Source organism: Globicephala melas, chromosome 11, assembly GCF_963455315.2.
Source record: "Globicephala melas chromosome 11, mGloMel1.2, whole genome shotgun sequence".
NCBI classification, from domain to species: domain Eukaryota; kingdom Metazoa; phylum Chordata; class Mammalia; order Artiodactyla; family Delphinidae; genus Globicephala; species Globicephala melas.
In genome coordinates this window covers 12,243,620-12,387,798 of record NC_083324.2, presented here as the reverse complement: position 1 = coordinate 12,387,798, position 144,179 = coordinate 12,243,620, and the positions used below count along the sequence as shown (strand labels likewise).

Below are 144,179 nucleotides of genomic sequence, written 5' to 3'. Positions count from 1 at the left end.
TCTCCTGCTGTACTTTTCACTGGCTCCCCTTGATTTGGGGATCCCACACATGCCCAGCAGACACACTTGCTCACATCAAAGTAACTTTCACATTTGCCTCCATTTTGCTTTATTCATTCACAGAGCGCTTTGAGTGTTGCCAAGTTCAAAATGTGTTGCTAAGAGACAAACTTGCTCTGTGGATAAGAAGCAGGAATCAAAGGCAGCTGGCTAATGGATTCATTACTAACTCATTTACCAACTTTGGAAGACACAGGGCTGCTCTGCCTCTTGGTTTCCCCAAATGGTAATTAGAAAAAAATATAAAGATGGATGTTCCACGCAGGGATATATCCTTGTTCATTCCCATTATGACAACACAACACTGGGCTGTAGTTACCACACCCCACCACCTGTCTTACCTCTGTCCAATCCATGTTGCACACCAGTGCCAAGTTAACTTTCAGAGAGCACATCTCTTATCTTCTAAAGCCCTGCAATGACTCCCCAGTGCTTTAAGGACCCATTCAAATGGTTCCGTGAGAGCCCTTTAGGCTCTGGCTTTATCTTTCTGCTACAATTCTCTGTGTTTACCTTGCAAGTTCTTTGTACCTCAGCCACCTGGCTCTCTAGCTAACCCATGCCTTTCTGTCCCAATATTTTTCTGCTGCCATCCTGGTTGGTTTAGAATGAAGTCCTCTAATATTTCTGCCAGTTGGAATTTCCCCCACCATTCAAAGCCTTGAGATGCTTCTCTTCACAACATGCCCCTAACAGAAGGAATTCTCCCATCCGTTAATTCCTATGACTTTTCTTTTTTGGCATTCCTGCTGTCTTCACTGTGGTGGTTACAGTGTGTGTAACCATGTCTTTTCCCCACAACTAGTCTATTGAGCTACTTGGTTATATGTACTGGGTCATCCACACTTGTATCCCATATGATAGCTCATAAAAGCAGACACCCAATTTACTTATTGAATAATAATATTAGTTGAGTGTCTTATACCAAGTTCAGTGCTAAGTATTTTACATAGATGATCTTACTTACTCCTTATAATAACCCACAGAGGTACTGTTGTTGACCCAATTTTGTAAAGTAGGAAACTGAGGTTCTAAAAGGTTATATAGTCTAGCTCAGGGTCACAGTCACAAAGCTATTAAGTGCCCAAGTCAAGATATGAAAGATAGTTAGTACAGCACTATTTGAAACATCCAATATAAGAAATAATTCTAAAATCTTTAAGTATCTCGATAAATTTATTATGGTTTGCCAATACAATGTGATAATGCTCTGTGTACACAGTTACAGTACATGGTTAAGTGAAAAAGCAACTTCGAAAACAGAGAGTAGAGCATAATTAAACTTTTAAATAAATATATCGTATATAAATTAAAATGTTCATGTTTTACTTTATATGCTCCTGTATTGTTCTAAACATTTTCATCAATGACTATGTATTACCCTTATAATGACTTGTTTTTAAGTTAAAAATTTCATTATCAAAAAAAATAAAAGAGCATCTTTAACCTGAAGTTCTTTTACATCCCTTCATACAATTTTCTTTGTTATTTCTCTTGCTTCTGTCTGGTTTCTTAACATGGAGAAGCAGCCTTATAAAGCTTCCCACTCAAGTCTATTAGGAGATTGCTTTTTAGCCACTCTAGGAGAGTTACTCCCGAGGTTATCACTAACACCTCTTCCTTTAGACTGCTCCAGTCCTATCCCCTTAGGCTCTTTCAATGCAGACCCAGGAAACACTGAGATTCGCAGTTCTGTAATGAAGTTTCATTATCAGGAAGTTTGGGAAATGCTAAGTTAAAGTAAAATGGATTTCCTTTCTACAGGATTTTAGAACCTTTATTAGTGAAAGATTGTTGTAAATCTATAAGAAAGGAATAATGCAGTAATGTGTAGTTTTTAGAAAGCACTTTACCAAAAAGAAACCATTCTTTTTTAAAAATAGGTTTTCAGGTCAAACAATGTTCAACCTTTAGCAAACTCTGTTCCAGAGAAAAACTTAGGTAAAGTGCCCAAAACACGCAGGTTCTTTTTTTTTTTTAAATATATACATATATATATATATAAAACATCTTTATTGGAGTATAATTGCTTTACAATTGTGTGTTAGTTTCTGCTTTATAACAAAGTGAGCCAGTTATACATATACATATGTCCCCATATCTCCTCCCTCTTGCGTCTCCCTCCCATCCTCCTTTCCCACCCCTCTAGGTGGTCACAAAGTACTGAGCTGATCTCCCTGTCACACGCAGGCTCTTAATGGTCTGATGCCATCAACCTTTCTATCTCCCAGCACCAGCTCACCATTCCTTTTGGTCCACTTAACAAACTCCTGTAGGTTTTTCAGATTTATTCATCTTTTGTTTTGCCCTTCCCACCCTTTTTGCTAGACAAATTTCTACTCTTCCTTCAAACATCTACTCAAAAGTTAGCTCCTCCAGGAAGCCTTCCTTGCCCATCTTCTTACCTCTCCTACCTGCCACATGCCGCATAATTTTCTTTACTTTGACCATAGTAATGCCACTCTGTATGTAATGTCTAATTCACTTATCACTCTCTACCAGTAGAATGCAAAGCCCTCAATGATGAAGGCTTAAGCAAACTGACAGGAACAGAGAGCAGAGTGGTAGTTTCCAGAAGGCTGGGGCGTGGAAGAAATGAAGAGATGGTGGTCAAAGGTTACAAAGTTCCAGCTATAAGATGAATAAGTTTTGAGAATCGGATGTACAGCATGTTGATTATAGTTAATAATAATGTATTATACACTTGAAATTACCAAGAGGGTAGATGTTAAATGTTCTCAACAAAAAAAGAAATGGTAATTATGTGACATGATGGAGGTGTTGGTTAATACTCTGGTGGTAATCGTTTTGCAATATGTATCAAATCAATACTTTGTATACTTTCAACTTACAATCGATAAAGCTAGAAAAAAAACATGTGAACAGAAAATCTGACATTAATAAATGCATAGTGGCAATGGAGAAAAAATAAAATTTCTAATAAGAAAAAATAATATTTTTATGTTATAATACAAAAGCTTAAGTATCATTTGCTTCTGTATGTTCAGGGCCTAAAGCAGCACCTGGAATATAGGAGATAGTGTTAAACATACTTTTGGATGAATAAGTGGATAAAACTGATAATAAAATAATATCTTTCTTTAGAATAAGTTACAAAAAAGAGAAATTCATTACTATATTCCAGCTAGTAGAAAAATCATTATTTAAAAGAAAAATAAGAAAGTCAAGAGTTCTTTACAGGAAGGAGGTTTCATGACTGAAGGCACATATTAAGTAAGCTTTCAGAATTTCAAATAGCTGTCATGAAATAAAAAGTTTGAGCTACTGAGGATGGCAAGTGTTTGAAGTGACACTCTCAGGATGGAATCCTTTCTGAAGTTCTTTCAGTCTCAGGGCACACCTACCCCCCTCAGCATATTTAGCGAACTTGAGACTTGGGTGCCTTACTGTGTCCAGTGTCTATCCCAACAACTTTGGGAATCCATGGACTTCCTGTTATTGCTTCCTCACTTGGGACATTCATCAGGAGCTTCTGGGCTCCAGAGGCCCTTGAGACCAAAGAAGAGGGGCCAGGTCTCCTGGGAAACCAGCTGGAGGCACCGAAAGACTGATGGTGAGTTGCAGCTCTTCTGAAGGCCTGACTGGGAAGCCGCAAGCAATCCCGGCCAGCCACCACAGAGCCCTCAATAGCCTGACAGTAGGGCTCATTGGCAGGTCATGCATGTAACTGTCACCTCAAACAAAAAGAAACAGAGACCTAAGGGAAATAGTAAGATGGAGTTTGTAGGTCAACCCAGGAATTGGAAGAGGAAACCGGAGTCTGAATTAGTTTATTCTTTGCAGAGATCAAGTCCTCAGAGGGTTCCATGAAAGATAGGTTCCCTGGGAGACTTTGAAAACATGGATCCTGGGGAAATTAGGAATCATGCCTTTCCATGTTGAAAATATGTTTGGATGGTAATAAATATCTTCAGGGAACATGAAGAAAAAATTTGAGTTGAATGCTTATTTCTCATAATCATAAGTCCTGCTACGTTTTTCACATTAGGATGTAAAACATGCATTGTTTCCATTAATAAAACGGTCCTGTCAGCAAATGTGTAGGATGTTGTCGTGGACTGAATGGTTTCTCTTAAAAAGATGCATACAGCCCAAACCCCCAGTGCCTGTGGAGGTAACCTTATCTGGAAATAGGGTCTTTACACATGTAATCAAATTAAGATGGGGTCACACTCGATAGGGTGGGCTCTAATGCAATATGACTGGCATCCTTACAAAAAGAGAGGACACACAGAGACACAGAAAGAATGCCATGATAAGATTGAGGCAGCTTGGAGTGATTCATTTACAAGTCCAAGAACTTCAAGTGTTACTTACAACACCAGAAACTAAGATAAAGGCATGGAACAGTCTCCCCTGGAGCCTGTAGAGAGAGTACAGCCCTGCTGACACAATCTTCTGGCCTCCAGAACTGTATGAGAATAAATTTTTATTGTTTAACACCACCAAGTTTGAGGTACTTTGTTACAGCAGCCTAAGAAACTGATACAGATGTTTATTGCTCCATGTAATTCATGTAAACCAGTGGCTCTCAGAGTTTTGATCCCAGGTTATACTTCTACAGCATCTGATTGAGTAGATCTGGAGCAAAGTCCAGAAATGTGTGTGATTAATAAATTCCTCTGGTAATTCCAGTAACTGTGGATTACAGAGAAAATTTTACAAAACATTGATTTAAACATCTAAGATGTTTTGTTTTTTGCCTGACTTTTATCAAAAGCCAGGCTTTTTCTCCTGTGCTTTTTCACAAGTATTCTGGAGAACAAAAAACAAACACATGTATTTGGTTCTATACTAACTCAAAAAGGTCAACAACGATTTTAATAATAAAGCAATGTTAGCTGAACCGACATACCATGTCCCAAATTGTAGACCAGAGGGAAAAGAGTTAGCTAAATGACCCTCCCATTGAATAGGGGGAATAACGGAAATTCTGACAGACCCTTATCTTGCACCAAAGGGAGCAGGTGTTGCAACAATGCAAATAACTTGTGTTGCCAAAAGCCTTCCCTTCTCGTCCTGGTGGCTCACTTCAAATGTTGTAGTGTGTTCTCTCACTCACAGAACACGTGCAGCATAGCCAGCACGAGAATGGAGGGCTATTGGGGGCTCATCAGAAATCATGTTGCTTCAACAAAGCCCTGACTTAGAAGCTCAGAGCACGGTTGGCACCAAGTTCACTGCCTGAAACTACTCCAGCTGACCAGACTCTGAAGAATGTGAGAAGCATATTTAGGTGGAACTGGTTAAAGTTCAGGACCTGGATCTCAGTACTGAGTGGATCAGTTAATGCTGCCACTCAGATCAACAGGCAAACCAGTCTTAATGGGTTAATAATGGGTTTTAGACCCTGTGACTTGTCTTAGGCATGTCTACTTGGTGTGTGATTAGGCCCAAATCATCTAACTTCTCAGGGGCTTCTCAGCAGCCCCAACTAGAAAACAAGGATAATTCCTACCTCCCAAGGGCTATTTGGAGGTTGAATAAAGCAGCGTATGAAAAATTATCCATCAAGTACTAGTTCATATGGGTAAGCAGTCACACAAATTTTTTTGGCCATGGAATACAATGTCAGCCCTAGGTGCCTGCTTCATAGTGTGAGCTCAAAAACACCTGCTCAACCCACCACCATCACTGGCTGTTCCCGAAATAGCTTGCGCTGTGGATAGCAGATATATCAGGTATCACGGTGGGTACCTCGGACAGTAGAAACCCTCTATCGTCATCTACTGCGAACAGACAGGTAATGTGTCAATTCATAAAAAATATTGGTTAAACTGGGAAATCCTTACAAATGATGCATACGTACCTTAGATTTACATTGTAACTTAAAATGTATAAAATAGATTCACTCCTAAGCTTTGGATGTAGGACAAGTTTTGTTGTTGTGGTTGACTTTAAGACAGTACAGTACAGTGATCAGAGTTCACACCATCTCTCTTTCATAAACAACTCAAACATCACCTGCTAGGATTTCCAGCTTTGCTTTCTATAAAGCAGACTGAGAAAGCAAAGACCTTTGTGAAACCATCTGAGCGCAGACTCTTCTGGTTTTTATGATTCCCTCCACCCCCCAAGTTTTTAGAGTTGTCTCATCCACATCTAATTCAACAGCACTTTTAGCAACTCAACCTTACTGTTTCCAAAACATTCACTGAGTGGACAACTCTCTTTCTGCACTTACATTAAATCAGTTGTGAAACATTTAATTGAAATATGTAATTACATAACAAACGGAACTGGCATAAACAGATATGGGCAGCAACACAGCTGACTCTTGGCAAGTGTGCAACTGCACTGATGGGAACAGAAGAACCAGGATGAAACAGAGCAGCCCACTAGGTGGGAGCAACCCGCATTCTTCAGGCCTTAGGCAATATGTTTTATAAGGGATAGAAAGCTCTGGTTGATTGAATGGGTAGAAGGAGATTGGTTAAGAGTTTCTGATGCATCATTTTGTCTAACAGAGAAGCACTAGGCTCTCAGCAAAGAGACACCCTGGGGCCAGCAGAATCGGAATGGACCAAGAGGCGGCGTGTTGTAGAGCTGCAGCCCTGGGATCTGCTATCAGAGGTTAGGCAGAGAGCTCTGGAGCTCTTTGTAAGTTCTACTTTAAGAAACAGTTTATTTCAACAGCTCCTTGAATGTTGAGATATTCAGCCCCCCAATGAAGCTTCTGTCGATCCTGACCCAGGGAGAAAGAAAGCCCTGAATCATCCTGAGTATCAGACTGTGAGCACTGGCAGATGGCGAAGCCTCCCTCCCTCTTGATTGTAGCTCCAGCAAGAGTCCCCAAGAGGAAACCCCCTTGCATTAGGCCACACGGCTCGCTCTCAACTCAGAGCCAGACTAGCTCTCTCAGGACAGCTTCTTCAACAAACAAACATCACCAACATCAATGACGAGAGCAGCGGCAACTAACACAGCTATAAGGCTCTTTCCTATGATCAGTTACCACACTAAGCGCTGTACATACATTTTCATACAGTAACCCTAAACAGCATCCTCTTATATTTGCCCCCTCTCACAAGCAAAAGCACTGAGGATCAGGAGATTTAAAACTTATGAACATACAGCTGGTAAATAGAAGAACTCGAATTTAAACCCAAATCTGACTTAACAATGGGACAAAGGTCTTTAATCACATGACAGAACAAGGAAGAGAGAAGGGGAGTATTCATGGGTGTGGTGATTTACAGGAGAATGTTGTGACTTTAAGAACAACAGTTGTAATTATTTACATGGCATCCTTGAAGGCAGGGAGAAGCTTAAACTTCCAAATCAGCAATACGGATGATGCAAAAAGTCTTTAGAGTATCTTGGGAAAGACAGTGGTCAACATCACTTTCCTGCTGAGGAAATCTGGACTAATCTGTTTGGGATGATGATGATGACATAGAGGGGGATAAAGATATAAGAAGAGAAGGAAGTGTGTGTATGGGGGTGGGGGGTGTTCAATATCAGGCGGAAGATAGCCCTTCCAATTTATTAATATTTTTATTGTTCCCTCTGAGAAAATCTCATTACAAAATATTGCCCTAAAACATCCCTTTTGTGGCAGGCCAAACCTCGGTCACTAAGTACCTAATAGCATATGGTACATCTCTCTCACTATGGTCAACAGAAGGGACCCTTATCCCTGGAAGCACATCAACCATAAGTTAAATGCTTTGGAAAATACTTGGTCCTTTTTAAAGAAAATTCATACATATATCATGTCACTTTCTTTCTCTAACAACCCAGCGCGACCAGGAGAGAAGTTATTAAATTAGAATCTCAACTTTAGCAAAGACAATATTCACTCAAATTCACACAGCTACTTATAGATGTTAGAACCAATTGTTTTCCATAAGTACTCATTTGGTTAGAAATAAGACAGCACAGCAGAAGAAAAAAAAAAACTGACCCCAAATTAATATTTCCTACTGATAGTTCTCAAACCAAAAATAAACTTGAATAGTCAAGAGATGACCAAGTTAATATTTTGAGATACTTGGTTGAAAGGCACATTACAGAAATTCCAAGTCTAATTTTCCTCATTCATTAAATATGTATCTATTAAACACCTACTACATACCTTCCAAAGTGCTGTGCATTAGGCATACAGTGGTAGATATGAGTGCAAGATCCCTGCCCACGATCTCTTAGCTGTCCGCTCTGCCTTGTCAAGCTTGTACTAAGAAGCCAAATTCTCGAAGGCAGGTCCACAACTGGCCTACAAGGCATCCATTAACCTCCTGAAAATAAAGATACAGTTTTGGTTATTTGTGCATTTACTTTTCTAAGGAATGGGTTCACAGCTTTTATTCATTTCTCAAATTCTTAACTTTATAAGTTAACAACCAATAGTAAAAGAACCATGATTGAAACCAAGGAATAAACAAGCAGTTATTATAAGTGAAGGACCACACTTCTCCTCTCCCTGTCTTTTCATCCCACCCCAATCTCTGGTCACGTCTTATCTAACAAATCCCACAGGCACTAGGGTGTAACTGTATGATATTTGCCTTGTAAATCTCTAAAGTACTATATATAAATAATAGTTAATGTTATGGTCATTATTGCTAAATTTGTAAGTTTCTTCTTCCAACATTTCCAAAGAAAATCAAATATTTAATGACCAGCCACTGTGTTTCAAAAACATTGCCTCACAACACAGGTCACTTCTGAAGTAAGGGAAGAGAGACTTGGCATTCAAGCTACTGTACTGGCCAGTTAAGTTTGATCTGTTCTTCATTTTCTCTTTCTTCCTTTCCATCCTGCCTTCCTGGCTATGTTTCCTTTTGAAGGATACAAAGACAGTGAAAAACTTAGGTTTCTAAGGGATTTTTAAATGGTTATTAATTCTGGATATTTTTAAATGATATTAGGGTATCCTGAGGTTAAATGGGACCAAGTGGTTTTTAATAATACAATAAATAAATAAAAATGCATTCCCACAGGGCTAGGAATAAACACCTATGTTCCAAAACCCTTCTAGGAACTAAGGGAAATTAATGTTTTTCATCATAAGAAGCCTGGGCACAGTGTACAGACTGCATCTTTTTTTTTTTTTTGCAGTACGCGGGCCTCTCAGTGTTGTGGCCTCTCCCGTTGCGGAGCACAGGCTCCGGACGCACAGGCTCAGCGGCCGTGGCTCACAGGCCCAGCCGCTCCGCGGCATGTGGGATCTTCCCGGACCGGGGCACGAACCCGTGTCCCCTGCATCGCCAGGCGGACTCCCAACCACTGCGCCACCAGGGAAGCCCCAGACTGCATCTTGAACTGTGCAATGGCTGGCTAGATTTATCCTCCTCCTTCATTTGATATACACTACAGTCAAAAATCCTCTGAAGAATTTAAGCAAGCGCTGTCAGATGATTGCAGCCTTTGAAGACAGACACCTAAAAACAACAACCACACGCGCGCACACACACACACACACACACACACACTCTCTGCTTTCTACTGCTTACATTTCCAGACTGCTTCGCCTATAAAGATGACTTACTTTTTAGAATAATCACACATATTTTGACTAGTTTTGTTTTTTAAAGACAGTTCAGCTATATTCATTGCAAAAGCATTTGGAAATGGTCTATTTGTTTCCTCTATCCCAGCTCAGGCACTATCAGTTCATCTTGTGATTATGATAGAAATAAACACCCCACAGGAATCCTCTGCTTTCAGAGTCAGGTAGGTGTGTAATATCTCTAGGTTTTTCAGGATTTAAAGCAAAGTAAATCTAGAGAAAGTGCTGCTGTAAAATTCAAAGGAAACATGGTTATTCGGCTTTGCAGAACACGAGCAGTTCCCTTCCTCTGACAGCTCTTGCAATAGCAGCTGGAATAGAGGTAAGATCCCAAAAACATGAAAATCACACTCTATATAATCCGCTTACAGGGGAAGCAAATTAAAAGCTATTTTTGCGAGTTTCTGAGCCCAGCACATGGTCTCCTTCACAAATCGAATTTGACACTCAATCCATCCCCACCACCGACCTGAGGAATGTAAATGTGTCAAGAAGCTTAAAATTAGTTAATAAGTCCACATGAGCAATGGACTATCCAGTCCAAATTTAAGATGTATTTGCTTAAGCTTTCTAAACAGAATCTAATTCCTACTTTTTGTTGGTAGTTTTCCTGCAAATCACTTAAGCATTCTAGGTTACTGCATTATCTCAAGAACAGCATAAGTTTCAGCCTCTCTCTCTCAGTCATAAGATATTACGATGTCAAGTCTAAGCCATAAACATAAGCCTGTCTGAAAGCAGCTCTGCTGAGATGCTATTTTTGTTGTTGTCGCTGTTACATCCACTCTTGAAGGAGGTAGAGATGGTGCTCTAGCCTCCCTCATGATGACCGTCCGCTAGCTCACTGTGCTCGTCATATTGCTACAAACCACACTAACCACTTACAAATACAAAAGGGAGTTGGATTCTTTAAGCCAAGTGGAAATTTAACTGGAGATATTAAAGATTTATTTTATCTTATTGCATTAGGTACTTACTAAAGGGCAAATGTTTCTAAGGATATAGCCTAACAGTTAAAAGTGTAAGTTTTGCCATCAAATACAATGCATTCAAACTCACCTCTGTCAGTAGTTAGCTGTGTGGCCCTGGGGAGGTTACTAAACCTTACTGTGCACTGTCTTCTATTTTATATGAGGATAACAATGGTATCTCTCTCATACACTCACTGTGAAGAATAAAGTATATGATTCTATAACCCCTCCTTCCTGGGCCAACTTTGGAAATTGGACATTCTCCAGCTTCATCACAAACAGCTTTAAGATCTTTCCATATCCTGCTTTTGCCCATAAAAAAATGAGATGCAGGGAAGACTTCTTCACATACATCCAGAAAAGCTACAAATCCAAGCACTTCCCTAAACAGAAACAATCCTCTCCTTAAGAGGAATTCTACTTTCGGCTTTACAATGAAATAATATAGGTAAAAGCATCGAGCACAGTGTGTAGACTATGTTAAGTTCCTAGCAAACGTGAACTGAATCTGAAGCTGCCATAGCTTGTCCACTTTTGTTTCCTCAAATTCTTGGTGCAAAATCTTCTGGCTACTGTTCAGAATCAACTGTCTGGCTGTGTACCCCTCAATACCATTCCATGGGGAGATGCTCTTTATCCTGCCTCAGACCTTTCACTGGGCCTATCTTTGTCATATATTGGATTTTCTGTTTCCTGAAGCCTCTACTGGCAGGAATCATAAAAGGAGGAGCAGAGGTTAGGAGTCGGAATCAAGGAATCTGCTCTGCTGATGGGCAGTGTGACAGCAGAAAGGTGCTGGATTCCTCCAGTGTTCAAACCATATCCAAACCTCTGAGAGGATCCAGTGCATGGCCAATATTCTTGTCTCCTCTCCCCATCCATGAATCAGTATGATAAACCTCTGGATCCTTAAGGTACCTGAGTGTCTCTACTACCAAAGGAACCTACCTCACATGCTTCCCATCACACTGGGCATTTTGTCCTCTTTACTCACACAACTGACTTTCAGGAAGCAACAGTGGGCTGTACCTGCGCTTCTTCCTCACAAGGTAGCTGAGAACCATGCAGTCATCTTCAGTCATAAGCACACACCTGGCTCCAATCAGAGCTCCAGCAGAGGATGTCAGGTGGCATACAACCCTCCTTGAAACCCACCATTTCCCTATCATGTCTCCATATGAAAACAAGAACTAAGTGGGAAAGAGTCATACAATCCTTGGTGGAACCCGCGCTTCTGGAAATGTGTTTCCTCTAGTCCCAAGGAACAGCTCCCAGGGAGAATCATCACCTAAGCTGCCTCGGTCTACAGAGATCCCTGAACCTTGATGGCAGGGCTCGCCTGCCCTATCCTCGGCGAATTCTTGGGCAGCTGGAAGGGTGGGCTTGACTTCAACTCACCAGTTCTTTGACTTCTTCAGTCATTAACCACAGCTATCTGACCCTTGAACCAAGTGCTATGTGTTATTCTTAGCACATGCCTGCAAACCCCACAACCCAGCTGCTTGCTGTGATTCAGAGTTCTCCACTGTGTCTGAGCCTATGCTACCTCTCCAGGTTCCTCCACATCTCTCATCTCAACCGGAGAAGAGGATGATATTCTACTTAACTCCTGCTCTTGATACTCATCAGCTGCAGAGAATGGTTCATGTCCTCTTACGCAGCCCTGGCACCTATAATCAGTAGAATCTGAAATTTTCACATCACGGCACTAGGAATCAGAAAATCCAGGTTTTAGTCCTGGATCCATTCTTATAGGATCTCGAAGTCACTTCCTAAACTCCACTGATGTATTAGTTCACTAGGGCTCCTAACAAAGTGCCACAACTTGGGTGGCTTAAAAATGCAAATTCCTTGTGTTACAGTTCTAGAGGCTACAAGTCCAAGATTAAGGTATCAGCAGGATTGGTTTCTTCTGAGGGTCATAAGGGAAAGATCTGTTCCAGTTGTCTCTCTAGTTTCTGAGGGCCTCAGATGTTCCTTAGCTTGTAGATGACCATCTTCTCCCTGTGTCTCTTCCCTCTATGTGTGTTCGTGTTAAAATTTTCCCTTTTTATAAAGACACCAGTCATATTGGATTAGGGACCCATCCTACTCCAATATGACCTCATCTTAACTAATTACATCTGCAGTGACTATTTCTAAATAAGGTCACCTTCTGAGGTACTGCGGGTTAGGGCTTCAGTATGTGAATTGGGTCAGGCTGGGGAAGGGGCAGGGGAGACATAATTCAACCCATACCAACTGGTAATCCCTGTTTTACCTACTTGCAAAGTTGATGTGAGAGAGATTGAATATAAAAGCATTTTGCGAACTGTAAAGTACTACACAAACACAAGGAATTATTAGGACTTAAAATACTTGATGGAGTTTGTTTTTTGAGACTTACAGCACACGGCCATCCTACTGATTATTCTGTATAATAACAACAGTCAAGAAGTGGCCATGCTACACCCATAAAAGTGAATTTATTTTTCTACAAGTGGTGTTTCCTTCTCATTTATTGATTTGCATAAAATGCCACTTAATGGCTTAAATATTTATAATATGTGGACTCAGTAAGAGCTTAATTTCCACAAAATAAAAAGGTGCATTATCTCTTACTGCAGACAGAGTCCTTTTTTTCCATTTACATTTCCCTCTCCTCTAGACAGAACTTATGTAAATGGATTAGTAGCACAGAAACAAAATATAGTCTTTGCAGGGGAAAAGTTGACTGGGAAAAGGGCTTGTACTCTGAAACTGTTTGAATCTTTTCATCCACAAGAGTTTTTCCAACGCCTAAGTAAATAGAGGGACACTTGAAAATCGAACTAACTGACATGACAGAGATTTATTATTTCCCCTAAGGAGGAAAGAGACAGGAAGCTTTCTGATTCTATCCGGGTGCTTATCCAAGATGTTACTATTGGGCCCATCTACTGCCCATGGAAGGAACAACAATAATCAACAACTGTTTTCGTAGAGTAGCTATAGAAATCTTTTTACACCTTTGAAAACTGGTTTTTAATTGCACAGCGGATTAGTTCCCTGTGTCTGCTGTAACAAGTTGCCACTAGCTTAAATAACAGAAATTAATTCTCTAACAATTCTGAAGGCTACAAGTCCAAAATCTAACAGGACAACGGTCTCTCTGGGGGCTTTAGACAAGGGTCAGTTCCTTGCCTCGTCCACCTCTTGGTGTGTGCCCCAGCTTTCTGGGGTTTGTAATAACATCACTCCAATCTCTGCCTCTGTCTTCGCATTGCCTTATCCTGTGACTGTTTCTTCTCCTCTTCTGTCTAAAATCTCACTCTCCTCCCTCTTGTAAGGACACTTGTGACGGCATTCAGGGCCAACAGGAGGAATTTATTGTAATGTCCTCATCTCAAAATCCTTAACTTAATCACACCTGCAAAGACACTTTTTTCCAAATAAGATATTCACCAGTTCCAGGGACTTGATGTGGATATATTCTGGTTGGGGAGGGCCCACTTTTCATGTATCACACATGAGTAGAGAAAAGAAGCTTTCAACACAATTTTTTTTTTTTTTTTTGCGGTACATGGGCCTCTCCTCCCATAGCAGAGCACAGGCTCTGGACGCGCATGCTCAGTGGCCATGGCTCACGGGCCCAGCTGCTCCGCAGCATGTGGGATCTTCCCGGACCAGGGCACAAACCCGTGTCCCCTGCATCGGCAGGCGGACTCTCAACCACTGCACCACCAGGGAAGCCCTCAACACAACTTTTTAGATCATTAATTTTCAAGCTTTTTCTAGGAAGCCTTGTGGCCCTGAGATGGAAGAGCTGGCATGGCAGAGGGAGGTGAGCTGTGACCAAATCTTGAGGCCCTCTTTCCTCCATCAGATTGAACAGCTCTGCTCTTCTCTTGGAAAACGGTGCCTGGTGAGAAATGTTATTTCAAGGAAGGATTCAGTGGCTTAAAAACAAGATTGAAAACTATTGCTCGAGATTGGTGATTCTGAAAATGCTTTTCTGGCTACACAAAATTCACGTGGAAAAGAATTTTCATAAACAGGACATATATTCCATTGTGGGAGATTCTGAGTCATAGGTCTGAGGAGGAACCTTGGAATCTGTATGTTAAGAAGTACCACAGTGACTTGATATCATCACCAGCAGTAGGGGTCATACAGCTCCAGGTAAATCAAAGTCCTCATGGACCTAGTCTTGATCTATTATTTGAAATTACTGGCAAGAGTGAGAGGGGTCTCTAGTACCCTGTAAGAATAAGAGAGGGCTGGGGAGGCCATTTCTGTGACGTAAACATTTCAGGGCACTATTTCTTAAAGGATTATTGGCACTTGTTGAAAAACTTTACAGTTCCCCAAAAGGAAAGATACTGTATGATTCCACTTTTATTCGGTACCTAAAATAGTCCAAATTCATAGAGAAAGAAAGTAGAAAGGTGGTTGCCAAGAGCTAGGGAAAGGGAAGAATGGAGAGCTATTGTTGCGTAGGTACAGAGTTTCAGTTTTGCAAGATGAAAAGCGTTCTGTGGATGGGTGGTGGTGATGCACAACAATGTGACGGTACTTAAGGCCACTGAACTGCACATTTATAAATGGATAAGATGGTCAACTTTATGTTGTGTGTACTGTAGCACAATTTTTAAAACTTTCTTATGAAGCAAGGTCATAGGCAATGGTGGTGGTGCACCTAGATCCCATTTGATCCCTGTTTAACATATTTGTGCACCCTTTTCCTGTATAATTTTGATTCTAAAAAGCAGCCCCCATAGCTTATCCTTGGAGAACTTCCCTCAGGCTATTTGAGCCACTCTTTCCCCACAGCTGCCCAGGGAGTGAGTGGGTGGCCCTTATCCAAATCACAGGTACTCCCTGGTGAGGGCAACTCTAAGGCACAGTTCATGCCCCAGAATTCCCAACGTGGTCAGGCTGCACGTAGCCTCTGAAAGATGCTGCATGAGATCTCACTTTTGCCTGGCTTCCTCCCATACCCTGGGTCCTTGTCATAAAAAATCACTTATGCACATAGACACACACACACACACACACACACATGCACATACACACAAAATGTTACTTTTCATAATTTGACTGAGTCTAAGAGAACAAATTCATGCACCAGGACCAACCACATGATTCTTCCACCAAGAAGTATAAAGAATTATGCCGTCTTCTGGAATTTGTTGAGATTTTTTAAATGTTCATAAATGCCATCAGGAAGTATGTGAAGAAGGCCATAAGAGTGATACAAAATGTTAAGGCACTTCAGGGCAGGAAGAAAGTAATTCAGGCTGGAATAACCAAGAATGGATGCATGGAGGAAGAGGTTGGGCCTGAGAAGATAAGAAGGATTTGGTTAAGTGAAAATTGCGGGATGGCAGCTCAGAGAGTCATGCCAGAAGTGAAGACAGGAAAATTTCTTCTCAAAAGTGTGTTCTCGGAAGGACCATTAGAGAAAGCATGTCAGATGCTGTGCTTCCCTAAGCTACTTGGCCCATAGGCATGGCAGAAGAGGGAGTTCGAGACCAGAAAGTAGTAGGTTACTGCAAGATTTAGACTAAAGCTGCTGAGCTGGGAGAGAAAGAGAAGCCAGGGGCCAGAATCGGCAGCCCACAGGGGTAGATACACAGGTATACGAAGAGATCAAATTCATAACAGACTTGAAACAAAATGAGGTTCTGAGTATAAAAGGGTAATTTTTCGAAAAGAGAAAAATCATGCTTCTCCTACAAATATAAAATAAAAATGGGTCAAAAATTTATTTATGATAAATTTAAAATTTATCATAAATAATGAGGGAACAAGTAAGATGTAAAAAAATGAGTTCAAAGGAGAATTCAAAGAAGAGACACACATATAGGCAATCAGGAATGCAGAAATAAAATTGCTAGCAGATGCATCTATGCAACTCCGCCAGAAAAAAAAATGCATTTGCACTTCAAGAACAAGAATCATTTACATTACTATTAGTTGTCTACAATTTACAGATCTATAAAATAGTTTGGTCAAAGACAGTAAGAGACGAAGACCCTATAAAATCAAATAATCCAAAAGGCTAAGGTAGTTAATGCCTCACATTCAATTGAAAGGACACCCAGAAATCCTGTGGCCATTTCAAAGCCTTTCAACTTTTCCTGACAGTGATCAAATAAGCTTGAGTTGCCCTGAGTTAAAGTTATCAGGTATCTTTTCTCAGAGCCTTTAATGGGTAACATACATTTAGAATCAACAAGAAGAGAACATAGTAAGGACCATTTCCCAAATGTATTCGCTCATGAGGCCCTTTTTCATGTAATTCTTTTTAAGATATTATAAAACATCAGTATAGAGCTGCTTAGGGAACCTGCACATGAGCACTTTAAGCTCCTGGTGCTAAAGGAAGGAAAGGGTGGAGGACATCATTCCCCTAGCCTGAGGATCTGGCTGGTTTTCAGAGTTATTCCTCATTCCTGTGTGAGCAAATAGCTCCAACAGCTTTCTTGTAACTTGTCCTTAACTTTTCTTACATTCCCACCTTCCTAGCCCACCACATGGTACGCAGCACACAGTCAAAGTAGCACACGAAGGGCTGAAAGGATTAGACTGGAGATGCTGGGGAGGAACTATTCTTGTCCCTTCCTCCACTCCACCCCACTTTTACATTATCTGTTATTTGTGTCTAGTGTGCCTTGGGCTTGATTACAGACCAAGACATTTCTCAAAAGAAAGGAATTATGGCTAGGATACACCTGCCACACTTATGTCTGTCAACTTAGCTGTCTATTTAGAGCCCATAAGAGCACTCACTGAAGAATGAACAACTGTTCTCATCAGCAGTGAGCTGTTTGGAGACAAGGATATCTTCTTCCACCCTGGCTGAAAAAATAAAGCAAAGGCACCAAGCCACTGGAAGTACCTTTTTTCTGGGGCCAATAGAACTCCTGGTCATTCTGTGGACCAGTGGACAAAGCTTGGCATTTGAAACCAGAAGACATGAATTCAAGTCCTAACCTCTTCATTCATTAATTGTATAACCTGAGGTCAGTATTTCCCCCTCTCTGAGCTTCTACTTTTTTATCTGTAAAACAAGTATAAAAATAACACTGAGTTCAGAGCGTTACTGTGAGCATTAACCTATTCACTGAGATAAAATATATGAAGCACCTACTGTGTAACTGCATATAATAACGACTCAATAAACATCCCCCCGGTGCTTCCCTGGTGGCGCAGTGGTTGAGAGTCCGCCTGCCGATGCAGGGGACGCGGGTTTGTGCCCCAGTCCGCGAAGATCCCACACGCCGCTGTGCGGCTGAGCCCGTGAGCCATGGCCGCTGAGCCTGCGCGTCCGGAGCCTGTGCTCCGCAACGGGAGAGGCCACAACAGTGAGAGGCCCGGGTACCACAAAAACAAATAAACATCCCCCCAACTTATTTCATTTACTTAAATATGATAAAACATTGTTATTTAGAGAGCAGACATATGGTGTGCCACCCTTGATGGTACACAGATGGTTTTACCTGATATGTATATTTATTTTTATACATAACGTAAAAACAATACTTCACCTTTAAACCCATAGTTTCACAGATATTTTGTTTAGGACAAAATTAAAGCATTTAAGTTTAAAAAATCCGTTAAAAGGAAAACATCCAGTTGATAGTATTACAGATAGAGCACAGATATAGAACAATTGTAAAGGTGATGCACGAATGACAGAATTTGGGAAACATTGAGATTATATGTGCTGAGTGGCCCAAAGAGGTTCTAGAAGCAAAAGATGGAAGCTTCTGGGAGAACACTTCACTCTGGAAGAACTTTCTAAGATACCTGAACAAAAATGGACTGGACCAGATAAGTATCCCACCGTTGCAGACATTGCAGCAGAGATTAGCAGACCTGTTTGCAGAAATGGCGTAACGGAGATTCAGATGTCAGATGGGTGATTAGACCACATGCCCATTAAGCTCCTTTTGAACCACATGAAGCTATGCTTCTGTGATTAGAAGGACTTCTGCTGTGGAAGCCTACAGATCACAAGCAAAAATACTTAACAAGAGACTCCTGGGAAAAGGTCTCAGGAGTCCTGAGAAGTTTCCTGACGAAGTTTCTGTGGCCTGTCTCCATCTCTTTTTGCATGCCAATTTCCATCACATTTCACAGGCTCTGCACTTTCTATTCACTGAATGCTTCCTTTGAGAATAAAGTCCAGATCCTCTGCTGCAGTGATTTCCTTTGGGTGTGAACTATGAGAAGGCATAGGGTAATTAAAGCCCACGCTTGCAAGCCTGTCTGACTGACTGATGTGTACTCCCCTCTGATTGGGGTCTGATTTGAATAAGAATGCCAGCCGGCAGGGCCAAGAGAGAGCAGAGGCGGAAGGAAGCCTCTTTAAATTCTAACAATGATATGTCAGACCAGGGCTGGGTTGGCATCTTCAGCCACACTCTTCCACCTTCCTCCGGTAAGACCCGCATGCACTCAAACTGAAGACTTGCTCTACCATTCCGGGGAGAGCCTCTGAAGAAAAAAATCCGACCTCCTAGCTCACCTACCTGGTTGTTCCACATTAAACACGTTGTATAGACTGTCGGAGTATGCCGCTGCCCAAGTGGCATGCTTTCCAAGGAGCTTGGAAAGCCCCTCAAATACTCCCTTTTGACTGAAATCCCTTTAACAGCTAACCATGTCTTTATAAAGCAACTGTCTCCAGAGAAAGGAAACACCGTGATTGAAATAAAGGCTACGGTGGAAATGACCACCTTGATCCTAGACCAGAGAATTTTACATTAGGAATATGGCTGCTACTGCTGCTACTACGAACAGTATGTGCCAGGTACTATCCTAAGAAATGCCTCGTTTGCACTGACCCTTCTGCACCACTACCTGTGAGGTAGGGGCTTCCCTTCTTCCCATTTTAAAAATGAGGAACTTCAGAATTGGGGAAGGTGAGGGCTTGTCCAAGTTCACACACCTGAAGATCCTTAACCCGACCATCTGCCTCCAAACCTATCATTTTAAACTAAATTAGCAGGTTATTCAGACCAGCCCCTTCCTTTTTAAAAATGAGAAATTGAGACATGAAAATATAGAATTAACGTGTCCACCGTCATGCAGCCAGTAAGTGGCAGAGCTGGAACCCAAGTCTAAGGGTTTCAGAAAAATCCAAATTCCAGACTCTTTCTAAGAAGCAAGGGAAATGTGGGTATAGGCAGAGATGTCAAGAATTCTGGGTGCCTGAAATTTAGGAAGACAGAAAGGGTAAAACTGAGAACAATCAGCACGTACTGTGTCTCCTTCACAACTCTGCCTTGGTGTCAGTGCAGGGTCCGAGGCTGAACCTTTTGAGCCTTTACTATGTTATGTGCCAACACCTTTCTAAGAGGAAGCACTGTGTTTTGATACCAACAGAGGCACAGGATAGAATTCCAGCCATGCCACATGAGCCATGTGGCCTTAGATAAAGTACTTACCCTGCTTGACCGCAGGAGAAGCAGAGGCTGGGAGAGGGGAGGCCACTTGCCCAGAGACACATGGCCAGGGACTGGTAGAACAGAAGTTCAAATCTAGGTTTTCTATTACAACAACTGGTAACACAGAATAGAATAAGCAACTATAGTTATGGTTGTCGTTGTTTTGCTTTTTGTTATTGTTTGCTCGTTCTTAATCCGAGAAACAGGAGAAGAAAAATGAAACAGGCTGCTGGCCTTCTCGGTGCTGTATCCTGGCTGTGATATCCCTGCTAAATGGAAGAGCCCTGTGGCTCATTAGCACTGAGCCGGCCTCCCTGGCTCCCCCCAGGCACCCGGTGCCGCTCTCCCGAGCAGGCCAGCTCGAAGCAAGAAGCAGCCTCTCTGACTTCCCGTGGGAAAGGGTGCCCCGGTGACCTGGAACAGACAAAAGGGTCTCTTGGAGAATGGAGCAGTTAGCTGCCCAGGATGAAATGCTGTCATCAGTGACCTGGTAAGTGAAGGCCAAACAGCCCTGCCCCCATCCTGATACTACAGCACTCATGAGGGAGGCTGGGCCCAGAGGAGGTCTTTACCACCTGGAAGCTGACAAGCCTAGCAGCTGCTGCTACCCAAGATGACAGGTCCATCAGCTCTGCTATAAGAAGAAATCCATGTGTTCCAGGGCTTGCTGGCATTTACAGGGAGTGGATTTGCTGTAAGTAACCAGCTGGCTTGGAGGGATAACATGTCTCAGGGCCTGGGGCAGGTCTGGGCCCCTGTGACTCACTGCTCCATGCCAGGTTTCCACGTGATGGATTGTAGCCATTAATTAGACACCTGGGCGATGCTTATGGCCCATGACCTCAATCCCTGTTAGGTTTCATGTTTTGTTTTGTTTGTTTGTTTGTTTGTTTTTAATAAGTCAAACCCTTCTGAAACCATCTGCAAATGGAGAAGAAACAACTAAATGAGAGGCAGCTAACTAAATGGCAGAGTTCTGTGCCTGAAATCTTACAAATCTGGGTTTAAATCCCTAGTACCTCTCAGTTTCTGTTGCCCCTGGGCCACTTCTCAACCTCTCTAAGCCTTGGTTTCCTTATATGTAAAATGAGAATAATAATATTTCTTATTTGTATTAGAACTGCTTTTGAGACTACACAATAAATGTTAGCTGTTAGCATACTGTAATGGGATTCCCTATTCTCTTGTCTGCAGCCCTGTGAGTAAATCAGTTATGTAAGAATAGAAACCACAACCTCTCTGCTCACCACTTGACTTAGGCTGACTTGTCCTAAAAGTCATCCCGTAGACAGGTATTTGAGAGCAAGAAGTCCATTTAAAGCCGATCCCATGAAGCATGGGTAGGGAAGTAGGAAAATAGGGCAAGAATGGAGGATGGAGCCAATCATGAGGATGTGCATTATGTAGCCAGGACCTCCATGGGCAGATGAAGCTCCATCCTATTAGAAACCTCTGGGAAATCATGCTTCTGTGTCCCATGTGGGGGTGGGAATCAGGGGTGCTTAACCACCAACAACCTTTGGGCTGCTCCCAGAGGCATTAACTCCCGGGCACTGCCACATGCTCTGGGCTCCAGGTAGAAAACCCTGGGGCAGAGAGTTGTGGAGGTTGCACAAGACACCATCAGCACGTACTGCAACAGTGGATGCCAGCAGGGAAGTGGGCAGGGCACTGGCAGTGGCTGCTAAACCTCTGTTACTAGCCTTTGGTACAATGCCTGATACTTGGGTGGTGCCCAGTACATACTGAATGAATGAATAGGAAAAAGAGACACAGATATTGATAACTATAACACAAGATAGTAAGCGATCAGAATCATAAAAGAGGCAATTAAATTAGCAAGGGAGGTTAAAAGGAGATAAAATTTATTTTTATCCAGGAGTTATTATCAAGGTTTTAAAGAAGAGATAGCAATTGAGTGGGGGTATTTAAGGATATGTTATGGGCGGAATTGTGTCCCCCAAGAAATTCATATGGTGAAGTTCTAATGCCTAGTACCTCAGAGTGTGACTGTATTTACTGACAGGGTCTTTAAAGAGGTGATTAAGTTAAAATGAGGCTGTAAGAATGGGCTCTAATCTATTATGACTGAAGTCCTTAGAAAGAGAGGAAATTAAAACACAGACAGTTACAGAAGATAAGACCACGTGAAGACACAGGGAAAAGACAGCCATCTACAAGCCGAGGAGAGAGGCCCGGAACAGATTCATCCCTCATGGACTTCAGAAGGAACCAATCCTGCTGGCACTTTGAACTCAGACTTCTAGCTTCCAAAACTGTGAGAAAAAGTATTTCTGTTGTTTATGCCACCCAGTCTACGGTACTTTGTTACAGAAAACTATAGAAAACTATACAGGATAGGTAGCTCTGAGCTTCTTCAAGGTTGTTTCTCCAGCCTAGCAGACTGCTTACACAGTGTAGGGGCTTAAAAACTTTATTCTCTGATGAATTTGGCTGTGTGGCAAGTGGAGGAAAGGCATTCTAATAGAGACAAGTGCAAGAATAATGACATGGGGACCAGAAAGTGTGGCAGCTACTAGAAACAGCAATTTCAGTTTGGCTGGAGCCTAAGTGCTAATGGTGTACAGTGTGGCATAGTGTTGGGATGCTAGATTGCATTCAGAATGAATTAATACCTTGATAAGGGGTGTGGACCTTATTAAATGGTGTCGTAGCAGTGATCCCCTGCAACAATCACAGCTTCCTATATCCCTGTTTGGATTCTGGGCTTGACCAGTTGGACATTAGCAAGTGTGGTGCAAGCAAAGTCTTAAGAAGCACTGGGACATTGGGGTTTGCCCTTTCTTACTGCTCTTAGGAACCCTGAGATCACATGTGAAGAGGCCAAAGCTAACCTACTGAAGGATGAGAGACAGCTGCACTTCATACAAGCCGTGCCAGATAAGATTCCTAGACCCACCAGTCTACTCACCTCCAGATATATGAATGAGGCCATCCTGGACATTCCAGCCCAACAGAGCCAACCCAGACCAGAAAAACAACCGACCGAATTGCTACAAGTATAAATATTTATTGTTTGAGTCCAGTAAGTTTTGGAATGGCTTGCAGTGAAAGCTACCTGATATAATTGGGAAGTCATTGAAGGTTTTTGGAGGTGGGAAGGGGGTATAACTGAGGCTTTAAGATTAATCTGGATATAGTGTGCATGATTTAGAAGGAAATTGTTTTAGCTGTTCTCTAACAGGAACAAGTAAATCAATCCTTTGCTCTGCCTTCTCTGAATTTCTCTAGTGCTGAGACCAAGATGGGCCATAGACTGGAAACCTTGTTTATATTATAGATCTGCCGTCTAGAGCTACTGTTCACAGCTACTGTGAGATCTGCTTTTTTGGATCTAAATTTCTCAAGGAAGGAGCAAATGTTAGAGGTGGAATTCCAAGATAATAGAGCAATGGAACTATTATCAAATGCCAAAACAAGAGGGAGCAAAACAAAATAACAAAGAGGGAGCAAAACAAAATAATCTAAAATTCATAGTAACTGAACTATAGGGGAAAACAGCTGGAGTTTAGGTCAGACTAAAGGAATGGCTCTCACAACTCTAAAAGACACAGCCCATGTCTGAGCTGATTGTGGCTGGTTGCTTCTAAGTTCCTGGCCCTGTCTCTTTCACCCTTGGAGACAGCCAGTGTCACTTAGCATAACTGGAATGTGATGAAAATTTTGGGGATTATTTTGACTTCAAAGCTATGATAAAAGCCTAGGTGAGAAAGGAGGTAAAAATCATTGCCTGCTATTAGCCATGATACTCCTCTCCAACTTTTCTAAGAATTTAATTCACTGTGTCACGCAAACAAATTCTACGTAGAGGCAGGGTTCCATAACAGTGGCCTTCATTTTTGAAGACCACCATATTTCCAATCAATCAGAATAAGCCTCCCAGCAACTTTGCGCTGCAACTCTGGACTATGTTTTTCTGGAATTCACAAGTAACCCAAGCAAAGTCATGGGAACAATGTGACTTCCCAGAGGGTCAAAGCAAGCCAGAAGCAGAACCTAAATTACAAACCATATCTCCAAATGTCCAGCCTATGACTTTATCCACAAAACCAGCTCTGCCTCCACTTAGCTATTCATAATTCCCCCAAAGATGAGGGTGAGGATAATTTATGAAACTAGAGAAACTGCATGCTTTGTTTTCCACTAAATTCCAGTGTATTCTTTAGCATGGCAAACCACATGAGACTTCAGCTGAGATAGAGCACAGAGAGGATGAAAAATTTGGGTCTGGTTCTGCTAAATTTGTTTCACCCTAAAAAAAAAAATCATAATCCACCTTAATTATGATAAAGAACCCAGAAATGATTCTCTGCCTACCCCAAACGCCTTCCACACACACATTTTTGAACTTCAGAGGAAGCCGATCCTCTGATTACTGGTAAGCAGCATCTCTGACGCATATGTTGAGAGCGTGAGTCTTTGTGTCTCTATGGAACCAATTATCTGCAGGGCTGGAAAATTAAGAAGTTGAATTGTGTTTCCGTGGATGCACGTTCAGTTGCTAGACATTAGTGCAGAGTTGAGAGCTATAATAATCCTCTCCAGATAAATCCTCGTCAAAACACAGGACTTTAACAATCTGTTGTCTTCACTTGCTCAGGGTGTAGGGTTTCAGGTATGGGTGGGTATTACGTACAAGGCCTATAGTTAGTGATCTTTTCATGAATTTTCTCTCACAGAGTTTCACATGTGTCTCACATAGACTGTTAAGGGCACATTTCCTTTAAGTGGGGACTAACTGGTATCTGAACTTGGCCAGCTGCTCGCGTATAGATAACTGATTTCATATTCAGTTTTGAGTGAGATTGATGGGTTTCTGAATCTGTGACAAGCAAGCCCCAGTTGTAGCATAGTGGATGGATAACGGTATAGTCTTAGGAGAAGGGAAACAACAGCCCCAAGTTTTAGTATTAATAATAACATTAAATATTATTGCTAATGTTATAACTAGTAATAGCAGATAATATTTATTAAGCTCTTAGTAGGCCCTATGTCCAAATACCAGCTCCATCACTTGCTGTTGGTTTGACCCAGAAAAGTTACTATATGAGTTTCCAGAGCTGCTTTAACAAAGTACCAAAACTGTGTGGCTTAAATAGAAATTTAGTGTCTGCAGTCCTAGAGGCTAGAAGTCTGAAATCAAGGTGTCTTCAGGGCCATGATCCCCCTGCTGCTCTAGGTGAGAATCCTTTCTGCCCTCTCCTAGCTGCTAGTGTTTGCTGGTAATCCTTGGGATTCTGTGGTTTATAGATGCATCACTCCAGTCATGTGGGCATCTTCGTTCTGTGTTTGTTGATATCTGTGTCCAAATTTCACCTTTTTATAGGGACACTAGTCGTATTGGATTAGGGCCCTCCCTAATGACCTCATTTTAACTTGATTACCTCTGCAAAGACCCTATTTCCAAATAAGGTCACATTTTGAGCCACTAATCTTAACATATCTTTGGTGGAGGTGGAAGGGGACATATTTCAACCCATAACAGTTACCAAACCTCCCTCCTACCCTCACTTCCCCTTTACAGAATGAGGATACAAGGAGTACTGACCTCACAGGGCTGCTGAGAGGATGAAATAAGATAATGTACGTAAAGTGTTTAGCATAATGCCTGGCATATAGCAGGAAGGCAGGAAATGCTAGCTATTATTATCGTGAACGTGGGGATATAAATCCGTAAAGCTCAGTTTGCTTTACTTGGCTTTACAGAGGAGAAGCCCATGCTGATAATATTTTCCTCCAACTCTTAAGGGCATAATGATTTTTCATAACGGTATGAGTTGATTTTTACATCTTGTATTTTACGAAAGAACTGTGTGTTTGAAAAAATCTACTTTTTATTTGAATATTGCCATCTATTCATACTATGATAAAATCACTTTGAATAACTACCTTACTCCCAGCAAGTAAATAAACCTGAAAGGTTAAAACACTAATCAATTTTAAAAAGGTTAGTAAATCTTCTAGATTATCGCTAACATATGAGAAATAAAGGCTCTAAAATGTAAAATTAAGGACTTCCATCCCCCTAACAATGCTGATACAGGTAAAATATATTGCAGATATTGGGAGATGACCTCACAATCCTGAAAAGAGCATGACTTTTAGATTCAAGTATATCTGGGCTTAGCTTGTAATGCTACTGCTTATGGCTCTGGGACCAAGGGGAAGTTACTGAACATTTTTCATTCTCGGTTTCGTCATCCATGAAATGAGGATAATGATGCTCCTTCAAAAGTAAGATAGCCTAACCATTGACGGATAAAAGGTAAACAAAATGTGGTATATATGTATAGTGGAATATTATTCAGCCTTTAAAAAGAAGGACAGGTCTTCCCTGGTGGCGCAGTGGTTGAGAATCTGCCTGCCAATGCAGGGGACACGGGTTCAAGCCCTGGTCAGGGAGGATCCCACATGCTGCAGAGCAACTGGGCCCGTGAGCCACAACTACTGAGCCTACGTGTCTGGAGCCTGTGCTCCCAACAAGAGAGGCCGTGATAGTGAGAGGCCCGCACACCGCGATGAAGAGTGGCCTCTGCTTGCCGCAACTAGAGAAAGCCCTTGCACAGAAACGAAGACCCAACGCAGCCAAAAATAAATAATAAATAAATAATTTTAAAAAAAGAAGGACATTCTGACACGTGCTACAGCATGGATAAAACTTGAGGAGGTTGTGTTAAGTGAGATAAGCCAGTCACAAAAAGACAAATACTGTATAATTCCACTTATATTATATTACATGAATAATCAAATTCATAAAGATAGGAAGTAGAATGGTGGTTGCCAGGGGCTGGGGGAGAGGGGGTTGGGGAGTTATTGTTTAATAGGAACACAGTTCCAGTTGTTCAAGATGAAAAGAGTTCTGGAGATGGATGGTGATGATGACTACACAAAAATGTGAATATACTTAATGCCACTGAATGGTACACTAAAAAAATGGTTAAGATGGTAATTTTTATGCTATGTGTATTTTACTACAATCTTTAAAATAAGTTTTAAAAATAAATTTTCAAAAGTTATAAAAAAGTTAGAAGGCCTAAGTAAAGCCCCTAATTACTATCTGGCATATAGCTGGTAGCAATAGACACATCCCATCATTAATACTCTCCTTCCTCCCTACCAACAATCCTTGTAAAAAGAATTGGGGTGTTTACATAGCAAGGGATTCAGGGTAAAAGACTGCAGATAATCCACTAACATTTGATTTTGAAATGAAGCTAATTAAGTAGGTAGATGACATTGGTCAGGTGATAAGAAAACTGGTCCAAGTGCTGCTATTATCTAGTTCTGTGATTGTGAGCAAGTCACTAAGCTTCTTTGAAACTATTTTCTCATCTGTCAAATAAGAGAGGGTTGAACTAGATGATCAATATTACATCCCAGTCCTTAGAAGCTTTCATTACATAAATAAAGCCAAGACATGGTACTTAAGAACAAAGGGTCATAGCTTAGTAGTGTCCTCTTTATGCAAAAAATAGGAGAGGGGAAATAGCTATCTTTTATAATGCTAGCAGAGTAAATTGGCCAAAGGGAGGGAAATTGATTTAAAAACAGGATGAAATGAGCAATTAATAGCAAAATGTTATACTATTCCAATGTTACTGTATTTAAAAGAATATAGCTTTGCAAGATGAAAAAGTTCTAGAAATCTTTACACAACAACATACATATAATAAACACCACTGTATTGTGTACTTAAAAATGGTAAAGATGGTAAATTTTTTTGTTATGTGTTTTTTACCACAGTAATAAAAAATAAAAAGGATATAGGCACACGATTTTCTTTCTTTGACCTCACTTCTCACAAACAATACAATGGCGTGCAAATTTTTTTAGTTAGCAAATTCATTCTTCAAAGGAAGTTTTATGGGAAAATGATTGTAAAAAAAAATGAAACTGAAAATGGAGTACTAGATGGAGGGGGACTAAACCTCCCAGTCTGGGTCTTTCCTCCTTGTTCTCTGGGCCTACCCCTGAGCCCTCTGAAGATGCCTAGGTCTCCAGCAGGCAAGTTTGGAAATCAATGCTGTGTACTCTATAAAGAAATGTAGATGCCTTCTCAGTGCACTCAATTGGAAATTAATCAGTAATGGTAGAGCTTTACCAGTCTAAGCCCTACAATCCACCCAACCATTTATTGTAAGTAATGTTTAAGTGGACCTTAGAGGAGGTATTTCACCTGTTTCATGAAGAGAGTTTATGGATATAATAGAAGGGGAAAGAAAGCATCAGTGTCTGATGCCTCCACTAACCCCAGAGTTTAACACATACTCAATAAAGATATGTATAAATGATTACATTCCAGAAGGGACCCAAGCTCTTGGAAAGACATAGCAGGAAAAGAAGTATTTCATTCATTCAGAATGAATGATTTCCTTATCATCAACTATATTCCAGGCAATTCTAAGCACTAGGGATGAAAACATGAATCACACACAGTTTCTACACTGAAGGAGCTCAGTGTATGGAATGAGAGCCATGTTTCAACAGGTCATTCTAAAAAACTGTGGGAAATGCAAGGAGAATTCTGCACAGAATATTATGGCAGTGCCAAACCAGCTGAGAGGGAGCCAGGGACGGTTTATTGAAGGAAAGAAAGGAGAGCTAGCAAGCCAGTGATGGGGTCAAGATTTGGGGACAAGTCCAAAACACGAGCGCATGTGAGAAAAACTTGGGGTGTTGGGACCACAGAACATACATATAAAGAGAGAAATGGGAGAGATGAAGCTGAAGAGCTGGGTCGTGGAGAGTTTGTGCATGAATAGGGCCACCTGTGTTTGCCTTCCCTGGCTTTGCCTGGCCCCTTTCATCCATCCTAGGGAACCTCCAAATGACACTTCCATGGAACCTAAGAATTATTTAATCCATAGTTTACTTGTATTCCATGGAGTATGCAGGGAGAAACAGGAAAGAAGATGGCTAAAAAGAAAAAGCAAGGAACGTTTCACCTCCTCAATGGAAGCAACCATTAAAAATCACAACAGGGGCTTCCCTGGGCGCAGTGGTTGAGAGTCCGCCTGCTGATGCAGGGGACGCGGGTTCGTACCCCGGTCCGGGAGGATCCCACATGCCGCGGAGCGGCTAGGCCCGTAAGCCATGGCCACTGAGCCTGCGTGTCCGGAGCCTGTGCTCCGCAGCGGGAGAGGCCACAACAGTGAGAGGCCCGCGAACCATCCCCCCCCCAAAAAAGAAACATGAGTCCTTCATAGGCATCTGAGAGGCAGAAATATTTGACCAAAAGGTACTGTGCTGAATGGGCCCAGAAGGAATACCTACTCCGTCAGCTCCAAAGGACCAAGCTGCGTACAGATTCTGGGTGTCCGGGGTTGATTTACTTGGCATCCAGCAGGCCTGATCCCCAAGCCTCAGCTCAGTGCCTTCAGGCACTCTCAACTCAAGACTTTCCATTCTTGGGACATTTCACTTCCCAGTTCTATTTAATAAAAACGTTCACTTATGATCCCATTTGCTTACCAAATGTTACGAAATTCAGGCATCATTTCTCTGTAGGCCAGTGTGAACACCTGAGTAATTTTCCTTTGGCTGTGGGGTGTGGGGTGCTCTCTAGAGTTTGAGTCAAGATGCTGCCTCTAAGGAAGGGACTTCTTGATATCATTTTTCCTTTCCTATATGAGCAGCCACCTGCTCAACATTAAACAAGCATAGAAAATGAAAATGCTGACCTAGGGAAGACTTGAATTCAAATCTGATAGTAAAGACCTCAGAATTCTCACTACTGTTTCTAAGAAAAAAAAAATGTATATCTTAAGTTTTAAAATCCTTTAGTTGATAAAAATCAAAGCAGTGTTTTGTTCCATGTGCCAGACTACATGCACTGTTCTCGTGTCAAGGCACACCTCTGGAACCCAACAGTCCCATTTGCTACATGCAGACCACAGGTTACTTAGGATAACAGGGATTTCAGAATCAATGAAAATCAAAAGCAAATATCCTTTTGGAGTTTCCAAATCACTGTTCTCAAATTGGAATTATATTGGTAACCAGGGAGAAGCAAACATTTGTCTTCATTGCTCAAAGTCCTAACATTTTCCTTGTGGATTTGATTTTCAATTTCAGTTTATTAAAGAAGGGAGAAAAACATGTTGAAGGCTTAGACTCTCCTATTTATCCCCCCTTTTCATTGTCTGAATAGCAAAGTACTATATTATTCAGGACAATAGATTTTGCATATACTGTCAGATAAATCTAAAACATTTTTGTGACTAAGTTTAGATTTTTGTATAACTGACACTTCAGGATAAAGTTTTAAGTGATTTTGGTAAGAGTACTCAAGAAAAGTATTCCTACACTTTCAGTAAAACTACAACAAACTGTTTTGGTAAAAATGGAGACATGGGGGCTTCCCTGGTGGCGCAGTGGTTGGGAGTCCGCCTGCCGATGCAGGGGACGCGGGTTTGTGCCCCGGTCTGGGAAGATCCCACGTGCCACGGAGCGGCTGGGCCCGTGAACCATGGCCGCTGAGCCTGCGCATCCGGAGCCTGTGCTCCGCAACAGGAGAGGCCACAACAGTGAGAGGCCCGCGTACCGCAAAAAAAAAAAAAAAAAAAAAAAAATGGAGACATGGTTAAAGTTTGAAAATAAAAGTTTTAAGTCTTACATTGAAAAACAAAAGATGCCAGATCCACAATTCTATGAGTTGGTGTAACAACTTATTTTTTTTAAGACTTTATTTTTTAGAGCAGTTTTAGGTTCACATCAAAACTGAGCAGGAAGTACAGAGTTCACAGGTACTCCAAACCCTGCCACATGCATAGTCTTCCTCACTGATTCCCTACCAGAGTGCCACATGTGTTACAATCAATGAACCTACACTGACACATGATTATCACCCAAAGTTTACATTTGAATTCGCTCTTGGTGTCATACATCCTATGGGTTTTGACAAATGTATCCACCATTATAGTGTCATACAGAATATTTTCACTGCACTAAAAATCTTCTGTGCTCTGCCTATTCATCCCTCCCACCCTTCATCCCTCAGACAACTAATGATCTTTTTACTTCTTATAGTTTCGCCTTTTCCAGGATGTCATATGGTTGGAATCATACAATATGTAGCCTTTTCACACTGACTTCTTTCACTTAGCAATAGGCATCTAAGTTTACTCCACGTCTTTTCATGACTTGATAGCTCATTCCTTTTTAGTGCTGAATAGTATTCCATCATCTGGATGTACCACAGTTTATTTATTCATTCATCCATTGAAGGACATCTTGGTTGTCTCCAAATTCAACATTTCATTTTTAATCTCCAATTTTAAAGTGTAGCTATCTGAGATCAATTGCTGTCTTTATTTCCTCATTGAATTTCTGAGGCAACCCAGCCAAACTCTTAACATATGCATGAATTCCCCTCAAAGACAAACCCACAAGGCTGCCAGATTGACTTTGCTTGCTTCCTATAAAAAGTAACTCGCCATTTTCGTAAGGCAGACCATTTCATTACAGGATGTCTCTAATTATTATTAAACAGTTCTTCCTAATGCCTGACTTTTCTGCATCTCTCAAAATAGTCCTCGTTCCTTTCCATGTATATTTCCAAATGTATTTTTTAATCAAAAATCTCAGTATTTTTTCTATTGTTTAAAGGAAAAAACCAGAATTGTTTTATTATTTTTTCATCCACTTTTGCAATTTATTTTCTTAAAATATTCATGACAATCATAGACACAGACAACCAATATGACCCCTCACAGACTTTTCTCTCTCCTAGACAAGCACTGCTAACACTTGAAGTTTGTTCTTACAACATCACTTTGAGTCTCTCACATTATTCTGGCCATCCTCTGGACATGCTCCTTTTTTAAATATTTTTTCTTCAGACTTGGGCACAATCTTCCATGAATAATCAGATGAATATAGTGAAGAGGGAAACGATTTTCTCTCGTGTAGAGTGTGTATTTTCCAATTATTGCCGTTGGAGGCTGCATCAGCTTTTCCACCACACTACTCTGGCACCACATTAAATCTACAGTTAATTAAAACTTGCTCTTTTCCCATCTGCTGTACTGTGCCTCCTCACTTCTTCGTCATATTTTCCATCTTAAATTTCATCCTGTTACATTTAGGCCTGTAGTATTAATCTGTAAAGGTAACTTTCAAAACTGTATCTACTATCCAAAGTATCAGCTCTCCTACCCTGTTTTATGGTATTTGTGATTTTTATCAATTGCCTGTATTTCATTCATTCACTCATTCATTCATTCAACCAATATGTATTAAGTGTCAATTATGGTGTCTGGGCCAGGCTCTGGGGATACATGGCAGACATAAGTCTCTATTCTTAGGAAACATAAGGTGTAGTGGGAATAACAGATTATAGCTGATCATATTAATACACGTGTAATTACGAACCGATATAACTGTCCTGAAATTTTTTAAATGCAACTGTATTAGTGATTAAAACCAAGTAATCTAATGTGGATATAGGCAGGGAAGTGGTAAGGAAAGGCTTCCCTAGAGAAGTGATGGTCAAGCTGAGACCAAAAGGAAAAGTAGAGGTTAGTAAGATGAAGGTGTAGGGGTAGGGAAAAGCACTCCAAACAGAGAAAAAGTCCTGGAGGAGAAGGACTCATAGCATGGTTCAGGGATCTGAACCAATGCCAGGGTATCTGGAATACAGAGTGATGGTCGCAGGAGAATCATCATGTAGTGATGCTACTGACATAGGCAGGGCCAGACCCTGTAAAGTCTTTGTAGGCTGGACTGATGATTTGGCTGTATTTTAATAGCCCACAAAGAATCTTTCTGATGCAGACTCCCCTATTATGAATTTTACCCTTATATCCCCAAATTTTCATAGCCCTTTCTCCCATTAGTCAAATCCAAACCCTTCAGCTTGCCATACAAGGTCCTCAAAATTTGATTTTCCTTTTCAAATGTGTCTCCGATTAATTCTTGATGTGAGCCCTGTGCTCTTGCAGAAACAACCAATCAAGTGGTACAATTTCCCACCTTTCTACTTTCACCTAGACCATGCTACCTCTCCATTCCAGCCTCAGTTATGGTCTTTAAAATGGTTATGTGGTCAAATGCATGGCCACTCAACATCTTTTCAGACAATGACTCTGTCTTCTCAGTGAGACTGTCATTTCTCAGTGGCAGGAAACATTTTTGTTATTTCTTTTTTTGTTGTTTGTTTCTTGTTGTTACTTCTTTTGAGTGCTACTTAGCTTCTATACAATTTCTACACACAATAAGTAGCTAATTCATGTTTATAGATTGTATAAGTAGTCACCTCTAAGAGCTCCCTACTGAATAAGATTACTGCTTCTGCCTACACTGTGCTCTGTGTGGTAGGCACAAAAGTAATGCCCGGTGATTATGAGATTCAGTTTCCTTAGAAGAGATGCTATGGAATCTTCTGTGTTAGGAGTCTTTATACAATGGGAAAGCCAGATTAGGGCATGTGTATTTCCTCTTCCCTAATGTTTTAGGGCAGCATTTTCCAAAATGTGTTCTACACTACTTCTGAGTGATATCCAAAAAAGTTAGTTGAAAAGGTGTCTCTTGCCCTGATATGTTTCAGAATATCAGGTTATGTATGAATTGAATTTGCAGAACTTCTCAGAGCATTAACCTATTGGTGGGTATTTTGATTGTCCAAGAGACAATAAGTCATTTGTTTAACAAATATTAAAAATTTAACATATGCCAGGCAACATGCTAACAGAGGTGTGCTGGCAGATGTTTAAAAGCCAGCTCTCTAAGGAAAAAGAAACCAAACACCCCAACTTGAAGTGTTTTCCAATTTCTTTAATGTATAGATTCCCACATGGCTGATTTCAAGCTATCAATGTGACATCACTGAACTCAGAGTAGGAACCAAATGCACACAGTCAGCCCTTTCCAGCCAGTTCAAACTGGCTTCAGCAGACTGGGTGTTAACCAGTGATGAATAAAACAGCCATAGTATCTACATTTGCAGAACTTACAGTTTAATGGAGGCAACAGAAAATAAACAAGTTAGTAAACCAATACGTAAGGCTGAATTGTAAAGGGGATGGCCAAGGGAAAACACAGAGACCTGTGAGACAAAGAAGCACTGGAAACTGGGGAGGTGGTCACATGAGTCCACCCCAAATAAGGGATGTTCAGAACTAAGTTATTAGCAGAAGCTTGTCAGAGGACAAGGGAAGCAAAAAGCATTCCAGGGGAGAGGAACAGCATGTGCAAAAACATAAGTCTGCAAAGAATATGGTTATTTAGAGGGCTAAAAAAGCCACTGTGTACAGAAGAATGACAGGAGATGAAGTTGCAATGGTAAGTGGGCTCTACGTGCATGGCCTTGGACACCCTAGTAGGGAGTTTCGATATTAAAAGGCAAAAGAAAGCATTTGAAGATCATTTTTGTTTTGTTTAAGGAGGAACTGAAATATCCTTATCAATTTTACAAGCTCATTTTGACTGCTGTGTGGAAAATGGCCTGAAGCATTTCCCACACTTAGTTGACAGGGAGCCCTGCTTTGTCTCAGGATCTTCCTCTGGAGTACCCTTAACAGTGCATTTTGGAAAATGTTATACTGGGAGTTTAAAGACACATGTAATTAGTTAACCTAATTTTTCAACTTCTCAGGAAGCAAGGAACAAATTCTTAAGCATGATTAGTAGAAGCTTCTCCTTTGCTGCTCCCTACCAAACCATCTTAAACTTTCTCCAAAGGCTCAGTACAATCTCCACTGTTTAGACATATGTTAAAAATAAAAACAGCTTAAAAAAAAACATCTGAATTGAAAGACTTAGAGACACTGTGAGATCCAGGCTGTTGATGGTTATGTCCACAGCCTGGTTGTTTTCAAGAAAACAGATGAAGCTGGTTCTAAAGCAGCACTGTGCAATAGAATGCTCTGAGACAATGGAAAGTTCTGTATTTTCTCTGTGCAGCATTGTTGTCACTAGCCACGTGTGTCTCTTGAACTCTTGAAATGTGTAATGTGACTGAGGCACTGAATTTTAAATTTTATGTAATTTTAATTCATTTAAATTAAATTTAAATAGCCACACATGACTTTGGCTACCATAATAGATGTTACAGTTCTAGAAGATATTAGTGGTAAAATAAAAAGTGGTGACTTCCCCCTTTTTATGGCTAAATGAAACACCTGCCCCCAAATAAACTTAGTCCCATAGGAGAGTGGTAATACACTGAAGGCATTTCAAAGGTCATTGCAATTTAGTCCTCAATGCTATTTTCTGCCCTCCGCCCCGTTTTTTCCCTATTCAAAGCCATATATACACAGGAGAACTTATTAATGTCTCTAAATAATAGATTAGTGTTATTTATTACTTGTGCTTGTGTACTCATTTTCTTCTAAAAATATCACCACATTTTAGACATTTAAGGCCTCTTCTTTGATGGAAGAAAAAAGTTGGAAGGCAGTAGAGAACAGAATAGTCTTGTGACTTTGTTTTGTCGATATGTAGCTGCAAAGCAACCAACCAATGCAGCAACTATTACCTGACGCTCCTATTTTTCATGTCACCACTCAGAGTTCCTTTAAATCTGCTTTAAGCTCCCCAAGCCCTTTTAAATCGCATCATACCAAGTCGATGGCTCGGAAAAATGGCCGGGAATATACGGTCCATTAGAAATTCCCTATTGGCCTTCTATTACAAAGTGTTTCTCAAAACATTCTGTTATTTTGCGAGATAAATCTTTCTTATTGATTTCAGTCTTTAGCACCCCAATCACAAAGAACTGAGCTTATAAATGGTCGAATGCATGAGGTTTCAATTTGCTGTGTTCAAATGATGCTGCCTGTCATTTTCTAGGTAGGCTTGCTGTCCTTCATTTTCTTCATTTTTATCCTTCCCTCCTTCCTCGTCTGTTCCACAAATTTCTCCTGAGAGTTTCGTATGTGCCTAGTACTGGGGCAGGGGCTGGGGATGGAGCAGTTAACACAGAGAGGTCTCTACACTCATGGAGCAGTGGAATGCTACCAGACACAGGACAGCATGTAGGGCAGCATGCGGATGTCAACAAACAGGTTTGAGAAACAGATCAACATATTTGTCTAAAAAAAAGAAAGAGGAAATGAAGATATGAGCTTAGAGAAACAGCACATGGGCCTCGAATTTCAACCAGAAATTTTGCCTTTGTAACAAGGAAAAGAAAAATATTTCCCAGAATCATCTTTAGGGGCCACAGAAAGAATCATTTGAAAATTACTGAAAAAAGCATCAAGGTAAATCTTATTCCATCATCAAATAAAGCTGTTACCCATGTGTGAATGGTAGAACAGACAAAATCTCTTGCAGGAGGCTTATAGTTTAAGATCACTATGTGGACCATTAATGCTTCCCTAATGCTGACCAGATAGTCTGAAATCCTTACCCAGGCATTCAAGACTCTCCAAAACTTAGCTCCATCTTACTTTTCCGAATTTATACATCTCTGCCCCTTCTCAGGAACCTTCAGTTACAGCCAGATGGGTCTATTCACTGTGTCCTGAACTGTTTGGGGGCTCCTTTGTTTTCTTCCCATATTAGCTATTCTTCAAAGCCTAATTTAAGTCTTATCTCTTATATATAGCATTGCCTGATCACCCCAACATCTAAAGTATGCTCTCTTTCCCCTCAGAACTGGTAGGGCAACTTATGAATATGATATTTTTTTTAATGATATTTTTTTGACAGTGATAATTTATTACTTTGCAGATAGCAATTTTATTAGGTATGTCTGTCTAAGTCATAAGAGCAATGTGCCTTACAGTCTGCTTTTCATCAGTAACACATTTGACTGTACATTTACAGTATATAAAGCATTTTGACAAACCTACCTCATTACATGTAAGCCTCACTATAATCCAATTAGCTTAGTATTTTCTTCACCTGTATATAGAGGTGGACCCAGAGGCCCAGAAAAGGGAGCCAATTCATCTGAGGTTGCACAGTTAATAAGATACAGCTGAGTTTAAAATGAGGCCTTTTGACTCTAAGAGTAGTGCTGTTTCTAATAACAGCATAATAAACCTAGGACCCTTGATAAATATGCCTCTATGTGTTTCAGATAGCTCTGATCACATAGTAGGTATTTAGTAGGTATTTATGGAAAGACTGATGGATTTCTGATTAATGAATAAAATAAGGGAGGCCTCTTTCAAAATCAGCTTTATCGGTAATGCAAGAGAAATGGGGTGGCGATTCATCTTTTATAGCGCCATCCAGGATAATTTTCGAATTTAAAAAACAACTACAAAAAGAATTGCCTGTGGTTATGGCTGTAGTTGCTCTAAATACATCTGAGTCACCTAACCTTTAGATCTGCTTTTTCCTAATGGTCTCAGGCCAAGCCATCCAATCCTTTATGATGTAACAGCTCCTCCATAAATGGAAACGGATCAGAACAAACTGTTAATACCCAAGCAGATGCAGAAAGCACCCAGATGGATAATTCCAATGTTAATGCAAAAATATTTAAAAGAGCTACAGAATCTCACATAGAGGATTGGCAATACAAAAGAGATAGAAGGCATTTATTTTTGAAAAGTAATTTTTTTTCTGTGTATCGCTTGTACATTTTAAATAGAGCTTCTACAGCTTACACATGAATTCTACTTTCTAAGCAAGCGGTATCTTGCATCATGGGTAAGTGTGTCTCTGGGTTATGCATGCTTAATCATGACAGCTTCCACGTGCCAAATGTGAGCTCTGTGTTATGCACTGTGAGGGAACTTCTTTACTCCTCACAATAACCTTGAGAGCTCCATGTTATTAGACTCCTACTGAGGAGGTGTGTGGGCTTTCCGTACCAAGCAATTCTGACACTAACTGCCTGGACTTAAGGCAGATCCCACAGGTTATGGGCTCATTCCCACAAGACTGCCCCCACTTCAGGGGCCAATCTTAAGTAGTGGGGCCCCAGGTTACTCACATTCTGTCCCACTTGGCTACAAATGAGAGGCTCCCACAACCCCTACCCTCGAGTTCAGTCATCTGCCAGAGTGGTTCACAGAATCCAGGAGAAGTTATTGACTACTGCTGACTTATTACAAAGGATATTTTAAAGGATACAAATGAACAGTCAGATGAAGACGTACACAGAACAAGGTCTGGAAGGATCCCGAGTGCAGAGCTTCTGTCTCTGTGGAATTGGGGCGCACCACCACCATCCCTATACGTGAATGTGTTCACCAATCTCGAAGCTCTCCAGACCCCATACTTTGGGGATTTTTATGGAGACTTCATCACATAGGTATAATCAGTTATTAACTCCATTTATTTCTAGCCCCTCTCACCTCTCTGTAGAATGGGAAATGAAACTGAAAGTTCCACGCTTCTAATCATGGCTTAGTCCTTCTGGTGACCAGCCCTCAACAGGAGACCACCAAGAGTCACCTCACTACAGTAAATGATGCTCCTATCACCTAGGAAATTCCAAGGGATTTAGAAACTCTGTCGGGTACAGGGGGAAGAGATCAAAAAGTATATCTTATTATTTCAGGAGAGAAAGAACTCCTAAACTGACTATAGATCGGTGAAATGTAGGAGTATATAAGGAATGTTAACAGAGATTATACAATTACAGTATGGTTGAGGAGATAGATTTTTTTTTAATATGGAGAATTACTTAGAAAATAATATTTTAGGGAAGATTGATAGACATAACAGTTAAATTGGAAAAAATAATATGAACTCTGTTTGTTTTTTCTCTAAAAATGACACAACAGCATCAGCAGCCCTTAGATCCCATCATCTCTCTATGTGGATCTCTAGGGCCCAGATGTTAGTTTCTAATAAGTTTCTCCTAAAAAGGAACCTGGGATTCTCAGAGGGTAACTGATCCCCTGCCTTGGAACTCAGTAATAATATCAGGAGAGCCTGGAACATCCGAATTCGCTAAAGAATGTTGGTGCTCTTGAGGCCATCAGGACAAATGGCCAGCTTAAAGAGACTCTTACCAACCAAGTTAAGGCAATCCGAGCATCAAAAAGAGAAAAATAATTTCGGCTAAATGGAACAAATTTCAGTCTGTGAAAGGCTGATTCCATCCTGATAACAAATGGGGAAAGTTAACACAAAGTGAACTACAGGGTAGTTCTAATGCAAAAATAAGAATGGCTATAAATATATATATTTACTTTTTAATTGGTTATAATAATTAAAAGAGAAACTATATTTAGGTGTGTTGTTTCTTCTATTTATTCTTCTGTACATCTGCTCATAAGGTATAGATATGTACTTGCTATATATGTAGACAAGGGTAGACATAGGAATTATGAATCAGCCAAGGAATTTTGGAACTAAACCCCTAAATAGGAAAGATGGATTATGGCCGCAGGTACAGGTAGAATGAGGTAGAAAGATGGATTATGGCCGCAGGTACCAGGTAGAATGAGGTTCAATCAATGGTCACACTCAATGACCAAATAGAGGGTTCAAAAGAGAATTTTGAACAGAGAATTGGTTAGCCAAATGTCCTCAGAGAGTTAGATGGCCCTACTAATTATAATAAAATACTAATGAGGCTTAGATAAGTTGCTAATAACACATATGGGACAGGGCAATGTATTATTATTGGCAAGATAATCGATTATACGGTGTTGGCCATGCAAAACTTAAAGAACACCTCACTCTGGGGAAAAGACACAAGTTGCAAATATCTACACCTCTGGGGAAGACACAGGACTAAAACCATGCCATTAATATAACAAATAAAGTATAGTTTTATAAAGGACCATGCCAAACAATCAGTGGCTAATTTGAGACAAGAAATCAGCCTCACTCACAGATCAAAAATCAGCTTGTATTTGGGTTGTTTTGTCTTGGATTTTCTGGGGGGGAACCAGTAAAGACCTTGTAATCTTGGAAACAAGTCAATATAGACTCTACTATAATTTCTAAATTAACTTAAAACAAGTACTGTTGTAACCCTACAAAGGTATACAAGAAGATATAGAGAAATAACAAGGAAATACAACAGAAGATTGATGATTTTGAATAGTTTAAGTGTAATTACAGAAATAAGTTTAGTAACCATTATAATTATAATTATCTACCCTTTAAGGTATTTATAGTGTCCAAAAGTTTCAGTCACACTAAAATTTTAATTGTAATTTGCACTTCCTATGAGAGTTTAATTAATTGCATGTGTAATAAATTTTAAATGATCAAGTTGATGTGTCAAGTTTTGTCCATTAGGTATGCATATTTAATAAATTGAGCATTTTACAAAGTAAAGACAGAACTTTATGTTCCTCTCTGTTAAATCAGCCCCCAGGAAATAAAAAAAACTTAGCAATAGAAACAATCTCAGAGAGGTTAATTTGTCCAAGGTCACACTGCAAACCTAGATCTGTATGAATCTAAAGGCTGTGTTTGTATCTACTGCACCACCAACTCTTTGTAGACATTTTTTGGAGTGGCTTTTCTCATATTATCTAGGGAATTTTTTTTTTTACCTAACAGTAAATGATTTTGATTTGTACAGACACAACTGTCCAAACAGCCTCCTCATGGGCTGAATTAAATGTCATTAGAACTAAAAAAAAAAAACAAAAAAAACCTTTAGGGCTTCCCTGGTGGCGCAGTGGTTGAGAGTCCGCCTGCCGATGCTAGGGGACACGGGTTCGTGCCCCGGTCCGGGAAGATCCCACATGCCGCGGAGCGGCTGGGCCCGTGAGCCATGGCCGCTGGGCCTGCGCATCCGGAGCCTGTGCTCCGCAACGGGAGAGGCCGCAACAGTGAGAGGCCCGCATACCGCAAAAAAAAAAAAAAAAAAGTCATTAGAACTATTGATTTGGACCACATAATATATTATTAAAAATGAAATAATTAGTTGATAATATTTTAAAATAAAAGAAATGTAGATTTCTAGCTTCTCTTGAAAAAAATGGCAGATCTGGCAATGATGGGCTCTCATGTGACAAAAATCAATAGGAACATAGTGAGGGCTACACCTGGAAGGGGCACTCATGTCCAATTTGCCCCTGGGTGCATACAAGGTGCTATTTCCATAGCAGACTTGATGTACTGCAACCAACTGCACAAAGACCTTCAAGTCTCTGCAGGCATGTAGAATCCATCATCAAAGGGGAATTTTGTTATTACCAGGCACAATGTAGAGATGGAACTTATTTCAAGACCTCAAGGACCACGTTTCCCAGTTCTAAGCTGCAGATTCTAGAATGGTGATGTAACCAAGCAATAAGTTCCCCTAACATGGAATTGGATATGCAGATTACACACACACACACACACACACACACACACACACACAGTTAGACACTGAGAAAATGAGAAAAAGCCAGCAAAGGACCCCAAAAAAGAGCGGCCAAAGTAGTCAAATGAAACTAGAAGAGTTCTTCCATCCATTCATCTATCCATTCATTCATTCATTTACAAAGGAGCTCTGCCAGGTACGTGAGAACCTTATAACTCTTTCCTGAATTCATCATTCATTCACCAAGTGGTTTTGAGTGCCCACTTTGCTCTAGGCTATGGAATATACATAGGGTAGATAGCAGTAAACAAAATACGTAGGATCCCTTCCATCACCTATTGGACCCTAAATGGATAATCATGCAAATAAAACTGTGCTAAATGTTGTAAAGGATGTTATAAAAGTTTATACCAGGGATTGCCTACCCTAATTTAGGGAATCAAAGCAAATTTCCCTGAGGACAATACATTACTTAATTAAGGCCCATAGGCCACTGACCATCCCTTTCCAAACCCTGGTCTGCTTCACTGTATGTTCACTTGCCAAATGAATAAATGATAACAGTAGTTAACATAAACTAAGGATGTATCATGTGCTCAGCTTGTGGTGAGTGCTTTACACAGATCAACTATTTAACCCTTAATTCCATTTTAAGATTGATACTCTTACCTCCATTGAGTAGATGAGGAACCAAGCTGAGTCATAGAAGAATTAAATACTTGCCCAAAGCTGGAAAACTAAAGTCAAAACCCAAATCCGGATCCTCCCTTCTAGAGTTCCACACCCTTAACCCTTGACTTTTTTCAAAAGGAGACTTACCTTTTTGAAAAAGTTAATCTACGTGGTAAATAGCTGCATACTACACACACACACACACACACACACACACACACACTCACACTCACATACACACACGCCAGAGCAGCTTTTCCCAAAAGAATAAATGTCACTATATCTTAACCCACTTTTATAGTAAAGAGTTGATCCAGTAAGAACAAACATATTCCTCCCGTAATACCTTTTATTAAGGACAAATGTGAGTTAGGAGGTACGGTACAGCATTCAAACTCAGAAAGCAATTTTCAAGGATTGAGTATCTGCACTTTGTGTTGCAAAATAATGAACACATGGACACCCCAGAATGCTTATCCAACAGAGTTTGCCATGTTAGCATTTAAAATAGGAGAACATTTGCTGAGAGATATAAAGAAATGTAACTATACAGATGATTTCTTCCCTATTTAGCTCAACATTGATCATTCACTGTTAAGTAAACACTTTAAAGTAAAAAGAGTCAATGGAAATTTGGATCTTTCAGAAGAAATTATGTGGCAAAAGCTCACTGTGGGGAGGTGAGAAAAGAGAAAGCAAAGGAGCCTTTAGTAGTGCTGAAGAAAAAGCAAGAAAAGCTGATAACCTTGGCTGAGAAAACTCTTTGAGATTCAGTTATTTCCATATGCAAGGAAGATCACTGCTTATGCAGTTGCATATGAAATAAGGAGAAAGCTTTTCCCACTTATCCAAGTGCAAGAAAGATCATTCCTTAGATTAACATTAAAAGTGTAAAAATATTTTCTTCCCAGGTTTTCCTCCATCTCCCAGCTCCCATGGCCTTTCTTAACACTTTGACACTCACACCTTTGTAAATATTAATTCCTAGGAAAGTTTGTTATGTAGCCTGAATTCCAATCCTTGAACACTCTACAATGCATGGGGAACAACCAAAGCCAGAAATGTGTTGTGGAACCCTGGGACTTGTTTTCCTTTCTCTCCCCAAATGCAACATGTTAGCTTAAGTTTTCTCTACATCTTTCTGAGTTGGAAAATCTGGACCTATTAACATGAGATAGCATGTACACATTCTTCCTAAATTTAATGAACATTTGAAAGGCTTTACACAAAGCTGAAGCAGTGCAGTAGAACAGTTTTTGTTTGTTTGGGGTTTGTTTCGGGGGGTTGTATATTGAGAGAGTGAAGGAGAAAGAAACATCAAATGTTTTCGAGTGCTATGATGTGGCATGATAAATAAGAGCAAAATTTCTGAAGTGTATTTAATTTCAAATTGGCTTAAGTTTTCAAAAGGCCAGAGCTTGTGGATAGATGTGTCCTGAATATGAAACATTACTATATTAATGATGTATTAAATCATTTTTATAAAACAAAAAAACACTGCTTCTAGAGTACATTAAAAAAGTGTCCACAGCTCTTCATATATAGCACATGAAGGAGAGGGGGTTTTGATCAATTTCAGACACCAGTGAGTTCAAGGAAATACCATCATCTAGCTAAGCCTGTGTCTTCATTTTATTTAACCCACAGATATATATTTAGGGCTTACTAGGGCCAGATAGTCTTCTACGTCCTGAGGACATCAGAGAATGAAGCAAAGTCCCTCTTCTCCTAGGGCAGGTGTTCTATTATGGGGACACATGATAAACAGAGAGCAAATAAACATTTAATAAAATGTCAAGGAGGGACACAGTCTCTGAAAATGAGTAGAGCAACAAAAGAGTAGGGGCTGTGGAGCAGAGGGAGAAGTGGGGTTCAGTGAGGGAAGGGCTTATAAAAATGGTTTGCCGTTGCTTCACTTCCGGTCACTAGCCTCAAGAAAGGGAGTGGTGAAACTGTGAAAGAGCTCTGGGTTAGGAGCCAGGAGACATGGACTCCAGTTACTACTCTCTCAACAAAGGTTCATTTTAGTTATGGACACTTACATTCAACACCTTAGTCAAGTGTGGAAAAAATGAGGAGGCCTGAGAAATTCAGAAACTGGAAAGAGATCCTTTGGCACTGTCAGTTTGAAGACCAAGTCTGTTGCTTTATTGAAAGGCAGGAAAGAACAGGAGCATTGGAAGCAGAAAGACCCAGTTCAATCTCTTCTCAGCTGTGTGTCCCCAGGCGAGCTGCTCCATCACTCTAGGTCAGTATCCTCATCCATCAGATAGAGATATACACCTACCTCAGGAAGTTTCCATAAGGATTAACTGGGAGCAAGCATGCAAAATTAGCTCAATGCTTGGCTCACGGTAAGCACTCAATAAGTGGGATATGTTATTAATTATAATAGATAACAAATAACACAACAATGCCTTCAAAACAGAGCCAACAAGGCCTTTTGTTTTCTCAAGATGCCCCTTCTTTTTTCAGGTGAAATAACCTGATTACGGTAAATTGCTTTCTTTAGGCTGGTGAATGGTACTTGTCATGTTATGGACTGGTCCACTAAATATTTTTATTTTTTAAAGAATAGAACACATTTGCAGCTATTCAGATAAGCATAAGTTAAAAAATCCACTGAAAACTAACGCTATTCATTCAGTCACTGGGTCTGAATCATTTACAGTTGCAGGGACTGGACTTCCCTAGATTTGGACTCACATGCAGACACGAGCCATGGAAAGAGAGGAGCCCTGGGTACTGAGCAGGTACATTTATATGTGTCTGACTGATTGCATCCTAAAAACAAATATAAAAATAAACTTTAACTTTGATTCCTTCATGGATTATTATTACCCAGAGCCCTCTACTAAAGCTGACAGAGATATTTAAGTGTTCACTTGAAATATATTTTTGTTATTTATATACCCTTCTCAGAAACAAAAGAGAAAGAAAAAATACAGAAACAATTTTAAAGCTTTGAAAGAAAACAACATGCAGCAAAGAGAAGATTAGCCATTTGGCAAATGAAGGCAGCTGGGGGAAAGCTTAGGCCAGGAATGTAGACAGAATATGACAGAGAGACATGGTGTAATGGGATATAAGGATCTCCCAAAAGGTATCTCTTACGCTTGATCCATGAAGCGACAGGTGTCCTTGGAAATAGGATCCTGTGTTTGTCTCAGGCCATGTCCTCTGTCATAGTAGGGACAAAGGATTGGGAAAATCACCACCACACTGACAATTCCCATTAACCTCTGGCATGGAATAACATGCCCTTATCTACCGGCAACTGCTGCCCAGCCTGCAGCCCGCCTCTTATCTTCATTGGCAGGCTGTGGAATTACCCCAGCCTCTGAAAATGCACCAAGAGCAAATACTGCTGCAACCTGAACCTCTCTGGTGATTAAGAACCCCCTGAGGCCCAGAGAGGAGGGCTGAGGATAAATGTTTATCTTGATGAGCACAAATCACACCACCTGGGCTTTTTAAGGAAGGCCAGGACTTGTTCCTCTTTGTTAGGAAAACTCACAGGGATTGAATATTGGTCAAGCTAAATGAGGAGGGGCAAGGGAAGGACAGGTAGGTAGAAGTTTGTTGCCATATGCCCTTGGCCACCCTGCTGTGTCAGCCAGAATGTAAGTGTACCTGGGACAGAAATGACATCCTTCTCTCACCTGTAAGAAGGTTCTAAAGAAGGGATGGCCAGTACCGGACACTGCCCAATCTGTCACCTACAACAGGCAACCCAAATCAGTGAGGACTGTTTTACTTGGGCAACCATAAATACCCAATTTCAACCCAGTAGTTCACATACTCACATCCAACTGATCAGAATGGGCACAAGAGAGGCAATGTGTTTCATACATTTTAGATAAGAGTGTGGTGTAATCACCATGAACCCCTTCCCCTATAGGACATGAAATCCTAAAACACCCTTAAGATTAGTAATTTTAAAAACCATTCCTGGCTAGATTTTTTTTTTTTTTTTTTTTTTTTGCGGTACGCAGGCCTCTCACTGTTGTGGCCTCTCCCGTTGCGGAGCACAGGCTCCGGACGCGCAGGCTCAGTGGCCATGGCTCACGGGCCCAGCCGCTCCGCGGCATGTGGGATCTTCCCGGACCAGGGCACGAACCCGTGTCCCCTGCATCGGCAGGCAGACTCCCAACCACTGCGCCACCAGGGAAGCCCTCCTGGCTAGATTTTGACACACATGACACCATTTTAGAAACCACATGATCTACAAAGGAAAATGTTATCACGAAGTAGCAGATGTGAAGCCTTGAAATGTCAAGTGGATTTAGAGAAAAACTATACTTCTACATGGCAACAGGTGGTCTTTACTTTTCATACGCATTTTAAGAGCGAAGATCACAAAAGAGAACGCATTTTCCCCATCAACACGATAATGGATAATCAAGCAGGAGGTGAAAACATAGTGTTACAAGTCAAAACATTTGAAAGCGTTTAAAAAATGTGTTTTCCATGATACTCAGTGGTTTCAATCCTTTTGTGGGAGGATGGTGCATAAGCATGCATTGAATCACTTCCAATAATTATTCCTTTCCTCAAGTAGAAAAAAAATAAGTTTTGCAGAGAAGGGTCAACTTGTTTTTTACATGCAAAGGAAATGGAGATGGTAGAGAGTGAATGACAAAGAATTGTTCAGGTGACAAATCTTGCATGTGTCTTCTCTACAGTGTAACCCAACTCTTCGAGGAAAGCGATGAGTGTATCCATATTTCAATAGATTCACAGGTAATATCCCACCTGGAAGAAAACTAAGCCTTGCATTTGCAAGGGGCTCACTGTGTGTACAGCCAAGGTTATGAGGTTTTGTGCACAAGCAATTGTCTTGCAGCTGTTTGTTGGCTGCATTTTCAGTCACTCAAATCTAGCCATTGTACATAAGCAAAGGTTTTCTCAGCACATGGTATGATGAACTAATGTCTTGTATTACAAAATACAAGAGCTTCAAGACGGAGAAACTCTACAGAAGAATCTGACCCCTATTCCTGCCAAAAATGGCAGTCTTGCTTGGCAGGTATTTTCTAGTGCTTTACTTGCTCTCCTTGTAAATGTATCAAGCAAGGAGACTTTCACTGCCTAAGACCTCTCATTGATCAGGAGGTTTCTATTCTTACCTTAAATGTGCACTGGACTATGTTCACCCCTTTAGGCCTTTTTGCTGCCTCCCATTAGGACCTATTTTGTTTCCAATAAAAGTATGTATGGAAAAAGGGAGAAAAATAGGGAAACAGAGAATTGATTGTCAGAGGCTTTGAAAAGAAAACACACATAGGAGGAGGCAGTTCAAGATGGGAAGATCCTGAGCTCACCTCCTCCTACAGACACAATAAGTCCACAGCTACACATGGAAAAATTCCCTCTGAAAACAACCTGAGAGCTAGCTGAACAACAAAAAATAAAAGTGACACACTGAGATAGCTAGGGAAGGCAGAGACACAGTTTCACCTAAAAGCTCACCCACTGCACTGCAACATGCAAGCAGGAGGGATCTCATAAATACTAAGCATCTCTCTGAGGTGCAAGATGTTTGTGCCTCACATCAGGCACCCCACCCTTGGGACATGCACTGGAAAGACAAGCCCCCTAAAAAACTGGCTTTGAAAACCAACAGGACCTACATTCAAAAGAACCAAAGGGCTATAGGGAATGCAGATTCTGCTCTTAAAGGGCTTGTGCACAGACACAGCCCAAAACCCAGCTCAAAAGCACCCATTTGCAAAGAGCCTACACCATATGTGAAAGAGATTCATTTGCCAACCTTAAAGCATCTTCCAGAGGAGCAGAAGCCTGTTGGAACTCCTTCCAGGGATAGAGGCTCTGGCAGGCACCATTTTTACATTCTCCCTCTACCTTGCTAGCACTAGAGATGGTGGGTGCCACTTTTACATTCTTACTCTAACCTGCTAGTATGGGCAAGTGAATGCCCTGCCCCCTGCGCCATTCCCCCAGCCCCAACAAAATCAGTGGGCATTCACAGCCTACATAGGGGACACCCCTTGAGTGCCAGGCTCTTGTGCACAGGAGGATTGTGTTTCTGGGTACCACAGGCCTGAATAATTGGAGAGATAGTTCAAGAGACAACCAAAATGAGGAGACATGGGAATACATGCCAAACAAAAGAACAAGATAAAACCCCAGAATAAAACCTAAATAAAGGGTTTCCCTGGTGGCGCAGTGGTTGAGAGTCCGCCTGCCGATGCAGGAGACACGGGTTCGTGCCCCAGTCCGGGAAGATCTCACATGCCGTGGAGTGGCTGGGCCCATGAGCTATGGCCGCTGAGCCTGCGCAGCCAGAGCCTGGCTCTGCAACGGGAGAGGCCACAACAGTGAGAGGCCCGTGTACCGCAAAAAAAAAAAAAAAAAAATCTAAATAAAAAAGAGATAGGTAATTTACGTGATAAAGAGTTCAAACTAATGGATATAAAGATGCACAGAGCTAAAGAATACAATTACCAAACTGAAAAATATACTAGAGGGATTCAACAGCAGACCAGATAAAGCAGAAGAAAGAATCAGTGATCTGAAAGAGAGGGCACTGGAACTCACCCCAACAGAGCAGCAAAAAGGAAAAAGAATGAAAGAAAATAAGTAGCTTAAGGGACTTATGGGACAACACCAAGCAGAATAATATATGCACTAAAGAGATCCAGAGGGGGACGGCGGGGTGGGGGTGGGGGTGTGGCATGGGGAAGACTTATTTGAAGAAATAATGGCTGAAAACTATCCTAACCTGGTAAGCTGGGGAAGAGAACAGACATCCAGATTCCTGAACTCCAGAGAGTTCCAAACAAGATGAACACAAAAAAGATTCACAGTAAGACGCATTATAATTAAAATTTCAAAATTAGAGATAAAGAAAGAATCTTTCAGCAAGATAAAAACAAACCCTTGTTATATACCAGGGAACCCCCATAAGACTATCAGATTTTTCACCAGAAACTTGGCAGGCCAAAAGGGAATAGCATGATATACTCAAAGTGCTGAAAGGAAAAACCTTCTAACCAAGTATACTCTACCTGGCAATGTTACCATTCAGAATTGAAGGAGAGAAAAATATTTTTCCAGGCAAACAAAATCTAAAGAAGTTCATCAGCACAAAACCAGCCTTACAAGAAATGTTAAAGGACTTCTTTAAGCTGTAAAGAAAGGTCACTGATCAGTAATAAGAAAACATATGAAAGTAAAAAATCTCACTGTAAAGGTAAATATATAGTAAAGGTAGTGGATTAATCATTTATATGGCTAATATGAAGGTAAAAGACAAAAGTAATTCAAATAACTACGACTACAAGAATTAGTTAAGGGATACACAAGATAAAAAACTGTAAAATGTAATATAACATCAAAAACACAAAACATGGGGTGGCAGGAGTAAAAATTCAGAGTTTTAGAATGCTTTCAAACTTAACTTGCTATCAATTTAAAATACACTGAGATATATATATATATATATATATATATATATATATATATAGCATACACCTCATGGTAACTACAAAGCAAAAACCTATAATAGATACACAAAAGATAATGAGAAAGGAATCTAAGCATAACAGTACAGAAATTCATCAAATCACAAGAGAAGAAAGCAAGAGAAGAAGAAAGAAAGAGAGAAGGACTACAAACAGCCAGAAAACAATGATAAAAATGGCAATAAGTACATACTTATAAATAACTACTTTAAATATAAATGAATTAAAGTCACCAATCAAAAGGCATAGAGTGGCTAAATGGATAAAAACAAAACCCATGTATATGCTGCCTATAAGAGACTCACCTCAGATGTAAGGACACACACAGACCACAAGTGAAGGGATGGAAAAAGATATTTCATACCAACCTAAGCCAAAAGAAAGCTGGGGTAGTTATACATATATCAGACAAAATAGACTTTAAAACAAAGACTCTAATAAAAGATGAAAATGGGCACTACATAATGATAAATGAATGAATACAACAAGATATAATATTTGTAAATATTTATGCACCCAACACAGGAGCACCTAAATATATAAAGTAAATATTAAAACAACTAAAGGGATAAAATGGCAGCAATGCAATAATAGAAGGGAAATTTTATTCCCTACTTTCATCAATGGATAGATCATCCAGACAGAAAATCAATGAGGAAACACTGGCCTTAAGTGAAACATTATATCAGATTGACTTAACAGATATATAGAGAACATACCATGTAAAAGCAGCAGAATAAACGTTCTTCTCAAGTGAATATGGAGATTCTCTGGGATAGATCATCTGCTAGGCCACAAAACAAGTCTCAATAAATTTAAGAAGATTGAAATCACATCAAGCATGTTTTCTGACAACAATGGCATGAAACTAGAAATCAATTACAGGAAGAAAACTGGAAAAATCACTAATATGTGGATATTAAAGAGCATACTACTGAACACCAATGTGTCAACAAACAAATCAAAGGAGAAATCAAAAATACCTTGATACAAATAAAAATGGAAATACAACATATCAAAATCTATGAGATGCAATAAAAGCAGTTCTAAGAGTGAAGTTCACAATACTAAATGCCTACCTCAAGAAACTAGAAAAGGCTCAAATAAATAACCTAACTTCATACCTAAAGGAACTAGAAAAAGAAGTCCAAAGTTACTAGAAGGAAGGAAATAACAAATATTAGAGCAGAAATAAATGAAACAGATACTAAAAAGACAACAGAGAAGATTAATAAAACTAAGAGCCAGTGCTTTGAAGATAAATAAAACTTAGACTTGCTAAAAACAAAAAGAGGGCTCAAATAAAAATCAGAAATGAAAGATGTTACATTTGAAACCACAGAAAAACAAAGGCTCATGAGAGACTACTATAAACAGTTATATGCTATTAAATTGGATGACCTAGAAGAAATGGATAAATTCCTAGAAACACACAGTCTTTCAAGACTAAATCAAGCAAAACTGAAAATCAGAATAGCCTGATTACTTGTAGGAAGGCTGAATCAAAAACTCCCAACAAACAAAAGTCTAAAACCGGATGACATCACTGGTGAATTATACTACATATTCAAAGAAGATTTAATACCTATCCTTCTCAAACTCTTCCTAAAGATTGAAAAAGGAATGTTCCCAAACTCATTTTATGAGGCCATCATTACCCTGATACCAAAACCAGACAAGGACACCACAAAAAAAAGAAAGAAAGAAAGAAAGAAAGAGAGAAAACTATAGGCCAATATTCCTGATGAACATAGATGCAAAAATCCTCAACAAAATATTCGCAAATCAAATTCAATACATTAAGAGGATCATATACCATGATCAAGTGGGATTTATCCCAGGGATGCAAGAGTGGTTCAACAGCTGCAAACCAGTCAAAATGATTAAACACATTAAAAAATGAAGGGTAAAAATTATATGACCATTTCAATATGTGTAGAAAAAGCATTTGACAAAATTCCACAACCACTTATATGATAAAAACTCTCAACAAAGTGGGCATAGTGGGGCTGTATCTCAAAATAATAGAGGCCATATATGACAAGCCCACAGCTAACATCATACTCAATAGTGAAAAGTTGAAAGCTTTTTCCTTAAGATCAGGAACAAGAAAAGGATGCCCATCTTCACCACTTCTATTCAACATAATATTGCAAGTCCTAGCCAGAGCAATTAGGTAGGAAAAGTAAGTAAAAGGAATCCAAATTAGAAAGGAAATAGTAAACCTGTCACCTTTGTGGGTGACATGATTTCATATATATAAGACCCTAAAGACTCCAACAAAAGAATTGTTAGAACTAATAAACAGATTCAGTAAAGTTGCAGGGTAAAAATCAATATGGAAAAATCTGTTTTGTTTCTATATACCAAATACTATAAGAAAGAGAAAGTAAGAAAACAATCCCATTTATAATTGCATCAGAAAGAATAAAATACCTAGGAATAAACTTAACCAAGGATGTAAAAGACCTGTACACTGAAAACTATAAGACATTGATGAGAGAAATTGAGGAAGATACAAATAAATGGATTTGCTCATGGATTGAAAGAATTAATATTGTAAAAAGGTCCATATTACTCAAAGCAATATACAGACTCAACAAAATCCTTATCAAAATTCCAGTGACATTTTCACAGATAGAACAAACAATTCTAAAATTTGTATGGGACCACAAAAGATCCCAAATAGCCAAAGCAGTCTTGAGAAAGAAGAACAAAGATGGAGGCATCATGCTCCCAGATTTAAAACTATAGTTGACCCTTCAACAACATGGGGTTAGGGGAGCCAACCCTCTGTCCAGTCAAAAATCCATGTATAACTTTACTGTAGGCTCTTTGTTTCGGGATTTCTGCATCTAGGGATTCAACCAATCTTGGATTGTATAGTACTGTAGTATGTACCTATTGGGAAAAATCCACACATAAGTGGATCCATGCAGTTCAAACTGGCTTTGTTCAAGGGTCTACTGTATATTACAAAGCTACAGTAATGAAAACAGTATGGTATTAGCAAAAAAACAGACACAAAGATCAATGGAACAGAATAGGGAGTCCAGAAATAAACCCATACATATATGACCAATTAACTTACGACAAGGGAGGCAAGAATATACAATGGGTAAGGACAGTCTCTTCAATAAAATGTGTTGGGAAAACTGGACTGCTGTATGCAAAAGAATGAAGCCGGCCCACTATACTACACCATACACAAAAATTAACTTAAAATGGATTAAAGACTTGAATGTAAGACCAGAAACCATAAAACTCCTAGAAAAAATATAGGCAGTAAGCTCCATGACATCACACTTGGTGACATTTTTTTTGGATCTGACTCCAAAAGCAATGGCAACAAAAAGCAAAAGTTAAAAATTGGGGGCTTCCCTGGTGGTGCCGTGGTTGAGAGTCCGCCTGCTGATGCAGGGGACACGGGTTCATGCCCCGGTCCGGGAAGATTCCACATGCCGCGGAGCAGCTAGGCCCATGAGCCATGGCCGCTGAGCCTGCGCGTCCAGAGCCTGTGCTCTGCAACGGGTGAGGCCACAACAGTGAGAGGCCCGCGTAACACACACACACACACAAAAAGTTAAAAAATGGTACTACATCAAATTAAAAAATCTTCTGCATGGTGAAGGAAACTATCAACAAAATAAAAAGAGAACGTGCTAAATGGGAGAAGATATTTGCAAATCATATATCCAATACACAGTTAATAACCAAAATACATAAAGAGCTCATACAGCTCAATAACAAAGAAACAAACAATCCAATTTTTAAAAATGGGCAGAGAATCTGAAGAGACATTTTTCCAAATAAGACATAAAGATGGCCAACAGGCACATGAAAGATGCTCAACATCACTAATCATCAGGGAAATGAAAATCAAAACCAAAATGGCACATCACCTCACACCTGTTAGAGTGGTTATCAACAAAAAGATGAGAAATAACAAGTGTTGATGAGGTGGAGCAAAGGGAAAGCTTGTGCACTGTTGATGGGAATGTAAATTGGCACAGCCACTATGGAAAACAGTATGGAGCTTCCTCAAAAAGTTAAAAATAGAACGACATATGACCCAGCAATTCTACTCTGTGTATAGTTCCAAAGAAAACAAAAACACTAATTTGAAATGATATACACACCCCTATGTTCACTGCAGCATTATTTACAACAGCCAAGATATGGAAACACCCTAAGTGTCCATCAATGGATGAATGGATAAAGATGTGGTACACATATACAACTGAATACTACTCATCTATAAAAAAGAATGAAATCTTGACACATGCAACATCATGAATGGACCTTGAGGGTATTACGCTAGGTGAAATAACTCAGACAGATAAAGACAAATACCATATGTTTTCAATTATATGTGGAATCTAAAAAACAAAAGAAATGAATAAACAAAACAAAACTCATAGATACAGAGAAGAGACTGGTGGTTACCAGAGGGGAGGAGGGTTGAGGGGTGGGTAAAATGGGCAAAGGGGATCTATAGGTACAAACTTTCAGTTGTAAAATAAATAAGTCATGGGGATGTAACGTACAGCATGGTGAGTAGTGAGAGATGATAACTACACTTATCGTGGTTATCATTTCACAATGTATACAAATGTTACCATTATGTTGTACACCTGAAACTAATGGAATGTTTTATGTCAATTATGTTTCAATAAAAAAGAAAAAAGACAAGAAAAGACGTACAGAGTTGAAGAAATAGTTCCTAATTCTGCTACAGAATTAAGAATGTATAAAATGCTTTATAATCATTAGAGAGTGGATTCCCTGCAGTAGCACATGAATTTCCTACCCAGTGCCTCCAAATTTTTAATGCCTTTTGATGCCTTCTTCACTCCCACATGTAATGTCTCACCCACCCTGGTATATTCTCCAGGTGTTCATACATACAGCTGAGTTAATCCAAGAAAAAAAGAGTCACAGAAATTCTGAAAGAGGAGCATCTATTATATTCGTTTGAGAGTTAGGAATTTTTTTTCTGCCAAAAATTCCTAAAGGACTGTATTTATCTTTTGTTATTCATTTTAGCAACCTTCCACAATTTTTAAAAAAATATTTTACTGCATAACTAAATTCTTTACACAGTTAATTATTAAAATGAATTCAGAGGTTAGGCAAAATAATGCTTATATCTTGATTTTGTTGCATTCTTGCTATGCTTAATTAATGACATTTCAATGATAATAAATAATCTTAAATGATAAAATCACAGAATAGAGTCATATGACACAATGTCATCTAGGGTCCAAAGAGATCACTCAAAATTCTAAGATCTTATTCTTTAATTTTGCAACAACTTTGAATTCAAGCGTAAAGAAGCATGTTGGAAATGACTGTCAGAGAAGGCATTTCTTAAGGAGAATTTATAGGAGCCAAGGCCTCAATTGTTATAATTTATGTCTTTAGAAAGACTCAGTTTTTCGCATTTCTCCTTTCTATTTCATGTCCTGTCTTTGTTCCATATTCCTTGTGATAATAAGTGTGTGCATTTATGGGAGAATACAAAAATACTTAGAATAATAATAAATGACAGTGGGAATTTAATCTATTAACTACTAGTTTAAGATATTTATGTGATGATATATTTCATCCTAAAAAATCTCTATACGTTTTATTATTATGCCCATTTTATTTTATTTTATTTTTTTTTAAAATAAATTTATTTATTTATTTTTGGCTGTGTTGGGTCTTTGTTTCTGTGCGAGGGCTTTCTCTAGTTGCGGCAAGTGGGGGCCTCTCTTCATCGCGGTGCGCGGGCCTTTCACTGTCGTGGTCTCTCTTGTTGTGGGGCACAGGCTCCAGACGCACAGGCTCAGTAGTTGTGGCTCACGGGCCTAGTTGCTCTGTGGCATGTGGGATCTTCCCAGACCAGGGCTCGAACGTGTGTCCCCTGCATTGGCAGGTGGATTCTCAACCACTGTGCCACCAGGGAAGCCCTATGCCCATTTTATGAATGAAGAAATTGAGGTTCAAAAGGTTAAGTAACTTCTCCAGCCTCATCCAACCATTAATGGTGGATCCAGAGTCAGACTCCAGAGCCTATATTCCTAACTACCACATTTCACTATATCCCTCAAAAGAGCAAGCTAAATTGATGTCATCTATTATTCCCTTAATGTTTTTCTCATCCTTTATTCAACATTATGAAGCAACCACTTCGTAGCAACAATCTGAATTGTTTGCATTCAAATGCTGCTGAGGCCAGAAGACAATTCCAAAATTTCTCTACCTATCTTCATGTTGTTGAATGTTATTTCCCTCCAAATAAGATGATATACCACCTCAAAATGGTGTGCTTGGGAATAAATGGCAATATCTTGTCCAGTTTTGAAAGTAGAAGTTAGGACTACTGATTAAGTTAGGACTACTGATTAAGGATCAAGGTAATATCCCAAAGAATGGTAAGGAAATAAATATCTTGCACTGACATTGACCTTGGAGAAGATTAAAACATCAGCAAAATAAAACAAAAATAAAAAGCATTTCTGACATCAACCGTTGACAATCTCTTTTCTCCCTTTTGTTTAGTCTCCATCCATGAAGTCTACCCCCAAAAGCTTACATCCACCTTTCCTTCCCTCCTCTGAATTTCTGCAGAATTTATGAGCTGCCTTTATTTTTGCTGTCATCTCATGAAACTTGTGTAGTTACTGAGTGATTCCATCATCTTCCCTCCCTGCAAACTCCTCTGGGGATTTCTTGTATATGCTTAACAGATTGCTTATGATCATGGTATTCTAGAACAAGAAGGAACTCATGGAAAGCATCTGATAGAAACCATTATTTACAGAGAATAATGCCAAGAGAGGTCCAACAGCACATCATAGGTCATACAGCTAGTTAAGGAACAGATTATGCACCAGTATCTAGATGTTTTTATCCCTGATCCTGAGCTTTTAACCCCAAATCAAGTTTCTCAGCTGAAGAGAAGCCTTGCAGAGGAAAGATGATACAGAAATACGTGCCTGCTTCCGTGTGTTCATATCCACATGTTCAAGCAAATTATATACTAGGGTGTCTGGAAATGAAAAGACTATCATAATATTTAAGAATTTAAATAAATAAGAGATTTGACAAAGAATTGAAATCAGCTGTATAGGATGACAAATTTCAGCCAAGAGTAGACTGCAGAAACCCTAGAACAGTATACATAACATCACATCTATGCAAACTACAAGAATCAGTGATCAAAAAATGATACATGGACATTTAGAAACAAATTTCTTCTTCACTAGGTACTATTGTGAATTTACTGAGAACAAGTTATCCTAAAATAATCTCATTCCTTTCTTGATAATCTTATTAGTGATAATAATTAAAGCTACCATTTAAGGGGAAGTTCCTACATGTAATGCTGTGTTCTAATTGTTTTAGTAGTTCACCCTTCAATTCTTGAATCCTTACCACCACACTGAGGGTTAGAAAAGCATTTTCCTAGGTGAAGGGACAGACATATTTTTTGAACTCAGGTTTCTCTGACTGCAAAAATTTCTCCTTTGACCCCGACATACTTATAGATAGCACGATGAGAAGCTCTAAGCTACTGGATCAGGGGAAGGGTTTAGATACAGTTCATATCCATTTTAGCAAAGTACTTCACAGAGTCTTCCATAATCACAGTTATAAGGGGGATTGGAAATTATTTGAACCAATGAGTGCTGCTTAAGAGATCAATACTGAATTGGAAAGGAGTTTCCAGGAGAGTGCCACAAAGTTCTGTTTGGGGTCCAATCCTCAAATATCTTACTCAATACATGTGATTAAAATGTAGAACATGCATCTACAATAAAAAACTTGAGAACAACACAAATCTGGGAAACACAGCAGTATACTGGCCAACAAAATGAAGTTTCAAAACCAGCTTCACAGACAGCAATGCTGGGCTAAAACCAATCAGGAGAAGTTTAACAAGTATGAAAGTAGATTCCTAATATTTAAGTTTAAAAAACAAAAACTAAATAAATGCAACAAGAGCGAGACCCAGCTTAAGAATCTTTAAAAAAATTCATGACTTTTGTCTTTCCTCTGTCTGAGCTCCCCTTTCAGACAAAAGAGTACATGGGATTCTGTTATGGACTGAATAATTGTGTTTCCCCAAAATTTGGCTGTTGAAATCCTAAACCCTGTTATGATGGTATTAGTAGGTAGGGGTCTTTGGGAGTGATTAGATCACGAGGGTGGAGCCTTATGAATGGGATGAATACCTTTATAAAAGAAAGCCCAGAGAGCTCTCTCACCTCTTTCCAACAAGAACAGAGAGAGAAGGTAGTCATCTGTGAGCCAGGAAGTGGGCTCTCAACTAACACTAAATTTGTTGGTACCTTGATGTTGAACTTCCCAGTCTCTAGAACTGTGAGAAATAAATATTTGTATTTAAGCCACCCAGACTATGGTATTTTGTTAAAGCAACCTGAGCTGACTAAGACAGATACCATACTGGCAGATGAACTGGAAGTAGGGGTGTGTGGGGCTAGATTATGGTGCAGAGCCATCTTAAAAGGAAGAAATTTGGGATCTGGCCATGCAGAGCCCTACTGGAGTGTCCCATGAAAGTGAGTAGGAAGGGCAGAGAAAAATACATGCAAGGCTGTGGGGCATGACAGGGACATGTGGTCTACGGGCAGTGCTGGCAGATTTGGAACTGCGAGAAGGAAGCAAAACACTGAAGTACTAGAATGACCATGGGGCTTTTCTAAGCCATGACTCACCATAGATAATATGTAAACAAATGAGCAAGGCTGTGTCCCAATAAACATGTATTTGGACACTGAAATTTGAATTGTGTGTAATTTTCCTGTGTCACAAAATATCATTCTTCTGCTGCTATTTTTTTTCAACCATTAAAAAAGGTAAAAAACACTCTTAGCTCTTGAGTAGCACAAACACAGGCAGCAAGCCTTAGTTTGTCAGCTCCACTGGTGGGCTGTAGTTGAATGAAAAAATGAATGAAAATGCTTTATTAGGTGTTTTAGGCAACAGATATAGCTAAGAGCAGGAGCAATGGAAGATGGACTTCAAGAGGAGAAAAATAATTCTATGAAAATCCAGACATTTTAGGAAAATTCTGGGGAAAAATTGCTAATCTGTAAAAAATACCAAAAAATCACAACTGTACAGTAGTAACCTGGGTCAAAAATTCACCCCAGGAAATGTGAAACTGCTTCCTTCAAAAGAGAGAAATGTCATCTTCCCATAGCTTATGACATTTGTTAAAGCTGAGGCCAGGAAAGATACATGAGAGTTGAATATATACAAAGGACAGAGAAAAGCAGCTTCTCTGAGACAGGATTGGATTCCCAGTTACATTACTTCAGACTGGCAATGCAAAACTTTTCTCCCCAGAAGAAAAGCTTTTTAGAAATAAGTACAAATTAAATTTTCTTCTAGAACACTTTGGGTTAACCATAACAGTATTTGATTTTTTACCCCAACTGATCTGAGTATTTTGATTTCATTTTCCTTGTACTTAGAAGTCGAATGAACTTAGCAACTGAAATGGCAGCTGCCCCCCTGCTGAAAGAAATATGAGAGCAAAGTGAAGGGATTTTCTTATTAGATGTGTACTTTACATGGAAAAAATGTGCTCCCAAGTTTTAGTACCATGGAATTGTTCAGAATTGAAGATTGTCCCATGATTCATGTACTGCAATTAAACACTTAAATTCAATTTCCAACAAATATTACTTTTATGTCAAATATGATGTTTATAAATATGGCACGTGGTTTACTAGTTTCTAAATGAACAATGTTAATACAAATTCTAGGGCAAGAGTGACAGCCTGGTTGTATATAACACTGTACAGTTTGCCATCATCCTCTTTACATTAAAAAATAATGAATCTGGTCTCATGTGCGGGTTCTTAAAAGCAAGCATCACCTGACCACAAGACAATATGAAGCCACAGCTCATAAATAGTAAATGCAAAAAGGATTTTCTTACCGTTCTGAACAAGTACAACTGAAAGCTTTCTGGTCCTTTAGGGACCCAAACTTATTAACAAAAGTTTGGAAGTTCAAGGGAAAAAAATATTTTTTTAAACGCTTTAAGGAGAGTGATATATTAAGGATTTGTTTCTCCCTCATTTTCCAGAAGCCTATCATTCTATAGGCATAATCATTTTTAGGTTGGAAAACCTCAATTTGCTCCTTTTTATGAGTAACTATCACACTGCTCCCTTTTTCCCAGAGTAGCTTTAGGAAGTCATGGTCATTAAGTTTAGCATAGTACTTGTATCAGTTTCCTACAGCTGCTATAACAAAGTACCACAAACTGGGTGGCTTTAAAGAGCTTAAAAGTATTCTCTCACAGTTCTAGGGCTAGAAGTCCAAAGTCAAGGTGTCAGCAGGGTTGTGCTCTCTCTGAGACTCTGGGTAGAATCCTTTCTTACCTCCTCCTAGCTTGTGGTGGTGAGGGTCAATCCTTGGAGTTCCTCTGTTTGCAGGTGCATCACTCCCATCTCTGCCTCCATCATCACCTGGCATTCTTTTCCCTGGGTCTCTTTCTCGTCTTCTTATAAGGCATCAATCATATTGGATTAAGGACTCATCGTACTCTACTTTGACCCCACCTCAACTAATTATATCTAAAATGACCCTATTTCCAAAAGGATTACATTCTGAGGTTCTGGGGGTCAGGATATCTTTTGGTGGGGACATAATTCAACCATCACAGTACTTAAAGAAATCTGACTCCAAAAGGTTTCAGTCTACATGAATGAAGAATACTGAACGTAGGCCAAGACCATATCAACAAGCATTCGTGTTGAACTTCTTCCACGCAACAATAAGCCTACCTACCTCTTTCTGAGCATCTTTTCCATCACAGGCACTATATAACATGTCCATCACACAACACTGTTAACCCTACAACTGCACTGCAGGGAAGATATTCCACCTCAGGTTTATAGATGAGAGAAATGAAGATCTAAGCAGTACAATGACTTGCCCAATGCCAAATCAAGAGAACAAGAGAAGCAAGCAAGGATATTCAAACCCAGGTTTGTCTGATAGACAAAGCAGTGAGCAAACTTATAGGGCCATGTGGTTTAATAACAATAAAAAATTATTATTAATTGGCAGTGGAGTGGTATGATTTAGAAGGGTTGTAAATGTTCAGAGAAATCAGGGTGTAGGCTGGAAGTCTTTATAATGTTTTGTTCTGAACCTTCTTACAGATTAGAATTACATTTAAAATTACCAATTTTTGAACACTTATTATCTACTAGGCCTTGCAGTAGACACTTGAGATACAAGATTGAACAAGATATACTCTCTTCCTTCAAGATGTTTACTGCCTAGTAGGTGAGAAAGACAAGTAAATGGACAATTAAAATTTGGTATAATCAGATAAAAATGGGTGATATTTATCGAGCATTTATTCCATTCCTGGGTCTATTATGAATGTTTAACATGCACTAATATACTAACCCTCACATGGACTCTGTGAAGAAGTGGATTTTAAATCTCCATTTTACAAATGAAGAAAGCAAAGGAAGGTTAGCTTAACCCAGAACGACACTATCAGAGCATGGTGGAGCTGGGTTTAAACCCACAGAGCCCGGCTCCAGAATCCACACCTTTAATTTGTTAAACTGTACTGTTTTCCCAATAAAATATAGACGAATAGAAGAAAGTAGAGATAGTAAAGAAGCTCAAAGGAGACAAGTATAATTAGGCAGGGAGTGCCTTGCAAGGGCAACAGTACATGAGTAAAAACCTAGAAGAAAGTGAGATCATAGCCAATTCAAAGACGTGGGATAAAATGTGTGTATAATAATCTTATCTAGCTCCTGAGATTGTTATATGTAGTGTATGGGACAAATTAGATAAAGCCTTAGTCCAGTGCCTAACAGTTAGAAAGCACTTGGTACCTATGGGCTTCCTTCACCATCATCAACGTCATCCCCAGGCTGACTATCAAGAGGTATGCTGTTAGAGGGAATCCAGGCATCAGGCGGGGTGGAAGGAGGTGAATTTGATCAGGATTTCCCAAATCAGAATGGTTAACAAAAACACTTCAGGAGACTTTTTTTTTTAATACATATTTTAGAGCTCCACAGCAAACTAATAAATCAGAACCTCTGAGCGGTGGAATACAGAATGTGCGATTTGACAAAGGAGACAGGTATAAGATTTGGGAACCACCAAGCTCCATAACCTTTATCTTTCCAAGCCTGACATTCCATGATTTCAACTTAACACTTGATCTGGTACCTAGAAATTTGGAAAAAGTGATACAGGTAGAAAAGAGAGAGGCAAGAATATTCGTAACATTATATTACTCAAAGCCAGAGTAAACAACATTCTGCCGCAGTTATTCTGGCACAGGGTTATTTTGATGCTGCTCAAAACAGAAGTCACCAAATGTAATTTTAAGAAAATCACCCAAAAAACTGTCATATTTATTATGCTGAGTTTCAACCAAGGGCTGATGCTCAGTCCACCCATGAACCTGACCTCACCTCCCACCACATACTTGAATCTCTCACCATTCCTGATTCTCATGCTGTTCTTCAGTCTGGTCCACAGTGAGGGAGCAAAAGGGGGCTCTGGGATAAAGCATGTCCAAGCATATCTGTTATGTATAATCCTTAGTAATTACATATAGGTTTTTTATGTTTTGGGGGGTTTTTTGTGGTACACAGGCCTCTCACTGTTGCGGCCTCTCCTGTTGTGGAGCACAGGCTCCAGACGCGCAGGCTCAGCAGCCATGGCTCACGGGCCCAGCCGCTCCGCGGCATGTGGGATCTTCCCGAACCGGGGCACGAACCCGTGTCCCCTGCATCGGCAGGCGGACTCTCAACCACTGCGCCACCAGGGAAGCCCACATATAGTATTTTTTATATGTGACAGAGCAGAGCAAAAATTATTAATGGGGGAATATTCCCAGCCTTACCTTCCTCAGTAGTCATCTAGTGAGAATTGTGTCTTTAATAGCTTGGTTCCTGGGATTTTGTGATGGAGACTCTGGGTAATGGCTAGACAGAGATGGTTTACGGCTAAATAAAATAAACAACAACAACAAAAAAAACATGGCAAGTGGTAGAATGAAAAGGATAAGATATTAAAAACAAGAACCTGCTTAAAATAAAAGAAAAAGTTTGGAGTGTTGACAGCGGGGAAGGAAAGAAAATTTCAAGTTTAGCTACCGCTCTGAGAGATATTTGAGAAAATTAGGAAAAGATAATTTTAATGAAAAAAGATGGTAGTTTCAGACTGTATCTGCCTTGACATTATTCAAGAGGTTTCAGAAAAGATTCAAAGTGTCTAAACTACTTTTGATTTATGGACTGTGTTTTTCTTCTAAGGCAGCACTGACCAGCACTGGACTACATAGAGTGCTAGCTTTTATTGGGGTCACACACATGTCAACATAGCCATTTTGATGAGATCAGATCTAAATAACTTCCTAAAAATTCCAGGAGCCCAGGAACCTGGATGGACTCTTTATTCAAGCCTCAATCTAGATCTTCATAAAGTAACAGCAGAGATCCAACTACCATATCTCCAGAAGAAAGAGGAGGATTTCTACTTAGTTATGTCAGTTAATCTGCCTAAACACACAGGTGTCAACCGTACTACTGTTCAATTTTAAAGTTAATAGAAAACTGGGTTTGTATTAACTCTTTGCCTCTCAAGTGTTAATTTCCCAGTTTAAATGTATTTGCTAAAAATATCCAAACTCAAATTAACTATGGGTAAAAGTAAATATAACAGTAATTTTTCTGAGACCTAAACAGGCCACGTGGATATTTCATAGCTGGCAGTGGAGTTGCTATGAGACTAAGACACAGCCGGGTTCAAATCCTGGCTCTATCTTTGGCATGATACAGGCAGGAGGTAAAGAGATGGAATTTGTTTATAGTCCATGAGGAGCAGAGGTTCCATCCAGGCAACTCCAGAAGTTACTCAAGAGCCAGTGACCCATTAATTGAGCACCTGCATTTCTTTCACCAGGACACAGAGAAGGCAAGCTCCTTTGAAATGTATATGGTGCTGGACAGAGGCTCAAAGCGTCAACAGAGAATCTGGCCTGAGGTCATCATAAATCCACACTGAGAAACCTCAGAGAAATAGCTTTCATCATCCTCAAATTAGCAAATGGAGTCCAGGAGTTTTTATTCCTCTCACCTGTCCCAGTGGAAATGTGAAATGCTCTCAGGTCACAGCCTGTTGAATATACTAAAACTTTCCACTGTGAGTGAAGAACCGACTCCCCCACCAAAATTATATAAACATGCATATGTCACTCATTTGTCTTCACCTACTGATTACAGTAAGTAAACTGAGTCATTCTTACTGCAGTATCCAATTAGGTATTTACTTGAAGTCTCAAGTTAAAGAACCCCTCTAACTATCGGCAAACATACCTTGACTGGGGGGACTCTAATGAGAGCAGAATGTACAAATCAGAAGCCCAAGAGTAGAATGTAGCCCAAGGGCATGTAAGAGTTCTATGAAGCTTTTAATCACTTGAATCAGCTACCATCTTGACAATATTTTTAAATGAAATGTTTCACATAAAATTCTGGATCACCAGTTTCTCTTGGCAAAACCAGACCCATATTCTCACAAGATGACAATCTAACATTACTGAATGGCAGCTGCCCACTTTAAACAGGGCATGTGCTCGCCACTTTGACACAGGCCTACCAGGTCATCTTACTCACTTAGCAGCCAGCCTCCTGGAGACACCTTTGTTCTACAGGTTTGCTGTAGTAAAAGTTCTGACAGCCCCATGAGCCTAAACAGAAAAGCAGCAGCCCCCTCACAGAGCTCTCATTTAATACTGTTTATATCTGTCTCAGTATGCTACTTGTTATATTTGTATCTTTCACAGCCCAATGTCTTTCACAGACTAGGTGTCACTCTTTTTAGTTGAATAAATGAATAATTTAAGCTGAAGACAGCTTCTAAAACTTCTCCTCCCTTGCTTTAAACACAATACTTCTTTTAATGCAGCCTGAGGTCACATTAAGCAATTATAAATATCTGTTAGCAATTACAAACATTCTATTGAACTCTCCCCCCTTCTGAGATCTTATTATAAAAATAAAACACTGGGAATGACCTCTTATAATCTATGGACACAAACTCAGAACATCCTTCAAGCATCAGAAGAGGATGGTTCTAGTTATATAATTTTAGATTTCTCCAGCTTGCTTTAGGGAATAATCCCCAAAACCTGGTGTTGAGCCATCTCTCGGAATCTATGGTGCCTTTAGTCATAAGTGCATCTGAAACATCTGATTAATCATCAGGAGAAGATACCTAATGTGAAGACCAACACAGCCGTTGCACAACACCATATGTCAATACGCCGAACTTTTGGCATAAAAGCAGTAGCAGAAACTGCCTAATGTGAAAGAGATGGAGGGAGGCTGGATAAAGAGAAATGGGGAATTAATATAGGAAGAGTCAAGCTAGCTGCTAATGGGTGACATTTTCTCTCCTAGCTGGTACTTTAAGAGAAAGCTCTTTAGGGTTTCCTAAATGATAAGAATGACTAAACTATTAGGTTAACATGGAATTAGAAATTACAAAGAAGTTTATCTCCATTTGTCTAATGTGGGGTTGTATGTGCTGACTTGTTGCTGCTTATGAACTCCAGAACCCACGCTGTTAGCTTTGTCAAAAAAACCAAATTCAACTGAGTAAATTTGAAGATCTAATTTGCTTAATTTCATGATTCATGAATCAGGCAGCATCCCATCTAAACAGATAGAAAGGAGCTCCAAGAAGCTGTACAAAGTGGAAAACTTTTATAGGCAGAAGGAGGCAGGGCAAGGAATCTATTCTAGCAAAAACCAGATTGTTTCAGGCAAGGTCACCCTCCTTTTGGGAAAGGCAGATGTCTATCAGGCAGATTATCTCACTAGTACTGACCAGGTAATTCCAGGTTGACTGGTTAAAGATCACATTCCTGGGAGAGGCCAAAACTGCAATTAGGTTAGGTATGAAGTCTTGGTTTGCTGACGTGGGTCTTAGCACAAGTTACTCCATTTTGGGCCTGCTGTTCCTTTTTTTTTTTTTTTTTACCAATTTCCCCCCTTTTGATCAGGCTCACAGCTTCACTGACAGATGTGATCCAAATTAAAGATATTAGCACCACTCTCAGCTACCACTCTGTGTTCTCTCAATTTTTGCTAATATACCATGTGGTACTCACAGGTCATGACATTTTTGGTAAATCTCTGAGGTATTCACAAGTCATAACTTTAGGTTCATTCTTTTTTTTTTTTTTTTAAATTCATCATTCTCTTTGTTCCTTTTTTGATGTTCCAGTCTTAAGATCATTTTCTTGGTGATTAACACCTGCAAACATTCATTTAAAGATTTTGAGAGAATACAGTGTACCAGGGGAACTACTATGATTATTATAAGTAGGATAATTTCCAACATCTGGGGTGTACTTCAGAGCCATGATCCCCAAGGCCCAAGCCAATCAAAATCAAGTAAGTCAGAGAAAGACTCTGTTGAAGGAGTCACCTTTTTAAGGCAAGTGGCTTGCTCAGTGATCTAACGTAACTGAGTTTCAACTTCCCCAGAAGTGTTAATCCAGGTACAGCAGGTGGTGTTGGCCACAGCACAGACACCTCCTTACTCACCTAAAAGACAGTCAAGGGCTGTCCTATTACCAAGAACGACTTTGGCCAGAGATTCTTAGGATTTTTTGGGGTAGCTATTGTTTTAGCAATGGATTCCGCAGTACTTTCAAGAGTTAAGGAGAGGTTCCTGATCATAGCCTCATTTACATTTACTCCTAACCAGGGAATTAGAGGCCTGCCAAAGCAAATCCTGATTTATGAAAGCATCCTGGTAGGTTCTTCCTAACTCAACGATGTAAACTCACGGGAGTGGACTAGTGAGATGTCTCAGTCTGTCTGTGAAGAGGTAGGGGCACAGTTAGGTAACCTAAAAGGCATTGATCTGTTATACATCAGCCATGTAGGCATTCACTTTTTAAAAAATGTAATTGGATCCTTTGCAGTCTTAGCCAGCTTGTCCACACATTAAAGTTTCTTTCTAAAGACTCCTTTTCCACAAACCTTTTACAACTTTCTTTTTAACATTCAGATTCTGTTCTGTTTTTCCTCTTTCCTACTCTGAAATACCCAGTCTCACATTAGGACAAAATTACTTTCTTTTCCCTCAGAAAAATGCATCTCTGTTTCTCTTTCCTTCTCTTACCAAAAACACAATCCTACTTTGCATGCATACAGAGATGTTGCCCTTTTTCTTTCTAATAGCATTAAACAGTTGTGAACAGTCTGTTACTGACAAATTTATATTTTCCGCATAGTACATTTCCAATGTGACACAAAACATGTTTACCATTAGACCAAAATATCTTTAGTTCCTCTGCTAAAGGAAGCCAAAAATGTATAAACCTGTTTTTAGTAATGTTTCAGTTTTTTATTTGGAGATAATCTAGATATTCAGTAAATTTGACTTAACTCATCATTTAAATTAACTTAGCAAAACCTCAAGGTTACAAGTAACCAAAAGACTTTGGCAAAAAGTTCACCTAGAAACTCTTATTCCATTTACATCTATTACATCTTTAAACCACTTGTTCTTAATAATCATGTTTCGATTACCTGCAAAAACTTCATTAGACATTATACAAAGGTAATCATCATCCTAAGTTATTTTTCTGGCCAACAAATTTTGTAGGAGATAACATGAACTTAATTAGTAAACCCAGATAGAATGAAAGGATTATATTTAATGCTGATAACTCTAAAGATATGCCTGTTTTAATTAAACCAAAAATCTTAAACTAGCTTTTATTTACTAAAGATTAATCCTATATTATGAGAACTTGAATTTGAGTTATGTTTTTATATTTCCAAGAGCTTTAGGAATCCTTAATTTATATAAGCACTTAATTCTCTTCAAGCCAATCAAATAGGGCTCTTCTACAAATCATTTATAGTAATATCATCCAGAGGTAGAAAACACCATATATCTACAACACATATACATAGATACACATAAACATATAGACAGACACAAACAGACACCTTTTAACTTCTATTTAAAAATTTTAGCCATGAATCAGACACAATAATACAAAATTCACTAGTTATAAACATGGTTGGATCCAAATTACTTTTCTGGCAGCTGGAAAAATTTAAAGTTACCTGCTCAGGTAGCTAAAGCTTTTTTTTTTTTTTTTTAATATTTAAAAAGAGGGTCAACGATAGAACCTTAAGAACGTCTGTATTTAACAGAGGACTGCAGAAAACTCAGCTAGGAAGAAAGACTGAGAAAGCATGATCTTTATTAATTTTTTTTTTTTTGGCCGCATCACATGGCTTGTGGGATTTTAGTTCCCCAGCCCAGGCCTTGGCAGTAAAAGTGCTGAGTCCTAACCACTGGACCGCCAGGGAATTTCCTAAAGCTTTTTATTAATAGTAGTGAAGAAGACACTTAAGATTTTCCATTTGCCTAAGTTTCAAAATAACCTTTCTCCCTTTACTTTTTTCCTTCTGATAAGAATTACCTCCCTGAAGTTTTCATTTCAAGGAGATGGCCTAGATAAGAAGATAAGAGTTCTAGGCGAAGACCAGGTAGAACATTTACATCTCCAAGGCACAGAGAAAGAATGCAGGATCCTCCAATAAGGACTTTTGTTCCCTAGGACCAGAATTTTTATACCTACAAGTTGTTTGCCTTTGGAATGTTTCAGTAAATCTTTTCACAAAAGCTTCAGAAGGTTTTTCTTTCCATCTGGGTACATAGTTTTCTTTTAGCTTAGAGGAGAAGGCTTTAAAAAACTTTTTTGTCTATCAGGCTCTGAATATCAGCTTCACATTTGGCCAGCTTCTGATGACAGAGCTACTTAAAACAAAACAAAACAAAAAAATCCTTTCAAATATCTTGTTACTTTTTAGCCCGGACAAACAGTAAATAATTAAATAATTTTGGCAATATTGAGTAATTCCCCTTCAAGAGGTGTCCCCAAAAAGGATGCAAAAGATATTTTCTTTTCCTCTGTCTACCTGGTATTACAGACAGAGATTCAGGAGAGCAGACTCTGGTAAGAATTCTCACCCTTTACTGACTTCTGCCAGTTTTTCCAGGATACAACATGCCGGCTATGAATAGCGTTCAAAGTACAGAGTATAGCTATGATCTCCACCAGAACTTGGCAAGATTTTTTTTTAATTTTAATTTCAGTTTTCCCTTGGCTGTTTAAAAGTATTACTGGTGGCAGTTTACCAGAGCGTCCCTCAGAGGCCCATCAGCTCTTGAAGGGGCCCACATGGGGGCCCTCCTTTAGGGGGACAAATGGGAGCATTTGAGATGATGCTGAAGACTTTTCATAGAGCGTTTGAGAACTTTTCTTCCCAGTGCCCCAGCTGATTACAAGAGAGACATCAGTCCCTGGGTCAGCATTTTGATGTTGCTTATGAGGATGTGACGTAGAAGGCCCAGGTGTTGTTTTGGGTGCCAGGACTTAGAGCTGTTGTAGCTGTAAGGCCAATCGCTTAGCAGATTTTTGCTTGTGGTCTTGTTCCAAAATATTTGCAAAGTGCTCAGCAATGGTCATGAATTCAGTCAAACCAGCAGCTTTCCGTCCTATTTTCTGCCCTTTTATTAGTCCATTTATCTCAGGAGAGAATTTCTCTCTCTTTTTTTTTGCGGTACGCGGGCCTCTCGCTGTTGTGGCCTCTCCCGTTGCGGAGCACAGGCTCCAGACGTGCAGGCTCAGCCACCATGGCTCACGGGCCCAGCCGCTCCATGGCATGTGGGATCCTCCCGGACCCGGGCATGAACCCATGTCCCCTGCATCGGCAGGCGGACTCTCAACCACTGTGCCACCAGGGAAGCCCCAACTCAGGAGATAATTTCTTTACAAACAGGGCACCTAGAGCACATAGAGTGACCTCGTTTATTGAATGAAACCTGGAATGTCTTAGGAAAAGAGCTTCCAGACAGACTTAAAAATCTGCAACAGATTCACCTTTCTTATGTTTACATGTCTGAATAGTAGACCAACCAATGTGGGTAGGGAAGACTTTAGGAATGGCTTTTAAAAGATTGATTGCTATTTCTTGAGCTTTATTTTTTGGTCCATGAGGGGACCATTTTGAACACTAAGGATCTCCTCCTCAGGGTTATGTCATTATGCTTCGCACATCCATTTTTTGGCTTCATCAGGTCCTACCAACATGTGCACAAGCTGACAAAGATCTGACAACCCAGGGTCATACACCCTGATAAAAACTCTAAACTCTTCAGAAAACTTTTGGGAATCCTCCCTAGGTTTAGAAAATTCTTTAACTACTGCCTTTATTTCGGTGTGTAAAAGAGGAGTGAAAGATACCTAAAGAGGATCTCCTGAAACCTCAGGTGGTGTTATTTTAAAAGGCAACTGTTTAATAGTCTCTTTGCAGTTGAAAGGCAGTTTAGGTGGAGGATTAGTAGAATATGAGCACCCTGGTAAAGGATAGAGGGGAACAGTAGGAGTTATGTCAGTTTTATTGCTTTTGTTTTGAAACTGAGCAGGACTCTGTGGGGCTCCTGGGCATGGAAGCCTTTCTGTGTCCCCTGTTTCTTGTTTGTAGGGAACAGACTCCAGCCTCCATGACCTTCCCTGAGTTCCAAAGGGCAGATTCAAACAGTTGAATCAGGGAAGGGAGGGGATGCAGAGACAAGGGAGGAGCAGTCAAGAAACAATAGTGCAGACTTGGGGCAGGGTCCTGGTTCTCAAGGGATACACATAACAATATCTTTAAGCTCTTTATAGAACTAAAACTCCCAAGAATGGAAGATGTCAGCATTCTTAATTCCAGAGAAGACCACCTGAGGCCATATTAAAGGAACTAGAGAAGCTCATCAAGAGATTACCTGAGACCAGGCTAAAGGAGTGCAGGCCCTGCACACACCCTAATCTTATCAGCAACCCCACCCTTGAACCATTGCTATAAACACTTCCCACCAAATCCTCCCAGGTTGGGACCCACAGTTTTCGAGGGCAGGAGCCCGCTGTGTCCCCCTTTGCCTGGCAAAGCATTAAAGCTCTTCTCTCCTACTTTACCCAAAACTCTGTCTCTGAGATTTGATTTAGCACAGTGCACAGAGGCCGAGTTTTCAGCATCAGTTTTAGGTACCTCTTGGGTCTTTAATTTTCCATTAGTCTTTTGCAACAAATTTTTCATTGAGGCTATTTTGGAATCTTGAAGGCTTTTGGATGTTTCTGCACACCAACTAAAATAGGTATCCCATTCTGGTTGTTTAATTCAGGAACGCTTGCTTTCAACTGCACTTCTTAAATGAACAATCTTGTCTAATTGGAACATTCCCCATAATGGCCATTGTAATACTAGATTGCCTTTAGTAAGATTTTGCCATTTTTGTAGATATTTATAGCTTCTGGGACCATAGTTCTTAGACATAAAATAAGCACCTGTGCCAGAGATGGCATGCCCAACTCTTTGGAATTTAAGCATTCCATTTTATTATCGTTAATTTATTTATTTATTTTAGCTAAAACTTTGGGTCTCTTGGAGCCAAACTAATACCTAAAAGGGATGTGAGGCCTTTCTCACCTTCCGAGATGGCCCACACTCTGTGGAGTATGTTTCTCTCTAAATAAATCTACTTCTTAAAAAAAAAAAAAAAAGGGATGTGCCTCTGGGTTGGGAAACTGTGTAATGTTTTGCAGTGCACCTCATTGCACAGAAATTTTCTCGAGATTGGCAGGTCAATGTCAATCTAACCCATTCCATGACCAACTTAACCTAACATGGGTGTGTTAGGGGTGCGCACTCTAACACCTTTTAATTGCTTGACTCATGTACATTTCTGTGGCTTTCTGGCTTCTGAGATGCCCATTAGCAATAGCCTCTACTTCATGTGCACATTAACATACCAGCATTGAAGACATATGGGAACATATGTATATGTATAACTGATTCACTTTGTTATAAAGCAGAAACTAACACACCATTGTAAAGCAATTATACCCCAATAAAGATGTTAAAAAAACCCCAAAACATACCAGCATTATCACTGAGATGTTACTGTGGAATGGCCAATAGAAAGCCCTGTGTACACCAACAGCAGTTCCCATGGAACAGGGGGCTGGGGAAAGAACTGAACCAGCAGATCCCAAAGAAAGGGAACTGCAGGCTGATTCCAGACAAATGAGGAACTCCAGACTAAACTGCCAGGAGTTCCCAATGTGGAATCTAGGGACAGAACCAAAGGCTGACGTTTTCCAATCAAATGGAAAACTGGACTGAACCAAAGGCTAGGGTGTTGGGTTCTGGATGGGACCATCTGCTCACTCATGCTGACCTGCCCTGTACTGCAAAGCCAATTAGATCAGGAGCTTGACACAAAGAGAACAGAGCTCAGAACCAAGAAGAACTTACCCACAGCCCTCAGAAACGGTGAGAAAGACAGAACTCAGAAGAGTTTGTGGTTACTATGCCTCTGTTTCTCATTGTCCCTGAAGCCACTGGAAGTCTCCTTCGACTCCACCATTGTCACCAAGTCTGTTAAAAAACAAAATTCAACGGAGTAAATTTGAAGATCTAATTTGCTTAATTTCATGATTCATGAATCGGGCAGCATCCCATCTTAGCAGATAGAAAGGAGCTCTAAGGAGCTGTACAAAATGAAAACTTTTATAGGCAGAAGGAGGCAGGGCAAGGAAGCTATTCTAGTGAAGAAAGGATTGTTTCAGGCAAGGTCACCTTCCTTTGGGGAAAGCCAGGGGGCTTTCAGGCAGATTACCTCATTAATACTGACCAGATAATTCCAGATTGACTGATTAAAGGTCACATTCCTGGGAGAGGCTGAAACTGCAATTAGGTTGGGTATGAAGTCTTGGTTTGCTGACTTGGGACTTAGCACAGGCAACTTCGTTTTGGGCCTGTTGTTTCTTTTTTTGACATTTCAACTGTGTTTTCTCAGACTCATGGCACAGAAAGATTTCTGCCTACTTTACATGGCAAAATGTATATATCTGTCCTGTCTCTGTCACCTTTCCTTTCCCTTAAATTTGCACATGGCAAGGAAATCACGCAGATAAAGGGATTAAGAGGCAATAACTTAGGTAAGGGGGGAGGCTTCAAAAGGATACAATCTGAGCTGGCTCCTATGATCTATACAAAAATAACATTCATCATGGTAGACCTGCATTTTAAAAAACACATAAAAAATAAATATTTGCTGCATATTTTATCTCTGGGGCCTGAGAAAGTAACCGCAGCACTTTGTGTTCCCAAAATGTGACCATGCTAAGTTCTAGAAGCTTTTAAAAGATACCCAAGACAGAAAAAGTTCACACCTGCACTTGGAGTTCAACCAATGAAAACATTTAAAGAGAATTTCCAGGGCAATACATGAAGCACAAATGACGAAGCTTAATGCAGACCAGCACATGTATATGAAATTTCTTATTTTTAAGCCAGGGTAGTATGTTTTCTTAATTGAAGACAGAAAATTTTTAAAACATTACATTTCTTCTCTGTGCTAGGCATGTGTACTATCTCATTTAACCTGTTCAAACACACAGAGGGTAGGTATCTATACAATACCTGCTTCTCTAGATGAGGGAGCTGAGGTTTGGAGAGGTAATTAATTTGTCAAGGGTTATCACAATACCAAGAGCTAGGGCCAGAGTCACATCTGCCCTCTTAAACCCCACTCCAGACCACCTTGGACGACATCACAGCTACCTCCCAGCACAGTTTCTCATTTTAGATGCAGGGAGTTAAAGTCCTCCAAGGTAGAGAGGCTGCCTAATAGTGGATATAAAACCTGTTAGTATGACCAGCTCACTCTGGTCTAGACTGACCCTTCTGGTTTTGGGCACCAAAATATTGCATCCTGGGAAATCACTCAGTCTCTGTTTGAAAAAGAAAAATTTTGTGCACCAGTAAACCCCTCAGTTGCAGGCAAACTGGGACAGTTGGTCACCCTACCTGTGGTTTTCCCACATATGTAGGGGCAGAGTCAATCCTAACAACTGCTTCTTTAGCATCATTCTCCCGTGTCCCCACCACAGCCTACATCTGATCCCCTAGGGCCTAGCTAAAGCTCAGAGCCAAAACTAGCCCCTAAACATCGTAGAAACTCAACATATATTTGCTGAATTTGTGTCCATGTTTGTCCAGCCTCCCAGTTCATGGACCATGGTGTTTTGCCTCTAGTCAATGTTCATCAGTGTTTACTGAATCGTATATAGATGAAATCAGTCTGTAATAAACACTGATGGCAATCTTAGAGAAATAAAGAAGGTTCCAAGCAAGGGAGAGCTCTGTGTCTACAACTTGATGATGGTAGAGGACTCGGGGGTCAATTGAACATTTATGAATATCACATCTCTCTCTGCTAGAAGATCAATTGGTGGAGCCACATTTCCTCTCCTGGGCAGCAGCCTCCCCAAATCACTGCTCGACTGCCAACACCAGCTGGGCTTCCAAAGGAGCAAAGGTCAAGGTAGGTGCCCCAAAGACTGTTCTAGAAAACAGTTCTCATGTCTCAGGCAATGTGCTAATAATTAGCCCATTTAATACTTGCAACAACATGACACCGTTACTATTATTATTCCCATCCTATGGATAAGCTGACTAAAGCTTCTAAAGGGACTGAATCCAGAAGCCAAGCTCTTAGGCACAAGGACATAGTACGTTCCATGTTATCATACAGTTGATGGATATGCCATGCGTAATAATGTGGTACCTCACTGATTTCTGTTGTCTTTGGGGTGTCCAGATAATAACCAGAATAGTTATTTTCTGGTAACTGACAGATGTTAGGGAGTAAAAGATAATGTAAACGGATCTTTGTATATTTAAGGTAGATTAAGTTTGCTTGTTCTTTCTTCTGATTTTTGAAACTTTGTACTTGGAACTTGTAGATCTGAACCTGTGCCAAACACTGTAAGCAGTTTTCCTATACCTGCATCTGCAAGTATTTGCAAACTTAAAAATGCTTCCCTCGAAAGGCCCTAAATATGCCCTTCTGAAAAAAAAAATCCCGTGCAATGTCTTTTGCAAATGTCCCTCCTTTCTTTCCCTTGCCCTCCCTTTTCTCTCCTTTTGTGTGAATTGGATGTTCTTGTACCAATATAACTAACTGAGGGAATCAAGCAAAATGTAAATGTAGGTGAAGCCATACTCCTTGAGTATAATATCCTTAACTACTCTAATTATAGAGAATATATTGGAATTGGCTGAATCCTACAGGAAATAATTCTTTAAACTTCTCTAATTTAACCTTAGAAATGCATAGAATCAAGAAATTTTAACACTAGAGAGAATCTTAGAAATAATCTAGTTTGGTGGTTTTCTACCTTTGGTCTACAGAGCCCTGGGAGCCTGATTAGCGAGTGACCAGCCAACAGGGTCCCATCAGCATCAAGGAACAGTGACAGGTAATGGTCAAAGAGGGGCTCCTGCTCACCTTCAATGAGCACCGATGGCATATGTTGTGAGCTGACCCACCCAGCACGTACTGCAACCCCTTTCTAGCTGGCCTCCTGTCCTGCACAGTGCCTGGGTTCAGTCAAGCAACACACCAGGTACAAGTGAGCTACATGAAAAGGCAGCCATAGGCTGGGGGTTCAGATCTTCTGGCAAGGACAATGGCAGCATCATTAGGCAGAGCTGTGTAGAGTTTCTGGATTCCAGTCTATAGTGTGGTAGGTATCAAGTGATGGGCAAGTGACAATGTGGCTTCCACCAGAATAGGGACATGGTGGAAAATTCTCTAGCTGCTTTGTTCCTGGATGGACAATATGCATGCCCAGCTGTCCAGCCTTCCAGAGACCCTGTAGGCTTACTTGTATCTTTTATTAAGCTCTTCCTACCTGAACTACCTACAGTAGATTTGGTGGTTGCAACCAAAAACCCAGACAAATTTGCTTTTACGTCTTGATGTAGTGTTTCCTTATGATTTTATTTAACCAAAGAATTCTGGGAGGAAGAAAATGTGACAACTATAGATTCTATCAGCTGCCTATCAGTTCTGATTCTATCAGTACTCGTATATACAAAGAACTTGGGGTTCAGAGAAGTGAAACTATTAGTGGTAAAGCTGAGTTTAGAATCCAATTCTCATGATAGGCTCACCAAGTGATGTTCCAGAAAGTGACCTTGGCAAACCAGATCCCATTCAATTGCCCAGTCCTTAAGAATCACCTAGGTGGGACTTCCCTGGTGGCACAGTGGTTAAGAATCCGCCTGCCAATGCAGGGGATGCGGGTTCGAGCCCTGGTCCAGGAAGATCCCACATGCCACGGAGCAACTAAGCCTGTACGCCACAACTACTGAGCCTGTGCTCTAGAGCCCGGGAGCCACAACTACTGAAGCCCTCGAGCCACAGCTATGGAAGCCCACGCGCCTAGAGCCCATGCTCTGCAACAAGAAAAGCCACCGCAATGAGAAGCCGGCGCACCGCAACGAAGAGTAGCCCCCACTCGCCGCAACTAGAGAAAGCCCGCGCACAGCAACGAAGACCCAACGCAGCCAAAAATTAATAAATAAATAAAATCTACATTTAAAAAAAAAAAAAAGAATCACCTAGGTGGCCTTTGGCTGGCCCTTCCTGCACACTATTTAAAAAGCTCCAGTTTTACAAATTAAAATATTGTTTCCTTTTACATTTCAAAAGTTTTCAAATGTCCTGCTGTAGACTATCAAATCTTATTATTTTGTGAATGTCTCCATTATTCTAATAAAATGTGATTAGCATTCCTCAGATTTCTCCTTTCCAAAAGTATTAAGATATTTGGCGACAGTTCCTAGAATGCTACATCAATCTTTTTTTTTTTAATTAAAAAAATTTTTCCCAAAAGGTGTATCTATGTCAATATGACCAACATGGTGCAGGTCTTTCAGATTATAGTACTGTATCACAGATGGAATCTGAGATTATATACTATAGCATAGCTAAGAGCATGAGTTCTGATATCTGGGGCATATTATCTACCCTCGTTAAGATCTCAATTACCCTATCTGAAGAAAACAAGAGTGATAATCATACCTACCCATCTCATGGGATTGTTGTAAGAACTACATGGAATCCATGCAAAAATCGCATCATGCCTAGCACATAATATATGCTTAATAAGAGTTAGCTGCTATATTTTTCTTCTCCTCCTCCTTCTTCTTCTTATTAAAACAAAATCTTAACTCTGATAAGGAAAATTCCAGAGAAAATTGCTTCGTGTCTTCCAATCCCAAACTCCTTTCAGATTTCAAAAGGAAATGCCCCAGAGGGCATTTAGTTATTTGTCCCAGAGTCTGTTGGTAACGTTTTTTCTGCCCAGGAATGAGGGTGAAGGGAAAAGGAGCAGCTGGCCGACACACTCCACATTAGAGCCCACCCACGTCATGCAGGCTGTCACAGTCTGTGGAAGCCTCATGCTGGAAGCCCATCTCTCAGAGGACCTTCCATTTTCCTGGCATCATGAAGAAAATGGCTGACATATTCCAGAGTTTGCAAAGTGCTTCACTGAAGAGTTTGACTTGATCCAAAACACCACCTTCTGAGGACGCAGGTGGGACAGATGTCTTTACTCTGACTTTCCAGGGTGCACATTTAAGCTGGCAGATGGCACACTAGGAGGTACATGCCCGGTCACTGGCACACTTATATCTTCTGTCTTTAGCCCAGGACTCTCTAGAGACTTATATACAAGTAACATTTGCATAATATATTTGAAGAGCCAATTCTAAATCAGTTTATAAATCATAGGTTGTACATTTCACAACAAAACAGGCCAGTAATCTAAGTGTGTGAGTCAAGTCTGGTGTAAGGCAATAGGCAGGGTTGTTTCTGAGAGCATCTAAAATTCCCTGCCTCCCTGAAAACATTCACCTTCAAGAGTCGTTAATGTGCAGGCTTACTGTCACTCTTACACACTGCTGCTGGGAATAAAAAATGGTACCACCACTTTGGAAAACAGTTTAGCACTTTTTAAAAAGCAAAAAAAAAAAAAAAAAAAAAAAAAACCAACCCACCTACCGTATGATGTAGTCATTTCATGCTTGGGTATTTACCCAGGAGAAATAAAAGCATACATCCAGATAAAGACTTGAACACAATTACTCAGTGTAGTGTTATATGTAATAGGCAAAAACTGGAAACAATTTAAATGCTCATCAACAGGTGAATGAATAAACATATTGTGGCATATCCACAATGGAGTTCTACTCAGCAGCAAATAACAAACTATTAAAACACACAACAACATGGAAGGACCTCAGAATAATTATGCTGACTGAAAGAAATTCTAGAAAGTACAAATTAATCTAGAGAAAGCAGGTGAGTTTACTGAACCTAGGGATGGGCAGCAAGGAAGAGAGCACAGAGGGTAGGAAGGAACAGAATACAAGAAAGCACAAAGAACCCTTTGAGGGTGATGAATCTTTTCATGATCTTGATTGTGATGATGGTTTCACGGGTGTATACAGAGGTCAAAATTTGATACTATAAATATGTGTAATTTATTATATGGCAATTGTATCAGTTTGCTAGGGCTGCTATAACAAAGTATTGATACCACAAACTGAGTGGTTTAAACAGAAATTTATTTTTCCATAGTTCTGAAAGCTGGAAGTTCATGATCACGGTGTAGGTAGGGTTGGTTCCTTCTTAGGACTGTGAGGGGGAATCTGTTTTGTGACTTTCTGCTACCTTCTGGTGGTTTGCTGACAAACATTGGTGTTCCTTGGCTTGTAGAAGCATTACCCTGACCTCTGCCTTTGTTTTCACTTAGTGCTCTGCCCATGTGCACGTATGTCCAAATTTTCCCATTTTATAAGGACTCAGTCATTTTGGATTAGGGGCCCACCCTACTCCAGCATGACTAATCTTAACTAATTACATCTGCAATGACCTTATTTCCAAATAAAGTCACATTCTGAGGTCCTGGAGGTTAGAACTTCAATATATGAATTTGTGGAGACACAATTCAACTCATACTAGCAATTATATGTAAATAAAACTGTTTAGAAAAAACCAAAAAAACCTACCAAACCAGTTAAACTCAAATTCAACCATCAATTTTATGTAAGAGTTGAACTTTTCCCCTTTTTTCCGTAAAATTAAGTCAACTTTTTAAGTGTGAACATGGTACTCGTTCTCTCTCTCTTTCCCTCTCTCTCTCTCTAGTTTTGACTACTCCATGTTGTGGGGTGATTCAGTTCTCTTATCCTTTTTTTTCTCCCCTCACTTTTCAACTCATGAAGTTTCTCAGGAACCTTCTTTCTTGGAATGTGCTGAGACATCATGCGGCCTTTACCCGGTGAGAAGACATCATTTCTACATCGAAACCACCCCGTTTTCCTCTCATTAGTTCCGAATACTTTAAGTGGTACTGCTTGGCATGAACGTGATCATAAACACAAACATAAAGACAAGCACTGGCACTAGATGGCATTTTTCTTCGCTCAATTATAAGGATGCTATTCAAATGACTCAGAATATGCTTATATTAATTTTTCAGATTATTATTGGAATTCAAACAAATAACATTTTCTTATAGCAACCTAGCAGACTCCTGAGAGTGTATCCACAAAATCCTGGGGGCCCTGAGGATCCCAGTTAAAGTTATACTACTGCTAGAGAAAGATTCCTCACGTAAATATCAAAGAACGAGATTAGGTTTAGTGCTCCTATTAACCAGCAGTGTGACCTTGGATAAGGGCTTAAATCCACCCAAACTTTCCAGATGCTCTTGAGGTACACGGAAATGTTAGCATTCTTGAGACTTGAGTTTGCTCATCTGTGAAATGAAAGGGTTGAGCCAGATTACCTCTAAGGTTCTTTTCAGCCCTCAAATCCTATGGTACTTGCTGAACTGAATTGCAATACAGCCTCATTTCTAATGACAAGCCTAAGTCACCACTTACATATCGCACATCTTTCTGTGGTTTTTTCTTCTCCCAAAGTCACAAAACTCAAAACTAAGTCCCTTTTCCAAAAGACTGCGTACAGTGCAAGGTTTGGGCAGGATACAGACTCAAGGGTACAAGTGAATCAAACTTCAGAGGAATAAGGATTGCATTAGATGATCAGTCTGGTAGGAGAGTAGTTAAGTTATCCATGAAAATGGAATACAGGCAATGTTTTACTCAGAAGAGACTGCTGACATGCTCAGAGATATAAAGTGTGAATGTCTGTTATAAAATGGAGTGCAGTCAAAAATGCAGACAAACTTGACAGAGGAAGGTGTTGGATGAAACGTAGGGAAATTCTGTGAGCTTCCGTGTTTCTGCAGGATGTGTATAAACCATTTGTGTCTACTCTGCCTGACAATCTTTCTTTTAGAGCCTGGTATGCCCCTAGGACTAAAAGTAAATGTGGACATTAAATTTATGGTAATATGGGCACTGAATTCCAGTGCAGTAGTCTCTAAGCATTTTCTTACGAGGAAATATTCTGAACTTCTTTAAAGTTTTACGGTTACTGAAAGAAAAAGGATGTCAATGAAAGAAGGAGTACAAGCTGCTATTGGGGCAGCTGACAGTCGCCTTTCCGTGCTTTAAGTTCTCTGGGAACTTCGGGAAGGCAATATGGTGAGGGTAATCAGGTTAGCCATCCACCAAGAACAGTTTTTTTGTTTTTGTTTTTGCTGTACGCGGGCCTCTCACTGCTGTGGCCTCTCCCGTTGCGGAGCACAGGCTCCGGACGCGCAGGCTCAGCGGCCATGGCTCACGGGCCCAGCCGCTCCGCAGCATGTGGGATCTTCCCGGACCGGGGCACGGACCCGTGTCCCCTGCATCGGCAGGCGGACTCTCAACCACTGCGCTACCAGGGAAGCCCACCACCAAGAACAGTTTTAAGAGGAAGTGAGAGGAGAATATAGCCAATATTTATAATAACTATAAATGGAGTATAACCTTTAAAAATTGTGAATCACTATATTGTCCATCTGTAACATATACTATTATACATCAACTATACTTCAATTTAAAAATTTTATAATAGTTAAAAGAAGGAAGTAAGAATTGGAAAGCCCTGTCTAGCAGCTGTTCTATGTATGTTTTGTTTGCTGTAATTATGGCCTCTTCCTTGCTGTATGACCCTGAGTCAGTCATGTGCTGGCTCTCCTACCTTGTCAAACTTGTTATGAGGACTAAGCGAGATGAGAACCAACAGTAAGAGAGATTGCTGTATTTCTAATATATGTTGCTATATATTTAATACAGATCGCTGTGTGTTGCAAACTTTCTTCTACTCTTAGGCACACACCTCATCTACCTTTGCCAGTTTCCCTTGCTAGTCGGTGTAGCTATGTATCTGAGTTCTTGCCAATAGAACGTAGGTGGAGGTGATGTGAGCCATTTCTTAGCCTGGCCCATAAAATTTTCCCGTGTGGTCCTTTCTTCTGTCTTTCTTTCCCCATCCTCTGTGTGAATGGGAAAGAGTCTGCAGAAATAGAGGAAGAAGAATCAAAAGATGGAAGAAGCCTACACCCTGAATGATCATGTGGAGGACACCCAGCCAGGAACACACTCTGTTACACAAGTGTGAAATAAACTTGCCTTATTTAAGCTCCTGGGGTTCTTTATTTGTTCCAGCAGCTAGCATTATATTTACTAATACATTAATATTTAGTGAATGCTTGCTATATGTTAGGCACATAAACATCTCTTTAATCCTCACAAACCGCATGATATAGATGCAAATACAAAGAGGACTTAAATAACTTGCTCAAGTCCATACAGGTTGTGCTGGAATATAAACCTTAGTAACATGAATAAAGAGCTCTAGCTTATAACTATTATAGGATATTGCCTCTTTCAATATAAGAAACATTACAAAGTGTATTACCTGGCACAGAGTAAGTACTTAATTTATGTTAATTTATGTTAGCTATTATTATACAGGCAAAAAAGAAATCAGAATGGAGAGCAAATAACTGAAAACAAACATATCAACTAAAATCTTTATAACATAGAAGCAAAAAACCTAAATAATCCAGTATTTTTTAGTAAGGCCTGGCTGTCTAAAAATAAATAGTAATGAAAACAGAAAAAAATTGAATATGTTAAATTGATGATCCAAGCTATAGTTTATGTATCCATAGTTCAATAACCAAATGGGCATTTCTAATGAGTATGTTTACTATAACATACGTTTTAGCAAATAATTGATAAAGGCCTTATTTCTCACCAACAGAAGACTGGTGGAATGATACAGCCATAAAGCATTATAGTTCTAAAGACTTTTTAATAATATGAAGAAAATGCTCATGATATATGTGTTCTAATTATATAGAGACATTAATTTATTAATTGATTCAATTCATCCATTCAAAAAATGTTTACGGAGTACCGATTACATGCTGGGTGCTGGGCTAGGAGACGGCCATCTGGTCTCTGCCTTCAGACAGTATATAGTGTAGCTTTTTAGTGTAGGCTTCGTCAACAGACTGGCACAGTCCCTTTCTAGGGCTTAGTTTTCTTATGTGTAAAATAAGGAGGTTGGCTTAGATGATTGTCAAGGGCTATGTATGCAGCAATTAAATTAAGTGGAAATGGGATTCTTGATCCAGTCAGGCATAAGGACATAATTTGGTGTATGTGCAAGGTTATAACACAACTAAAGTTGCAAAAGTACCATAAACCTATCAATGTGAGTTATTTAGAACAATGAATCATCTTGGTTTGATGCAGACTAAGGGGTTTCTGAGATGTGAAACTTCTAGGACTAAAACCTGCAAAGTCCTAGGCAAACCAAGATGGTTGGTCACCTTAGTTTCATGTCAAATTATTAACTTAAATGCTAAAATAATTTTAATTAATAATAATCAAATTATTTTGCTAATAATTAATACATAATAATTACAGAAACCTTAATGAATAGTTTTTTTGTATTGGAATGATTTCATATGCAGTACAAAACTGAAAGAACAGGAAATATGAATATGTAGTAAAGTCATTCAACTGTCAAAAATTTTTAGAGAAGTACACATTTCATGTGAGAGTTAACAATGATCACAACAATCACATAATTATGAGTTTTACAGTCATCGTCCTCTGAAAGCTTGGTGATGATTAGTTTTGAAACTATAATCTTAATTCAGAGGCTGTAAAGAACACTATTAATATTTCAATTAGAGAGAGACATATTTTCTTTATTATTATTTTTTTATTGATGTATAGTTGACTTACAATGTTGTGTTAATTTCTGCTGCACAGAAAAGTGATTCAGTTATACATATAGATACATACTTTTTAATATTCTTTTCCATTATGGTTTATCACAGGATATTGAATATAGCTCCCTGTGTTATACAGTAGAACCTTGTTGTTTATCCATTCTAAACATACTAGTTTGCATCTGCTAACCCCAAACTCCCATTCCATTCCTCCCCCCTGCAATCCTTGGTAAGCATAAGTCTGTTCTCTATATCTGTGAGTCTGCTTCTGTTTCGTAGAAAAGTTCATTTGTGTCATATTTTAGATTCCACATGTACGTGATATCATATGGTATTTGTCTTTCTCTTTCTGACTTACTTCACTTAGTATGATAATATCTTCATCTCCAGGTCCATCCATGTTGCTGCAAATGGCATTATTTCATTATTTTTTATGGCTGAGTAGTATTCCATTGTATATATATACCACATCTTCTTTATCCATTCATCTGTCAATAGATATTTAGGTTGTTTCCATGTCTTGGCTATTGTGAATAGTGCTACTATGAACATAGGAATGCATGTAACTTTTTGAATTATTGTTTTGTCCAGATATATGTCCAGGAGTGGGATTGTTGGATCATATGACAACTCTATTTTTAGTTTCCTGAGGAACCTCCAAGCTGTTTTCCATAGTGGCTGTTCCAGCTCACATTCCTGCCAACAGTGTAGGAGGGTTCCCTTTTCTCCACATCCGCTCCAGCATTTGTTATTTGTAGACTTTTTAATGATGGCCATTCTGACTGGTGTGAGGTGATACCTCATTGTAGTTTATTTGTACTTCTCTAATAATTAGCAATGTTGAACATCATTTCATGTGCTTATTGGCCATCTCTGTGTTTTCTTTGGAAATATGTCTAAGTCTACTGCCCATTTTTCAATTGGGTTGTTTGTTTTTTTGTTGTTAAGTTGTATGAGATGTTTATATATTTTGGAAATTAAGCCCTTAGAGAGGGATATATTTTCAACTTTTAAAAGTTGTGGCTTAAAATGGCATATTATAATTTTGTTCTTAAAATACAGATGTCCTTTTAAAGATTATTCTAAGATGATCACCTTCTAAAGTTTCACCTTTCTTTCTTCCCTCATTTACCACATACACCAGTAATCAATTAGGCTAATATCAATTATAATGTTTCTTCAAACTGAAGCTGAAGAACCTCAAGGGGATAATGAGGGAACCCAAAGGGATTTGTAGTGTCTCAACAAGGCCAACTCCAGGGGCAAGAACTCCTCCCTACATCAACAGTAAGACCTGGCTCCCTTGGGAACTCTGGGGCCCTTCTATCCATTCCATTCTCCTTCAAAGCCTCCAAGGTTTTCCAATATGTAAGAAATAAATAAATATTTACTAATAAATTTAGGACCCCAGAACTGGGTGAGCTCACTAGGAGTAATTCAGATACATTTGAGGATTCTACAAAAGAAACAAATGAGTTTGGTTTAGTTATCCCTGTCTGTTGACTGAGTGTTTCCTCTTCATTCATTCCAACGACAAGGGGCTTTTAAGTGTCAGTTGATAAAACAATCCTGAAACCACTTCGCAGAGTTACAAAATGGCAGTTCCTAAAATTTGGACCCATAAACCATTTAGGCAATTCATCAAATTTCCAATGACTGAATCAAACTTCAGATTTCTTTATAAACGCTCTGCCTACATTTGTCCTCCTCTGTCCCGCAGCAATCTTTCCAACACACAGCAATCTTCATGCTCCTCCACAACCAGGCCCCCTCCCCAATTCTGGCACATACATTTCTTCCTAATGATAATGCTCCTTCTGTCAGAAGCCAAATATATGCAATGGTCAAGGGGAAAGAGGCAGAGGTTCCGTTCTCACCCTTGCCTTGGGGAAGAAGGAAATTAGTTTAAATAAATGATATGGTGATTTAAAAAGAAATGAACAGTGGAGAGACAGAGTCTGTTTCTCTCACTGGAGCTGCTAGTGCTTTTAAAATTTTCTGTCACCTGTGTCGGTTCTGTGAAATAATCATCCCACCTGTCTGACCTGATGTCTTGCTTTAGTCCTCACTACCTGGCTAATAATGCCTAGTGCTTCCATGTGTTGAATGCTTACTATATACCAAGACCTGCACCAAGTATTTTACAGGCTTACTCTTACTTAACCAGCACAACCCTTTGGGATAGATACTGCTATTAACCCTACTTTATAGCCAAGGAAACTAAGGTTTAAAGAGGTAAAGTGACTTACCCCAGAGGGACACAGTTCCTAAATTGCAGTGCTGGGATTTAAAGCAGTGTCAGCCTGGTTTCAAAGTTCATACCTTGGAGTCTGACTCAGTTTCTTCTTAGCTGGGCTTAAAAACCATTCTCATGAAGTCTCTTCCAAAACCTGGAGCCTGCTAGATATCTTGCCCCTGGGAAAAGGAACTCCAAACCACCAAGAATTGCTTCAACTGCTCCCCAGGACCTACCTCTGTAAAGCCCCACTGTGCAAGGTACAGCATTGTTTCCCCTCCTCTCCCAGAAAAACCTAAAGGAGACTCCCTAAGAAACCTGTGTTTTGTCTTTCCCTGATCATTCAAGTTCTGTGTTTCTACCAGAGGCCAACCCTCTTTCGGACAAACTCCAAGCTACATGTAATCAGCATGAGAAAGGGAGGAAGAGACAAAAGTATGGCTCTTGAGAAAGGTTCTAGACAAGTTATTTTGAAAGTTTTTAAATCTTCTTTTATAGGTAGCACCCTCCCACTCTAGTTGCAATGGGCCGTTTCCTATAGCTGTCCTTCTACTCTTCACTTACCTTCTTCCCTAAATCCTAATATCTTCTTTCCCTAGAGCTTTCTAAGGCACACTGTGACCCACTGGTATTTATATGACAGTTTCAGGATAATATAGAGTAAATGGACATATGAGAGCATCAAATATTTATCAGACATCTATGAAAGACACCAAGAAATGCTATAGGAATCAAGATATAAGATTATTGTTGTTAAATTTCTACTATGTTTTCAAGGAATTCAAAAGATGATTCTATAATAATGAATGTATCCGCCCTAATTCCCCAGAAGTTCTAAGCTTGGACATCATGAGGAAATGTCACCACATTCTCTTGCGTGAAGGTGCTTGGCACTGAGAGGTTAATAATGCTCTAGCTTAAATCAGATCCCCCAGTAACAAGCACCAAGGGCTTCTCTGGAGTCTGGCTCTAAGCTGGCCACTTGGAAGATGAAACTCAGGTTAATGAGCAGTTTCCAAAAACCCGTCTCCACCTTGCTCTCTGACACCCCCCTCTCCAAACAGACTATATTCTCAGCGCTCCGCTTATGTGAACACAACTTTCACACCTAACAAATCAGAAAGCTGTAATTACAAAGTTTCAGAAACGTTTTCTGAAAGCCTCCCTAAATAAAAAGCTGCTTCACCGTTCATTTAAGTGCCACAATACTCTCCTTCCGCGGCAAGGGCTCAGACCAGTTCCGCGTGCACGTACACCCAGGCATGTACACACAGCACAAGGAATCGCCATTCATTTTAGGAGGAAGGGTCAGATTTCATACTGAGACTTGGTTCTGTCGGGTTGAATTTTATCTGCTTCTCAGTCCCCGGAGCCCAAGTTCTACGTTGCACACAGATCTGGCACCGTTGTGCCTAGCTGGCCTGCTAGCGTGGGCTTTTTTTTTTTTTTTTTCTGGTGTGTCTTTTGCTAAGAAACGGCAATGTGTTTTGCCTGCCTAACCCAGCCGCAGCCTGTCGTCCCCTAGACAAAAAGCGGCAGCCCGCTGCTGCCTGCAGCGGCCGCGGCGGCGACGCAGGGAGGCCGGGCCACCTGAGACCCGCGGCGCTACGCCTTTGTTGGGCGGGCTACAGATGGTGCCCCAGCACTGGGTTGAGCCGGGGGCGGGCGTGGGGGGCCGGAGGACCGGAGGGGGAGGTCGGGAAGGGGGTCGGGCGGGAGGGGAGGAGACCGTGGAGCAGCCAATCGGAGTGCAGCCCATCAGCTGACCGCTTTTGCTTACACCAGGTGCACGCCGGCTGCGGGGAGCACAAAGCCGGGCGCACCGAGGGCGCCGGCAACAAGCCGGCGAGCTAGGCGAGGCCAGTGCGTCCGCGCCTGCAGCGCCCTCCGGGCGGGGAGAGGGGCCGCCGGCGTCAGCCCGGGCAGCGGCATCCGCGCGGTGGCGTCCCTAGGCGCCCCGGACGCCGTCCTCCGGACCTGGACGCTCGCTGCCCCGCCCTCTGCACCCCACTTCTGCCTTTTTTCCCAATCCTGACTGCCCCTGCCCCGGCCCCCGAGAGCCGGATTGAGCCCAGGCCCGCGCAGCAGCTGTTGCTTGTGTGGCTGCCTCGCCTCCTGTCTTGGTGTTCTGCCGGGAGCCCCCCAAGGAGCCAGTGCCTGTGGGTTGGGAGGGAGGCGCCGCTCAGCCGGTCCTCCTCCTCCTCCTCTTCCTCCTGCTGCCACCGCCGGTGCCTGGTCCGTGCGCACCCCGACACCCCCGCCAGCCGGGCCTCGGGGTAAGTGCGCTTGCCTAGCCGGGCAGCGGCGGGAGATGTGGGCGGCAGCGAGGGGAAGTCGAGGCAAACTTGGCGGTGCGGCGGGCCGGAGAAGGGTCTGGGGAACCTGGGACAAGATCGCGGGCCTAAGGGGTACGAGGGGGCGCGGCTCATGAAACTGGGGAAAATGACGAAGTCGGGCAAACCGGAATCTAGTGACCTCCTTACTGAAAAAAATCACTGGGGTCGGGGAGAACGATACTTCGGAAGGAAGGCCGAACAGAAGCGAGCAAAAGGCATTGACAGGAGGCGAGCCTGCTAGATTTCAGGGACCGACGCGGGGGAGGGTGATGCCCGGGTATTCGGAGGAAGGAGGGCTGCTGGAATGTGAACTGAGGAAGGCAGCCGGAGCCGGAGAAGAGCGCGGAGAGGGGGCCCGGGGAGTTGGAAAGAGGACTAAGACAAGGGGAAAGAAGGTGGCAGGCTGTGGAAAGAGAAAAGAGGAAGGATGTTTTGGCGGTGGCTTTGTAGGTAAAGAAAGGGACAAGGGGCGTAATTCACAAAGCATCGAGTGTACTGAAGTCAGGGTATTGGGAAGAATCTGCTCAACTGTCGCGCGGTCGAAGTGGGGGAAAGACCTCATCCTACACGTTCTGAGTCCAGAAGGGGTGGCAGCCTCAGGAGGCTTGCCAAGGATGCTGAAATGTCAGGGAAGCCTCGGTCCGCTCGAGGCACGGAGCCGGTGCTGGGTTCCCCGCGCGGCCGGGGTCGATGGCGAGTAAAGTTTGCCAGCGAGTGTCCTTTGTGCTGCGTGGAGAGGGGTGTGGGCAGCCGCCGACTCGGCACTTCCCAGGGCCCTGCACCGACTACCTCCGCGGAGGGGAGTCCCTGCTTGGCAAGCCCAGGTAGAGTGGAAAGATCGAGTAGATGGAGGGGCGCGGCGCACTCGGGACTGGTGGGAAAACCCGTCCCAGGACGGTTGTGAGGGAGCCGGCCTGCCTACTCGCACTTGGAGGTTCGGCGGTGGTACCTGCTCTGGGAGACAGGGGACCTTGACTGCTGGGTTCACCGCTGTAGCCACAGTGCCTGGAACTGAATGAATGAATGAATGAATGACCGGGGTGAGAATGGTTTTGAGGCATTCGAACCACAGAGGAAAAGGCCACGGGTCCAGGAAAAGAGACGCTTTTCTAAATCTCATGCCACCATTAGCATTAGCATTTTCACTCCCAGACCCAGAAAATAAAGAAAAAGTGGAATTCAGTGAGGGGACAGGTATTACTGACTTGAGCTGTTGCTTGTAGGATTTTTTTGAAAGACAGTATGTTGTTTTGTTTCGCAGTTTGCCTTGCCACGATGGTCTAAAGAACTAATATTACCCGAATACGCTCATTACTTCATTTTTAAGAGCTAGGACTGGAGAACTGGAAAGTTCAGGAAGGTACTTGGATCAGTGTAAGTCTAGAGTAAAAGTGGTGTTGTTGGCTCCAGGGCCATGTGTGTCCCGAAGTCTCTGATTCGCATGCAAATGTGAGCGAATTCTGGCAGATGTCTGGCCTCATCCATTCACATGAAGGAATTTGAAAAGACAAGGAGTCTTTAGTTAACAATAGACCTTAAGAAAATGGAATAAAGGCGCAGTGAGTTTTTCTCTTTGGGAATTCCAAGGCGTGCTGACACCTTTATTCAGGAGCCAAATTCCCTGAGTGCTATTGTATTGAAAGCCTCAAGTCCTGCTTGCTCTTTACCTGGCTGTGTGTTTTTGTGCAATTTCAAGCTGGATGTTCTGAACTAGTGAGCAAAATGGTTATATGAAGCAGACAGTAACTTAATTTTACTTCTGGTGGTTTCAAGTAATTTCTGAATTGACCCCTCAACTTTTATTTAGAGTTTCTTCTCTTTTTCTTTTAGTAATCCCACCTCCTGCTCACATTTGCTCTCCATCCTCAGAAATATACAATATAGGAGAAGATAGTTGTAGGTGACTAACAGGAATCTCTCATTAGAATGTCCATAGTCCAGTCAAAATCATTTTAGTAACAAGCACCAAACTTGTAGAACTGCAGGTGATGAAACCATCACGTTCTAGTCACCTGAGGGGTTTTCGGGTCACAGGACAGAACAATGAATAGCGAGGCAGTCATGCAATAGACCCCAAAACAGGGACATTTCTGCCTTGTCTAAGAGTAGCTAATAGACCACTGCACTGCTCACCTCCTGGCACTGATCAACCGGTGAACAAAAGGCGGGCAGTGTGGGCCACACGTGAGTCCCAGGGATTATACCTACTGACAGGCCAGCCCAGTGGCCTCTTCTTTTGTCAGTCTCAAACACTGTTGAAGGGAAAAAGAACCTATTCACTGAACAGCGTTTGCCACTGTATGCTATATATTCACTGAAAGGGACATTAAAATACAACCAAAAAAAAAAAACAAAACAAGACAACATTGTTTTGAGGACTCAGTGGAGTGGGGGTGGGGGATGGGTAGCAGATGTTAGTCTGCTGTTTTACATGTTTCCTTAAGTTATTTTCGCTGGTTCAGTGACTTTTTTACATATAAAGCAGTACTTTCCCAGGAGGGGAAAAATGAATTGAGTCAAATTTAAGTAAGAGAATGTTATAGCCAAGATTACATTTTCTGTCTTAGAGCTATCTAGAAGTCAGAAAGTAACAAATCACTATAATAAACTCTTATGTGACTTAAGCCTGGGATTTTGTCTTTATTATGGACTTGAGGGCTACCTGTACAATGCAGTTGACATTTCTAAACTAGGCAATAAGCCATTTTATTGTAAAGTTATCATCTAGGTATTTTTGAAACAAATGTAAGTTTAAAATGACCAAAGCCTCATATTTTGTGAGGACTTACTTCGGCTGTTACCTGCCTGTGTGAAATCTTTGTTCTGCAAGTCTAATGAAAGGGAAGATTAGGGCTTACTCCTTGGTAAATAAAAGTAATAAAGTACTTATTATTAGAAAAGGATCACTCTGCTAAATAAAATCTTAGACCGGATCCAACTGCCGACTCTGGTTCTGAACAATAATATAGGTAGTTCTGGGCAGTGTCTGGAATTCCCAAAAAGCAGGGAAAAACTCAACCATTGATTTCTCTCTGGTTAGACCCTGCTAAGGCTAGCTTCTTGACCTGAACTGTTAGAACAATTATCACATATTCTAAACCAGTGACACTCATGGGAACAAACCCAGTAGGTACTAAAGAAAATATGTCTCTACAGAATTATAATGCCACTTCCCAAGCCAGTTGGGCATGATTATAAATAATTAGAATGGCGGACTTTTTAATGTCACCATAAATAAGCCATGAATAAAGTATGGTAAATTATAGGACCTGGGTGTCACTTTTTACTAGACTTTCATAATGCTTTCTTATCATTTATTTTTAAGCTACAAAATAATAGTTCTTTGAATGATTTGCTTGAGCACTAATGTAAGCTTGCTCAAATATTGTATTTAACTTTTCAGAATTATTATGCTGAACACCTATTTTGGGTTAAGACAATCGGGAGATAAAGCAAATTCCATTTTAGATTCATAATTATATTTTGGTTTGGGGGAACAATGTAAGTATCTTTAACTCATGAATAGAGCTTTGATTAATATTTTATTCAAGATGAAATTATAATTATATAGATGAAGTCAGAAAAACATGTATTCTCTCTTGTTTTGGCTCAAAGTGCAGAATAGAGACAAAAGTTAAACCCTATATGTAAAATCCAATACTTTCGTGACCAAGGGAACCATTCATTCTACAAGTCTTCTTAAATGAAGTTTGCCTTTTAAATTTTCTTGTTTTACTTATTTTATGGATACATCACTGGATGTACCATCCAAGTCTCAAAACATTGACAAATGAATAATAAATTGTTTACTGACATTAAAATTACAATACATGATAAAATAATATAGTATATATTTTCAGACTTTATGGCCACCCTATAGAAGTGTTAAGCATATTATTCAATAATTAAAACATATGCCGTTTTATGTTAGAGTTTTTTTTTAAGAAACAATATGTAGGCTTATATATTATTATTCTTATTTTTACTTTTTGAATATTTCCAAAAGGTCTAACAAAGGTAGGATATTATTAGCAGTTTTATCAGTTATTTGGTTGGTAACTAAGCTAACTAGTCATAGCCAGTTGATCTTAGATCAGCTTCTTAACCCCACCAACCCTCAGTTTCCTCATTTGTATCGTGACAAGGTTGGGAGAATAGGGCTGGAAGGACTAACTACCATAATTAGTGAGATTGTTAAAAGGTTTGTGGAAGCTGTGTGTGTCTTCAATACCACAACTGACATAAACATTTAACTTGGATGGAACCATTACACTTAATATACCAAAAGTCATCCTGAGATGCACAGAAACTAGGCTTAAACTTGCATTGATACAGACTGGAGGTCTGTCAGCTCTGATTTGACGGTACCCTCCAAAGATGCTGCTGCCTTGACTTACAACATTTAGTTTTGAAAACTGTGTTTACGATGGCTTATTGCCTTCCATTTACACTCTTCATAGCTCAGGGGTTGAAATGTTATTTGAAAGCTCTGATTAATATAAATGTCTTGTAATTTTCTGGCCATCCTAGCTCACATCTATTATACCCCTGGCAGACATGTGGACTCCACAACTGCCCCCTCATTTGTATATGAAACAGACACACTGGTGGCATTTTTTGGTTACCATAGTTACATTAACAATATACACATGACCTGACATACTTCTTCGTGAAAGCTTTTTGTTGCAAATATTATGTTGACCTGGGAGTAAAGGACAACTATCTAAAGTTTGAGGCATACATAGATTAATCTGTTGTCCATTTCTGGAGCCACCATTTCAATCATGGGAGAAGAGCCATCCTACAGTGAGGTCCAGGAAAAGGCAATCGCAAGACTTTGACTAGCAAAGATGTCCAAGGGAGGCATTTCCAACAATGCTTAACCTCTACAGGAGGATGTCTGTTACATATTCATTTCAAAATATTTGCTTCTCCTATTCATGACTGCCCTTTGTGAGATAATGTATCAGCATCGTCATTTTTGGTCCATACAGGGAAAAAAGGACAGCATCTATCTCAGTAAGACCTAGGGGACAAAAAAATCAATCTGCACTATTAAGCAGTAAGCACAAAGAGAGAATCTTCATTTAGGAAAACTAAAAAAGCTTTACAAAGAAAGAAAGATTGCTTAATTGGTTTCACGCCTATAATTTTCCCCTCTAGAAAAAAATGTTAGCATGGCAATAAAGAATATCACTAACCTGCACTGTTATTTCACAATAGTAATAAGTCTTAATTTGCATCTATAATAATCACTGTAATCAAGTACTGTACAGAGACTCAGGAAGGCACAGGCTCATTTCCCAGCTCTGACACCAATGACTGAATGTGTGACCTTCTGGATGTCCTGCATCCCTCCTGGTGCTTCACGCCCCTATCCGAGTTGTGTTTTAAAGGATCCAGGAACACTGGTAGATATTTCTAGTATTACCACTGCAAAGAATTTGATTTCTGCCCTATACGTCATGATGAAATGGAGCGCTAAAGGTCTGGGGGACACGGCAAGGTGATTTTTCTGGTTCCTAATCCCACAACTGAGTATTGCTTTGTTCTTTTAAAAATTTTCTCCCCCTAATAGGACAATTCCCCACCACCTCACTTGGACTCTCTTGAGGGAAAGAATTTTACTTGGGATATAGGAAGCTGCTTAGGATTACAGAACCCTTGCACACTCAGTAAATATATACTGACCACCAGCCATGTACCAGGCATCATAAGAGGGACTAAAACCGAAAGAAATTAGCTTGACTTTTCTGCATCTTGTATGCTTAATCCATCATAAGCATTTTAAGTATTTATTGAGTGCCTGGTATGAAAAAGCACTTGGCTAGATCTAGCATGGAGGCTTTCAACTAGGGATGATTTTGAGCACCCCCCACCCTCAGGGGACATTTGGAGACATTTTTGTCAATTATTGTCACAACTGAGGGTGGGGTGTGCTACTGGCTAGAAGCCAGAGATGATGTTAAACATCCTAAAATGCACAGACAGTCCCTCCACAACAGAGAAGTATCTGCTCTACATGTCAGTCAGGCCAAGGTTGAGGAATCCTGCTCTGGTAGAAGTAGCTCTGCCCTCAGTGAGTTTAAGTCTCGTACAGGTTACAGAAAGGAGACTGGCAAGTACAGTAAAGCATGCTGTGATGGTAAAAGTGTGAGCTACAGAATCTGTACACAAGTAGGAGCCTTCGTTCAAAGTTTGGCTGCCAGCAAAAGCTTTAAGAAACATTCTGATCAATTCCCAGAACGGGCTATCACCTGGAACAGCAGTGTTCAGCAGGAGACAATTTTAGATCTAACCTCATTGAACATAAGTGAGTTGGATGGTTGTTTGAAAGAGGGTAGACGCCTTAAGTTTGTTGGGAACTCTACACTGGGGATGGAGTTCTTAATTCCTCGTAGGACTCAGAATTCAGAGTGTCCTGAGTCGTTAGGAGAGGAGGCTGGAAACAGAATGAATGTCATTGGCAAGAAACATAGGGCTGTACAAGCTGCTTAAAGAGAAGATGTAGCTGAGTTGACAAAGTGAATAATGCCTCATGTTTTAGAACCTCAAATTCTGCAGAGTCCTTAAATATGTATCTCGTTTGACCTGCCGCAATCTGAGACACCAAGTATTATCATTCCTTCTCCCTTTTTTCAATAACTAAGGAATCAGAGCCATGGAGAGATTCAGTGTGACCTTGGACGAGTCACTTAATATTTCTCTAATGTTTATCTATAAAAGAAGAGGGGTTGCAAGGCTCTTCTTCCTAATGCAAGTTCAGTTTGTCTAAGGACACATTTAGGGAAACAATGGAGCTGGGATAAGACCAGCCTCACTGCCTCTCTCAGACCCAGTGCCTTTTCCATTCACACCAAGGCTGCTTCCTGGACCGTGAAGTCAGAACAGGTAATAATATGACAGTGATTCAGCATTGTACCTCTTGGGTTACCAAAAAGAGCAAGGATTTTGGATGCATCAATTATAACGTATAATGCAGAGAAACTTAAGCTGGGTTTCCCAGATACCTAAGGACTAATCAGACCTTCCCTCTAATATTTTATTTTAAGCTGACCTTAGAAGCTTAAAAAAATACTGTGACAAGCTGGGAAGAAAGGTTCATAGGAGAGTGATGCTAGGGTAAGAAAATGATATAACCCAGAAAGTGTGTGCAGAACTGAGGATGTTCTGCCTAGAAAAGAGATGCAGTAGTGGCGTGGCTTTCTGCCTTTGATTTTGCTCTGTTCTTTGGCAGGGGTATTTTAACTTTCCTCCCAGAGAACGATGACCAGTGTGTACATACACACACATGCACACCCACATACAACAGGGATGACATACTAGATTCCATACTGAGACATTTATGTTTTTGCTTTAATTAAGACTGGCACATTAAAAATGAGCTTTGGGGAGAGCCTTCTCTCAAGATTTTAAAGATTTAACTACTTCTCACTTCTCTGCAATGGAGTAATGTTTTCTTGTTAGAAGGAAGACTGAGAAGCTACCTGACTGCTCAAATTTCTTTTCATCTTCATAATTCTGTGATTTCCAAGATCATGAGCGAGAGTTATGTAGGACTTCAGCCATGACCTGAGAGTTTCCGAGACACTAATGGAATGTATATTAACTTATCCAAGCATGATAGAACCACTGAAGACTCTGGAGTGGCAATTAACTGGATTTCTCCACTTGTTCTTCCAGCTGATTGTAGTTCTTTGCAGGGAGAACTACATGTCAGGTTTAACCCCTCAAAGGACCAATTAGCTTTGCTGTATCCTATGGGGATAGTCTGTCTCTGGAATCCCAGCTGACCTCCCGCACATACCCACAAACTCATCATTTCTCTCCTGGGAGGCCAGGTGAAAAATTTGAGTCTCTTCAAAACCATCTGAAGGAAAAACACAAAGTATGTGGGCAAATACTGGTGGGATAGTTTTCTTTTCATGCATGAAGGATAACACTGTCAAAATAGAACCCTAGTGAAGAAGTTTCCAAATGGCTTCACCCTCAGGATAGAGCAATGGAATGAGAGATTCACTCCATGCACATGAGATGCTTTAGTTTTTAGGAAGAAAATATTACATAGAACTCCCAAATAGCATCCCCAGGGCCCACCATATTACCTAATATAGAATGTAGAAGCAGTAGGAGAAAGGTAATGCTATCCAACATTATTGTGCCTTTCCAGTGTGCCAGGAACTATCTCACACACCTTACCCACATTCATTCATTTAATCCTTGCAACTACTGTATAATGTAGACACCCGCTTTACAGCTCAGGAAACTATCGCACAAAGCAATAAAGTAACTTGCCCAAGGCCACAAACTAGTGTGTACTCAATAAATATTTATCAAATGAATGAATGAATGAATAGAATATACATCTGTTTTCGAGAAGAGAGTCCTTTATTCGAATTCTCAGTTTATAGCAGTCCTGCTTTCTAAGCAGGGCACTTTCAAGAATGATGACAAATGAAGTCTGGATGACAGATGAAGTCTCAGAGCTGGTAAGTGACACAGCAGGGATGTGAACTTGGGTCCGACTCTGCAACTGCACTGTTAAAGCACTCGGCTATGCTTCTTTCTCTTTAATTGCAGCTACGAAACAAAAGGATTGGACTAGACTAGCTTTCATAGCCCATCTGGCTCTAAAAATTCTACAATTCCATTACCAAAGTAAGGTTTGTAAAATAAAACATGATGTATATTTTATTACTTTAAATTTTAAAATCTGATATTTTTATTTAACCAATCATCATGGAATTATCCTTTAAAATTACATTGGAGTTATTAACAGCATGTTTTTAAATTGTTTTTAAGATAAGTATTTTAAATAGATGAAAATGCATACTTAAAGATTGCATTCTCCTAACCAGTACCATCACATGGCATATTGAATTATATCATCATCTAAATTTAGAAGGTTTCTAAAAATTGAAAAACATCTTTCTGTTACACAGAGAAAAGAAGTCAAATTATTAATTGTGAAAAAAGTTACTTTGATATTTGCAGAGATAAGGAGATTGCTGAATATTATGAAAAGTATTGAGTGATTTTTACAAGAGTTTAAAGCTGCTAGCAATATTAGAAACTACTTGAGATTTGCTTCTAAATATTGTTTTGCTTTAAGAGATCCTTCTGGCATCCAAGTGATGCATCAGAACAATGTGAGTCCCTGCCATAGTATTACAGGACGTACAATCCAAGGCAGGGCAAAGAGAGTGGATAAATAGGCAGGTCTTAGAGTTGGGAAGAATTGGTTCCAAAACTGCATCCTAGCTGTGGCCTGGAGTGATTTCAGTGAGCCTCAGTATCCTTATCTGTAAAATGGGGATAAAAATAGAACCTGCCTTATAGAATCATTGGATTCATTCAATGAGATCATGTGTTTAAAGCCCTTTGCACATTTCCTGGACCAAGGTAAGTGCTTAGTAAATAATAGCAATGGGTAGTAGTGGTATTATTATGTGGAAATCTGGCATTCTGACTGCTATTGTGTCTGGATGCTCTTTTGGAGGCAAGTGGAGGTATTTTAACAGACAAGAAGAGTCAGACTTGATATTTCACACCATTGTCACCTTTTATGATGAACCCCAAGAGAGCTTTATATTTGTCCAGACATGCAAGAAATCTTGAGTCAGCGGATGTACTTTGAAAGAAGTGGCAAACAGATGAATACATTAAAGCTTTTTGGTTTCTAGATTCTGCTTTGTATCCACTCTCTCTTTTCTCTCTCTGAAAATATTATAATACCCCTAAGTTGTGATTCATAGAATCAGATTTTCTAACCAGAGAGAAAAGGTTCAGTTCAGAGCTATCATTCCCCAAAGAGGAGCTGAATTCAAGACATTGTTAGAACTAACAGACCCAAAAGCTTCAACTCTCTGAAACCCACTGTTAGATAATAAAGTTGTTGAGGCATATAAAACTCTTAGAACAATGGCTAGCATCTTGTAAATGCTCAATAAATCCTGCTGCTACCACTGTTATTGTTGATTCTGTGTATCACCATCTTCATAACATTTATCTTCTTGCTTCTTGACCAAACTACAAAGCTCCTGGTTGGGAGCAGATTAGAACCCAATGCAGTGTAACCAAGAGTCCTCCTGGGAACAGGTCAGTCACAAAGCAAGAGGAAGTACCAGGCAAGCCAAATCAGGTGACTCTTAAGAAGACCCCTGGTAGACTGACATAGGAAAAAGTTGCTATGATTTAGCTCCTATAGCCTCTACCCTGTTTCAGCCAGCAGATTCTCCTTTACTCATGAATGGGAGTGTTAGAATACAATTAAGTGCCTCATTTTCTTTGAGTTCTTTGAGGGCTGGAAATAATAATTATATACAGAGAACCTTATATTCATTGTCTGTTTAATCCTTCTAATCAGAGCTTCCCAACTGGTAGCTGGGTGCATTTACAGGTAATTGGAGATACTGATACTCTTAGCCCTTGGGGAAAGCCAGTACCACCCAGTTAGTCACCTCTGGTTACCCTTGCCAATAAACAGCATTTTCTAGTGTGCTGAGAGGACGGCATAGCAACTATTATCCCTGGTTTAAAGATAAGGAAAAAACCTGAGACAAAGAATTTGTCCAGTATCTCACAGTCAGTTAGTGTATAGGACCAGGCGCTTTTAACTCTGGTTTTCCTCCAGGCTGAGTTAGTCACACTGTCTTTGACTCTCCCACATTTCCTTGTCCTCACTTCAAGCATAGTGTGTTATCTTAGTTTAAGATTATTTATTCACATCATAGTGATACCACCCCTCCACCAAACAGCTCCTTAAGGGAAAGGCTATGGCTTACTCAACCTTGAGTCCCTGGCACCTAGAAGAGTACTTGGCACATGGAAAACACACTTACAAATATTCAGGGGATGAAAGAGGAAAGGGATTTCCATATCATATGTCTTCTTCATTTTGCCACACTGTTTCTTCTCATAATTAAAAAAAAAAAATATTTCCTAAATAGTTTGGTAGAAATTAGTAGCTCTTAAACCTGTGCTTATACTCAGAGATGTTAATACATTACTATTTTAGACAGGTTATTATAGAAAGCTGAAATCATTTGAGGATGCTTTTATGTTATTAATGCCAAGGAAGTGTTATTAATCAAAAAGTGTTCATTAAATGCATGTAGAATATCCAGTGCTATTAGCAGGGTGATGTGGAGGAATGAAAAAAGTGTACAAGGTGTTATTTCCATCCCAGATAAGCTTTGAGACTCATTGGGGAAACAGAATGAATAGAGATGAGACAAAATAATTAAGTGATCATCTGTGGAAATTCCACAACAACAGAAAAAAAGAGGGGCTCGGATGAGATGGGTCTGGGTTTGAATTTCAACGCTATCACATACTAGCTGTGTGATCTTGGTTAAAAGACTTAACTTGTCTGATCCCCCAAGCTGTCTCATCTGTAGAATGGAGGAGTGATATGACCCCACAGGGTTGCTCTGAAGATATGTGGGAAAGCTCTTGCTATAATGCTTAGAACATGACAGTCATTTACTTCAGTCACTTGGCAAATACTGACAGCATCACCTCTGTACAGATCTTTTTGTGTGAGCTGGGGATACAGTGGTGAGCAAAACAGATGAAATGCAGTCCCCTCCTATGTGGGGCTTGCCTTCTGAGGGGGGATAAAAGCATTAATCCGATTATCGCACAAGGAAATGTAAAAGTATGGCTGTGTTAAGTCCAGTGAAAGAGAAGTTCATGAGGCCAGAATAGAACATTACAATATGGAGGCTTCTAAGAGAAGACCTGCCTAAAGAAGTGACATTTCAACCAAAATCCCAAGCATAAGTGAGAATTAGCCAGGCAGTGGGGTGCAGGGGGGAGCTTTGTAAGCTAAGATTTGGAGGTTGGAAGAAACTCGATGGGTTTGAGAAACAGAAGACCCGTGAGGCTTAGAATAGAGCAAAAGGGAGGCCATTAATCTCAGACCTTCCTTTCCCCCTTCCTCGAAAGTACACTAGAGTTCAGACAAGACAGATTATTATGAAGTTCCGCAAAGGCGGGAGTTTGCATTATGTACAGAAGGGATGGGATGTGTTGAATCTAGTCATGGAAAGGGGAAGAGAACAGAAGGCTTGAATTCCTGGAGAGAAGAATTGCAGAAGCAAGGGTTCAGGTGCCTGAGCTGGCTGAGTGGCATGCCAATGCCTTGACATATTTGGACTGACATACCAAGACTAAGAGCTAAAGAGCACAGGAGGAGAAAGTCTCTCCTTCCTTTCTGTGTGGTCTTGGGCATGTTACTTAACTTTTCCACCTCTTGGTTAAAGATAAAATGTATGTGAGAGTGACACAGTGTCTAGTAAGCTAATACACATCCTTTTATTTCCTGCTCTCCATTGCCTTTTTCCCCCCGTAATACATTTCCTTTTATTATAGATGAACCCCTGATTAAGACACTAGCTAACTGACAACACATCAACTGTGTTGCCCACAGATGTAAATTTTTAAATACTAGTTTAGGGTTATCTTAAAACCCTCTTGCTTGGTATGCAAATGTTTCATGTGTGGAATATCATTCTTGTTCCTGGTCTCCATCATGTAAATTGCACTTAGCCACATCTGGCCGGGTGTTAACATGAAAGACGTGACTGATGTTGAGTGTTCAAGATCCTCCAAGAGATTTAGATGGTGAGTAATTTCATTAGGGTGCTAATGACCATAAAACCTAGTTGTTATTGATTTGTCCTCCATGGAGAGATCTACTTTTCTGCCTGATCTCAATTATGGTTCATAATACAGAGGTCGTTTCAGCACTGAGTTAGCATGCTGCCCCTGTAATAATTTGTTTTCGCTTCATCTTTGTATTGACATATAACTTAATTCAGACACTATCACCAAATAGTTATCAAAGGAGATGATGGAGACAGTCATTTATTTTTCAGTAAGATGCCATTATCCTTCATCTTTGTACTGTGCTTTATAGCAGTACATCTCTGGTTCCCTGAACACTTTTATTACTATTCTACTTTTCTTTTTTTTTTTTAATAGTAATCTTTTATTTATTTATTTTTATATTTATTTTTGGCTGTGTCGGGTCTTCGTTTCTGTGCGAGGGCTTTCTCTAGTTGCGGCGAGCGGGGACCACTCTTCATCGCGGTGCGCGGGCCTCTCACTATCGCGGCCTCTCTTGTTGGGAGCACAGGCTCCAGACTTGCAGGCTCAGTAGTTGTGGCTTACGGGCCCAGTTGCTCTGCGGCATGTGGGATCCTCCCAGACCAGGGCTCGAACCCGTGTCCCCTGCATTGGCAGGCAGATTCTCAACCACTGCGCCACCAGGGAAGCCCTATTATTCTACTTTTCTCTCCATGCCTCTTGAGATCTTCTTAAGTCTTACGAATTTCACTTCTCATTACCTCTTATTTAGCTTATTGAAAGTGCTTCTTAGTGGGTTCCCCCATATCCATTATGTTCCCTCTCCTGTCTTACACACAGCCGGTGGATCAATCTTTATGAATTGTAGAAATGATCCCATAGTTCCCTGCAAAGACATTTAGTGGTCCCCACTGATAATGAGATTGTGCTGGATATTTTCCATACCCCTCCAGAACCACCCTACTCCACTTTGCTTTGTAACCTGAGAATCAGATTGTATGGACTGTCCCAGTGGGTCCTCTGCCATCTGGTTTTTGTTGACTTCTGCTTCGTGCAGTAGCTAGCTCAGGAGTGTTTGGCCATCCTTTGTGAGTTTACCTTAACCTTGTCCATGCCTTGTAAATGGTCCCTTTTTAAAAATTTTCTTTATTCACTCGTTTTGAATGTACCTTCTGTTTTCTGCTAGGTCTCTGACAAGGATAATAAATTGAGAGAATACTTCCTAGTGAAGCATAAAAAGCCCTCCATAGCTAGGCACCATCCTTCTTTTCTGTCTTGATTTCCATTCCTACCTTAGAGACCTTGAATCTCATTCACAATGAAATAGTTCTGATTCCATGTACCTATTCCGCCTCTGCTACTTTGGTGCCTTGACACCAGCAGTGTGCTGGTAAATGTTTTAACAGTCAGCTCTCCAAAAAGATAAGCCTGATTCGTAGTGTTTGCCAATTTCTGTAGTGTAAAGTACACTCACCATGACCAATCGTAAGCTAACAACATGATGTCTGTAAACTTGGATGTGAAAAGAAATGCTCACAATTGTCTCAAGACACCACTGCTTTGCATACAACTTCACCTCCACTTATGACGCCTGCTTCCCCCTACTCCCCAACAGTGCCTTACACAGAAGAACTGCCCGGTCAGCTATTCTAATTCATTTCTATTGTTCCTTTGAAGGGTACAATAACCTAATTGCCAGCCACATGTTGATGGTAATACTTCTGAACTCAGAATTTTCTCATGAGTGCTAACATGGGTGATTGTTAGATTTTGGAGACTTAAAAGTCCTGAAGCAAAAATCAGTTACCTGTCCATATTTTATCCCAAGTTGCTGAAGCTTACTACAAGTTGCTTAATTCTCCAAGAAAATAATTCTCATTTTCTGGTCTTGTGTTCAAATCATGTCTTCATTATCCTCATTTAAATATAACTTGAAGTAATAATAAAACAACATTAATATATTTCATCACTATTATAACCAGTTGAACATTCCACAGTTTAAATAGTGTACTTCTTAAATCTAAAACTCTACAGAAAGCTTTTAAGGTGCATGTTAGTCCTAGATAGATAAAGATTGCACTGCATTTTATTCTAAAATGTACTTTATTATGAAATAACCTTTTTATTTAGTCAACCTTTCTAAGAGATAACTTTAATTTTGCTTCATTAAAAATATCATTCCTATATTTAAAGTTCAAAAAGTAACTACAATTTCCATTAGAAAACTAGGAAAAGTAATAAAGATGATCTTATAATAGCATTGGATCATTTTATATTTTAATGGTTATGATGGCAATACAAGATATTTAACTGAAACTATTCTTTTAACTTTTAATTTAATAAGACACATGAATTGAAGAGAGTATAGAATGTGTTATGATTTACAATGCCTGCTGGCATGTTAATGTTCTCAGCTGTTCCTTTGCATCATTGATTACACAAAGCCTAAACTGTGTAATTAAGAATCATCCCACTAATGTGCTCTGGTGGATTTATGGCATCCAGGTCATCCATGAGCTGAAGTACTTTGAGTATTGGACCATTAGTTTTGAATGCATACTAACATAGGTGAACACATTGGCATCAAAGAGAATCTATAATAAGAAACTATTTCAAATTCAGGGAGGTAGCTTTCACCTGATTTTAATTTACTAAACCAATTTAAAAACCAGATTACTAAAATCCTAATTAACTGGAATTCTTTTCCTCTAGAGTCTACTTTTAGGAGAAAATGGGAAATTGGAAGAAAATAAGTTAATAACCAAGGCTTTAGATTTTTAAAAAATTTCCAATATGAGTTCATTATCAAGGCCTTGAAGAAAAAATGTCTTTTAAAAAAACAAAAATTTAACTACCATTATCAAAGGCAAGAAAGTGGGTATTAGAGATTGAAGCTAAAAGCTTTCTAGGAAACCTTTAAATTTGCAAATTCCCTGAGCCTAATCTTCTGATTAACCAAGGTTTTACTTTACAAGTTAGTTTTATTCTGTGTACCTGGGAGAACAGCTGCAGTGTATTCGTGCTACTTACTGGAGGTCCCATAACATCACTGAGGCGGGGCTTCCCTGGTGGCGCAGTGGTTAAGAATCTGCCTGCCAATTTAGGGGACACGGGTTTGAGCCCTGGTCTGGGAAGATCCCACATGCCGCGGAGCAACTAAGCCCGTGCACCACAACTACTGAGCCCACGTGCCACAACTACTGAAGCCCGCATGCCTAGAGCCCGTGCTCTGCAACAAGAGAAGCCACCGCAGTGAGAAGCCCGCGCACCGCAACAGAGTAGCCCCCGCTCGCAGCAACTAGAGAAAGCCCGCGCACGGCAACGAAGACAGCCATAAATAAATAAGTAAATAAATTTATTTTTTAAAAAAAAGATCACTGAGGCAAGTGGGTTCACAGAAAGGGTTCTCACTCAGACTGTAACATACTTGGGTTGAATATCAGCTCTTTTACCAATTAGCTGTGGGAATTCTGGTAAGTCACTTGATCACTGAGCCCTAAGGTCATTTATAAAATGAAAATAATCACATCTGCCACCATCTCGTGCTGTGAGAATATAGGCAAAGCACTTCCCACGGTGCTGTTCCTCTTGCTCTATATCCTGCTCCGCACCCCTGGCCTTTGGCTATCTTAGCACTCTTCCTTACAGAGCCACTGCAGCCCCCAAGCCTTCAAAGGGAAGGTTTGAACAGGCAGGCACACTTTTTGCTATATTTATCCTCTCCCAATGATGAAGAAAATCAGGTTCTTTGAGTCCTTATTAGAACAAAGTCATATAAAAATAGTTTAGAAAAAGAACTGAAACCAAGTTTATTTTAAGAGTTCAGGGACAGATGGCTTTATTTTGCTTCTTTAAAAAAGATGGCATTCTGTAGAAATACAATGTGCTTAAGGTCTATCAAACTGAAGGGCAAATACTGTCACTCCCTGAAACACTGCAGTCTTTAACCTTGAGTAGCAGGAACTTTTTACACTAAAGATATGTATACTTCTATATGTCGGTCTCCAAATTTTAAAGGAGCATTTCAATGTGGAAGGGATATGTTCTTGACATTTTCTCAGTCTGAGGTTTAAACAGCACTTAGTCTCCTATTTGGCAAATTCTAAGCAGTCAGATTCTTTAGAGAAATATCGCTAGATGAGATCTAAAAGTATAGGCTCCCCTCTGAAGGACATTGGATGCTTTCATTTTTTCAATAAAAATTTTGTGAAAATGTCAGTTAGGTAATAAAGATTACTACTGGATATAAAAAAATATAACAAAAGATAGTACAGAACTCTCTTTGAGCAAAGAAAAACGCAATAAATATTCTGAAATGGATGTAAAAATGTTTGCCATTTTTTAGATGAGAAGTTATTTTCTATTACTATTACAAACTAAACTCTCGTTCAGTCTGGGAGCAAAAGAAAATCTCATACAATCTAATGGAGTTGCTTGACTTAGTTGGCATACAAAAATCTACAGCGTTTGTATTAGCAGCCTACATATTGGCACTTTCCGTACCAACCATGATGAGTCTATTTTTTCCACTGGTCTATCTGTAGTTTTGAATGTAAAATCAAGAGGCATTGTAGCAACTGGCTCCTTATGGAACATTTATTAACATGGCATGGTGAAATCCATGTGTGCAGTGAAAATACTAAGCAATATACTGTGAAGTTCTTAAAAAGAAGTAGTGAAACTCAGCCTTCTAGGCATGTTAAGGCTGCCCAACTAAAGATCTCGCATTTATTTAACATTTAATCATGTCGGTAATTACAGAGCAATTATTTTATATAGACATATTATGGGAGGAGAGTTAAAATAATTTGTAAAAAGACTAAAATTAATTAATTTCATGGTAGTTTTTATATCACTGTGCTTGCTGGTACTAAAAAGGAGCAATAAAAATAGCCCAGTTGTTGGTTCATGTTTTGTTCTGTTTAGCCTTCTGTCGGTTTCTCAATTCAATAATGTTAAATTGCTACCTTATGATTCCAGTTATGCAAAAATAGCTCATTTCTTACGAAGAAAGAAAGAAAAAAAATTTCTTGATCCTGCAAGTAATGTAAACAGAAAGAAAAATTTTTTTCCTGGTCCAGCTTCCTTTGCCTGTCTTAGAATCTGAGGTTTAAAAGGGATTTGAAAGACTGTAGGTTCAAGAAGTCTGCAAACTGTAACTGGCACATGACTTTCAAAACAGTGGAGGAAAAATGATTTTGGCATGGAGCTGAAATAGCTCATGAGTAAGTATTAGTCTTGCTTGCTAAGTCCTAGAGAAGAAGCTCTAAAGACTGTCAAGTTTACCACGACATTTAAAATTAAGAATGGGTATCTCCCTATCCACAGGATGTATAGGCAATGGTAGAAAACAACCTCTTTTCATAATCAGTGTATGTGTTGTAGGTATGCAGTGGGGAGAAAGGTGGTGAGCAGAGTGAGCACCTTAAATATTAAATAAAATGAGCATTCATGTAAAAATAATTAGGAAAGTAGTTAATACACATATAGCACTGTATTATTTTCAGGACTGCCATAATAAAGTACCAAAAACTGGGTGACGTAAACAACAGAAATTTATTGTTTCACAGTTTGGGTGGCTAGAAGTCTGAAATCAAGGTATCAGGATATCAGCAGGGTCATGCTTCCTCTGAAACCTGCAGAGGGTCCCTTCCTTGCCCCTTCCTAGCATCTGGGGGTTTGCTGGCAAACTGGTGTTCCTTGTGTACTGGTGTAGCTGTATAACTCCAGTCTCTGCCTTCATTGACACAGGGCATTCTCCCTGTGTGTCCCTGTATTCACATCATCTTCCCTTTTATAAGGACACCAGTTATATTGGATTAGGGGCCCACCCTGCGCCAGTATGACCCCATCTTAACTAATTACATCTGCAACAACCCTATTTCCAAAAAAGGTCACTTTCTGAGGTCCCAGGGGTTAGGACTTCAACATATCTTTTTGAGGGAGTACAATTTATTTGAGCCTTTTAAACGACCCCATGAAGAAAGGATGCTCACACTGCTCTCAAAGGAGGACCTGGAGTCTAGAAAAGTGACTCTCATGCATGCAGAGCTGGAGTCTGTTGGCTCCAAATCCTGAGTTTACTCTCATCTTCTCAAGAGCTGCCTTATCAGTTGGCATGTTTTCCCATCCCCTTTCTTCTATCAGGAAATATAGAGATCATTTCCTGAGTTCTCAAAAACGATTTCCATCTTTCCTACCGTAATATGAATTTGCCTTGCTGGTTTTTAGCATTACTTTTATCTCATGTCTTCTACTATTATCTTGCCCAAGGTTATGATCCCAAAATGACAAATGTTTTTGATGGGAGCCAACTAAAATGCTTAAAACAAAACAGGGGCATTAGCACCTAAAGGCCTATTCATTCCACAACGGATTCTGAGTGCCCCCTAAACACTCAGCACTCTACCAGGCACTGTGTAGCAAACACCATCAAAAATTCATAATTTCTAAAAAGTTTCCTACACTCAGCCTTGTCTTTAGGAAATAGACAAAGAATCATGGCAGGGACAGACATTTTTTGTTTAGGTTAGTTTTTATGCAGGATGGTTTCTGACAACTATTTTCAAAGAACGTAAGGAGAACAATGGTGCACTCTGATACTTGGCTTGAAGGCAAGAGTCCAGACTTGTTTGCCTTATCCTGAGATCTGGACAAAAGAATTCTTTCTTTATGACTTTCCTTCTGGAGTCAAATTATGAATCTTTTAAAGAGTGCATTGGCTTTCCTATGTTTGCCTTTTGCACACCATCATCCATACACCTGTTTCAGGTGGACTTTGTTCTCTGGGGTGGCAGGCCCCATGAGTGGAAGACTCTTGAAAATGTGTTTTGTGACATATCTTGGTTGTTTCAGCCAACATTTATATACCACTCATAGGCCAGGCACTGTGGCACAGTGCCTACCAAGAGGAATAAAACACAACCTTGGACCTCAGTTATATATTAGCTTAGAGTTTGGGTCACCTCTAAAAACATCTGGTTGAGTAGATGTAGGAAGGAAACAGAGTGGCTTAGAGCAAAGCCAAGTCAAGCGACATCTTTGCCTTTATCAGGCCCAGGCCAACGTGGCTGCCAGACCCTCTGAGCCTGTGCGTGGTGATAGGGCAGAGCCCAGCTAGGATAGCCTGAGGCTGGAGTATTAAACTTGGTCTGCTTTAGAGCCCCATGTGGAGCTTTATACACCCAAACCCTATCCCAGACCAACCTCATCAAAATCTCCATAAGGAATGAGAGTCTGCATTCTTAAAAAGATCCCTGGGTAATAAACAGCTAAGTTTGTAGATCTAGGGCTCTGCTGCCCAATATGGTAGCTGCTGGCCACATCTGGCTGTTTACATGTAGTTGAAATAAAAATTTTAAATTCCATTTCTCATTCATACCGGCTACATTTGCAGTACTCAGTAGCTTACTCAATCCCCTGTTGGGAAGCGCCAGTACAGAACACTTCTGTCATCAGAGGGTTGGACTGGAGAGCGCTGATGGAGCTGTCACATGCTGGCAACTCCGATCTCTCCTTCCCAAGGATCCACATATCTACTCACTCCTTCCTTTTGACATGTATCTTATTTTACAGAGTCACTTGTGTATTTGTTTTCTCTCTCCACAGGATTATAAATTCTTTAAGGGCAGGGTCTGGTCTTTCTGGCTCTGTGACACAGTAAACACCCAATGAGTATTTGTTTGATTTTATGAATCTAATTAAAGTAGGCATCAGTTTATTAGATCTCTTTTACATTTAGTCTGAATCCTGATTTCATCAGAGTCTGGAAAAAAAATCAGAGAGCAGGATTTTCATAAATCACAAGCATGAGGATGGATGGGGAGCAGATATGTGCTAAACTGGAAGCTTTTTCTTCTTCTTCTTTATTTTAAATAAAAGTGTGACATTTAAAAGCACAGGGTTTATATCAGCCCAAATGTAGAAGAGACCCAGTAGGACTGAACATTTGCAAGCTTAATATCATTGTCATATTTGGGCACCTGGAAAGCACATTTTAATTGATTCAATTATTTTATTTATTTATTGAGTGCCCACTATGTAGATGCCAGGGCAGTGTCATTGTGAACAAGACGGAAACAGGGTCTCTACCGCATGAAACTCAATTTAGTCCTGGCAGATTAAAATCTTGGCAAGGACTCCCCCTGCCCAGACAGACTGGGATAGAAGAGGAGCATCATTTGGCCTCTGGCCTCAGGTGCCTGGATTCACAGACTCTCCACCACTCTACTGGCTCCAAGATCTTGGCCAGCTTATTTCATTTTTCTGAGTCTCCATTTCATCATCCATAAAAATAGAAAAATTAATGTTTCCTACCTCATAGGGTTGTGAGCATTAAATGCAATAATTTATGTAAAGTGCTTAGTGCAGTGCCTGTGGCACTGTAAGAGCTAACTGCTGTTAGCAAGTACTGACTGCTATTATTATGACTACTACTCAGCCAAAACGACTCCACAACAAACATTAGATGTAAAAATGGGAAGTGTCTACAAGGCTAGAAAATACCTCATTATTTGGAAGAGATGCTTCCTATCTTTCTTGGGCTAACAATTTAACTCCCTTTGCTTTTTGTTTACATCTTTGCAGCCAGAGTATTTAAGAACGATACATAAATGTGTTGGTAAATGCCCATCCCTTGCTTTATTTTTTGTTTCTTTGTTTGGCGAAGGATTTAACTCATTTGGAAATGGAAATGCTTGGGTTGTCATTCAACCTCTCTAAAGGTAGAGAGGTGTATGCACCCTTTTAGCATAGTGCTTGCAAAGGAGAATTCCTTAAAGGGTTTTACCATTAAACTGCAAAATTGAAACTCTAAGTAACCAGCATGTAAAGATTTAATTAGCATTGTCTCATTAAAATAAATGCGTGACATAGTCTTAATTCCAAAAATGACATTGCCTTTGAAAATGCATTTTGGAAATGAGCTGGGGAAAAGGGAGAATTGAACTTTGAAGGTGGTAATGTGATAATTGGGGAGTTTGCAGGTTGAGCCTTTTCTGAGTCCTGCCCATTCTTTGGTCTGAGGGAGGACACCTGCTTATATACCTGTATTTCATGTTAAAATAAAACAAAATAAAAATCGTGGTACTGGGCTTCCCTGGTGGTGTAGTCGTTAAGAATCCGCCTGCCAATGCAGGGGACATGGGTTCGAGCCCTGGTCCAGGAAGATCCGACATGCCACAGAACAACTAAGCCCGTGCTCCACAACTCCTGAGCCTGCGCTCTAGAGCCTGCAAGCCATAACTACTGAGCCCACATGCCACAACTACTGAAGCCCATGCACCTAGAGCCTATGCTCCGCAACAAGAGAAGCCACCGCAATGAGAAGCCCGTGCACCGCAGTGAAGAGTAGCCCCCACCTGCCACAACCAGAGAAAAGCCTGCACACAGCAACAAAGACCCAACACAGCCAAAAATAAATTAATAAATAAATAAAATTTAAAAAGTAAATTAATTTTTAAAAAAATCGTGGTACCTACCAGATTCTTCTGTAAAGATTCATTGCAACCAAACTGCAGAACTACTCTTGTGCCTGTGTTCTAAAATCTTTCTAATATTCTAGAAATCTATTCTGTCCTTAACTGAGGGATAGAAGATGTCTCAGTGGTACACAAGATTTTTGGCATAGAGATGATCCATCCCTAGATCTTCACTCTGATCTCTTGAGCTCCAGTCATTTGGGAGGAATCTGTATTGCCTTTAAGAGCTATAAATGCTCCCAGCCAGCCAATCTATACTTTTGATACTTCATGGACAGTCCCACTCCTCTGATTCAAAAGCAAGGGTTCTTTGGGGTGATCATGTGACATGTGGGAGGTGGTGTTTAGGGCATGGGCTTTGGAGCCAGGCTGTCTTAGTTTAAGTCCTTCTCCATCACTTTCTAGCTGTATGTCTTGAGCAGGTTACTTAATATCTCTATGCCTTGGTTTCTTCAGTGTGAAAAGGGACAATCATAGTTCCTACCTCCCAAGGATGTTATGAGGGAAAAATAAAGCACTAAATAAGGGTTGGGCTTGAGAGCGAGAGTGAGTGAGGGGGGGGGGGGAGAGGGAGAGGAAGAGGGAGAGAGAGAGAGAAGCAAAAGAAGAAAAGAAGAAAGAAAAGAAAAGCTGTTCCAGATAATTTTCAGGAAATGTATTAATTTCCTTGTTGGAAGAGTAGATATTAAGTCGGTTTTCAGCACCTGACTCTAATTTTCTAAGTTGAGAACTCCAAAGGAAATGTATGATTATTGAGATTCTACTATGTACCAGGCACTGCTCAAGACATGCTGTCTCATTTAATCTTCACAACACCCATGTGAGGCAGATAAATGTTGATCCCCTTCCAACAGGTGAGGAAACCAAGGCCCAGAGAGTTAGACTAATCTGTCCAAGGTGACGTACATAGTTCCAGGATATGGCCCTAGCTCTGTCTGCCTCTTTAGACCATTTCTTTTTTTAAAAAATTGCTAAACACAGTTTCTCTTAAAAAGCCAGGATCAAGTGTTTTTCGCAGGTGTAAGAAGTGCTGCTTACACGGGTGCTATTAAGAGTTGAAACTCAGAAAAAGAGTCCTAAGACATCACCTAGACTTGCCCAACCCACCACTTACAGGCAGGAAAGATGGCCAGCATGATCTGAGTCGGAGGAAAAACCAGAGCTAAGGACTCGGGTCACCTAACTCTTCATCTAATACTCCAATCTCTGCACCACTCTGATTTTTGAACTACCTCCAAACCAGATAAGATTCAGAACTAGACAGTATTAGGGCATGAGCCTTATATCCTTGACTCAGTCTCATTTGAGATCTTGGACAAGCGACTTCACCTCTCTTTGAAAAATAGGGACGATCACACTTTATACCATATACATGTAAGTCACTCACTATAGTGGTTAGTACATAGTAAGTCTTCTATTAAAGTAAGTCTATTAATAAAGTTAGCTAATTCATATTATTATTATTCATGAGGCGTCTCCTGTCTTTAATGCTCACTTTCCAACTCCTACTCATGTTTGAAATCCACTTTACACTTCTCACATTTGAATATCTATGCCCTTATAGAGTTTGCAACACACAATCCATCAAATTAAAGGAAGTTCAATTTATGCATTTTACAAATTAAAGTTATAGAACAAATCAACCATTATAATCAATTCACTGCCATGTTTTAAAAAATTAATGAACATTGTTTAGATGACCTGACTTAACTTTTTGTAATAAGTTGGCCATCAGCATGATTGATTGAGCTGTCCACCCTATCTCTGATCTACCTAAGCAAAGGTCAAGACAGAGGTTACTAAACAAGCCACAGCACTCTTCCTAAATTGAATGTTTTCCTATGCGTCTAATAAATGGTAACCGATTAATGGAGTGCTAGAGGCCAACATCCTTCAGAGAGTTTTGGACCCTGCCCATTTAGACCCTGCCAGAATATGAATTTCAACTAATCCCAGACCAAGTGAAGCAGTGTAGGGTTCTGTAAAGGACCCTGTTTTTGGAGAGTAGGAATGCAGTCCAGCTTGGCCTCCAAATATGTGATCTCACCTCTCTGAGGTGTCCTCTGTGAAATGAGAGGTTTTTTTAGATGTGCCAGGTGATCTCTAAGGCCTTATCCAATTTTCACAGTTTGTGTTCCTCATTTCAAAGGGAGGCTAGCCTGCTAGCCTTTGATCAGTTGAAGCCAAATCAGAATCTGAAGTTGATGTTCTTCCCCAGGGCTCTTCCACAAGCACCTTCCTGATCATGCCAAGCCAGCTACTTGGATTTGGATTCACGCCAGGTGGCTCTGGGCTTTTGGCTCTCGTGTTTCTTTTGCCTTTTTAAAATTTTCTTTTGTACTTCTTCAGTTCATGCAGTCCTAGCCTGCCCTGTTTACCATTCCTGGCCAACCCTCCTGCAATGGCTAATGTGCTGCCATGCCCAGCTCCTCTCAGGAGCCTGATGAATTGTGGCTCCAGCTTATACCCTCAGCTTGGAGGCCAGCTGCGCCTTTGAGCTTTTCCCAGAGGTGTTGGCTGATGCTGCACCTGCGGTGTGATGGATTTGCCCCAGCCCAAAAGAGGAAGGAAAATGAGGGGGAATCAAAGGATCACTTGTGTCCATCCTCTGCTTTACACACTAGTGCATTTGTACCGCCTAAGTGTGCCAGAGAATTTTTGAGTCTTTGTTAATTAAGAATAACAAATACAAGAAGAAAATGAAATTAGGGAAAGGACAACCAAATTTTTCTCTGGGAACCAGAAAAACCAACACAGAATTTTAAAATGGTCAGAGCAGGAAATGCTGAATCGGGGATCAAGACATTTGTGTTTTATTTTGTTCCTCTGCCAATCAACTGGGTCATCCTGGATCACCTAGGGTATCTCTAAGGTTCTGCCTGCCTTTAAAAGTAGGTCTTCCAAAAGAAAAGGAGTGTAAGATGAATTTTTGTAAATGTAATGGTTTTTTAAAAAGCACTAAACAGGTTTTCTTCAGAGCAAAGAGTCACACCGTAATATACTGTTTCTAATTATAGGTTTTCACATATGGAGTATTTGCCAATAATATTTGAAAATTGATATCTAATTATCAGATCCTCCCATTAGCTCAGCATTATTGGTGATAATGGTTATTTATGGTGATATTTAAATAATTCAGATGTGTCAGACTGGCCACATGCCATAAAAAGCCTCAAAAAGTAGAATTTTTTTTTTTAGCGTGTACAGTTATAAACATCCATGGATGCCTCTTGGAGTGCATGCACTCTCCAGCTTTTTACACGACCACTACTTCCTTCTGTGTTCTACTCAGCTGACTTGACCTACCTGGCTCCTGAAGGCACTGCAGTTCGAGATCAAACACCATGCCTCTACAACAATTTAAGAACCAAAAAAGGGAAACAAAGGAAAGAAAGGGGGAAAAGAAGAGAAGGAGGTAAGAAGAAGAAGGGAAGGCAGGAGGAAGGATTACCTCTCTGAATGGTTCGAAGTATAGTTTTCATGATATGGGAGAATGGGCTAAGATGACTTCCCGAGGTTCATGTTGGTCTAGGAAGCTGTGACTGTCCCTCCTCTCAACCCACTTACTGTAAGACAAATAAAATAGGACACAAAGTCACTGGACTTGCTCACAGTCACCTAGAAAGTTTGTGGTGAAGCCAAAAGTAAGAATCCTTTCCCTGGCGTCCTCATCCTGTTGCTCGGCCCACTCACACACTGCTGCACTGTTTGCTGATGAATAATGTGGGCTCTCAGGAACAGTTCCTTATGCAAAAGAGCCTCAGCAAGCTCCGTTATGTCCTTGCGAGGGGATGCACTTCACTGTTTTCTTCATGCATTATGGAGATGACTATAGCTTCTCCTCCCATACGCACCCTCCATCTGTGATCACTAACACACACTACAGGGTGCTTCACTTTGGATAATGTGTGAACAAGGAACTTAATTTTGGAAAATGGAGAAAAAAATCTAAAAGAAAGGGTCAGGGGCCAAACAAAAGTCCAAGAAACTAGTGTCTTTAAAAATAGTCCATGCAGGCTTCCCTGGTGGCGCAGTGGTTGAGAGTCCGCCTGCCGATGCAGGGGACACGGGTTCGTGCCCTGGTCCGGGAAGATCCCACATGCCGCAGAGCGGCTGGGCCCGTGAGCCATGGCCGCTGAGCCTGCGCGTCCGGAGCCTGTGCTCCGCAACGGGAGAGGCCACAACAGTGAGAGGCCCGCGTACCGCAAAAAAAAAAAAAAAAAAAAAAAAAGTCCATGCAGATTCAGCATTCAGAATGCATTTGCAAGACCTTCTTTCCTGCTCAAGGGAAATAAAATATACCCTCCATAAAGAAATCTCTGTAATCTCTCTCTCTCTCTCTGGCTCTACCTACACTAGTCATCTACACTGTTAGAAGGTCTCCACCTACACTAGTCATCTACATTGTTAGGTCTCTGGCCAGGCCCTTTTCAGGACTTGCAGTTGCTAATACCACAAAGGGCACCCTCTACTGATTTCCACTACCCTGTCATCCTCAGTGCCCATAAAGAGACTCAGATTCAATATGAGACATCAAAACTGTAAACAATAATAGCTAACATCTGTTGAGTACTTGCTATGTGCCAGGCCCTCGACCAAAAGCTCTGTGTTTAACATCTCATTCTACTTCTCTTAACCACCCTTGGCAAAGAAGGTTTCATCATATCCATTTTCTAAAACAAGGGAAATAGAAAGCTTCAATAACTTGCCCAAGTTCACAGAGCTGAATTTGAAACCAGGTATGTCTCTCCAGAAGGCACACTCTTAACTCTATGCTAAATTCCTGTTTCAAAAAGCTTAACAACCTTGTGAGTCTAACAATCAGCCACTTGTACCTGCAGTAGAAGTCAAGGTGGCCTTCAGACCCGGGGGGATTCCCTTTGGGGGGTCAATCCATCAAGGGAAGTCTGGCTGTACCTTAGCCCCCCATGCAAGCCCCCACCCACATCAGGAGGGTGGCTACAGGGAGAATTTGTATTGAGACAATCATTGTTTATAACCAGAGGAAAGCTTACTGGAACAAAAATCCCATTTCTCCATTATTCAAGCCATTCCCAAAAGAAGACATGCAAATGTGAATGTGGCATTAGCCCTGGATTTTTGGGGACTGACAGAGCTAAAAGACTGATTTTTCTGAACATTATGTACATGGTGTACATATGTACATATGTACATGAATTTGGCCACCAAAGAAACTTTGCATAAAAGCACATGTCCTATGAAGGCATTTTCTTCATATTTTAGGAGATCAAACTTTTAGTTCCTCATTGCTGTGACTAATAATGTCTCTGAGATGATGCTAGTTTCCATGTGGGGAGTTTGTGTTTCATAATATGCTTGCCTGCATCAGGTTTTAATTTAGCCCAAGTGTAATATTTGGTCTCTGAATTTCTAACACTATTAATTCCAATAATACTGATTGAAAATATAATGGAAATGGTAAACAATAATAGTTTAGAAATAATTAGAAAAAATTATTTTTTTAAATTAAAAAAGATATAAATTTTAAAAAAGTACCTGTTATGCCCAAGAGTCTTAAAGAGATTTGCCTATTCCTTACCTCCCAAAAGCCCTGCAGGGTGAGAATGAAATTTAACGGCAAACTTGATGAGGTTCCAGAGATTCAGACAAGGATTTGAGGACTCAGTCTGTGCTGGACTCTTCCCCAGATTCTGGGCTGAATACTTTCACATAGAGTATTTTATTTAGTGTTCATAGTTTTCATATATGAAGTATGTATAATTAGCCTTAATTTAAGCCATAGAAACTGAGACACAATTAATGTATGTAGCTCATACAAGGTAACACTTCTAGTGAGTAAGTGAAGAAGTTGGACCCTGAGTCCAGATCGCTTGATTCCCCCAGGACAGAGTTCTTTCTGTAAGTTGAGCGCTATTTGGATTTAGTATACCTAGAATTCACATAACCGTCATGTTACTGTGATTGCTTATTTCTTTCGCTCAACTCCCTAAGAACTTAATGAATGAGGATCCTAGCCCAAATTCCTATCAACTATTGTGATTTTGTTAAACTAACATCCCATCTGACATGATTCTATGGGAGAAATGGGGGTCAGTGCCAACTTCACGGATGGTGATGACCATGCAGTCCATTTCCTATGGAATTTTATATTCAGAGCAGAGTGTTCCAAACATATATTGTTAGAAAAAGAAGCATCAAATTCAATTATATAGTTGTTTGTGGGCCTCTTTGAAAGGCATCCCTTGCCAATTCTGGGCCTTTAAAGCCACGGTTTGTTATTTAAGGGATTGTTCCTTTAAACTGCCAGAATTGTTTGTGGAAGACATTTTCTTCTCACATTTGACCAACTTAGTTCAGTCAGCCCTAGAACAAAGCAATTTTACTTTTAAAAAGATCTGTGCCAGCCATTTTTTATTTGTTGCAGAATTTAAGATCTTAATTTGTATGTGGGTGATAAAAGTTGGCCTGTATTATAATTAATTTACTTCATTATAATGAAAAGCCCTAACATTAAATCTACCATCTTCCATTTTTAAGTGTATAGTTAAGTAGTGTTGAAATATATTCACATTGTTGTACAACAGATCTCTCAAACTTTTTCGTCTTGCAAAACTGATACTCTACCCATTAAAATCTAATCCTCTCTTTTCTCTCCCTACAATCCTTAGCAACCACCTCTCTACTTTCTCTTTCTATGATTTTGACTATTTAAAATAATTCATATGAGTGGAATCATACAGTATTTTGTCTTTTTGTGACCGGCTTATTTCATCTAGTGTAATGTCCTCAGGGTTCATCCATATTGTAGATATGACAGGGTTTCCTTCTTTTTTAAAGCTGCATAATATCCCACTTTATATATATGCCATCAGTGGACATCTGGGTTGCTTCCACCTCTTGCCATTGTGAATGATACTGCAGTTTACATTGGTATGCACATATTCCTTTGAGATCCTGCTTTGAATTCTTTTGAATACATACCCAGAAGTGGGATTGTTGGATCATATGGTAATTCTGTTTCTAATTTTTTGAGGAACCCTCCATACAGTTTTCCATAATGGCTGCACCATTTTACATTCCAACCCGTAGTGCACAAGAGTTTTAATTTCTTCACATCCTCACCAAAAGTTTGTTATTTTCTGTTCTTTTGACAGTAGCTATCCTCTTGGGGCCCAACTTCATTCTTTTGCAGTGGATGTCTAACACCACTTGTTGAACAGACTATCCTTTCCTCATTGTGTAGTCTTGGCACACTTGTCAAAGATCATCTAATCATATACGGAAGAGTTTATTTCTGGGCTCTCTGTTCCATTGGTCTATATGTCTATCTCTGGTTATTATTACTTGTAGTATGTTTTCTTGGGTTTTTTTAAAGATTTTTTTGACGTGGACCATTTTTAAAGTCTTTATTGAATTTGTTATAATATTGTTTCTGTCCCATGTTTTGGTTTTTTGGCCATGAGGCACATCCCATGAGGGATCTTAGCTCCCCCACCAGGCATCAAACCCGTACCCACTGCATTGGAAGGTGAAGTCTCAACCACTGGGCCACCAGGGAAGTCCCACTTGTAGTATGTTTTGAAATCAGGAAGTGTGAGGCCTCCATCTGTGTTCTTTGTTTTCAAGACTGTTTTGGTTATTTAGGGTTCCTTGAGATTCTATATGCATCTTAAGATCTGTTTCTATTTCTGCAAATATTGCCATTGAGATTTTGATAGGGATTGAATTGAATCTGTAGATTATTTGGGGTAGATAGACATTTTAACAATATTAAGTCTTCTAATCCATGAACATGGAATGTCTTTCTATTTATTTGTATCTTCTTTTATTTCTTTTAGCAATGTTTTGTAGCTTTCAGTGTACAGGTCTTTCACCTCCTTGGTTGAATTTATTCCTAGGTGTTTTATCCTTCTTGATGCTATTGTAGGTGGGATTCTTTCCTTAATTTCATTTTTAGATGGTTCATTGTTAATGTACTGAAACACAATTGATTTTGTGTTCTGAAACTTTCCTTAAATTGTTCATTAGTTTTAACAGTTTGGAGGTTTTTTTGCATGGCATCTTTAGGGCTTTCTACATACAAGGTCATATCATCTGCAAACAGGGACAGTTTTACATCTTCCTTTCCAATTTGGATGTCTTTTATTTCTTTCCCTTATCTAACTGCTCTGGCTAGGAGTTCTAACATTAAGTTCAATAGGAGAGGCTAGAGTAGCAATCCTTGCATTGTTCCTGATTTTAGAGGAAAAACTTAACACTCTTTCACCACTGAGTCTGATTTTGACTGTGGGCTTTTCATATAGGGCTTTTATTATGTTGAGGCACTTTTCTTTTATTCTTAGTTTGTTGAGTGTTTTTATCATGAAAGGGTCCTGAATTTTGTCAAATGCTTTTTCTGCATCAACTGAGATGATCATGTGGGTTTTGTCATTCGTTCTGTTAATATGGTGTCTTACAATGGTTGATTTTCATATATTGAATCATCTTTACATTCGAGGTATGAATCCAACTTAGTCGTGGTGTATAATCATTTCAAAGTGTCATTGAATTCAGTTTGCTAGTATTTTGTTCAGGAATTTTGCACCAATATTCATCAGGTATTGGTCTGTAGTTTTCTTCTCTTGTTGCGATAATGGATTTACTTTTAAACACTGTTAGTGAATAGGTCCTGAGATATAACCTAAGTTTTAAACGTATAAAATGGTATAGGGGCTCTGAAGCTTTGTTCTATATATAATTTCATGTTCAAAAGTAAGTCTGGGAAAAAATGCTAAAGAGAATTTACAATGTTATACAAATAGAAACATCTTAAACACCTCCTTTTGTGTTAAGGAAGTTTCATTCTCTACTCCCAAAGGAGCCAAATGCAGGTTTGAGAAAGGAAAATGTCTTCCCTCTGTGTTTGATATGACAGCTGACATTCTGAGCTTGTGAGGTTTGTTTGTGTGTTTAAAGAGGTGTGTATGTGTGTCAAAGAGAATTTTGAATATTTCAATGTAATAACCTCAAGTCATATAACTTAAACTAAAATGGAGGCATCACTCATGACAATATTCAAAGTATAGCCCCATAAAAGGTATTTTTTCATGGTAACAAATTGCTTTGGGAGTCTCACATAACTTACTAATACATATTTTACTTCCTGCTGTTTTCTTCAATTCAGTCAAAACAGAAAAATTAGTTGAAATTCCATCTCAGTTACGTAAGGTAGATTTTATTCTCCTCGTTTTCTATTTTGAATTACAATTAAGGAATAACCTGTGGCAGAAATGTTCTTAACTGAACATTTATTGTGACTACTGTCCCTGTTTTAGGATTACTCTATATGGAAACAAAAGAGTGGAATAAACTTGTGGAGTTAATAATATTTGGAAAATGCTATTCTCTGAGGTATGTTTTTATTTTATGGAATTTCTTGATAAAAGTCAAAATCAGATAGTGTTAAATACTGAAAAGTTTTGCATGTCCATGATATATGGTAAACTATCCAGATCAGGGGAGAGGAGAATGTCAGTGTGTTTCTCCCCACAGAGAATAGCAAGGATCCAGCATTATGCAACACATGCACTTCCTTCTCCCACTTCTGATTTGCCAGATCTGGACTGGATGGTTTTCTAAACTCCATCTTGTTAGCTGGCAACTTGGTTTGTGTATTTTGTAAAACAAACCAAAAAATGTAGAATTTTTCATTCTTTCTACTAAACTATAACAAATACAGAACTTTAGGACTGGCTGTTTGTAGTATTATACTTCTTGGTCCATCACAAGGATAACTGTGTTTTGCAAAGTATGAAGGTAGTAATAGTAGCAAATATGAATTGAGAGCCTGCTGTGTGTTGAACACTAGGGCTTCAAATATGTTATATGCTCTATTTTATTGAATCCTTACAGTAATCTTATGAAGATAAAGAAAACACTAGTCACTTAAGTTCCTTCAGTACTGAAAGCTGAAGTGCATTATAACAAGACAAGTGTAAGGAAATATATATCTCTACTTTCCATATCTTAGCAAGTGACTAGAGTAGTCTTGGGAAAGCAAGACAGACACTGGATCCATAATGGCTTTTTACACCTGATTGGAATCCAGAAAACTAGCAGCATTAGCTACTATATGATGTTTACAAGCAGGTGAGCAGTACATATTTGACCTCAGAAGACCTTATCAAAGTCAACAGATGATAGCTAAATAAAATCAAATATCTCCAGCTTTCCTTCTTTTACTTATCCTCCAATAACCACTACATAGCTAAAATTAACTAGATGAGCGATATAAGAAGATGATAATAAATACAATTAACCTTCATGAGAATTTAATATCTGCCGGGCACTACACAAAGAGCTTTACATAGATTCCTTTAATTCTCTCAGTAGTCCGGTAAGAGAGATACTTTTATGACCAACCCTATTTGATGGTTGAAGGAGCTGAGGCTTTAAAAGGTTAAATAACATATTCATGGTGTATATCCATGACTATTAAGTGGCCATGACATTCCCATGAGATTGATGAAATCATGCATGTGAGATTATATATATATATACATGTATAAGTGTATTTGTATTTTTAATGAAGACCAGTAGTGTGGTGGAATAGAGTCCTTTTACAATTTTATTCAGTCAAGATCAGATGTGGCTATGAGAATACAAGAAAAACTGGTATTTTTCTTTTGTAGTTCTGTTAGATTAATTTTTTGCATAAGAATAATTAAGCTAGATCAGGTTTGGCTGAATATTTCTACAGAATGTACCATTTGGAAAAGAAAGAATTCCTAAAAACAAATGAAGTATTAATTAAAATATAAATAACTAAAAATGAACTTTGAATCTTTAATAAACTGGCTTTCATGTTTTGCTTTCATGAGGAATTACCTTTTGATTTTTTTGGAGCCATGAATATACGTAGTTTCTAAGTCACCTTTGTTTTTAAAGAAATGACATCTGTGGGCTTTTCTAAGTGTTTCTATTATGTGTGTGTGCGTGTGTGTGTATGTGTGTGTGAATGGGTGTGTATGTGCAATGTGTGTTTAATGTTTTTACCCAGTAATACAAGTGGACCCAATTTAATTGTAAATGTGAAGGAACACTAAAACTACTAAGTGTAATAATATATGAAAAGTATTCTACAGTTTAAAAGCTTTAGTTTCTTTGAACATTGTTATTAGATTTATAAGTGATTATGCCTTTTTAGTAGACAAAAGAAAAGCTATAATGTATTAGAAAGTATATGGAATAAACATAATATTTGTCCTAATCTAATTTTCAGGCACATCTCCAGACTGTGATTTGGCTGAAATAACTTATGCCACAGAGCTGTGCGCATGCCTGGAATTGAGAGACACAGGTAAAAGACTCCAAACTGTTTCCTGCCTTTCAAAAACTCCAGGAAACCATCCCCTCAGACTCTGGAATTCTGCACATCTCAACAGAGACCTTGCTTGAATGTTTACATTTTCTGCTTGCTGTCCTTCATACCGCTATACAGTGTTCACCTTTTGTTAACAATTATCAGGAGTCGAGCTTGCTCAGCAAGCCAGCATGGCTAGGATGAGCTTTGCTTTAGCAGTTTGCCGAATGGTGCTGAGCTTGCTGATGACTTCATTAACTGGGTCTTCCCTACAAAATAGCGAGTGTCCACAACTTTGTGTATGTGAAATTAGGCCCTGGTTTACCCCGCAGTCAACATACAGAGAAGCCACCACCGTTGATTGCAATGATCTCCGCTTAACGAGGATTCCCAGCAACCTTTCTAGTGACACTCAAGTGCTTCTCCTACAGAGCAATAACATCGCAAAGACCGTGGATGAGCTTCAGCAGCTCTTCAACCTGACTGAGCTAGATTTCTCCCAAAACAACTTTACAAATATTAAGGAGGTAGGGCTGGCAAACCTGACCCAGCTCACTACTCTGCATTTGGAGGAAAATCAGATTACGGAAATGAATGATTTTTGTCTGCAAGATCTCAGCAACCTTCAAGAACTCTACATCAACCATAACCAGATTAGCACTATTTCTGCTAATGCTTTTTCAGGCTTAAAAAATCTTTTAAGGCTCCACCTAAACTCCAACAGACTGAAAGTGATAGATAGCCGCTGGTTTGATTCAACACCCAACCTGGAAATTCTCATGATTGGGGAAAACCCCGTGATTGGAATTCTGGATATGAACTTCAAACCCCTCTCAAATTTGAGAAGCTTAGTTTTGGCAGGAATGTATCTCACTGATATTCCTGGAAATGCCTTGGTGGGCTTGGATAGCCTAGAGAGCCTGTCGTTTTATGATAACAAACTGGTCAAAGTCCCTCAACTTGCCCTGCAAAAAGTTCCAAATTTGAAATTCTTAGACCTCAACAAAAACCCCATCCACAAAATCCAGGAAGGGGACTTCAAAAATATGCTCCGGTTAAAAGAACTGGGAATCAACAATATGGGGGAACTTGTCTCTGTGGACCGCTATGCCCTGGATAACTTGCCTGAACTCACAAAGTTAGAAGCCACCAATAACCCCAAATTATCTTACATCCACCGCTTGGCTTTTCGAAGTGTCCCTGCCCTAGAAAGCTTGATGTTGAACAACAATGCCTTGAATGCCGTTTACCAGAAGACAGTAGAATCCCTTCCTAATCTGCGTGAGATCAGTATCCACAGCAATCCCCTGAGGTGTGACTGTGTTATCCACTGGATTAATTCCAACAAGACAAGCATCCGCTTCATGGAGCCCTTATCCATGTTCTGTGCCATGCCGCCTGAATATAGAGGGCAGCAGGTGAAGGAAGTTTTAATTCAGGATTCAGGTGAACAGTGCCTCCCAATGATATCTCATGACACATTCCCAAATCATTTAAACATGGATACTGGCACAACAGTTCTCCTAGACTGTCGGGCCATGGCCGAGCCAGAACCTGAAATTTACTGGGTCACTCCCCTTGGAAATAAGATAACTGTGGAAACGCTTTCAGATAAATACAAACTAAGTAGTGAAGGTACATTGGAAATATCTAACATACAAACTGAAGAGTCAGGAAGATACACCTGTGTTGCCCAGAATGTTGAAGGGGCAGACACTCGAGTGGTGACAATTAAGGTTAATGGAACCCTTCTGGATGGTACCCAGGTGCTGAAAATATATGTCAAGCAGACAGAATCTCATTCCATTTTAGTGTCCTGGAAAGTTAATTCCAATGTCATGACGTCAAACTTAAAATGGTCATCTGCCACCATGAAGATTGACAATCCCCACATAACATATACTGCCAGGGTCCCGGTAGATGTTCACGAATACAACCTAACACACCTGCAGCCTTCCACAGATTATGAAGTGTGTCTCACAGTGTCCAATATTCATCAGCAGACTCAAAAGTCATGTGTTAATGTCACAACCAAAAATGCTGCCTTTGCGTTGGACATTTCTGATCAAGAAACCAGTACAGCCCTTGCTGCAGTTATGGGGTCCATGTTTGCCGTCATTAGCCTTGCATCCATTGCTGTGTACATTGCCAAAAGATTTAAGAGGAAAAACTACCACCATTCATTAAAAAAGTATATGCAAAAAACCTCTTCAATCCCACTAAATGAGCTGTACCCACCACTCATTAACCTCTGGGAAGGTGACAGCGAGAAAGACAAAGATGGTACTGCAGACACCAAGCCAACCCAAGTTGACACCTCCAGAAGCTATTACATGTGGTAACTCAGTGGATATTTTGCTTCTGGTAGTAAGGAGCACAAAGACGTTTTTGCTTTATTCTGCAAAAGTAACAAGTTGAAGACTTTTGTATTTTTGACTTTGCTAGTTTGTGGCAGAGTGGAGAGGATGGGTGGATATTTCAAATTTTTTTAGTATAGCGTATCGCAAGGGTTTGACACAGCTGGCAGCGTCTCTAGGCTTCCAGTTTGTGTTTGGTTTTTATTCTCATCATTATTATGATTTTGTTTTATTTGTTGTGCTAAACTCAATAATGCTGTTCTGACTAAATGCTAAATAAAATGATTAATGACAGGTTGGGGTTCCCCTGTGCTTTTACCAGTAGCATGACCCCTTCTTCTGAAGCCATGAGCAGACAGTACCATGTCCTCCAAAAAGCTAACACACAGTTGTGAAGCAGCATTGAACTTTTTGTAGCAATTTGGTCTACAGACTTGTAACTGGAGAAGCTAAGGCTAGACTTGTTACCTTTGTTGAATGATGTTAGTTGACTGTACTGTAATGTTGTATCAACTGAATTGAATGTTTGCTTTTGAACAACGACTTTTTTTTTTGTAATAGTTAAAAGGCTTAGAACAAGCTAACAGGCAATAGAAATATGTATATCAGATTTTTTAATGTAACTAACTACATGTTAATTGTTACCTTATTCTTTTTATCTTTAGTAGACACTTTTAAAAGACAATAATTTTGTTGTGTTTAACTCACCAACATGTGGTGTATAATGAAGACAGAACTATATAATAAATTAGTTTTGTTCTGATTTTTTTAGAACACTTGCAATAATGTATCATTTATAGTTCTTTCTAGTTGCAGTGGTGATATTTTTCACATTCTCCAAAACAACCACCAAAATAAATTACCTATATAGCATGTTGCTTTTTAAAACTAGGCCCTAAAAAGTTTTGAATTCTTTTTCTAAGGGAAGAAATAAATATTTTAATGAAGATATTTTACTGAATAGGATTTCTATATTTTAAATATTACTGACCAGACCTAATGGAAGGAAAAGTTCATTTGAAGAAAAAAGGTATATTACTGTATCCCACGTATAGCTAAACATGGTAAAAGAGATATATACATTGGATATGTCACATTCCTTTTCTGTAAGGGTCTTGTTAAAATTTGATTTTTTTTTTTAGTAGTATCATATTCCCCATCAAAGTCTAAATCATGCTGCTATGTAATATTCCAAAATGTATTACATGTTATTCCTCTTTTAACAGCTGTCATTACGCCTAGATCCATATTAGTCCACATATCAGTGGGGGGATATCTGCTCAGACAAGTAAATGATTAATAGAAAACAGAACAACTTCTCTACAGTTGGCATTTTTCATCCAAATAATATACAGAAACAGTTTTGCAGAATTAAGTGTTTCACGGGTAATGTGTGTGAAATTTACAACAGAAGGAGCTAGATTTAGGTAGGATCCCAGTTCCACAAAGTGGGGGAGGGGGAAGATTTAAAGGTATAGGTGGAGGAAAAAGGACCCACTTGAAAATGCAGGTTGATAAAGCAGAGAAACTTTTTTAAAAGGCTGCTCTAGATGGCACCTGCTTCCACTGACATGCTATCACACCAGGAACGATGAAATTGTAAAAAGGGACTGAGAGCAAGCAGGTGCCAGCTGAGCAAAGGCAAGGAAAAGGGAGAAAGAAAGCGCAGGCAAGGAAGGATGAAGGATTTCTTTCTTGGTAAAATTCCTTGTTTCATGAATCACTTAGGAAAAAAATCGTCACCTTCCTTCCCATTTCTAAGGTGGAGAAAAGAACTTCAAATGCTGAAGCAAGTAAGCTGCACAGGAAAACAATGAGTGTCTGAACCAGGAGCATCTTTGTCCACAGCCTACATTTGTTGACAGAAAAACCTAGGCCCAGGGAGGAACTGTTAACTTGCCCCGGTCAGACTCCTGCCCATTGAGAACTCTGCCCTCCCTCTATTGCTCTGGGTCCAGCAGCCTTCTAGGTTGCTGTGCAGAGCTTATCTTTTTCAGTTCTCAACAACTGTTGGTGCCCTTGCTCCAAAAATGCACTATATCCTCAAGGTCTCATTTCTTCAGGACATATTTTAGCACAAGGGCAGAGCAGAGGGTCAGGAAAACTTCTGCATTGTGGGTATTGCCAAGTACATGTGGGAAACATCAAGAATTAGAGATGCCTTGGATGCAGCCTTGGGCAGGGGTCAGAGTGGGGGTGGGGGTTCCTGTTGGGGATTCTTGTCTTCAAATATCTACAGAGAGTAGTGGACTATCGAAGAAAAACAGTGAAAGGGGAATGACACCAAAGCATTAGGCCCAGAGCAGGGAGGAGGCATTGTTTATCCCATAAAGCAATGATTTGAACCTGGCACATAATCAACACTCAAATATTAGTGGAATAAATGAAAACAAAAGACAACCACCATTTCTCTATCCTGGATATATAGCAGTCACCAGGAAATCCAAGTGTTTTTTTGCCAACTACCTTTTCCCAGGCCACTTTGGGGGGAAAAATATCCCTTTTATTCCTCCTCCAATAAAATATTTGAGCTTCTTTTTCCTTGTCCGTGCTACCTGGTTTGGTTTTCAGTTGATAGAAAGCAAAATGGCATCCCTAGCCAAGTATTTCCTCATTTGTACTTAATTTAATTTGATAAGTTCGACAGCCAGTAAAATTAGACATCAAACTAGGTCCTGATTGGTAATGGAGGTTATGTCACCTTTTCCAATGAAGTGACTATTATAGGTCACTTTCTAATTTCATATTTTCCCTTTTGCTTCGGGCTGCCCTCAGGGCATATAATGTATCTCTAACCTGATTTTACAAGGTTATTTCTGGATCAGCTTCTTAAAACAGGCATTCCCAAATTTGCCTGTTTAATTAATGAGAACCTGAACTGATGCCATGAATATAAAAACAAATGCAATGTTTGATTATCAAATTTTCTAATTTGGCTGTGTGATTGACAAAAAGGAGTCATCTCCATTCTTTCACAAACAAACAATACTGAAGTCCATTATTTTCTCTCATGTGGTTTTCTATTTATTCATTCCTTTATTTGCCAAGGACACCACAATCAGTCCTTTACTTGGTGTTTGCTTCCTCTCTCTGTCTTCATCTTCCAGGGCATTTTCTTTTCTTCATTACTGGAAAAAAACATTACACACCCCTAACACTTTGCTGGGAAAACCATGCTGTCTGCCTTTCTATTCACTGATAGGGGGATTTTAACTATTTCTGATGCATTCTAACTACAACCGAAAATGCTTTCTTCACCTCAGTTCTTTCACTCTCACCCTGCTTGCAAATAGAGTTTTTTTTTATTATTCATAAGGGATTACTTGGAGGAAAAATGTTTCTTAGAAGATGAATTTGAGAGTCATCATCCATCCAGAGCTCTGGAATGACTTTGGCATAGAATCCCTGCACGACTTGATCTAATCTGGTGTGGGCATGATTCCTCAGTCCTCCCCCCCTCCCCCCTTTGCAGTAATACTAGCACCAGCTCCTTCTCTCTGTACTCCAAGTCAGGAACTTAGCGTATATGGTAAGAATAAGGAGATGGCAAGGGGACTCATTATTTTTGTACCTGCTGGTTCAGCATTGCCCAGCACACCTTAACAGAGCTAAATGGGTTTCTTGTATTGTAGAACTCCTCAGAGACTTGATGGTACTAATATAAATTACATAGCATTTCCCACAGCTGTTTGACCATTAGTATATTTCAGGCTACTATTCTGTACTACAGATCCTGAGAAACTGAGGATTTAATTTAATCTCCAAAACAGTCCTGATAAATTGGCTATTATTCTTCGCAATTTACAGAAAAGAGGACCAAGGCCCATAGGAGTAATCATTTGGTGACACCGTACATTTCTGTAAGTGGGTGATCATGATGGGGCCCGTCACTTCCAGTTTCCTCTCCATCCATCCAGCACCCTTCTAAGGTGGAGGTGGGAGTATCTATAGAAGGTGAGAGGCTGGAGGTCACAGAGCACCTGGGGAAAGCAGAGTAAGTACATACAGGAGAACCCATGGGAGATAACACTGAAAACTTTCTCTATGTCTTAATGTTCTTCTCTCTTCCCCTTTAAAGATTTATGTGCTGGGAAGTTCTAAACTACCCATCAAAACTGTGTTCACATCAGGCTAAATTTTAATTCTAACCTTCAGTTCTCCTATACTCTCCTCTCTGTTACCTGCTCAGAAAATCTGAAAGATTTTGTGGAGGAAATGCCAAGCTCATTCTTTCCTTAGCAGTAAAATCATGGAAGGCGTATGTAAAATTAGTAACAAACTCAACGTTTAGCTCCAAAGCTTAAAGGGGGAAATGTGAAATTCATATAACTGGGCAGTTGCAATGGTGTATATGACATACCTGGAAACAAATGGCTTTTGTACAATCACCAAGTTTGTGGAGTTGGTGGGATATTTTTATTCAGGGTTCTCTCTGTTCCCCAGAAAAAAATTCTATCCAGAGGCCGTAAGACATTAAAAGGATGCCTTTCTTTTTTTTTTAAATAAATGTGATAGCCCTCCTGACATACTCCAATTTTGTCAGTTACATTCTACTTAATATGAAGCAAAACCAGTTTCACTCACTTCATGAAAGTAGCTCTGGGTGCACAGTGGGTCAGACCATGCAGTCCTCTCCTTTCCACCTTGCCTCCCTCCCTCTCTCCCATAAGATTAAACTGACAAGGTAAATTTCAGCCTGGGCCCTGACAAAATGGTCATGAATTCCTAATGGGGGGCTGCCCTGAATTACGTAGCATTTTAATGGGAATTGGGTATATTAGTAAGACAGTCTGCACCGCAGCCTGTCTTACTAACATAAACAAGACAGGGTGGTCCTGGAGGGAAGAAAAACAAATTTACAGTGGTGACTTATGAAAGAAAAAGGAGGGAGAAACATTCTTTGTGTACATAGCCCTCTGCTAGGAACTTCACATAGATCATTTACATTTAATCCTTTTAATTGACCCGCCTACCCCAGGGAGTGGGTACAGGGCAGGTACCATTGTCCCTCCATTAGAGAGGAGAAAAATGAATACTCAGCCTCAGAGATGCAAGCAATTTACCTGAAATCACACAGCTTGTAAAATGCAGAACTTAAACTTGAGGTCTATATGCATAAAACTTATTGTTTTTCCATTATAAAATGGTCTGCAGGCTAAATCTGGACCAGGAGTGTAGAACACAGAGCCCAAAAGCCAATTTGGCACTTGAGATAGAAGGAAAAATGGAGCAAAGAGAGGCACTGCCCAGAAGTGAGAACTCAGAGTACAGGGGTCTAATTTAAGACCCAAACCTGAGATCAATATACGGAAATAATACTAAGTCAGAGAGAGGAAAAAGTAAAGGACTATTTGTGATAACAAATACATGCAAGCAAATGGAAGACACTGAAGCTGAAGAAGAAAAAAACAGTTTAAAAAAAGGAGGAGGGTAGTCTGGGTAGGGGTGGAACTCAGAGTATGGTTATTTCTATGAAATAGGTATATCATTTTTTTACATGGAGAAACTGAGCCTCAGTTCATCAGTCCTAATTCGAAGTCAAATCTTGAAGCCAAGATTTCAACCCTGGCTGTCAGACTCTAAGGCCCAAGACTAACCACTAAACTGTTCTGTAGCTAAAAGGCACCCAGAGGACTGGGCTGGCCATCTCATTTGCTTGATTGATTTAGTTCTTCCCCGAGAGCAGCAAGAAAAAGGGTAGGTTTCATGACCTTGTAAGGATCTTGCAAGGACCTTCCTACAAAAGGTGTATAAACCTGGGATTAATGCCACAGTCTTTGGTGGGGAGCAAAATTCTGCCTCAGTCTTTTTCTTTTGTAACCATTAAGGTCAGCCTCACATTTTAATCATTTCTCTGATCTGTTTTACACCACATCACCCAGAGCAAAGACTTGTTCTGGTTCTCAGTGTAATCTAATCTTAACTTTCCTGTAAATCATTCCAGCGGACCAGTGTGTGTGTATGGGAGGAGGGTGGAGGTGGAGGAGGTTTTCAGGAGGATAAACTCCCTGGGGTACCTTTAAGTGAAGAGTTTTTATGCCATATCTTTGTGATCTCAATAGCCCTTCATTTTAAAATATATTGCTTTCTATCTTATAAGAAGCAAATTGGTTTAAATACCTCCTACTCTACTGATAAAACTATGAAAAAAAGGCCACTATGAATATTAACTAAAAATGTATGCTCCTGTATTACTTTTCCTCTTGTTAGAATATCACACATAACAATGCTCTATTTCACCAAATTTTATTCTAACTGGCTTTGGTGTACCCCTGCCATCATAAGATAGTTCATATCTGCCATTCATTTTTAAATGTTATTTTTTTCTTCGATTATGACACTAATATATGTTCACTATAGACAATCTGGAGAAAAATAGTAAGAAAAAATAGTGTTTATCAAAATAACCAAGTGAGATTTTGGTGTACTTTCTTCTAGCCTTTTTTCCCTCTGTGTGTATATTTATATATGTATATATACAATAATTATAAAATATACATATTTATGAATATAGAATTAGAACCCTGATATATATGATTTTGTATACTGGTTTTTTTTTTCTTCATGCAAAAAATAAGCATCTTCTCATATTATTTATTAAATTCTCTTGGAAAGCCTGTTGTTAAAGTCTGTATAATCATATGGGTATCCAGTGATTGAAAAATTCCTTCCTTTGGGGGTACTTTTCTTCTACTACATCAAGCACTAGGGGCATAAAAATAAGCATCCCATGCCCATGCTCTCCAGCGCACAGTCACAAAGAAAGATGAACATCCACATAAGTGATCACCCAGTATAAGAGCTGTCACCAAGAGGATGAAATCGTGGCATGAAAGCACAGGAAAAAGAACCCTGGTCAACTGGGGAGCTCAAACTTCAAATCTTACTACCTAAGCTCAGAATTAAAAGATGAGGTGAGGGACTTCCCTGGTGGCGCAGTGGTTAAGAATGCACCTGCCAAGGCAGGGAACACGGGTTCGAGCCCTGGTCCGGGAAGATCCCACATGCCGCGGAGCAACTAAGCCCGGGTGCCACAACTACTGAGCCTGCTCTCTAGAGCCCGCGAACCACAACTACTGAAGCCCGCATGCTTAGAGCCCGTGCTCCTCAACAAGAGAAGCCACCGCAATGTGAAGCCCGGGCACCGCAACTAAGAGTAGCCCCCTCTCGCCGCAACCAGAGAAAGACTGCACAGCAACGAAGACTCAACACAGCCAAAAATAAATAAATAACTTTATAAATTTATTTAAAAAAAAATGATGAGGTGAGCATTCAAGGAGCCAACATTCAGAGGGAGGGTGTTCTGGGTGAAAGAAGCAAGTCCCTGTGATCATGGAACTTCCGATGACATGGAAGAAGGCTTCTCAGAGGAGCTGGGGATTCTGGAGGCATTCTGGCCATGAGGAAAGGGCTACTAAAAATACAGAGTAACTAAATAGGAAGCTGAGGCAGGAGGAAAGTTTTTGTGCAGAGATGAGAAGGTGAGGCTGAGTAATACAAGGGGGCTATGGGCCCCAGAAGGAGCTTTGCTCCCAATTTAATTTCTTTCAGCCATTCCACATAATCCCTGGAGGAGTTCCTTCCTGGTGAGATAAGAGAAGCTTGCAAGAGCAACTTGATAAACCTCCCAAGCCCTGGGGCTTCAATGTGGGATCTCAACTGCAGAAATACAAAAAACCCAAGCATTAAACAAATGAGAGATTGCCCTAATTGCATATGTCTACCCATCAGTGGCCTGCAGTTAGTTCAGGTTTCCTTTGGGGATTGTGGTGTCAAGGAAATAGGAAGTGCGTGTTTGGAAAATGGAAACTGATTATGTGAGATCTTAAAGCACAAAAATTCTCTGTTCAACTTACTCCTTACCCACTAAACACAAATATTTCTGGTTCTCTTGTTTAGAAAAAAACCTGATTTTTTAACGTAAGAAACTAGGCCTTGGGCTGGGAATAGCAATAAAGAACAAGCCATACTTTGACACATCTACCTGCAGGCTCACACACTGCACCCCTCTTTGTTCCCCAAGTAAAAGAGGTCAAAAACACTGTAGTGTAACCTAATACAAAATACTTCTGAATCTAGAATCCATTCATATGGGATTTCCTTTGGATTCTTAATGTGATTAATTCCTGAGAATAGAAATTCATGACAGCAAGAAGAGTTTGGTAGAGAAGTTTCATTTTCCTAATTCTGCTCTTAATAAGTATATTAGTGGGACATAATATTTAGTAGTGTTTTTTTCATTGGGAGATTTTTCCAAGCCTATTTTCACATTCCCTCAACTCACCCTCTGAATTATTGGTCTTTCTCTGGAGAAAGATTCAAATAACCATTCTACAGATATCTTCATTCCAATCCGTTTTCCCCAGACAACGTAAGTTATAGTTATCTTCCCATTAGGTACATACATTGAGACAAGCAGTTTTGTAGACAGTGAAAAACACTGGGCAGTCCTAAAGTCAATAGCAGTTTGTTGAATGAGTGAATTCATTCACAATTTTGACTTCGGAGTGAAAAATACGTTTTTGCTAGGAGCAGATTCCTCTTCCTAGTTAGCTTTTGTTTTGGCTGGTAATAGATTTTTGGACTGCTGCAGGGAGCAAGATGGCATTTGGTTGATTTGGGGAACAGACTGCATTTCTTGTATTTTCTATTTTTCTTCTGTATTGAGGACTGGGAAACGTTGCCTTAACTTCAATCCAAGTTTCTGGATATCATGCAACGTAGGACATCTGCTTGAGCTGAGCCACTTTTGGTGACCCAGGATTGTTGCGATTTCCTGAACACACCACACAACAGCTTACAATGTCTGGGCATTATAGCTAGCAACTGTCAGTGGCTTTGGTAGCCTCGAGTACTCCCCATGCAGATGAGTACATATGCTATATAGTTCAGTGGAGTACACCTTCCCAATTCCCAAACTCTGGAAGCCTTAGTCAAAATAGCATAGCCACCTTTTTGTTTCTGTTTTTGTTTTTCCCACAAAGCCTTGTGCTTTGCAGACAAGCAGAAATTCATATACAATCTCCCTCAGGTTTCACAACTGCCAATAGGCAGGCTGGGGAAGAGTTTTGTTAAGAGTAATGCCACTAGGGGAGAAATGGAAAGAAAGCCATGCAATGCAATGACTGTAGAAATGCCAAACAATGGGGACAATGTAGACAGAAAACTGCTTAGGGGCAGAGTGCAGAGAGACAACCACCTCCCTAAAAGCTCTGTACCATGCAACCATGGTAGAAGCAGAGAAAGGACAAAGTTTGCTGGAAAAGAGCCTCTTAAATTGATCTTTTGTGAATCCGTCTCCTTTTCCCCTCTTTTTTCTCATTTTCTCTAAGCAAAGCACTCTGACATTTCTACAATCACTCCTAGCCCCTCTCTCACTTGGGTTTTCTCCTGGGGAGTGAAGAGAACTTCTAGTTGGACCTAGAAGAGTAGAGGCGGGGTCCTAGTCATTAAGTTATCTTTTAAATTGTGAGACGGGGAAAGATACCAACTTGGGCAAATCTCCCCATCCAGTGAGTAGAGAAACTGAAACAAGAACCACGGTCTCCTGAATTTCAGAAACAGGCAAACTTAGGCTTCCCCCGCAAATTTTCCCACCTTGCGTCAAAAAGATAATTGTATCAGGCTTATTTCATTTAGTCTGTCAAGGACAAATAATCTGTGGTCATATAGTGTTCTGGTTATGAAAGTGCTGCTTTTAACTCCTACAATATAGGTGGGAAATTCCTTTCTGTTTTTAACCTCAACACCTTGCCCATATCAACTGCGCTGAGCAAAACCACAGGTAGCACCCCCGCTCCAAGGCCAATTCTATTCTTGAAAAGAAGCATTTTTTTCAAAATATAGGGGACTTCATCTTTTTTTTCTACCATCTTGCGAAGGAAGATGACGACAGAAATAATCCATCATAATCTGTTCAAATAACAAAGCACTCTGTTTCCCATGCAATCACTTTTAACCTGGATCATGAGTGAAAATGGTAGCTATCACAGAGAAGAGACCTATGAATCTGAAAAGATTCAGCTCTCACCTATAGAATCCCCAAAACCAACCTAAATTCATGAGCCATAAAATATATCTGACATGTCACCAAATCCTCCCCAGGCTCAAAGTTCAAAGGGTCTTCGAACCTCACTATACACACACCTAAATTTCAAATTTAGGATGAAATGCGGTCTTCTGATGGAATGATACACATGGTAGCCATAGAGAGTTCCTTTCACTCCACACAGATCCTTTCCCTGAATAAATATTGAGCATCTACTGTGTGCTGGACATAATCACAGGGTAGTTGCATTTACCAGTTAAGGCCAAGCAGCATGCTAGGGAGGACTGACGTTACCTCAGAGATGCAGGGGAAAGGAAGAAACACGCTCCAGATCTCAGTCACCAAAAGGGAGTCCAGAAGCGCATCCTTGATTCAAGCGGCTGCCACTTTGACCTCAGAAAAAAATGACAACGGGATTTAAAGAAAGGAGAGGACACTTAGAAGTGTGGGGAGCAGGAAAGGAGGAATTACTTTTGTGGAAGCAGTTAGACAGGAGGCAACACTGTGAGAGGGCATCAGAGAACGAAGAACATTTGAACTCGGGAAAGGGGGAAGGAGTGAGGAAAAGCATGAGGCAAAAGAAGTCTGAAAGAAAATGTAAATTATGGGGTACTTGCAATAGTGCTTGCAGCAGTAATTAGTTCCATTTGCTGGATCAGGGGAGAGAGGTGGTAAAAATAACAATCTTTTATTGAGCCTTTACAATGTTGTATGCATAAAAGTGTGCATTTTATATGCATAATTTTAATTAATCTTCAAAACAACCCCCAGGAGATAGGTTCCATTGTTTGCTCCATGAGAAAATAGGAGGTTTGGAAAGATTAAGCAATTTGCCCGAGGTCATCCAAGAGGCAGAATCAGATATTTAATCCCAGAATCTATGCTCATAAACAACACTATTCTAGAATTTGATTGTAAGAAAACTTAAGTGCGGAGTGAATCCTGAAGACTTTATCTACAAGTGTTGGGGAGCTGGTGAAGGGTTTTGAACAATAACACAATCAATGTCATTCTTCAGGAAGGCAAAGAGACCCAAATAAATGTCCAAAATACACACAAAAAAGACCTCCTAGAATTTATACAGAGAGTAAAAAAAAGTACAGCTTTCAAGAACAAAGGCTCTTTCCCAACCTCAACTACCATTAAGGAATTGAAGCAGTCAGCGAGTCTCCACCCTTCCCCACCCCCATTTCACGCATAGCTCCAGGTCATCAGACTTTGGGCACCAGAACAAAGGAGGCTGGAGGGACAGGTGACTCAAATCCTCACAGGTGGTTGATGGAAGGTTCAACACACAAATTGCCTCACCTTTTAAAGCTGTATAGAAACAAAAATCAATCACCTATAGAGGTGGTACACAGGTTGGAGATTATCTAGGGCAAATGATTAATCTCAGTGTGTATCCCTACTACCCCCTCACCCCATTTCTGCCTCAGTAGTATGAACTGTTTGGCTTTTCAAAACTGACAAAAAAAAAAAAAGGGTGCACTTTTTACAGCAACTTAACACGACAAAATGTGTGTTAAGAATTTCTTCATCAGAAAAATAAAAGAGATAAACAAATTACTTTTCAAACTTAAAAAGAATCTATTGATACTTGGTGAATTACCCATTTCAGTGCTACCAGATACATATGCTAAAGCTCCTTAAGAAGTTCCCATTGATATAGGAGAGACCCACATGTTTGGTATCATGTGTCAACTTATTTATTTCTTCTCTATAATTGGTATCTTTAAAATCACTTTCATGGGAAACTGCCTATTCAGTTATTGGAATTTGAAATCTCATGGGCAGTTATCTTGGCATCTTGGCATATGTGGTGAAATACTGTCATAAAGGAACAGGAAGATTAGATCATGGGTTATATAATTCATTCATTCATCACTAAATAAATCTTTATTGAGCCCCTACTATCTGTCAGGCACTGTGCTGGGTGCTGGGGACACAAGAAGAACAAAGCATATTTGGTTCCTGCCCCCCTTGAACTTTTATGTTCTTGACGGGCAACCAGAGATAAATAAGTTAAATAATTAGTCAATAATTTCAGCTTATGATAAGTGTTTTAAAGAAAATGAAAGTACTGAATAAAAATAACTGGTGTGGGAGAAAGAGGGCGGTCTGTTCCTTTCCCTCAGCATGGCTACCTACAGTACATTGTAGATCCTGCTAATATGAGAAGACTTAATACCCTGGGTGCTGGCATTATAGCAGGAGCTGACTGTACTCTGATGAGGATGCTTTGTTACTGAAATATCTCCCTAGCAAAGGATGCACAGCAGTTTTCAAATGGCATTTCCATTCATCACTGCAGCACTTCTGAGAGGCAGGAGAGAGATTCAAGCCTCATTACCTCTATTTAAAAAAAAGAGGAAGGGCAATGACTAGAGAACTACCCCCAGCCAAATACCAAGGAGCAGAGCAGCTGTAGGGTTGATTCAGTGACAGCTCAACTCCCCTGTTCCTAGCTGTTTCCACTAGTCTGTTCATTCTCTCCTTCAGTGTAAGTTAGGAACTCACACATGCCTGGAGGTTTTGGAAATAAACCAGCTCAAACTATAACTCAGAAAAAAGGGCTAATTTGTTACACCAAGAAAATTGTTCCCAGTAGTCATTAATATGAAATTTGATTACCTAAACTTATAAAATATCCTATGTGAGAAATGTAATAAGTGGAATCACAGACTGAATAATTTTCTTGAATATTTTGCCTGGCTTTTTCCCTCCTTCACAATAACAACAACAAACAAATAATAACCTTCCACTGGAAATTTCTTTGATGTCATAGTTGCCACATCAAGTGGAATGTATTATAAGGCAAAGTCATTATGAACCATACCCAGAAGAAAAGATTCAGTTATTCAAACATCCAAAGGACATTAGAGAATCATAAATGAGTGTTCTGGAAGGGATGAAGAAGAATCAAAGAACAGCTAAAATCTTTAACATTCCAGACACGGTTTGAAGCCAAGAAAAGTAAAATGACTTAGCAAAGGTCACACAACTACTGAACCAGAACTCAAATTTCAGTTTCTTGATTCTCAATCCAGTGCTCTGTTGCAGGTATTAGAAACTCTACTCAACAGTCAACATATCTCTGGGACACAGTGAAGACAGAAACAGTGTGGCTTAAGAAAGCCGAGGACATTTTATTTATCTCATAATGTCAACACAGCAACCTGTAGGTAAGCAGGGCAATGACTCAATGACTAAAATGCCTTATACTTTTCACCTTTTTAAATTTTTGCCATACTTAAGATATAGACAAAACCTGCGAGAATAGTACTGAAAAATTCCCGGATACCTTTTACCCAGATCCTCCAAATGATAACATTTTACTACATTTGTTTCATTCTCTCTGTCTCTCTCTTCTGAACTGTTTGTTTCTTATATGATGTTCCTTCATCCTTAAATAAGTCACTGTGCATTTCTCAAAAATAAGAAAATTCTCTTAAGTATTCTAAGCATAAAAAATAAGAATATTCTTGTACATGACCACAGTACAATTTATAAAATCAGGGCCATTGATATTGATAAAATACTATTATCTAATCTAAAGCCCTTATTCAAATTTTTTTTCAGTTGCCTTAATAATGTTCTTAATAGTAAAATAAAAACTCAAGATCATGTATTTCTTTTAGTTTTCATGTATTTTTAGTCTCCTTTATTCTGGAATAGTTATAGTTCTTGAATCTTCCTTTGTATTTCATGACATCGACATTTTTTAAGAGGACAGGCCAGTTGTTTTATAGAGTGTTCCTCAATTTGGTTCTGTCACTTTTTTTCATGATTAGATTCAAGTTATGCCCTTGTGGCAGGAATACACTGAGATTCTCTCAGTGCCTCACATTGGAAAGCAGATGATATGTCCCATTGACCAATTAGATAATTTGCTTAAGGTGATGGCTACCAGATTTCTCCACCGTCAAGCTATACTCTTTTACCCTTTGTAATGTCCTTGTAGGGAAATACTTTGAGACTACGTAAACTCCTGTTATTCCCAAATTTTTACCCCCTGGTTTTAGTATCCATTGAACTTTCTTGCTTGAATCAGCTATTATTATGATGTTTGCCAAATAATGATTTTATGATTCTATCCTCCCTTCTTCATTTATTAGTTGGATTTGACTGTAGGAAGAACTTTCCCTTCTTATTTATCTGTTTGTTGTTTCTTTATCAGTGGACTCATGGATCTTTACTTTATTCAATAGGTAGTAATCCTTTATAATCATTATTTACTGTCTCAATTTGGCTATTGGGAGTTCCTTCAAGCTGGCTCCTGTGTCCGTTTGACCTACTCCCATAATTTTTTTAATATAAATTTATTTATTTTATTTATTTATTTTTGGCTGTGTTGGGTCTTCATTGCTGTGGGCGGGCTTTCTCTAGTTGCAGCGAGCAGGGGCTACTCTTCGTTGCAGTGCACGGGCTTCTCATTGCGGTGGCTTCTCTTGTTGTGGAGCACGGGCTTTAGGTGCACGGGCTTCAGTAGTTGCGGCACGCAGGCTCAGTAGTTGTGGCTCACAGGCTCTACAGCACAAGCTCAGTAGTTGTGGCTCATGGGCTTAGTTGCTCCGCGGCATGTGGGATCTTCCCGGACCAGGGCTCGAACCCGTGTCCCCTGCATTGGCGGGTGGATTCTCTACCACTGTGCCACCAGGGAAGCCCCTACTCCCATCATTTTTTGAGTACTCAAAGAAATTCACTCTTCTAAGGGTTTAAAGATATTAAGCAATTGAGCTGTAAGAAGCAGACCCTGAAGCAGGACAGGAATAAAGACACAGATGTAGAGAATGGACTTGAGGACACAGGGAGGGAGAAGGATAAGCTGGGACGAAGTGAGAGAGTAGCAATGACATATATACACTACCAGATGTAAAACAGATAGCTAGTGGGAAGCAGCCTCATAGCACAGGGAGATCAGCTGGGTGCTTTGTGACCACCTAGAGGGGTGGGATAGGGAGGGTGGGAGGGAGACGCAAGAGGGAGGGGATATGGGGATATACGTATATGTGTATAGCTGATTCACTTTGTTATACAGCAGAAACTAACACAGCATTGTAAAGCAATTATACTCCAATAAAGACGTTAAAAAAAAAAAAAAGAAGTAGACCCTGAGATTTGAATGGAAGTACAGATCTTCCTTGACTTGTAATGGGGTTACGTCCCCATAGATCCATCGTAGGTTGAAAATATCGTTAAGTAGAAAGTGCACTTTATATACCTAACCTACCGAACATCATAGCTTTGCCTAGCCTACTTTCAGCATGTTCTGAACATTAGCCTACAGTTGGGCAAAATTATCTAACATAAAGCCTATTTTATAATAAAGTATTGAAAATCTTCTGTAATGTAATGAATACTATCTTGAAAGTGAAAAACAGAATGTTTGAGTACAGAATGCTTGTAAGCGTATTGGTTGTTTACCCTTGTGATTGTGTGGCTGACCAGGAGATGCAGCTGCCACTCCCCAGCATCAAGAGGGAATATCATACCACATATCACTAGCCTAGGAAAAGATCAAAATTCAAAATCCAAAGTACAATTTCTACTGAAGGTATATTGCTTTCACACCCCTGTAAAGTTGAAAAATCATGAGTAGAACAATCGTAAGTTGGGGACCATATGTATTTGAATGTGGGAGGTTCTTCCAGGAAATGGGGGTTAGTGAAACAGGAAAGGGAAGGAAACCAGGAAAGGGTATATTAACGAGCAAGTAATCAACATGGATAGCTGGAGCAAAGGCCTGCTGGGAAACTCTGGAAACTGTGCAGAACATATGCTCAGAGCTATCTCACTCAAGGAGTGAGGGAACTGGGTTATTTTACACTGAGGTAGGCAGAATAATGACCCCCAAAGATGTCTGTGTTCTAATGCCCAGAACCTGTAGATATGTTGTTAGCTAACAAATGGGACTTGCTGGTGTGATTAAATTAAGGAAGGGCATTGAGATGGGGAGATTATTTGGACGGGTCCAGAGTAATCCTTATAAGAAGGAGGCAAGAGGGTCAAAGTCAGAGAAGAAAATATGACCATGGAAGCAGAGGTCAAAGTAATATGGGGCCACAAGCCAAAGAAGTCTAAAAGCTGGAAAAAGTGAGGAGACAGACTCTCCCCTAGGTCTTCTAGAAGGAACTCAACCCTGCTGACACCTCGACTTAGTCCCACAGGACCTGTGTTGGACTTCTGACCTCCAGAACTGTAAGATAATAAATTTGTGTTAAGTCACTGAGTTGGTGATGATTTGTTACAAAAGCAAGAGGAAACTAATACATACACCAACTCTTATGAGTTGCTGGTTAGGGACTACTCCTGGGGTGCTAATTCCACAGTACTTCCAGCCTGAAGGCAGGTGAGTGCCCTAAGGTGATCCAAAAAAGCCTTCAGGCAAAGAGATGCAGGCGTAGGCATCTACACCTCGGGTTGGTATACATCCAACAACATGGTAAGAGCGGAGCACCCACTCCCTCTACTATTTTCACCAAACTGCAGCCTATTTCCTAATCCCCTCCCAGGGCAACAAACACCCTCTCTTCCACCACAACACTTCAGTCATTAAATAAACAATGGGGAATATTAAGGAAAGAGGCGAAAGGAGAACACTTTGCCATGTCTCTCTGTGGATCTCATCTTGGAATGTTATCTTCTTGCTATGGGTTCTTTGCGATTTGAGATAAATGGTCCTGTCTATTATCACTGGAAAAGGCCCCAGATAAGGACAAGGACTTGAAATTTATAAAATTTAGCTTCACAACATCTTCTGCAAGGTTTAATATCCAAGTATCACAGATAAGACAAAAGGTCAGTTTACAAACATCTACAAAGCAAGCCCAAGAAAAGTGAAGGCTCTCAATTTATTCTAGAATCACAAAAGGAGACTGTAAAAATATTTTTAAACAATATTGGAGAATGTTACTATTTGGCACTATTCATAGAAGGAAATACAGAATCTAATCAGTATATAAGGAAACAGCCCAAAGAGAAATGAAGGTTAAGGTGGGTTTGAAATACCCACTAACTGTCTACCTCTGATCATTAAGTGCTCAGTATGGATCCCTGTAAGCATCTCCCACTAATCCATGCTGTCTCCTTCTACATTTCTTTATCTACATGCCTACCTGTAGGACAGCATTATAGCGAGATTCTGGTGTTAATGCCAAGTGCAGAACCACTCCTTCAGAAGACAGGATAAATAAAAACACGTGTTGGGGAGGATATGGAGAAAGTGAAGTCCTTGAATACTGCTGGTGGGAAGGTAACATGGTGCAGCTGCTGTGGAAAACAGTCTGGAAGCTCCTCAAAAGGTTAAACATAGAATTACCATACAATCCAGCAATTCCACTCCTAAACATACACCTAAGAGATCTGAAAACATATGTCCACACAAAAACTTATAAATGAATGTTCATAGTGACATTATAATAGCCAAAAAGTGGAAACAACCCAAATGTCCATCAACTGATACATGGATAACAAAATGTGCTATATATTATAATAAAATATTACTCTGCCATAAAAAGGAATGGAGTACTGATCCATGCTGGTATGTGGCTGAACCTTGAAAACATTAAGTGAAAGAAGCCATTCACAAAAGGCCACCTATTGTACGATTCGTTTATACAAAAAGTCCAGAATAGGCCAATCCTTTGGGGAAAAACGGTGCAGAACGTAGATCAGTGGTAGTCAGAGGCTGGGGGAGGAGGAAAGAATGGGAAGTGACTGCTAACAGGTACAGGTTTTCTCTGGAGGTGATGAAAATGTTCTGAAATTAGCGGTGATGGCTGCACAACTTTGTGAACATACTAAAATAAAAACCACCAAAGTATACACTTTTAAAAGGTAAAAGGTAAATTTTGTGGTATATGAATTATATCTCAAACAAAACGTATAACAAATAAGAAAGAGAGAATAAGTGAGCTACTGCTTTATTTCAAAGACTGTAAATTTTACAGCAAAACCACCGAATATAATAAAGCATTGTAGCTGTTTCCAAAAATGCTGTTAAATTTTAAAAAATAAAGCATGCTATTTCCCAGAAATTCCTGAAAGAGGAAGTGTACACGTGATTGGAAATTTTCCACTGCCTCTTGTTTCTGTTTTTAAGTCAATTAAGTTCATGTTATTATCTACCCAGCACCAGCCTGACTCTAGGTGAAGATTTAAGAAGAGTAGAGGGAATATTGTCTGAACATATTATTCTCCTGCTTAAAAACCTGCAGTAGTTTCCCATTCCCTACAGCATAAAGTCTATCTTTCCAGTATGCCATATTATGCCCTTCACAATTTGTCCCTTTCCCTATAGCCTCTTTGCCCACTGCTCCCCAAGAGGCTCCCTCCCTCCAGGTATGCTATCTCATCCTCACACCTCCTTACCTCATATGCCACACCATCCTCCTCCACTGCAAAAACTCATTGCTCAGCATGGGTGCTCTTTGCCTCCCACCCTGCCTGGGAGACTCCTGCTCAGGGAATTATCTGGACACACAGAGAGGACCAATACACCCATCCAGAGTGGGTGTACTGTGTACACACCTCTGTTAATGCTCACCACCTGTGAGGGTGTGTATTCAAGGGAATGTTTGGTCTCCATACCTGAGCTGCTTGAGGTGGGACCATAGTTTATTCCTTGTAACTCAATTCCTAGTGCATGTGTGACACATGGGAAGCATTCCGTAAATGTCTGTTAGCTGAATGCAAGAATGAATATTTGGATGAGATTTTTAAAAATCTAATTTAGAAGGCAAGAGGCAGTGCAATCAGTGCAATCCAAACTCCTAGTCTGACAGCAAGCAAAACTGTCTTACAATTCTGGCCCTGTCCTTCACTTGCTGTGTGAACTTAGGCGAGTAATCTACATTGCCCAGGCCTCCATTTCCACATTTGGAAATGGGAGACTTGGAAAAATGGTGTCCAATGTGTCTTTTAACTCTAACTTCTAAAATCTTAGAATTTTAGGAAATCTTGCAGCTGAGAAATATCTAGACAGCACAAAGTCAAATACTAAGTTGTGTAATTGAGATTCCTATATCAGGAGTTCAGAGGAGAGAATGGATGGGGAAATTTTGCAGAAAGGCAAAGAAAACATCAAACAAGCTTCTTCTATGACCTGCTAGGATGTACTTCATATTAAACCATGTATATAGAAACAGGCCCAGCTGAACATTACTCTGTCTAATTATCTTATTCTTCCAATTCCTCTTTCATGCTTTGCTCCTTTCCCCCTCTTTCTCTAAAAACACAGTACTTCTGAGAGTTGAAAAGTAAGTTTTCAAGAAGAGATGAAAAGAAGTTACTTTGTTTTGCCTAAAGATCAAGTTGAGAGGCAGCAATAACTACAATGCAAGAAAAGACAGCATACTTTTTCACTGCACAGTTTCATCAAATCCTGTTTTTCACCAGAATGATCTACAAAGTTGGCATCTTGAAACATGAACTAGAGATGCTCAAGACAAGAGTGCTGCATTTAAAGCCTTCATTTCAGTTGCAAAGTTTTCAGGGGTATAGGCTCTGAAGGCAAACTGTCTAGGGTCAAATACAGGCTCTGCTGCTGACTAACCGAGACCTTGGACAAGAACTTAACCTCTTTGAGTCTTTTACCTTACCTGTAAAATGAAGATAATGATAGTAATTACCTCCATAGGATACTACTATAAAAATTTAAGAGATAATACATGTAAAATAGTCAGCATACAGCCTACTTGCAAGCTTATTATAAGCATAGCTGACACTTCTCAGACTTGTACTACTTTTAAAGGAAATGACATATTAGAAATAAATATAGTCTGGTATGATTAGTGTATAGATTTCAAGATGGGGAGCAGCTAGAAATGAGACAAGTTGGAAGGATACGTTTCCTCCAAATAGTAACCAACTGACTGACTGATTCAATGATTGTTCAATTGATTGACTGATTCAATATTTACTGAGCACTTACTATATATCAGGTATTATGCTGATCACTAAGAATAAGCAACAAAACAGACATGATCTCTGTCATCCTGGAACTTACCTTCTAGTGAACTGTTAGCTACAAGATTGCCATTCTAGAGATTTTTTTTCTATTTGAGACCTATCTAAAAGTTTCACATGAGGACAACGGCAAAATTTCATGAACCCAAATTATAAAAATATCAGTTTATACAGATATTTGAGGGAAATTTTCGTTTAAAAATGAATGAAAGCCTAGTATTAGTAATACTAGTAATACAAAGCTCTTGTGTTTACAGAAACAATATGGTTTACAATATAATTCACACTTGTCATGTGATTCTTCATTTGATCCTGAATTAGACGAGAAGTGGTATGATCTCAATTTACAGATACAAAAACTAAGATGCAGACGATTATTGGTTTGCTCAAGATCACAAGTGAATTCTCCTCTTAAATCTTGAATAGAGGACACATAATCTGCTGGGCCAACCGCAGGAGGAAGCCTATCTGGGAAATCTACCAGGCCCTCACTCCCCCTGGTGTCGTCTACCTGAATTACAAGTACAGTTCTTGAAAGGAATGAACCAATTCCCAATCTAGGGAATGAATGTACTTTGCAAAGTAAATCTTGCTAAGCGAACATAAACATCACAACCTGAATATTAACAATTGTAAAACTTACCAAATAACATAGTACATTCAAGGCCCTTGACTTAGATTATCCTTTAACACTCACCATAATCTGATGAAGTAGTTACTGCTGTTAATTACTGCTGTTAATTCAGATAACAGATAACATGACATGGAGGACAAAAATAGGTTGAGTGATTTGCCCAAAGTCACAGTTAGTAAGTGGGGAAAAGGGCATTTGAATACAGTATACTCTGATTCTGGAACTGAAACATTTCACCAATGGGCTGTGTTCCCTCCGGCGTCTCAAACAATCATGTGTCTGTTCAGCCTTGAAACCCAGGAATGTTATAACACGTGTTATAACACATATAGTTGTTCTCAACTGACAAAAATCATGGGCAATGAATCTGGTGGGGAGCAGAACCCAGACCTTTCCCTTGCCTAGAAGGACCCCCTTTTTACGGGAGTTAGGTGAAGATACAGGCATTTAGGAAAAGAATAGGGTTCTAAAGTGTCCTGTAATTCTTTCTATTTATAGACTATTCTCCTTCCCTCCTCCACAAAACACCCCAATATCTGGCTAAACCACTCACTGCTCCTCCTTGGTATAGGCTTCTACAGACCCTCAGGTGACTCCTAACTATCCTTGGAGATTTTAGGTCGCAACTCACTGTCACTTTCTCCAATACTACTCTTGTCATAATTCCTGATGACTTTAATATTGCTGTAGATAACCCTTCCAATTGCCTGGCATCTTA

At 39.9% G+C, this 144,179-nt stretch overlaps 1 protein-coding gene across 2 annotated transcripts; it reads left to right on the top strand.

Moving 5' to 3' along the window:
- Positions 1-86,519: 86,519 nt before the first annotated feature.
- On the top strand, positions 86,520-129,430 carry LRRN1 (leucine rich repeat neuronal 1). 2 transcript variants are annotated; one of them, XM_060308170.1, is made up of 3 exons: positions 86,520-87,003; positions 118,430-118,505; positions 120,376-129,430. In XM_060308170.1, the coding sequence occupies exon 3, from the start codon at positions 120,648-120,650 to the stop codon at positions 122,796-122,798; it is 2,151 nt and encodes a 716-aa protein (XP_060164153.1). In that variant the 5' UTR covers positions 86,520-87,003; positions 118,430-118,505; positions 120,376-120,647; the 3' UTR covers positions 122,799-129,430. The 2 variants fall into 2 exon arrangements, with proteins under 2 accessions (XP_060164153.1, XP_030723625.1); XM_030867765.2 differs by lacking the exon at positions 118,430-118,505.
- Positions 129,431-144,179: the final 14,749 nt, after the last annotated feature.

Bases quoted from the DNA above. Each gene is read 5' to 3' on its own strand.
- LRRN1 (XM_030867765.2), top strand. From the start codon at position 120,648: ATGGCTAGGATGAGCTTTGCTTTAGCAGTTTGCCGAATGGTGCTGAGC.